The sequence below is a fragment of the Dama dama genome, chromosome 11 (assembly GCF_033118175.1).
Source record: "Dama dama isolate Ldn47 chromosome 11, ASM3311817v1, whole genome shotgun sequence".
NCBI classification, from domain to species: domain Eukaryota; kingdom Metazoa; phylum Chordata; class Mammalia; order Artiodactyla; family Cervidae; genus Dama; species Dama dama.
In genome coordinates, this window is record NC_083691.1 from 67,605,579 (window position 1) to 67,727,474 (window position 121,896).

Sequence of the window (121,896 nt, forward strand, 5' to 3'; positions counted from 1 at the left end):
TCCTCTGTCGTCCCCTTCTCCTCCTGCCCCAAACTCTTAGTGGCCTTCAAATAATGTTATTTAAAACTGAATTAATTGGACATTCACAGGCATACCTCCCACAAATATAACTCAAAATGGATCATGGACTTATTTACATACAAAACATAAAACTATTAGAAAAGAATCTTTGAATCTATGATGAGGCCGAGTTCTTAGATTTGACGCCAAAGGTTTGAACCATGAAAGGAAAATATTGACAAAATGGACCCCATCAAAATTCAAAGCTTTTACTCTGCAAAAGACCCTATTTAAGGGGCCTCCCTGGGGGCTCAGTGGTAGAGAATATGCCTGCCAACGCAGGAGACACCAGTTTCAATCCTGGCCCAGGAAGATCCCACATGAGCAGCTAAGCTCTTGCACCACAACTATTAAGCTCGTGCTCGAGAGCCCAGGAGCCGCAACTACTGAACCCATGTTCCCCAACTGCTAAAGCCTGCGCGCCCTAGAGTCCCTGCTCAGCAGCAAGAGAAGCCACCAAAACGAGAAATCCAAGCAGGGCAACTAGAGAGGAGCCCCCTCTGCAACTAGAGAAAAGCCCCTGCAGTAACAAAGACTCAGCACAGGCAAAATAAAATAAACAAAAAATTTATAAAAAGACCCTAATAAGAGGATGAAAAGACAAGCTACACACAAGGAGAAAATATCTGAAAGTCACATATCTGACAAAGGAATAGCAATTGGAGTATATAAAGAACTCTCAAAACTCAACAGTAAAAAAAGCAAGCAATCCAATTAGAAAGCAGGCAAAAAGCATGAGCAGAGATCTCACCAAAGAAGACAGGCTGGTGGCCAGTAAGGCCATGAAGACACGCTCAACAGCAACATTAGCCAAAAGGAAAACACAAATTAAGGCCACAATGAGACATCGCTCACACTTACCAAAATGGTTAAAATAAACAGTAACAACACCAAATGTTGGCAAGGATGCAGAGAAACTGGATTACTCATACATAGCTGGTAAGAATGTAACGTGGTACAGCTACTCTGGAAAACAGTTTGGTAGTTTCTTATTTATAAAGCTAAACATGCAATCCAGCATGACCCAGCAATTGCACTCCTGGGCATTTATCCCAGAGAAATTAAACCTTACATTCACATAAAAACCTGTAGATGAATGTTCATAGCAGCTTTATTTGGAATAGGCAAAACCAACCCAGATGTCCTTCAATGGTGAATGGCTAAACAGAATATGGTACATCTGTACCATGGACTGCTATTCATCAATAAAAGGGAACAAACTATTAGTACATGCAACAACATGGATGAATTTCTATAGAATTATGCTCAGAAGGAAAAGACCCAATCCCACAAGGTTACATCCTGCATTATTCTATTAACAGCCTTGAAATGATAAAATTATACATTTAACTATAAATGATAAAATTATAGAGGACAGATTAGTAATTTTCCAGGTATTAGAGACATGGGAGGGGTCAGGAAAGTGAATGGGAATATAAAAGGCAACAGGAAGGATTTTTGTGGTGATGGAAATATTCTTTTTTTTTTTTTCTTTCCAATTTCTCCTTTATTTATTTATTTATTTTTTCAGTGGGTTTTGTCATACATTGATATGAATCAGCCATAGATTTACACGTATTCCCCATCCCGATCTCCCCTCCCACCTCCCTCTCCACCCGATTCCTCTGGGTCTTCCCAGTGCACCAGGCCCGAGCACTTGTCTCATGCATCTCACCTGGGCTGGTGATCTGTTTGGAAATATTCTTGTCTTGCTTGAGAGTATTGATGTAAATATCTTGATTTTGACATTGACCACAAAAAATACCAGTTTTTGGAAACTGGGTAAAGAGTACAAGGGATCTCTCTGTATTATTTCTATGACTATATAGAAATCTACAAAATAGAATATCAAGATAAAAAGATTAATTTATAGGAATTCTCAGGTAGTCCAGTGGTTAGGACTCAGCACTCTCACCAGCAGAGGCCTGGGTTTGATCCCCAGTCAGGGAACTAAGATTCTGCAAGCTGTGCTATGCATCAAAAGAAAGGGAGAAGAAAAAAAGATTAATTTACAAAACAAAGCAAGAACTGAAAAAAATGAATTAGATTCTGAGTCCAGAAAAGCAGCCCACTCTCTGTGAATGGGGATGAGCTAACACTATTTCCGTCAACACCACCACACATAGATCACAACTTCGTTGTTGTTTAGTCGCTAAGTGGTGTCTGACTCTTTGCAACCCCACAGACTGTAGCCCACCAGGCTCCTCTGTCCATGGGATTTCCCAGGCAAGAATACTGGAGTGGGTTGCAACTTCCCTCTCCAGGGGATCTTCCCGACCCAGGGATCGAACCTGTGTTTCTCGCGTTGGCAGGCGGATCCTTTAGAAAGGCCGTCTACTCTCTGTGGGCGCGGATGAGCTAGCACCACTACCATGGTCACCACCATACACAGACACATGGCTACTTGTTACCTATTATCAACTTGCTGTCTTGCCTCTTCTTTTGCCATTATCTACCCTTTTTGTGCTCTTACCTCATTATACTCACTGCTCCCTGGCCTAACTGGACCCACACTAGGGCTTTCTGCATAATGATGACTCTGCCTGGGGTATACCTATCCAGTTGACTTCAAGACCCTAACAGGCCCCATCCAGGTCCCCCAAGTATTTCGTTACTTCCCGCAATACTGTATGTGTATATCTCAAATAGCTTTTGGGATAAAGTCCAAAATTCTTAACCCAACTTACAAGGTATTACATGATCTAACTCTGCTTGCATCCTTAGCCTTATCTGCCACTCTCACCTTCTCTCCTAAGTACAATGGTCTTTTTGAGTTTCTCAAGAGAAGTTCTTCCCCCACCTCAAGCCTCCCTTCATACTGTTTTTTTAGTCAGATCATTTCTATTATCTGTCTCCGCAACCCTTCATTCATCAACTACTACTTCCTCCTAATCTAGGTCTCCTAATCTAGGCTAGGTCTCCTTGTTTTACACAATCAGAGCAGCCTTTATTTTATGAAAGCACTTAACAAAAGTATAATTAAATGCCTACAGAATGGATTGTTTACTGTCTGACTGCCCCATCAAACAGTGAGCTCAGTAATATCAGGGACCATGCAGACATAGATCTTTTGGGAAAATATTTTACATTAAATTTTAAGTTGTTTGTATTTCTAGCATATAAATCCCTTGAACATCTTTCCATTTAATGACACACACAACACACACACACACACACACACACACACACAAAGCCTTGTATGAATGGTTTGAGGTATGGAAATTATGGAAAGTAGATAGCCAGAATTCCATATTTGATTTAAAGTGGTACCGGGAAAGGGACAACAGAAGCCTTGTAAACAGAAGCAGTTTAGCAGAGGCAAAAGTTCAGAGCTGGGAATGCCCATAAATACAGAAGCCTCCATCCTCCAAAACTGAGCAGAACTATTGGATGAGGCACTGATTTCTCACAGTCTATAGAGAGGTTTAGATGAGATTTATCTAGAGCTCTTAAGAGATAGAAAGATCACAGATGACATTTGGGTGTAATTTTAATTTATCTACTTGTCTGTCAGCCCACTAGGTAGTGAACCCCTTGAGGACAAGTACTACGTCATTCATCTTATGATCTCAAACTTGGCACTCAAGAGGCACTTAATAAATTGTTTGCTGAATTAATGAATATATTGATGTAATTCACTATGGAGAACTCAAATTTGATACAGTACCCCTCTTACGAGTCTGTAAATTTCAAAAGTGATTCTTCATAGTACAAAGTAAAAGACTGCAAAGGGTAGCATTCCAAGTATACAATAACATGTAAGTGTCTTGCTGGTATTCATATTATTCATGCAGAAAATCCCATTCTCTGTCCATGAGCAAGGACTATTCTATTTATATATATTAAAACTGAGGTAGGTGGAAAGAGTGTACATCCTCTTTGTGCATTAGTTATTATCTCTCCAATGACTCTATTGTTAATTTCTTCAACTACTGTTAAAAAATACAGTACATCTCTTTACTATATTTGATCATGAGGGAAGCTGTGACCTCCTACATTATTCACAGCTTGTCAAAAAAGAAGAAAACAAAGAGCTTCAGTTTGTTGAAAAACCCTTTTTTGCATTTAAATATCAAATAGGTTCTTTACAAATAATAAAAAATAGATTATTTAAAAATCATCAGTAAGTAGAGCTGATGGATAGACATCATCAATGGCCATTTATGTGATATGAGGATTCTAAAAAATGCTCTTGTGCCTGTATGTATGCTAAGTCACTTCAGTCATGTGCGACTCTTTAAAACCCTACAGACTGCAGCCCGGCAGGCTCCAATTACCCATAATTACTCTCTTTTGCGGCTCCCTTGGTAGCTCAGTGGTAAAAAATAGCCTGCAATGCGAGAGAGGCAAGTTTGATCCCTGGGTCAGGACCATCCCCTGGAGAAGGAGATGGCAACACACTCCAGTATTCTTACCTGGGAAACCCCATGGACAGAGGAGCCTGGTGGGCTACATTCCATGGTCACAAAAGAGTCAAACACGACTTAGCGACTAAACAATTTCCTTTTGCTCCCAAGATGTCTAATATTTTAGAGTAGAAGTTCATTCCTTAAACGTCTCTAGTTCCAGTGAGTTAATGCAAAACCCCTCTTATATAAGAATGGTATATTAAACATAAAAGTAAGTGATAACCATAGATGAGTTCATAAACAGAAAAGGAAAATCTATGGATGCTGAAACAAAAAAGGAAAGCCAGAGTGATAAGTGTATGAGTTAACCCTGCATCAACTTTGGGGTAGTTATTTGATCTGGAAACAGAAAGTGAATTGGGCTTTAATATCCACTCAAGGATAGAAGTTAAAGTCTTGAACCTAAGGGAGTTGGAAGTGAAATAATGCATAAAAACAGAACTCTCCATAATGTTGAATTCCCAGGCCTGTAGCTTGCATAGGATAGAAATCCAAGTTAATACTAGCTGGAAAATGAACATAAATATTGGTTAGTACAAATCTATGATACTTCTGTGGATCTGGTACAAGCAAACCAAAAATCGCTCTGGGTCACGTGGGACTCCCATGGTGCAGGGGGGAGGAAAGGGGACAAGTCATTTGAAGATGATCTCACAATATAAAAAGTTATAAAACACAAGTAAATGATCCATCATGAACAAAAGTCAGCAAACACACAATACATTATTATTAGAAATAATAGAAAGAATGTCTAAATAAAATGGCTCAGTGGTAAAGAATCTGCCTGCAATGCAGGAGATGCAGATTTGATCCCTAGGTTAGGAAGATCCCCTGGAGGAGGATATGGCAACCCACTCCAGTATTCTTGCCTGGGAAATCCCATGGACAGAGGAGCCTGGTGGATTACAGCCCAAAGGGTTGCAAAGAGTTGGACACGACTGGGCATGGAAAATTATTAAATTAAGTATGTCTAAAATGGTTAACTCTTTGCATGAGGTGGCCAAAGCGATTCATGGGGTCGCAAAGAGTCGGACATGACTGAGGGACTGAACTGAACTGACTCTTTGCAATCTCATGGACTGTAGCCTACCAGGCTCCTCCATCCATGGAATTTTCCAGGCAAGAGTACTGGAGTGGGCTGCCATTTCCTTCTCCAGGGGATCTTCCCAACCCAGGGATTGAACCCAGGTCTCCTGCATTGCAGGCAGATGCTTTATCGTCTGAGCTACCAGGGAAGCTAGTCACTGGAACCATAAAGTAGTCCAAAGTAGTATGGTTCCAAAGTAGTCACTGGAACCATAAAGAACAAAACTCAATGAAAAACAAAATAGGATACCTGAAAGAGAACTTAGTAGAAATTCCAAACTTTAAAATATAATCTTTGGAATTAGAAGCTCAATGGACAAGTTAAACTGCAGATCAATACAAATGAACCAAGTTTGGGACGTCTCTGGTGGTCCAGCGGTTAAGAATCTGCTTTCCAAGGCAGGGGACGCAGATTTGATCTCTTGTCTGGTAACTAAGATCCCATGTGCCTTGGGGCAATAGACCGTGTGCCACAACTACAGAGCCCGTGCAAAGCAACTACTGAAGCCACCAGGCTCTCCGGCCTCTGCTCTGCAACGAGAGACAAGAGAAGCCTGCTCACTGTAAGCAGAAGCTTGTGCATCGCAATGAAGACCCAGCACAGCCAAAATAGAATAAATAATAAAAAACAAGTCAACTAAGTTGTAAGAATTATAAGTAATAGATATGATAAAGTTATCTGGAATGAGGTAGAGAGACAAAGACTTGCAAAATATTGAGTAAGAAATTCAACACCAGAATGAGAAAGTACAACACAGGTCTAATGGAATTCTATAACGAGAGAAGAGGAACAAAACGATTGTGCAAATAGCTGAAAATTTTGCATGACTGGTAAATCACAAGAATCTTTTACGAAACAAATCCACAGCAAGAGAAATTAAAAAAAACAAAAAACAAAAAACTACAGCTAGCTCCACTGTAGTAAAATGGCAAAATGTCCAAGAAACAGAAAAACTAAAATAATCACAGAAAATTCATTCTGTTAGCTGTGATTCCCTTCTTATTAAGAGTTGAGCTCTAAATATACTCTAGTTTAATTGGTAAAATGGGTACTATGGCTGGATGAGAGGGTTTTTGGTTGAAAAATTCAAAACTTAAAAATCATATAGGAACTAGTGGGGAAAAAAAAACCCCTCATTTCTCAGATCCAATAATCTTGTGACTTTAATAACTGTTGCACGACAGGAGTTTAGATAATTGATTAGAGTGTTTCTAATAGAATTCAAATATTTCTAAATATTATGCTCTGAAAACAGATTCATCTATTAATACCTGTCAAAATATCCCTGCCCCCGGTCCCAAATACATCATATACAGAAAAAACCAAGGCAGGAGAAGGCATGGAACTAACGAACTGTCATTTTTGTTCACTAATAAGTGGCTGATCATGTAGTGGGCCAGCAAGTACATTCATGTCATAAATATCTGATGATAATTATCCCTGCCAAATCCTCCAGCTTGAGGGGAAGCCTCTCTCTTTAGAATGTTTTTCATGAAGGGCTACTGTACTTTCAAGGTCTTCCAAGAAAAGTGATCACAGTCTGTTTCCTAGAGGAGTCTGATAAGAAGTCAAGAGTCTCCCTCTGTGGAAGGTCTGACTGAAAGCATACTGAGTTGTTATCCTTTGGCAGAGGATCCTGAGCTCTATGAGATAAAAATGCTTGGGAGTTGGTCTGAGAAGAGAAAATTAACTCCAGACTTTGCATACCATCTCTAATGATGAGTAGCCTTGGTCTTCTGGAGAAACTTAAGGTCTCTTACCTTTTTCACCTGAAGGAGTCTGAATGGTGTTTTCTATTAAACTTCACATAGGATAACAGGGACTTCATCTTTTTTGCTCCAATACTTCTTTTGATTTTTCCAGTTCAGATATCCATTCCAAGGGAAACTGAGATCACCTGGAACTGCTGTTTCACCTCTTCTCTCTTCTTAGACTTCAACCAATTTAGATGCTAGCCATTCTCTTTCAAATATTCTCAACTCCAAGATGTCTGCTTATTCAATGAGATAAAGAGGATAAAGCACAGGCTGAGGGAAGTGCTCAAGAAATGATAGCTAAAACCACTACTATCACTACTGCTAACATATATAATCTCTTGCTTGTCATTCGATCATATCAGGCTGTATAGCATATAATCTTGGGCTGTTAAACATTATTGGAGAAATAATAGGTCACTAATAGAGTCACTAGGTTGTGCAGTCAGGTAATGGTAAATTCATGCTTCCAGCCTTAACTGCCAAGCAATTCTGTTTCTTTAGTCAATTTTCTGAATTCTAAGACGACTCTAAACCCTTTTCCCATCTCCTCAAATCTCCTATCCACCACTTTCTCCCATCACTGTCATTCTCTTGCTTCACCAAAAATAAAGAGAAACCACCAGAAAGACCTCCAACTTCCAGGCACCAAATTTGCAAACCCCTCGGCTTTGGCACCTGTTTTCCCCCTGCTTTCCTCCTCTAACAGAAGGAGAGGATGGTTTACTGCTAAAGGCCAGTGACTCCATGCTCTCTCCCACTCTCTGCATCTTCACCCACGTATTTTCAATCTCTCCACTGGTGCCTTCTCGTCAGTATTTCAAAACAGTCCACTTTCAAAAATTCTTTTCATTCCAGCTACCTTCTTATCTTTCTCGTGTTCTTCCCACCCAAACTATCAAAAAATGTTGTCCACCTTGGCTGTCTCTATTTACTTCCCATTCATCCTTTATCACTGCAATCTGTTTTCCATTCCTAGACTCCACTGAAACTGTTCTTATCTGCTTTATCAATAACTCCAATAAGCCATTCTCTGATCTCATTTCATTTTACCTCCCAGCTACCTTTGCTATTATTAATAAATTCCTCTATCTGAAACAGTTTTTTAAAAAGCTCACTTTCCTACAACACCTACCTCTCAGACTGCTTCTTGTGAGTGTTCTTTGTAGTCTCTCTCCTCTATCCATCTCTAAAAGTGGAGTTCCTTAGACTGTGGTCAAGGGCTCTATTCTATTCATTCTATTAAATTAATTAAACAAGGAGGCCATTAGACCAAGGTGTCTCTAATGCCTTGGTGGGCTATGTAAGCAAACCAAAATCTAAGTGTGTAAATGCCTCAAGATTATGAAATCTAAGCACTAAAGATAACAATCAAAGATAGCTAACTAGGCTTTCAGCTGTAGCCAATCATATAATTTCCTACCTTTGCTTCTACAATTTATAGGTCATTCCCTGGCTTCTGTCCCTGGTATTGCCCAATTCCAATCAATTTTTGCTCATGTAAACTCTTAAAATTTTTACTGTGCCTCCATTTATCTTTTAACAGTACTCTATATCTCATGCCCTCCAATTCACCTATATGCTATATCCCCTTTTAGATGACCCTCCTGATCCATACATGAAAATATTTTTCCATTCCTTAGGCATTCTGCCTCCATTGCTGTTTCTGCTGTGCTTTTATCTGTTTCCCAAGCCAAAAATCTGACACCATCCTGACTTTTTCCCAGTTTCACTCTTCATATCCTATCACCTACCAAACTCAAGCCATTCTTGCTGAAATAGCTCTTGAATCATTTCAACCAACATGCAGCCCACCATTATGTCACTTCTCCTTAAGGGATCTGCCAGTTTCCAACCCTGTCTGTTCTAATCCATCTCCACACAAAATCAGAGTGATTCTTCAGAAATGTAAATTATACCATGCCACTTTTATGCTTAAAATTTTTCAGCTTCTTGTTGCCTTTAAAAGTTCTATAAACTCCTTAGCATGTCCTTCGAAGTCTCATTCTTCACTCCCCTCTCTGCAAGCAATCTTTATTCTGAACTTTGAATTCCTAGAATGCAAGGTTGCAGTCTGAGCTGCTTCCTCAGCTCTTTTTAAAAAAAAAAAAAAAAAACTGCTTATTTAATTAAACGATAATTGCTTTGCATAATTGTGTTCGTTTCTGCCAAACATCAACATGAATCAGCCATAGGTATATGTCCCTTCCCTCTTGAACGCTGTTTTTTCTTCTAACAAATTTTGCACTCATTCCTTAAGCTCAACTTGAGGTATCATTTCTATAAACTACCTGACACCCCGTTCTGTCTGAAGTCCTCTTTAGATGTTCTCAAGACATCCTTTACTTATCTAGCAATTAAGGGCAGTACTGTTTTGTAACTGCTTACTCCTTAGTCAACAGTTCCGCATTACTGTAAAGTCCTCGGAAGGCAGAAACCAGGTGTTCTGAAACTTTGCACCTCAAGGGCCTAAAAGGAGTGTTTGACACACAGTAGTAGGTCAATTAATGTTTGTTGAATATTTATTGAATTCCTTTTTCTGAAACGAGGGCGGCCAGAAGAACGACAGAAAGACAAGAGTTTAGAGGGGACAGGGTAAAAAACCTATAAGCAACAAGTGGGATGGACGGAGTACCTAGGTTTTTCCATAAACGGCGTGGGGCACTACGTCGTCGGTTTGCCTCGACCGAGGCCACGGCGACTACAAGCTCGCGAGGCAGCCGCAGGGAGAGCGCGCGACCCCACGCAAGGAAGGACAATAGCTTGGAACTTGGCCTCGTGTTTCCGGTGGGACAGCCTCGCGCTCAGCCGGTGAGACCTGGGGGTGGGGGCTCCGAGCTCGGCCCACGGCGAGGAAGGCGCGGCACCCAAGGTTCCCGCCGCCGCCGCCGCCGTCGTCGTCGTAGCCACCGCCTCCTCCCACCTCGCCGTCGCCCCGCCCCGCCCCGCCCCGGAAGTGACCTGAGGCCCATCCGGAAACTCCGGGCCGGGCGGTGCAGCGTCACCAGCCGAGCCGGTGCAGGGCGGGCGGAGCAGCCGCTGCAGCCGCCAACGAACCCGGGACCGCGCGGGGACAGCAGCGCGCCGGCCAGGGGAGGGGGCCCAGCGATCGGGCTGAGGGCGAGGGGCCGCCGGCGGCCGCAGGGCGACGACGACGCGGAGAAGGCGGAGCCCGGAGAGGGGTGGGGGCCGGGGAGGGATAGGGTGGGAGGGGGTTAGGGGGCTGTTCCTGGTCTCATGGAGCCGGCCGAACGGGCGGGCGGCAGGGATCCCCTGGAGCCGGGCGGGCCCCCGGGTCCGGACCCCCAAGGCTTCGTCCCGCAGAAGGAGATCGTCTACAACAAGCTGCTGCCCTACGCCGAGCGGCTGGACGCCGAGTCCGACTTGCAGCTGGCCCAGATCAAAAGCAACCTGGGCCGGGCGGTGCAGCTCCAAGAGCTGTGGCCTGGGGGCCTCTTCTGGACCAGGAAACTCTCCACGTAAGTGTGCCAGGGCTTGCAGGATGGCCGGAGGCAAAGACTCGGTGTGAGGGTGTCCGCGGTCTGGGGGAGGCTCTTTGTCCGTAGCGGACCGCTGGACTGCCCCCGACTCTGTCCCGGTTCGGGCGGATCGTTTCGGTGCAGTAAGCCCCAGGGTCGCGACTCGAGCCTCCATGCCACTTTCCCACGGGATCTCCCCGGTCCTCACTAGCCCGCTACGTCCTTCGCAGGTGCTTCTCCCCAAGGTTTCGGGTTGCTGTCTTCGGATATTCGGGGCCCCAGGGAGCCGGAAGGGCACTGGACCCCCAGGGAAAGAGATGAGCGGTCCCCCTAGGGTCCTTCTTGGACCTTTACCGGTGACGGGAGGGAGCAGAGAGGATTCGAGCGAACAACTTTTGACTTTTCCTGGTGTTTCCTCCGGTTCCTTCTCCCTCTATGGTTCCCTGCGTCTTCCTGTCTCTCAATTCGTGTCTGATAACTTTCTGAATGGGAAGGAGGCCGTAGGGAACTTGTAGGTTCTGCTTTTGGGGGCCTTCTCAGGCTTTGTGGGTTTACTTGAAAAGATTGATTTAAAATCAGCCCTCAGCGCGTTCTTGGGCTGTGTACCAGACGTTGATGTTGAGAATGCCGAGTCTGAGAACCTCGGGAAAAGTGTGTGTTACTCCTGTGTGAATGTGCGATACTAAGGAAAATAGAGAAGAGAGCTGTCAGGTTGTCCTGGGCGTGATTAGTATCGGGCTTGTGTTAATTTATGAGCTGTTCAGATGAATATAGATTACTTAAAGCAGTTTCGGTTCTATTCTTTGTTACTTTTTAGCGGGGGGCGCATAACCTGTCTGTAAACAAAGTAAAATACAATTGGGGGAAAGGTTAGAGACTTTATTTGCTAGGTGGGCATCTTCACTGTGTCAGAAGAACTTTTTTAAAAGAGAATTTTGCCGTATCTTGTTTGGTTAACTGTACATAAAATCCGGTAATATTGTATGTTCACGCTTGTGGGTATGGATGGGTCAACATACAAGACATAAGTCAGTTATCCAGTGTTTACCCAAATCTGCTGAGTGAACTGGGTGATGACTCAGGGTTTTGTAATGCAATAGTCTTTTCTACATTTCCTCACAGGATGATTCCTATCTGCCAATTATTAGGGAGCCTCTGACAAATTTCTCATTCCTAAATGGCTGTGGTGGTGTGAATAATTACTTTTTAAATTAAGGAGCAAAACTAAAACAGTTAGTTTGCCCTTTTCAAAGAGTGACCATAAAATGTCAAGGTTAACAACTCTTCTCTTGATTAGAGTGTAAAGAAGTTTGTGGCAGGGAGAAAAGAACCACTTTTAGTCACAACAAAAGAATGTTTTATAAATGATTAAAAGTCACAGTTTTTAAAAGCTTCCTAGGTTTTTTTGTTACTTGGTTACTGTAAAAATAAAGTTATTTTGTTCCAGTAATTCCTCATTTTAATCACTTAGATTAAGGAGAATAACCATTTTGTGGGACACAAACAGCTCCTTTTAGAATCAGGATGTATAAATAGATCAGTGTGTGAATTTGTATCAGGTTTGGATATATTGAGAATCTACACAGGCACTTTCTTCTGACATTTTTATTGTTACTAAGCTTGGCAAATTAACGCCAGGATATTTATTGTTTTGGGCTTATTAGGTATCTTTACCTGGAAAGGGCTAAAAATACAGTGGAGAACAGTCCTTGGTGTTTAGGGCAAGATTACAATTATATGGCTTAATAACCTGCAAACCTCAAACCATTTATCTCTTAATTAACCAGGAAGAAGTGCTATTAGAATTTTATTTTGGAACGTTGTTTAAATTCTGTAAGCTGATTCTTGGGATCGCGCTATGACATTTTGAACTTGGTGGGACATGTTGTAATCTTGGGTGTATTTTTTTCTCCTAAGTCGTGTTAAGGTGACCTGCTTATAGTTGTGCTTGTTTTTTAAGCCTTGTGTGTGTTGCACAAGTTTACATCTACATGAGGCCAAAACATGTGATGATAGCTGGCAGTTGCCTTAGTAGTGACCATATGTAGTACTTTGTAGCAAAATGGAAAGTAGTAATGAAAATAAAATCTAATTTCTCCCACTAGCTCTGTGATTGTGGGCAAATGACTTTAATCAGGTGTGTCAGCATGTGTGTGAGAGAAGTGAGGGAGATGGACTAAATAATTCCTGAGAAACATTCCTGCTCTGGTATGATTTTTATTTTTTTTTATCCTGTAAAGCCTAAATTAAGCTAGTGTGTATCTTTCTACAAGGACTGTTGGAGCAGTTTGTAAAGTACTGGAAATAGTTGCCCAGATCAAGTGCATTCCCAAAGAAGCCCAGAATGTAAATACTGTCCAGGGACACTGGGATTGGATCCCTGACCAGTACATCCCCAATCTGGGTGTTGCAGGACTGGGTAGAGTTCTCGGTCAGGGGATGCTCAGACTCTCCCCTTTAATTTTTTTTTACTTTCTGTTTTATTTTGATGGCTGTAATTCCCTTTCAACCCTTCTTAAGACTTGCAGGTCTGTTTAGCAGTTATCTATGAAGAAAAGTTATTTCTGTGTATTTTAGAAAATGTCCTCGTGATATAATTCAAGGTCTCTTGTCCAGACAGCTTAAAGTATTAGTATTGCTTGTTGAGGAGAGATTGTGTGACTTAATACATCAGGGGACTAGTTTTTAAGAAGCAAGGAAACAAATTAGAGAAAAGAGGTACAAACTAATGGTCTTTGGAACACAGCTGTCAAGACACATCCTGGACACTGAGCAAAAGATATCTGTAAATAATTGGTTTGGCCCATGTGGAGAATGAAAGGAGTTGAAGAAAGGTAATCTTGAAGTTTGCTTTTTCTCCCTTGTCCTCCTGGACTTTTCCTGAGAGGCAGTGAAGTCTAGGCAAAAGAGGTTTATCTGTACCTGGCTTTGCTGCTGTTGCCGTCTTGGTCTTGCTTAACCTCTCTTAGCTTTAGAGTCCTCTTCTGGAGAGTGGGAGTGTAGACTAGAAATGGCTTTTCAAACCTAAAAATTAGCAGCAGACTGTTTCATAAAAGCAAAATATTAAACACAAATTTCGACCATTTCTTTCTTTTGTGTTTCTTTTCTTTTTTTTAAGTAGAATTTTTATTTTAGCAGAATATGTGAATTTGGAGTATTATGGAACAAATTTAGATGCTTTGTTTCAGTGAAAATGTTACAATTTTCTGCTGTTTTATAATGAAATGATTGTATTACACTGAGAATCATTTCATTTGCTAATTAAACTGTAGTTCCCATGGTTAATTATTATTAAGAATATTATGTGGCCTTACTAGATAGGAATTGGATTAAAATGAATCATGTATTTAATTAGATTATATAACCACTGGGAACTTGTTTAGTCAAGATATACATTATCAAATATATTAACCTCCTCTTCTGGAAAGTAATTTGTGACCACAGGAACACCCAAATTCATATCATCTCTCTGTTGGAGAAGAAAGGAGAAAATTTTAACCACTAAATCTCAGTTGTCTATTAATATGATGTACTTAACAGAATATCTAATATTTGAGTATTGAAATTGTGAAATACACAATAAAGATAAGCTTTTTATTTGTAAAAGAATCTTGAAATCTTGGCAAATTGCCACGTTCATCAGTGAGAACCAGTTAGAGAAAGTGATAGAAAAAAGTTTGTTATTAAATGGCCGCACTCAAAACAGGACCCTAAATTTGTAGTGAGAAAGTTGATTGTTTATAGGGAAAAACAAAATAAATGAATTAATTGATTTTGGAGACATGAATTTTTCTGCTAAAGTTGTATGATGAGTTATCTTTCATGTTTTTGTTTTATTTTAAATTAACATACTTTTCTTTAGAGCAGATTTAGGTTCAGAGCAAAACTGAGCAGAAAGTGCAGAGTTCTCATATACCCCCGTCCCTACATATGCATACATTTGATTTTTCATAGTAATGTCAAACATTGATTTTTAAAAATATTTGAGGCCCTTCCCATTTTCCAGGGATTTTTCTTTTAAAATGGCTTGTCAGTTTTGTTTTCACTAGCTAACTGGCTGCTTCTGCCAGTCTCATTTGTCATTGACAGATTCTTTTTTTTTTTGAGTTTTAAAGATAGAGTGAAACATTCTATTTTATTAGATTACATGTATATTGAACTTAGCATGTTAAGATTTAAAAAAACTATCACCAATAGAGATTAAATAGCTTGCTAAAGTCACATTTTGCCAAGTAAGTGGCAGAATTATCCCCTTAAAATTTTTTAAATTAATTAATTTATTTTAATTGGAGGCTAATTACTTTACAATATTGTGGTGGTTTTTACCATACAGTGACATGAATCAGCCACGGGTGTACATGTTTCCCCCATCCCTCCCAACCCTCTGGGTTGTCCCAGTGCGCCGACTTTGAGTGCCCTGTTTGATGCATTGAACTTGGACTGGTCATCTATTTCACATATGGTAATATACATGTTTCAGTGCTGTTCTCTCAAATCATCCCATCATTGCTTTCTACCACAGAGTCCAAAAGTCTGTTCTTTATATCTGTGTCTCTTTTGCTGTCTTGCATATAGAGTCGTTGTTACTGTCTTTCTAAATTCTGTATTATATGCGTTAATATACTGTATTGGTGTTTTTCTTTCTGACTTGCTTCATTCTGTATAATAGGCTCCAGTTTCATCCACCTCATTAGAACTGATTGAAATGTGTTCTTTTTAGTAGCCGAGTAATATTCCACTGTGTATATGTACCACAACTTTCTTTTCCATTCGTCTGCCGATGGACATCTAAGTGGCTTCCATTTCCTATCTATTATAAGCAGTGCTGTGATGAACATTGAGGTGCACGTGTCTCTTTGGATTCTGGTTTCCTCGATGTGTATGCCCAGGAGTGGGATTGCTGGGTCATATATATGGCAGTTCTATTTCCAGTTTTCTAAGGAATCTCCACACTGTTCTCCATAGTGGCTGTACTAGTTTGCATTCCCACCAACAGTGTAAGAGGGTTTCCTTTTCTCCACACCCTCTCCAGCATTTATTGCTTGTAGACTTTTTGATAGCAGCCATTCTGACCGGCGTGAGATGGTACCTCATTGTGGTTTTGATTTGCATTTCTCTGATAATGAGTGATGTTGAGTATCTTTTCATGTGTTTGTTAGCCATCTGTATATCTTCTTTGGAGAAATGTCTGTTTAGATCTTTGGCTGATTTTTTGATTGGGTCATTTATTTTTCTGGTATTGAACTGCATGAGCTGCTTGTATATTTTTGAGATTAATCCTTTGTCTGTTGCTTCGTTTGCTATTTTCTCCCACTCTGAAGGTGGTCTTTTCACCTTGCTTATAGTTTCCTTCATTGTGCAAAAGCTTTTAATTAGGTCCCATTTGTTTATTTTTGCTTTTATTTCCATGGAGGGTCATAGAAGATCTTGCTGTGATTTATGTCAGAGAGTGTTTTGCCTGTGTTTTCCTCTAGGAGTTTTATAGTTTCTAGTCTTACATTTAGATCTTTAATCCATTTTGAGTTTATTTTTGTGTATGATGTTAGAAAGTGTTCTAGTTTCATTGTTTTACAAGTGGTTGACCAGTTTTCCCAGCACCACTTGTTAAAGAGATTACCATTTCTCCATTGTATATTTTTGGCTCCTTTGTCATTGACAGATTCTGATGTGAATAGTTGTCTAACTTTTTAAAGTATTTTTTATTATGAAAAAATGCCAAACATATACAAGAGAGGAAAGAATAATATAATGAACCTGGGTGTACCCATCACTCATCTTCAAAGGTTGTGAACTCATGTTCCTCCCACCACCACACCCTTAAACCCTTTTTTTTTTTTTTTTTAAGCATAGTCTTCATAAATATTTCTGCTATATATCTTTAAGGGAGAAGGAATGAAACAAAAAATCAATACCAATGTCATTATCAAACTTTAAAAAAAGTAACAGTTTATGTTGATCAGCCTCATGAAGTTGATTTGACTTTTTTGCAGAATTTGTGATTTTACTTTTGAGTTTCCATTTCATTTGCATGGTTTTGTTTAAGGTTTACTGTAAACAGATCTCATGGACAGAGAGAAAAGAAATAGTTCATTCATGAATGTTTTCATGTTGTAACATCTTTGTTTCCCCCTCAACTTTGGAGACATAGAATCAATCCTGGGGTAACAAAGTCTGCCTTGAATTATCTCTTCTTTTGTTTTTGGCTGTACTGTGAGGTTCATACATTAATACACAGCCTGATGCAAAGTAGTAGAGGCAGGAGTCTGAGCAAATTATTTTGTGAGTGCCTTGTATGGGATGGGCACTGTTTTTGACAATGGGGATATGTCAGTGAAAGAATTTTGCCCTCCAGGGAAGTTCCAGAGAGTTCTTTTTCTCTTAGTGCACATTTTTGTTCATTTAGAACAGAGAAAGCAAGGTATAACTCCATCAGAAAATTGGAGGGTGAAGAAAATATGAATGCTAAGCGCATTACTTAAAAATTCACACTCTTGACAAGTATGTTTTTAATGCCCTACATTGAGACACTGAAAAGGGCAGTTAGAAAAAATTAGTAAAACAGTGCCATTTGTTTTCTTTTGAGATCTGAATTTATTAATGAAAAACAATTTCTTCAAGTGCTTTTGATGAAGTGTTTATTAAAGCAAATTGTCTTGAAGTAAATGTTCTTAATTGAAGTGAAAGGGGCAATTACTAGTCAATAAGTGTACAACTTCTAAACCTGTTGTTCTCATTGTAGAACCTAGAGTTTCTCTTTTTGCTGTTAAATGCTACTCATTTCTAGTGAACCTCCCTCCCCAATTTTAAATATAAAATTCAAATCTGTGTTTCCCTTTAACCTTTGTAGAAAATTTAGACCTAAGTCTCATGTGTACCATGTGAAAAGCAAGCTGAGACACATGATAATGAGAGCAACGTCTAGCAAACAACAACCAAAACCCTCTACATTCATTGAGACTGGCCACTGGAATGTTAAAAGCAGCACAAACTATAAATATTCCCATTTGGAACCCTAAAGGTGGCTACTTCCCTATTCGGCCTAGGCATTTCTTCCCTTCCAGTGTACTCTCTTGTGATTCCTTACTCATGCTTTTTATGTTCTTTGTGTACCTACCTTCCCTCTACTGTGAGCTTTCTTGGGGTCAGAGTCTTTCATATTTTCCTCTCCTTCACTGCACCCCTGGCATATTGGATAGCATATATACGTTCATAGGTACTCAGTAATGTCAGAATTAACTGTTTCGTTGTCAACTAAAACATTATGCAGTTTCTAATGAATTGTTACTTTGTCAAAATGGAGAAAAATTAATTTGGGGTGAGATCTATTTTAATATTGGGTTCAAAAAAAAGTGTATATTTAACCAAAGAAGTGGAGTGAAGGAGCATCTTGGTTGAGGAAGAGAATGGTGTAACCTGAAGAGAGAGGGAGGGTAAAGGGAATGGCTTTTAACAGTTACTTAGAGAAGAGAGCAGGTTGTATCGGTTGCATCAGGGAGTTTGAAATTCTCATTTAAAAATAAAGCCATCATCATTATTGTTAAATATTTAGTGTTTAAAAATTTAGAGTATTGTTACTACAATTTTTTGATAGATGAACCATAACATTTTGGTAGTGGTCATTACCTTTTTATGCTAATTTGGCTTTAAAAATAATAATAATAATACCTAGATCCTAAATTTTAGAGTTAAGAAAATGTAATAAAGGCCTTTTCTCTTTCTAAGAAAAAAACACCATTGCAGCTGTGAAATGGATTTGGAAATAGTATTTTAGTTCAAGTAACTTGGAAATTGCTTAAGAATTATTAAAAATGCTTTATAATCTTGTAATGGTAGGCAGCTTAAATAGACTATGTTAGTAATCTTTGGGTTGTTAAGTGTGGGTGTTTCATTTCATTTTCTGACAATTCTCTTTTTTCCTTTCTACTTAATATTTTTATTTGAAGTATAGTTGATTTTTGATATATTTTACAGGTATACAAGGTGATTCACTCACAATTTTTAAAGACTACTCCATTTATGAAGTGAAAGTCGCTCAGTCGTGTCCGACTCTTTGTGACCCCTTGGACTATACAGTCCATGGAATTCTCCAGGTCAGAATACTGAAGTGGGTAGTCTTTCCCTTTTCCAAGGGATCTTCCCAACCCAGGGTTCGAACCTAGGTCTCCCACATTGCAGGTGGATTCTTTACCAGCTTAGCCACAAAGGAATCCATTGATAGTTACTGTAAAATATTGGCTATATTCCCTGTATTGTACAGTATGTCCTTGTAGCTTATTTTATACATAATAGTTTGTACTTCTTAATCCTCTCCTCCTATATTGCCCCTCCCTCTTTCCTTTCCCCACTGGTAACCACTAGTTCTCTGTATGACATTTTCCTTTTTTTAAGCCAGGGATGAAGGAAGTTTTTATAGCAAGAGATTTTATGAATATTCATGAGTGCTTGTATTTTGGACACATTCCTGAAGAGTTTAGTGGGCATAGCTTGTGTTCTAAGGGAAGGTAGGTTACTTCCAGAGATCCTAGTTAATAAAATGTTCTCAAAGTTCTATCAACATATACAAAACAGGGGTCCCTATTTGGTGCATACCAGGAGAAAAGTTGTGATTTAACAATTTAGGGATGATTTTAGACGTGTGATTTTTAAAATAAACTCAAAGTTTAACAGACAGATATCCTAAGACCTTTTCACCGTGTTTTGTTTTTTTGTTTGTGTGTGGAATTCTCATATTTCATTCAAAGTTTCATTTTTAAGTGTTTTAACCCCAAATTTGGGGTTATGACCAAAGAGCTGTGAAGTCAGTTTAGTAGGTCTCAACCACTTTGGGTGTGATTTGGTTTGATTTATTGAACTAGACTAAAATTATCAGAGTGAATTTAGAAGTAATAAAGGTGAATGATCATGACCTTTGTTTCAACTATACATATGTTTTTGTGTATGCTACATTCTATATTTATTACTGTGGATTGTGGCCAAAAAATTTTGAAAGCTACTCATTTTTCAAGTTTCTTTCAATACTTTAGATATATAATGCACGCCTACTTATTGAGCTATCAAGATACAAAGGATGAAAATAAAAAGTTGCAACAGTTTAAAAATAGCAGTGCGTGCATGCGTGCTCAGTCGCGTCCAGCTCTGTGTGACCGTATGGACCGTATCCCACCAGGCTCCTCTGTCCATGGGATTCTCCAGGCAAGAATACTGGAGTGGGTTGCTAAGTCCTCCTCCAGGGAATTTTCCTGACCCAAGGATTGAACCCAGGTCTCCCACATTCAGGCAGATTCTTTACCGCTGAGGCACCAAGTAAGCCCCCGAAATATCAGTAACCCAAGGGATTTTACAAGAGAGCATTCCCCATTACCACTGGAGTGGGTAGCCTTTCCCTTATCAGGGGATCTTCCTGACCCAGGAATTAAACCCAGGTCTCCTGCATTGCTTCCCTGATAGCTCAGTTGGTAAAGAATCTGCGTGCAATGTGGGAGACCTGGGTTCGATCTCTGGGTTGGGAAGATCACCCGGAGAAGGGAAAGGCTACCCACTGCAGTATTCTGGCCTGGAGAATTCCATGGACAGCCCATGGGGTTGCAGAGTCGGACACGACTGAGCGACTTTCCCTCCGGCATTGCAGGCAGATTCTTTACCAACTGAGCCACAGGGAAGCCCCATAGATTGTTAAATGAGTGGTATAGATACTACCTACCATCTGTTGAGGCCTCAGTATGTGCCAGCAGTATGCTAAAGGCTTTATATTTGTTATTTCATTTGATTTTCACAATTAACTGTAGGTACATTTATTATCTCCACTTCCCTGGTAGCTCAGATGTAAAGCGTCTGCCTGCAATGCGGGAGACCTGGGTTTGATCCCCGGGTTGGGAAGATCCCCTGGAGAAGAAAATGGCAACCCACTCCAGTACTCTTGCCTGGAAAATTCCATGGATGGAGAAGCCTGGTAGGCTACAGTCCATGGGATTGCAAAGAGTCCGACACAACTGAGCAACTTCACTGACTGACATTTATTATCTTAGTTTTACCTTTGAAGAAATGAATCTTAAGTTACGTAACAGCCAGTTTGCTTGCTGACCACAGGTATTTTGCTCTTAACCGTATGCCCAGAGTAAGGAAAGCTGCCTGGGCTGTATCACCTGGGAAAACTGCAGCTGAGCCTTGAGATAGGATTTGATTAGGTAAGGAAGAATTTGGAGGAAGATGTTTAATGTGTGGGAACAGAGGTGGAGCAAATTGAGTACACGTGCTAGTCTGTACTCAGACTATCATATTGAAGTAATCCGTTGTCTGTCCCTCTCTCTAGGCTGCATGCTGTAGGGCCATTTGTTACTTATTTTTGTTTCCATTGCCTGTTGCCATGTCTGGCTCTTAAATGATAGTAAAACATTTCAAGAAATGAATGCCGCTTATCTATGCTTCAAGAGAAGCAACTGGGAGAAAAATAGAGGCATCATTAGGTGTGAATAGTGAATGACTTTACTAGAGATTGTTGTGTCAGTTTTAGTAAGTCGTAAAGGACATAACTCTGACATATAATATGCTGAAACTCCAGTGTGTTATTCAACCTGTGGTAGGTGGGGATAAAGAGGAGAGTAAACCTCAGATCTCTTTGTTCCTTTAGTGCCTTCCATCAGTGTTATTCTGCTACACTTGATAAAGATGACAGACCTGGCTTTCAGTGTTTTGGAAACCTACTGTCAGTGTTTTAAACCAGTTTGTTTAACTTGGTCAGATATTTATTGTCAGTTTGAAGGTTTTTTGTTTTAAAAATAGAACTAGCCCTGGAGGAGCTGTTTGTAATTACTTAAGTTATTGTATTTCTCAAGGTATACTTGTATGTTCAGTCAGTTGCAGAAAAGTTTCTCAGTGTTGACCTTGTTTCATCTCTGGTAAGAGCTGAGAGTTAAATATTAGTGATGCAGAGGTCCCTGCCACCACATTTTATAGGCATTGAACAGTGGTTTGAGCTTCCATTAAGTAAAAAAAAAAAAGTAGGAAACAATATATGTATTATCATTACATTTGTGTTTTTGAAAAGTATGTACATTTGTATATAAATAAAGTCTGGAAGGATATTATCTAGGCTATTATCAGTCATATGCCACAGTTTTCAAATTTGTATGTTTGCTATACTATTTGAATCACTTAAATAAGTATATATTGCTTTCCTGATCAAATAATAACTCCCCCTCCCCCCCCCCCCCCAGTAATATTTTCCTATCAGTTCTCAAGGATGAAACTTATAGTTGGTTAAAAAAATAAAGGAAAGAAAATGTATAGGTTTATTGTCCTATCCACAGATTTCCAGCATGGCTTAATATAGATGTTGAAGGAACATTGTCTTATAATCTATAACTTAACTCATTGTTTATTCTCTGGGTTGCCCCCCCCCCCCTTTTTTTAAGGTTTTAATTTTTTATATTTTTTAAAGGCAAATTATCTTAACAAGATATGTTTAGCCTCACAAGTAATTAAAGAAATATAAATTAAAACATTGTATTAGTGTTATATTTTTAATGATTTAAGTAGATTTTAAAAAGCTTAAATTATGCTCCCGTCAGTCTGCTTAGGTGCAGTAGTTCTCAAACATAGTGAGACATCTGGGAAACTTACAAGAGAACAACTGGTACCTGGAGCCCCATTCTAGCATAGTTAAATCAAAGAATGTCTTTCATGCCCATTAATCAATTACCTATCCCCATAGCCTTGTGAGGAAACCCAGGTTTCATACACATGCACTGAAGATTAAATGACTTGCCCATGGGACTGACAGAGCAGTTTGCATTCTCAACAAACGTGTAGAACCATCTTGTTCATGCTTGCTTGACTACTGCATTGAAATACATAACTATTCTCTCTATCCAGAGTTGATTGTAATGTTGGGAGTTGCAAAGGAACTTAACGTGGAGACCTAAGACATCCTCCACTGTAGATAGCACCTTTGTTGCCTTCGTCCCAAGCAGCAGTCGCTTGGAGTTAATATCCTTATTTGGTGGTTTCTGATAGTCTATTCCTTTTCTTGATCCTCAGTTTGACTTTTTTGAAGGGGAAATAGAACAAGTAATGTTCTTTTGGCTGTGTCTTCTTTTTTTTTTTTAATTTATTTTTAATCGCTTTACAATGTTGTATTGTTTTCTCTTGTACAACGATATGAATCAGCCGTAAGTATATATTTATCCCCTCGTCTTGAGCCTCCCTCCCAGCTCACCAGCTGTGTCTTCTTGTCACAGAAGGTTGCTTTTCTTGCTGTGTTCCTCTACCTAAAGCTGTCTTTTGTGCCTCTTGCCACCTCTTTCCCCAACTCAGCAGATTATACTGAACTTTAGTTCCCTATTCAGAGTCATGACAGCTCTCTAATCTTTCAAGATTGGGTTCAATAATCACTTACATATAATGAAACTGTTGGTTAAAAAAAAATCACAAAATTCTAATGATAAACTGCATTTATGCCCCTCCTTCAGTATATTACTTAGTTTTCTGGTAAATGTCTCCTTACATCTGATTTTGAGTTCTTGACTTAAAGGAACAATTTGGGTCATACTGTACATGTCATTTGTTCTAGAAATGCTTTTTGAGTAAATACATAATTGAAAAGAGGAGAGGTGGTTTTATGAGAAAACCTTTCATTTTATCTGTTCATTTACTGTTTCTAGTAGTGAGAAGCTATATCGACATTTTTAACATAATGTATTTTAGGACTTAGTCATGGAATGAAGTCAGAGTAATTCTCCATCCTCTAGATTTATCTGATAATTTTACCTTTTTAAATTTTTTCTATTTCATAACACCTTAGGAACAGAGGGGTTCACTGGTGGCTCAGACGGTAAAGAACCCACCTTCAATGGAGGAGACCTGGGTTCAATCCCTGGGTTGGGAAGATCCCCTGAAGAAGGGAAAGGCTACCCACTCCAGTGTTCTGGCCTGGAGAATTCCATGGACAGAGGAGTCTGGCAGGCTACAGTCCATGGGGTTGCAAAGAGTTGGACATGACTGAGCGACTTGCACTTAGGAACAGAAGAGAAAGACTGGAGCTGATATAGTGTAGAGATAGTATGTATATTTACTTTTTTGGTAGAGGGAAGTAGTTACTGTGTGAAATAAATTAATTTTTTTTGGTAGAGGGAGGAAGTTACTGTGTGAAATAAATTAATTTTTTGGTAGAGGGAGGAAGTTACTGTGTGAAATAAATTAGTTTTGGAGTTGGTCAAGGATGTCATTGGTCATCTTAGTTTTTCTGGCTATAAAGTACTTGTCATTTGGCCCTAGCTATCAGGTATTAAAACACATTTTTTAAAATTCCTTATGTCTACCTTTTTTTTTTTTTTGCATTTGCGGGTGTCTCTTTAAAATTTTTTATTGGAGTATAGTCGATTTACACTGCTGTGTTAGTTTCAGTTGTCCAGCAAAGTGAGCAAGTTGTCCATATATTCACTCTTTTTTAGATTCTTTTCCCACATAGGCCATTATAGAGTATTGAGTAGAATTCCCTGATATGCCTCACTTTTTATTCAAATATTTTACATTTTAGTACAGTTTTTATTGTGTTAAAATTAACTCTTGCACTTTTCTTTAGAGATATTTTCTAATTAATCATTTGTTGGTATTATGAATGGAGCAGTATTTCTTCAACTACTGTTTCTTTTTATTTGGGAGCCATACAGTAAGCCTGCTGACTTTTAAAAAAATTGTTCTCCAAATTTTCTTATGTAGTCTAAAAGTGGTTTTTTAGTTGATTGTTTCAGGGGTCCCTGGTGGCTCAGATGATAAAGAATCTGCTTGCCATGCAGGAGATGCAGGTTCGATCCCTGGGTTGGGAAGATCCCCTGGAGAAAGGGAATGGCAACCCACTCCTGTATTCTTGCCTGGAGAATTCCATGGACAGAGGAGCCTGGCAGGCTATAGAGTTGGTGGGGTCCCAGAGAGTTGGACACTACTGAGTGACTAACACTTTCAGATGTTTTAGGTATAATTATAGCATTGACGTTGTACTATTCTGCCTTTCCTGAAACAATTATCATTATTTTTGTTTCCTAGTTTACTCTTTAATCTAGATTCAGAATAATGCTGATTGATAACAGTAAGAATAGTCATTATTGACTGAATATGATTTTAAAGGAAGTACCTCATGGAGGAGTCTACCTTAAGTCTGATAGTGATTATTTAATTGACTCGTATGCATGCTTTTAAATGATTTGGTTTCTTTTTGTTAAACTTGGTTAATATTTTCTAATTTACATCTTATTGTAATCAGACTCTGGCCAATGTAATATCCACATGTTAGAATTGAGTAAGGTTTTGTTTGTAGTGTATTTTACAACCAGTGTTTATAGGTGTTCCACAAAAAGATTGAAAAAAAAGGCATAGTTTCTGTAACCTTACAATTTTTACTTGTGTCTTTTAAAGTCAGCTTTATTAATTATATAATTCTAATTACGTTTCCACTTCTGCTTTAGTGGAAGTCAGATTGAAGTGGTAAAGACACACAGTAATTGATTTTGTTGCTGTTCTTTAGCACATAAAGTTTAATTTTCTGTTTCAGGACTGTATAATAGTCAGTATTGTATAATTTTATCAGGAGATGAGTAACCTCTGATGTTCTCTTTTTGTGATGTTAGTGGCCATCCTGCATCTGTTATAGATGGCAAAATAGTGATACCTTTTATTCTTTATGAACTTAATTTAAACATCTTTTGCAGTTAATTTTTGTGATTTATGGTCTCATTTTTGGCTGGTGAGAACAACTTGACTCCTATGCTCTTATTTATTTAAAAAATTGCTTTGGCCACTGTGCTGCTTGTGAAATCTTACTTCCCCCACCAGGAATTGAACCTGGACCACAGCAATGAAAGCGCTGAGTCCTAACCACTGTACCTTCAAGGAATCTCTTCTGTGCTCCTTTAAGTCTTAGAACTTGAGTAGTCTTTGATAAGCTTCCCTGGTAGCTCAGATGGTAAAGCGTCTGCCTGCAATGCGGGAGACCTGGGTTTGATCCCTGGGTCTTCCCTGGTAGCTCAGATGGTAAAGCGTCTGCCTGCAATGCGGGAGACCTGGGTTTGATCCCTGGGTCGGGAAGTTCCCTTGGAGAAGGAAATGGCAACCCACTCTAGTACTCTTGCCTGGAAAATTCCATGGATGGAGGAGCCTGGTAGGCTACAGTCCATGGGATTGGAAAGAGTCGGACACAACTGAGCAACTTCACTGAGTCTTTGATAAAAGGTTTTTTTAATTATGATAATAGTAGAAATGCAGAAATATTAATTACCTAGTTATAAGCATTGTACTGAAGTTGATATGAAATATTTTTACATGCTAATTTTAATTTTAATAGATAATGCCTGTTTTCTTAAAAACAGTTTGCATAAACAGGTATACAGAATATGAGTCAGTTTGACCATCAAGAAGTAATATTTTATAGTGTTTGCTTTATTTTTTAATCCTCACACATGAATGTTTCTTTTTGTTTAGTTACATATTGTGAATTTTTGTATCATATTTTATCTGATATTACTTTTGACATCCATAAAATTCTTTGAAAACAATTTTAAATGACTGCACTGTAGTCTAAAGGCATAAACCACAATTTAACAAATCATTCCTTTATCAGACTTTTAGGGTTTTTTCCAGGAAATATTTATTATTGCAAATGTGAATTGAAAAGATTTTTGGTATTTTGACTTTGATATTCTGAATTTTTATTTAGGGTGTATTGCTGGATGTGATTTTTTTCTTTAATCATCCACAAATGCTTTTAAGTACTTTCAATGACAGTATTTAAATTCTGGCTTTTAAAATTTCAAGTTAAAGTTTCATTTTTTGTCTTATAAGTAGGACTACCCAAAGTAAAGCACTTACTTAAGATTAAATTTCTTTGCCAAATGTCTTATATGTTTTATAATAACACAGTCTTAATGTTGCTTTGAAATGATGTTAATTTTACTTTTATTTGTGGATATATTTAGAACCTTAGAAACCCAGTGATTGCCTTGAAGAAAAATAACTGATGAATGACAAATCCTGTATTGAAAACCAATTATTTTTAGCCTCTAGTTAAGATCTAATTCTTAGTTCATTTCAGTAGTACTGTATAATTTTATACTTTACTTAAATTTTCTAGAAATATATAGTAAACTTATCTTCAGGATGTATAGTAGAAAAAGCTGTGACAGCATTGTACATTTGATTATATAATGACTGTTCCTGGTATGCCACTGACTTTACTTGAGATTAAAAAGTAAAGTGTTTTACTTAATAACACTATAAGGTTGTGAAGAGGAAGTAGTTGAAAAGTACTTCTGTATTTTACTGTTTTTTCCTCCTGTGGGAGGATGGAACCTAATGACTTGTCATCTGTATATCCTAGATAGTTTAAGAAAATATCCTATTTGAAAGTTCAGTCATGGCTGTTATTAAGGTTTTGAATTATTTTAATAGAAATTTTTAGTCTTAAAATTTAATGTGCAAAGTACTTGGGAAAAGAGAATGGACTGTCTCTTAGTTCAGTTCAGGAGCTCAGTCGTGTCCAACTCTTTGTGAACCTGTGAACCGCAGCATGCCAGGCCTCCCTGTCCATCACCAACTCCCAGAGTCCATCCAAACTCATGTCCATCAAGTCGGTGATGCTATCCGACCATCTCATCCTCTGTCGTCCCCTTCTCCTCCTGCCCTCAATCTTTCCCAGCATCAGGGTCTTTTCAAATGAGTCAGCTCTTCACATCAGGTGGCCAAAGTCTACAGTCTAAAGTAGAATTTTTGAATAAATATAAAGAATAAACAACTAGAGTAGTTTTAAGTGAAGACTCTCAGTCTCCACTCTGAATATTTTTTAAAATTTCCTTTTTCAAGAAAGAAAAAAAAAGCAACTTTATTGCATTTACCACTCCCAGTATTTTTGATGGACTCGTTTGATGGGTTTCCCTGGTGGCTCAGATGGTAAAGAATCTGCCTGCAGTGCAGGAGACTTGGGTTCTATCCCTGAATTGGGAAGATTCCCTGGAGAAAGGGAATGGCAGCTCACTTCAGTATTCTTGCCTGGAGAATCCCATGGACTGAGGAGCTTGGCAGGCTCCATGGGGTTGCAAAGAGTTGGACACAACTGAGTGATTAACACATACAGTTTTAAGATAGAGCCCAGGAATGTGTGTTTTAAAACATCTAATGTCTGGTGAACATTTATGAGGTGATGTCAAGGAGTTTTTCCAGAGTGGCTGTAAAAACTGGTTTTGTCCTATTCTCACCAAAACTGGGTATTGTGGGCTTTTTAATTTCAGCCAGTGCGGTGGTATGGAGTGGTACCCTATTGTAGTTTTAATTTGCATTTACTGATGAGTTATGATGTTGAGTGCCTTTTCATACGCTCATTATTCATCTGGATGTTGGCTTTCCAGAAGTGCCTACCTGAGTCTTTTGCCCATTTTTTTTTTTTAATTTGTTTGTGCTATTTCTTATTGACTTGTAGGAGTTCTGACGCAGTTTGAGTGAGTGCTTTGTCAGATAGAGATATGTGTTCCAAATATCTGATTGGGCTTTCACTTTTCATGGTAATTTATTGTGAATAGAAGTTCCTGATTTTAATGAAGACCAGTTATTAACTTCTTCTTTAGTACTTCTGTGCTTTTCAGAGGTAGCCTTCTTGGGCTGTGTTTTGAGAAATGCTGAGACAGGAATTACTTTCTGGTTGGGAAGAACCATTTGCTATTAACAGGGGAAATAAGTGTCTGAGTAATCCCCCTAAGGTTTTTGGTTTTGTCAGCAGTTCTAGCTCCTCTAAGGATTTCCCTGTTGGTCTCTTCATAGTATTGAATTTTGGAGTTTATGAGTTTTATGTCCTTCATTTTTACACAATTTATATACTACAGCAAAAGCAATGGGCTTGTAGATAAATTATTTCAATGGTTTAGAGCAGTGTTTCTCCAGTTTTTCCACAGAAATATCTTAGCCACAGGGGAGAGTAAGTGCCTAACCACAGGGGCACTTGGAGCCCTGACAAGGCCTGAGGTGGCCACTGGAATCAAGAGATGTTTCTTTGGACACTTCTATCTTTAAAATATATGCTGTTTCTTATGGATGTGGTTTGTTTTTGTTTGAAAGTAGCATTTCGATGATTCTAGCTTTTACTCCTCAATTTAGAGTGAAATTGGAGGAGACTTCAGGAGTTTATACCATGCTTTTTCAGCAGTTTGAAGTACCTCTGGCAGCCCTGGGCTCAGGGTCTTTGTGTATTGTCTTCATTAGCCCAGTTACTTTCCCTGGCCTAGGTGCTTAAGAAACATTCACTGAAGGGTAAAACAGCGTCTCTGGTCTCATTGCTGCTCACCCTATACTGATTAGTTGCCTAGTACTAAGGTGAAATCATGGGATTATATACCTTGGATGGACAGACAAGAGCTGAATAAATATGCAGCAGCCTGAGAAAATAAAGAGTGCTTTTATTGAACCAAGAATTTTGAGGATTTTCTAGAAAAAGAAAAACAATTATTCTCATTTTAGAAGTTAAACCTGAGTTTAATTTGATCATAGTTAATGGGAAAGTGCTAAAGATCATGTAAGGAATATTAATGCTCTTTTCTGTGATTTGTGTATTTGTCTGTAGAATGGTCTTCCTCAAAGGAATTTATGATTTTAAGCATCCAGTAATTTGTTCTAAGTTTTAAGTTTGGTTTCTAAGTAGTTAATCCTTAACTATGCTATGGTCATTTTTGCTTTTTGGGATGCCTTTTCCTTCAGTTTGCTTATAGTTGACTCTCTTGATTACATTGAGTCTCTAAAGTTAAAAAAAAAAAAAGAAACGTACAATTTTGAGGTTAAAAACTATACTTGTTTGTAGCAATTTAATTTTATTATAGTTATGAGTCTAGAAACAAATAGTACAAGTTAGATAACTTGCTGTATTGTTTCAGGATTCAGTAAGCATGCATCAAAGATTCTTGCGGTTAAAACAGTAAACTTTTATTTCTGTACTCTTTTGTTCTGTTTTATTGTGTTTTGATATGGTGTTTTAAAGTAGTTTCAGTAAGTCCTTAAATAGGTTGTTATCTTGAATGAGCATTGTTTAATAAGGGAAAGGTCCAGAGGGATTCTTTTCAGGTTATTGTGACAAAAAGCCCATTAAGACCACACAACAATAAAACAGCAGTGTTAAAACTGGTCATTAGAATTTTTTTTTTTTTTTGGTAACAACTTTTCTTTTTTCCCAAACTTTGAACTTTTTATTTTATATTGGGGTATAGCCTATCAATGATGTTTTGGTTGTTTCAGGTGAATAGCAGAGGGACTCAGCCATACATACACATATACCCATTCTCCCCCAAACCCCACTCTCATCCAGGCTGGCACATAACATTGAGCACAGTTCCAGGTGCCTATTCAGCAGGTCCTTTGGTTAACCATTTTGAATATAGCAGTGTGTTCATGACCTTCCCAAAGGCCCTGACTGTCCCTCCCCCTCCCCACAACCATAAGTTCATTTTTTTAAGTCTGTGAGTCTGTTTTGTAAGTAAGTTCATTTGTATCAATTTTTTAAAAAAATCCCACACATAAGAGGTGTCATATGCTATTTCTCTTCTATTTGACTTACTTCACTCATATGACACTCTCTAGGTCCAGCCATGTTGTTGCAGTAGCATTACTTCATCCCTTTTAATGGCTGAGTAATATTCCATTGTATATATGTGTCACATCTTTATCCATTCCTCTGTTGATGAACATTTAAGTTGCTTCCTTGTCTTGGCTGTTACAAACAGTGCTGCAATGAACATTGGAGTGCGTGTATCCTTTCAGATCATGTTTTTCTCTGGATACATGCCCAGGAATGGGATAGCAGGTCATTAAAGGTTGATGAGAATTCAGTTATCATTAGAGGTTTTTTTGTCAATAAAATACTTATTTGGTAATCTCTCAATTAAAATCCGGAGTAAATCTTTCCTGCACAATGATGAGTGGATACAAAATAACATCAAAGACATTTGAAATTAAAGTGTAGCAATACATGTTTTTTTTAATTGTAGCAAGCTCCCTCTTAACAATTTTTAAATGTACCATGTGGTATTGTTAAGTGTGTGTACATTGTTATGCCACAGATCTCTAGGACTTTTTCATCTTGTATGACTGAAACCCTGTTATCTCCCTGTCTCTGCCTTCCCAGCCCCTGGCAACCACCATGCTGTTTCTGTGAGTTTGATTATTTTAGATATTACATATAAGTGATAATCATCTACTATTTGACTTTTTTTTATTGTCTTATTTCACTTAGCATAATATCCTCAAGGTCCATCTACATTTTAGCATATGATGGCCTTCTTAAAGGCTGAATAATATTCCTACACACATATATATGTGTGTGTACACACACACACACACACACCATGTTTTTTTTATCCATCTGTTGATGGACATTTATATTACTTCTGCACCTTGGGCATGTTACTAATGCCTCAATGAACAAAAATGTGTCACCATATCTATTTTTAAAGTCTGTATCAATTTTTCTCTTGCAGATATATTCGACTTTATGGGAGAAAATTTAGCAAAGAAGATCATGTTCTTTTTATCAAGTTATTATATGAGCTGGTATCAATTCCAAAACTGGAAATCAGCATGATGCAGGGATTTGCCCGTCTCTTGATCAACTTGTTAAAGTAAGTCTATTTGTTGTAATATCTGGTAAGATTTTTTTGTTTCTTCAAGATTTTAGGGAATGAGGAGAGCCGAGTGTTCTTTGGTAAGACCAAGTACCAGGTTACCATTTTGGAGAAAGATTGCAGAAGACTTTATCATATGTTTAAACTACTTGTGTTAATTAACCTTTTAATTAAAATTCTTTTTCCTCCATGAAGCCTTCTCTTCTCTAGCACACACTGATTGTTTCATTTATACTAATTATCTTCCCTTATGTAAGTTGTAAGATCCTTGGGAAGACAGGGATCATTTATTCTTTTCCTTATCCTGGATACCCAGCATAATTCCAGAAACAGGGAATACTCCATAGATAGTACAGGAAAGTATGAAACTCATCTACAATAATGGTGGCACAAATTGTAATGCCTCTTTTTTTTCCTTTAATTAATTAATTAATTTTAATTGGAGGCTAATTACAATACAGTATTATAGTGGTTTTTGCCGTACATTGACATGAATCAGCCATGGGTGTCCATGTCCCTGTAGGGTTCAGGTCCCCTATCCTGAACCCCCCTCACCTCTCCCTTCCCATCCCACCCTTCAGGGTTGTCCCAGTGCACAGACTTTGAGTGCCCTGTTTCATGCATCAAACTTGGACTGGTCATCTATTTCACATATGATAATATACATTTCAGTGCTATTCTCTCAAATCACCCTACCCTCGCTGTCTACCACAGAGTCCAAAAGTCTGTGCTTTATATCTGTGTCTCTTTTGCTGTCTCACATATAGGGTCATCATTACCATATCATCTTTCTAAATTCCTTATATATGCGTTAATATACTGCATTGGTGTTTTTCTTTCTGACTTACTTCACTCTGTATAATAGGCTCCAGTTTCATCCACCTCATTAGAACTAACTCAAATGCATTCTTTTTAATGGCTGAGTAATATTCCATTGTGTATATGTACCACACCTTTCTTATCCACTCGTCTGCCAGTGGATATCTAGGTTGCTTCCATGTCCTGGCTATTGTAAACAGTGCTGCGATGAACATTGGGGTGCATGTGTCTCTTTCAATTCTGCTTTCCTCAGTGTGTATGCCCAGCAGTGGGATTGCTGGGTCATATGGCAGTTCTATTTCCAGGTTTTTAAGGAATCTCCACACTGTTCTCTGTAGTGGCGGTGTGATGCCTCTTTTTACGTGGTGCCCTTTGAGGTTTGAGCAGCAGCAAAAGTCTTGTGCGTGTTCTTCCTACTGTCATGTTTTCCCAGTGAGCAGCTGAGGATGGGGGAAGGCAAAACCCACTGTGATGACAGCAGCGTTTAACAACTGCCTTCCCTGTATGGTGGGTGTAATGGGAACACTCTTTCTTTAATTAGGAAAAAGGAACTTCTTTCAAGAGATGATTTGGAGTTACCTTGGCGACCACTTTATGACATGGTGGAAAGAATATTATATTCCAAGACAGAACACCTGGGATTAAATTGGTTTCCTAAGTAAGTATTTCCATTTAAAGTACTTTTGGGAGAGCGCTTTTGGAGCTTGATCTTAGTTGAGAAATGTTGGATTACTTGAGATAAGCAAGCAAATATACATTTTAATGTGCTCATTTCTATGTAACCTGACTCTAAAACAATTTATTGCCCTCTTGAAATTAAAAGATGCTCCTTGGAAGAAAAGCTATGACAAACCTAGACAGCATATTAAAAAGCAGAGACATTACTTTGCCAACAAAGGTCCATCTAGTCAAAGCAGTGGTTTTTCCAGTAGTCATGTATGGGTGTAAGAGTTGGACTATAAAGAAAGCTGAGTGCCAAAGAATTGATGCTTTTGAACCGTGGTGTTGGAGAAGACTCTTCAGAGTCCATTGGACTGCAAGGAGATCCAACCAGTCCATCCTAAAGTAAATCAGTCCTGAATATTCATTGATGCTGAAGCTGAAACTCCAATAGTTTGGCCTCGTCACGTGAAGAACTGATTCGTTGGAGAAGACCCTGATGCTGGGAAAGATTGAAGGCAGGAGGAGAAGGGGACGACAGGATGAAATGGTTGGGTGGCATCACTGACTCAATGGACTTGAGTTTGAATAAGCTCTGGGAGTTGGTGATAGACAGAGAGGCCTGGCGTGCTGTAGTCCATGTGATTGCAAAGAGTTGGACACGACTGAGCAACTGAACTGAATTTATATCTGAAACTGCATTTAAGAATTTCCCACCACTGTATCTCTTAACAATTAACATCAGCATACTGGCCAAAGAAAACGAGACATTTTTGTTTGAAATCTAGTATTTTGTCATTAAAAGTAATGCACATTTGGCATTCTTCATAGTATATCCATGTGTGTTTTAATTCTTCAGCTAAAATGAATGCTTCAAAAAGAGGAGCTTTGCCTATTCCAGGGGGACCCACATCGCAGAGCGCACACACTTACAGTTAAAGAAGCATCAGTTTCAGTGAATGAGTATTCTTAGAACATGGTCAAATGCGCTCCTTGGTTTATATAATTTCCTAGTAATGTTTAGACATTCCAAGATTATAAATCTCTGGGTGTTTATGGCTTCTTGTGCATACATCCTGACTCTTCCAGATCTCTCATTTTGGAACGTTTTATATTTTATTCGGATCCTTTACAGAGTACAGTGAGATCATCTGTCCTTTTTTGAATAATAGTGATTTCAGACTTGACTGCACAGTGTCATTTTTCGCTGTTAACAATTTGTCCAGTTGTGATCTACTCCTTAAATTTCCTAATCTTTGCATGTTTGACTTGAATTTGTAATTGAGGTTTATTTTTAGGAAATCTTATCTTCAACTTTTAATAGCAATTTCCTTTTATTATCTAGAGTAGTTTGTTATATATATGTACTCATTTCCTGAAGAACATCATTTTATATGCCTGTATTATTTTTCCTTTCTCTCTTTTATAAATTAAATCTTTAAACAGTTACTTCTGTCTTTTTTCTCTCAGTCCTAGACATGTTTACATGCCTGCCCAGGTCAGTTCATTTAATAATCAGGCTTCATTTAAGTCAGCAGTCTTAAGTGAATTTATTTAGAAAATGATGGCAAATGGCAGACTTTAAAAGATATTCAGGTCATAGGTAAATAGTGAAATGATTTAATGAAAAGAGTAAATAAATAAATATAGGTAATTGTGAACTTAGGCCCTAACTCTTTTTGGACAGTGGTCACAAATATAATGGTCAGAAGGCATTTATTTCCTGAAGACTCCATATGTTAAAACAAAGAAACCCATTTCAGTGATAAAAATGGCAAAACCTGTCATAAAACTAAATGGTAAAATGTCCAAATGTGTTTTTACTAATATTTATTATGAAAATCCAAAATTTAACATGAAGGATTACTTTTGAGTTTTATTTCTGCTGGAGGGAGCATGGCACAGACTGGCTTGCCTAGACCATAAAGTATGAGTTCATTGAACTTTTGATTAGAATCACCATTTCATAGATTTTAGGAGCCTTTAAACTGTGTTCAAGTCAGTTATCTTTCTGAAATTTTCCTGACTGATTTTTTGACTGCCTCTGAAAGTGTTTGGTAAATCATGTGGGAGAGAAAGCAATTCCTTCAGTAATTTCTCCTTTTTCAGTAGTTCTTTTACTTGTTTCTTTATGACCAAGTGTCATACTTCCTGTCCTGACAGGTGTTACTTTGCAGAGGCAGCCACTTTTTCTATTTTTTAAGTATCATATGGTTATTCATGAATACCTGTGGCTTTCCTTTTCATCAGTGCCACGGTTTTCCTGGAAATTTTGTTAAAGCTTATAACTGTTAGTGATAGTTATTGTTTGTAGTTCTTCCCATTCATCTTGATACTAATTACCAAGTTATTTCCTTAACTTCACATTATCCCTGCTGTTATGGAAACCTTCCTTAATTTCACCTTAACTGTTCTTGATGTTTTGAAGAGACATCGTGTCTTTACTGAAATAATTACTTGGTTTAAAGCCATGACTCTTAACTCAGATAGACTCAGCAACTCCTGTTGTAGTCTATAGATAACTATTCCAAAGTGAAATTCATAAATAATATGACCTTTCTACACTCAAAAATATAAATAATGTTTTAACCAAAAAAGAAATAATGGGAAAAGAAATAAAGGAAAAGATATCTCAGTTAAATGGGAAAAAAGTGGAAGCATGACAGACTTTATCTTATTGGGCTCCAAAATCACTGCAGATGGTGACTGCAGCTGTAAGATTAAAAGACACTTGCTCCTTGGAAAGAAAGCTATGACAAACCTAGACAGCATGTTAAGAAGCAGAGACATTACTTTGCCGAAAAAGGTCCATCTAGTCAAAGGTATGATTTTTCCAGTAGTTATGTACAGATGTGAGAGTTGAAACATAAAGAAGGCTGAGTGTCAAAAATTGGTGCTTTTGAATTGTGGTGCTGGAGAAGACTCTTTGAGAATCCCTTGGACAGCAAAGATCAAACCAGTCAATCCTAAGGGAAATCAGTCCTGAATATTCTTTGGAAGGTCCGATGCTGAAGCTGAAGCTCCAGTACTTTGGCTACCTGATGCAAAGAGCCAACTCATTGGAAAAGACCCTGATGGTGGGAAAGATTGAAGGCAAAAGAAGAAGGTGGCAGAGGATGAGATGGTTGAATAACATCACCGACTCAATGGACATGCATTTGAGCAACCTCTGGGAGATAGTGGAGGACAGAGGAGCCAATGTGCTACAGTCCATGGGTTGCAAAGAGTCAGACACAACTTAGTAACTGAACAACAGCAAAGTTTATTTGAAGCAATCTGTATTTCAAACATGCATGCGCTATTACACTGTAAAACAGTACAGTATTCAGATTTTACATCTTTATAATGAGTAAGTTTGAATTTATAAGTAAAAAAGGTCAAAACACATTCTGTATCAGAAGTACAAGAAAACGTAAGAGCAGTATTTTTAGTGAACATTAAAATAAAATCTAGTACTAGGATACAAAATAACAGGTCATACATCTGATGAGAGAGAGAGAAATAACTTCAGACTACTGACTGGGAAAAAAGGAAGTAAGATACTCTTGCAGGTGAGCTGACCTTATTTATAACATAGTGAAAAAATGAGTGTTAGTTGCTCAGTCATGTCCGACTCTTTGTGACCCCATAGACTAGCCTACCAAGCTCCTCTGTCCACGGAATTCTCCAGGCAGGAATACCGGAGTGGGTAGTCATTCCCTTCTCCAGGGGATCTTCTCAAACCAGGGATCAAACTCCAATCTCTCACATTGCAGGCACATTCTTCACGGTTTGAACCCCCAGCGAAGCCCCTATTTATAACATAGTGTCACAGTAATTCTTTATGTAATTATGTGGGATAGTTACTAGTATTTCCAAACATTATTTTTGAACATTATTACATGTGAAAGAAATAGAGGCAAAGGATGAATTAGGAAAAGACAGATTAGTATATGAAACCATATAAAATTTGTGCAGTTGACTTTTGCCAGCATAAATAATGTCAGTGTGTAATTTTTACAACATGAATAGCTTTTTGTGCCCTGCCCAAAAAGGATGACAGTCCAAAAAAACATGAAATAGTTCAACAACAAAATTATTAATGAAGTTCTGTGACATCCTCATTTTTTGTGTATCACTAATTGCCAGTGATATTTGGTTCTAAGACTTAAAATAATCATCATTATTAGTTACATATTTATATGCAAATCTATGTATGCTCAAGGATTTAGTTTTGGCAAATCAGATGTGGCAGCAGAATTGCTATTATGCTCTAATTTTTTTCTTTAGAAATCATGAATAACCCTAGGTAAAATTTTCAGCAAAACAAAGTACAGCCTTCCTTCAATTTATACATTAGTTGTATTCCTAGAGGTTTGATGTCTATTAAAACTGTGAAAAATAGTTAATGTTATAACAGTTATCTTTTATGTTCAAAAAGTTTTAATCTCTATGACCATGTATTGAGATATTAGAAAGTCTTGCAATAATTTTTTGTTGAGCTTGGCTGGTCCGTGAATTGCCAGATATCTGGTATACCTGGCTTTTAATCACTAAAGTTTCAATGAGTCCTCCCTACTAATTGTGATAGTCAAAAATATCCCTTACTTTTCCAGAATGCTCTCTGCATGTGGTTAAAGTCTTAAGGAAATGTTTTCTCTTTTCTTGCTTCCATGCAAGTTAAAGTTTCCTGCCTCATTAATCAGCCCTTCCTGTTTTCTTATCACTAGTCCAGCACTTTCTTTTTTTTCTGTTTTTAATTCTGTAAGATGTAGGTCTTTTAGTTTCCAAACCAGTATTCTTCCTATTCTGTGCATCTCAGACTGTCCACTTAATACCTCCTACCCTTTCTCCAAAGAGGTTTCTGAGAGGTATGGTATGAGAAATTTCTTGGAATTTTTACATTTTATCTTAAACATTCATATTTTTATTAAGCTTATTAAGTCATGTTTCTATAAGTAAAAATTTCTTTCCTAGTATCTCTTGACTAAAGTTGATGCTCCAAGAAGATGAGCTATATTGGCCTAGTGGCTTGAAGTCCTTACATACCGGGCTGTATGCTTCCACTGAAGGAGCCCACGCTGCGACGTGCAGCTCTGTCGATGCGGCCTCTGTTTAAAACTGGTGATTACTGTTCCAGTTTTAAGGAATCAGAAAGAATACTGGGAACTGCTTTTGAGGGGGCACTTTCTTGGTGAGAGGCTGCACTGTAGGACAAAATTTGAAACTTAATGTGCCTTCTGTTAAAAAAACAAGGTAGAAAAATTATACTTAAAACAGTTTTTCAGGACTATTAATTAATTCTTTATTCATTGTCTCTCATTCTTGTAATTTTTTACTGTTACTATCATATTTTACTTCTCTGCAAAGGAGAACCTATTACCATATTTCCATTCAGGTCACACTGTATATAGTTATAACGATTAACTTTGAAAGATTTTTGAATTCTTTGGTTCTTGGGCTTTCTTCATCACATTTGCCTTGATTTTTAATACCAGAGGAATCTAATGGTCTTGGTTCTTAAGCAGAGATATTAGAGATGCTATTTGGAGAGCCAGACAACAGTACTTTTTGTTCCTCACAGCTAGTCTCTGTCCACTGAATTTCTAAAATAGGGGTCACTGAAAACATTTAAAAATGTACTTTCCACTTAAGATTCTATTTATCAATAATACAGTAGAATAGCAAGTGTTCATAACCAAGGGATAGAAGTGTGACTTTTTATAAACATTTTATTTCAGAAAATTTCGTAAAGAACCCTTTAATATGGCATGCATTTGGAATTAGTATTTTGTTTTGAGTACTTTTGTCTTAGATGTATTCTGACACATTTTGAAACAGTTCTGTCAGCTGACTGCATGTGTTCATAACTATTTTTAGAATACTATTTTAGTAACAAAAGTGAAAGGTTACTTCATTTGTTAACTATTTGTCTTTCAAGTCTTAAACTCCTGTGCCTTATGTATTTGTCTTTACTGAAACCACTGCTTAGAATGCCATGCATTTCAACATGATTTTAGAAGCTGGTTCCATTGTTTGGAGCAAGGATTATAAACTTGCTTCTCGTTTCCCTTGGTCTTCTTTGTCCCATCCTCCTCCTTGTCCTTTGCTTCTTTTCTCTGTTTGTCCTCCTTTCTTTTTGCCTCAGGGGCAAAAATACCCTTTTTACTCTCATCTGTTTTACTTTCTACTGGAGAAGCAATTTGTATGGGTTTTGTTTATTATTATTCAGTAGAAAAATTAAAATTGGGAAAGATCTAGGTAGCTGTGAACTTAGTACTAGCAACTTAAGAGCTGCTTATTGTTTACTTCATAAAAGAAGCATTTGAATCTTTGGGTCATGGTTTTATGTCATGAAACAGTGTTCCATGCACTTAATTGGAGTAGCGTATTACAAGTTACAAATGTAGGCAACACAGTAAGGAAAGAAGAGGGCGACAGATGATATGGTTGGATGACTTCACCGATTCAATGGACATAAACTTAGGCAAACTCTGAGAGACGGTGATGAACAGGGAGGCCTGGCGTGCTGCAGTCATGGGGTCACAAAGAGTCGGATATGACTTGGCAACTGAACAACAAAGTTTTGTGTGAAGTGGCTGTGATAAATGACTGCTTGCTGATAAGCAGTGTTAGATTTTAAAAGATCAGCTTTGAGATGGATAGTGTTTGACTAACTGATGGTAGATTTGTTTGATTTAGGAAAAACAGGAAACATTGGATGTATTAAGTTAGAGGGAGGTTGAAGGAGAGGTATGTAGAATATATCAGGGTTACAGTTTCCTAGTTCATTTATAGAAAAGCCGGTCTGATTACTCTGAAGCTAATTTTTAGCTTAAGAATTGTGAAGTGAAGCTGAATGTTCCTCTGGCCATGGGCAGTCCATACTGTTCTCATCTTGACTGTATCATTTGCTGTACATTTCTTTGATTTAGACATGAACATTGTCCTGAAAAAGAGGTAGGAAGCATAAACCTCCAGGTTTATATAAGTCCACTATCTCAGTAACTGGAGGCCAAGGCTTTTGGCTTTCCTCAGGCTTCTCTGCTACATATTTGGCATTTACTTTATTAACATAAGGACTCATAAGGAACTTGCTTCCCAAAGAGGAAAATTCACACAGAATCATTTGTTGAAACTGGGGCAAGAACTCAAGAATTGGGACAGGAACTTACTTTCTGCCCTGATAAATAGGGTGGCAGTTGGGGGAGGACTTTCCTATTTTGATGCCATTTCCTAAATATAAATTAATAGCTACTCAGAGGCAGTAAAACAAGTGTAAAAGCAAAATTAGTATAAAATTTTAGTTCTTAAGGAGATTGAAAATATAATTTATTTTGACTAAATATGAAATAATTATAGTTAACATTTATTGTGTTTAATTCTGGGCCAGGTAACTGCTTTCTTTACATTATCTTGTTTAATTTTGTAACAGCCTAATGAGAGGTAGGTATTACTGCTCTTATATAGATATGAGGCTATATAATATTTCTCTCCTAGTAAATAGTTGGACAAGTGTTCACATTCAAATCTGTCTGACTCTGAGCCCAAGCTGTGAACCATTCATTACATGATATACTGTGGCTTTCTTTCCAACCTAACATGCCTTTACTTTGATATATTAAAAAAAAGAAAAAGTGTTTTGAATTGTTGTCACTTTAACATTAGAAATTTCCAACAGTTGGGAAAACTTTAGTGATTATTCACTCCCTCTAAAAATTAGTGAAATATAATCTAGTAGCATCTAGCCTTAACCTTTTATTTTATTTTTAAACAGAAACATTGTTCCCTTCATCTTGAGAGATTACAAGAATCACAAAAGGTCACTATACAGATATCACAGGTTAGAGAGATTGTACCCTTTTCTGGATAAAGAGCATAAATCCAATGGCACAGGCTAATATATAAGAAGCGGTTGAAATTGACTTCATTTAGATGAACTGAATCACATTCCCACACACCCCATTCCTCTAGTGAGTGAAGTGACAACTATCAAGTCGTATAATTAACCACCTGTTCTTCTGAAGCGTGAAAGGAACTGGAGAAAGCATAGCTATGCAGCCTTTTGTGACTGACTTTCTAGAATCATTTTTGATATTATATGAAAGTTTGCTGGTAGAATAGAAAAGTTACCAGTAAGCATAGCAGGTTTTCTGTGTTGTACTCTCAAATAGAAATACTGCCACAGAAATAGTTAAAAATAAATGTAAAGTTAACGTGAAAACAGACATTAGAAAGTGGTAGAATTATAGATCATCTGCTTATTTCCTTGTATCATGAGTTTACAATTTTAGAATTTTTTTTTTTTAAAGAATTACCTTTTTTAAAATCTGTATTTAAATTGATCTCTTATTTTGTTTGGAACCTTGTGGACCTTCACATCTTATCTATGAGTTCTAAAATTTGTTTCTCAGTGGGGGTCTTCAGTCCAGACTAAAAGAAGATCCATGCTTTTTTGTTGTTGCCCTGATAGAAAAAGTTTATAGAGCTTTGTAAATGAATAAATATATAAATATATTAGTAATATATATATATATATATATGTAAAGAAACACAACCTTGTTATAAGCCCTTCAGAAATGCCCAGGAGTAAAAATCATAGTTGTGGTCTTCAGGGAGTTGTAAATGTAGTTGGAGAGAAGTTTACCCGCCCCGCCCCCGCCACCTTAAAAAAAAAAAAACAACAACAACTAGGCAAGCTTAGATGTTCCCTCAGTTAAACTCCGTTTCTGAATTGGTGAGCTTTTTTTGTGAGAGAAGTTAATATCTCTCTTTGATAATCAGAAAATGCTCCATGACGGCTCTCTAGCCATGTGATCATCTTCTTTATTTTAGAATTACCTCATGAGTTGTAGCCCATGAGTTAGTAGCCCAGAGTTAGTTTTGTTCTAAATACTTCTGAAATTAAAGAGGATTCTTACTGCTTCAAGTAATGAAGTTAATAGTTTTCTTTCTTGGTTATATACTACATTGATTATTTGTGCTGAGTTTGGTTTGTGTTATTCCTTAGAATTTCCTTAAGAATTTAAGATTAGTTCTTATGCTTTCAGAGACATTGGATAGACTTCTGGACTTAAGAATTCCAAGAAGCTTAATGAAAAAGTGTCAGGTGGAAGCACTGCCTAAAAGTTACCTCTTTCTCCCGTAATTTTTTCTCTTGAGATGTAGAGACTAGTTTTATTTTTACTTGTACATGTCATACTATAAGTAGGCACACATTTGTTTTAAAATTCCAATTTGAAATCACTCTTTGTTTTGTTGATTTGTATTTAACCTCTTTTGACTGTGGCCTGGTTAATATTTTAAGTATTCCATTCTAGTGATGTGTGTTTAAACCAGTACACACTAGGCTTTTCATTAAAGTAGAAGTGTTTATTATAAGTTCATATACCAGTGTTTATTTTGCTTTACTAAAGTCACTTGAACCACCAACAAGTTGGAAAATAAATTACAGCTTTTAATATTCATCAGCTAACTTTTTAAGTAGCTGGTCAAAAAGGTGGCTGTTGTTATTTTGATAATTGTTCCTGGCAATAACGTGCCTTGGAGGGTTGTAAAACTCTCACGAGTAGGATACAGAAAACTAGTCTCCAGCAGTTACTGATAGAGGCACTCTAGACTTTGCTGTTTGTTTGAAGCCTCTGAACATACTTCTTGATGTGTTGAGAAGTATGGTCATTGCTGCCCACTTTGTAAAGATTGAAGATGATTTGCCCCCTTTCCAGTTTTCTTTCCTTTTGTTCCTTGTATAGAATGAACAAAATGAAGACAAAGGAAAGAGTAGATTACAGCATTTAGGTAATCATTAGACTTTTATGTGTATGAAAGAGAAGGATTAGTTATTGTGTGTACACAGATAATATCTAACTGTGTATCTTAGAAATATTTATTAATTGAATTATATCTGTTCTTAAAATATACCAACCTAATTTACCAAATGGCTTTTTCCCCCCAGTTCTGTAGAAAATGTTCTCAAAACACTCGTGAAGAGCTGCCGACCGTAAGTAGCTTCTCAATTTATAAATCCTCTTATTGTTTCTGTGGACTTGTCCTCTTTAGTATGCCTTGAAAAGGAAATTAAAGATATAAATAGTGTCTGACGTTGTGATGTTAGTCACTGAGCGCAATATTATTTCCAACTCTTGAACTGAACTTTTCAGATTTCATTTATAAATTTAGAAATGTTTAAGTGGTGTGGGTGTCAGTCACCCATTAGAAAGTAAGAATGCAATAATGTGTGTATAACTGGCTTCATTTGAAAGATATCCCTAGAGTATTGTTACTCAAGTCAAAATTATTTTCCAAAATGAGCCTTGTAGGTATTATATAAAAATGAATAATAAGAAGATGGCCCATATGTTTCCCCCCCCCCCCATTTTAGTAGAATGTTTGACTTTGAATATCCCATATTCTGATGTTTAAAGATAAATGTGGATAGAATTTAGTTTAGTTAAAGTCTAGATGTATGGTCTTGAACTATTTTTTCATTGTTATTTATCAGGCCGTTCTAAGACATACTTCTGCTATGAATGCAGTGAATTCTTTTGAATGAAAATTTGTATATTTATCATGTGCTTATTATAAGAGTTGAAATTAGTTTATAGATCAGATATTGTTGCTGACCTACTATACTACTCAGTCTTGGACAAATGTATTTTTAAGGTCTAGAATGTCTCCTTTTTAAGAAGCTTAAGAACTAACCTAAGTTATTCGATAAGCTACTAGTGAGCATTGTCATTTTGTGAACTTTGATCATCACTGAGGTATTTACTGGTTTTTAGGTTCTTAGATAATTTGTAGAATGCCAAGCTTTTATTCTGAGTTATTTGGCTGACAGTTGACTATGAAAAACTAGGAAGAGTATTCAGTGTGTAAGATCTTTGAAGATAGGCAATGAAGTGTGATTCTAGTAACACAGAGATATAAAGTTATAATAAGATTAAGGTATAGGCCAAACCTCCCAAGTGTATTTGAAAGGGTTTCCTTTTTTTCACCCATATTCACATCAGAAATTTTAATACGCTTGTCATTATTTTAAACCCCAGTTGCCTCCCCATTTGGGTATCCATTCCATACCCAAATGGATAATGGGTCCTCATTATCCGCTTGTCTTCATTTTGTGTTTGTCTATACACTTCCGCTTTTATTTTTCTGAATCTTCTGTGCCCCAGGGATGCTCCTGCCCATATCTTAGAGTTTTAGAGTGCTAAAGCCTGTAGGACCAGATCATCTAGCTCAGTAGTTTCTTGTACACAGCAGAACTCAGAGTCTAGTGAGGGTAAGTGGTTTGTTTGTTCCTAAGGTGCCGAGAAGTTCCTGGGCTGATTCTCTTTCTCACTTTGCTGATTATCTATTTCTTATATAGACTGGGTTCCCTGTGACAGGATTTTTTTTTTTTTCTTCTTTTTTTCTATTGCTATTATACAGCACACAGGAAGAAAAAAATAACAGCAATCATGTTTTAGGTGTTTTGAATGACATGTTTAGGTGATTTGAATGACTTTGTATTTTATCTGAGATTTATCAGCTTTATAGCATTTTTCTAGGTCCAAAGACAAGAAAATTTACCTTATCTAACCTAAATGTGACAGGCTGTTTATTTTAGAATTGGAAAAATGTGTGTTTCTTGCCAGCTAACTTGACATTGGTAGTGTGTGATATTATCTTATGAGTACATTCCCCTTCTCCCCCTTTTTGTCAGTCATATAATGATGTAGAGCTTTTAGTCAATGATCAGATACATGGAAACTTTCTTTTTTATTAGGTATTTTCCAGCAGATGCCACAGCTGAGATGCTAGAAGAATGGCGGCCTTTAATGTGTCCTTTTGATGTAACAATGCAAAAGGCCATCACTTATTTTGAAATATTTCTTCCTACCTCCCTTCCTCCAGAACTTCATCATAAAGGTTTTAAGTAAGTATATATATGTATGTGTGTATGTGTGTGTGTGTGTGTGTTTGTGTGTGTATTGATAGATTCTAGAATATAGTAGGGAATGCATATATGTATATGTGCACAAATACACATATACATATATGTATGTATGTATGTAGGCAGACTAGTACAGTAATAAGTAAAAAAGAAATTACCAACTCAAGCATTATGTTTCTTAAACTTGAAGTGCATGTGAAAGCTAAAATAGTTAAATATCGTTTTGCAGATAAAGAGAAAATAAGGCACTTATATATCAAGCCACTTAAGATGTGGGCTTTGAAAAGATACTGAGAGAGAAAGAATGATAACTGCAAAAAGGAACTGAAAATTTCAATAAATAGGCAGTGATGGAAATGTTACATTGCATAGAGTTTAGGGAAGGGAAAAATGTTTTTCTAAACCTCGATTTTAACCCTCATCATGTAGTATAGATTTTCTTGAGTCTCTCTCTCTCATAACTGCAGGTATATAATAAACCCTAGAATGAAAAATACTTAGATTGTACTTTTATGAAAAAAGTAACAGGTGTGGAAAAGAACTAGAATGATAATAGTACATATCACTGTATTATGGGTGGGAGGATTATTATGCTTAGCCCTCCCTCCACCTCTCCCAGCATGTTTTCCATAGTGAGATGTCACATCTTTTATATCTGTCAAATTTCTGTCAGAAATTTTGTATCTGGCTATATATTTATAAAATTTTGGTTTTAATTACAAACTTCTAAAAACTTAATTTCTTTGACATTTGTGAAAATTGGTTAATATTCAAGTGTGTTTTTGCCCCTGTATTCTCTTCACTTTCTTTACTTTGAGATATTTTCTGCCACTTTAATTGCTCCTAACACTTGTGGCTCATTTCTTTTATGAAACTATTACTGTAGTGCTAGTTAATGGTGTAATTACTAATTGGCCTATTAAAGTGAAGAGAGTAAGGGAGAGTTGCAGGAACAGGTAGTAAAAGGAAAGCATTCAAGGAGAAGGGCATGGAAAGGAAGAAGCTTCTAGATAGGGATAGACAGTTATTTAGCAATGAAGTAGAAATTTGATGAGGTTATTCCTTTTAGCTTAAATAAATTGAAAAGGGAATATTCAGATGAAAGTAATCTTTTGTTCCATTAAATTTGTAACTTTCAGTGTTATTTTTTCTAGGTCGTGGTAGTTATCAGTAAGAATAGTAGATTAAAAAAAATACAAAGGATATCTGGCTTTAAACCACTTTCTGTAAATCACTTGCTATTCATAACATTTTTCTTCTTCAGACTTTGGTTTGATGAATTAATTGGCCTTTGGGTTTCAGTGCAAAATCTCCCACAGTGGGAGGGGGTGAGTATCTCATTTTTTTCCTGTATGCATTTTAGTTTGGAAGTCACTATCAGATCATTTGATAAGTAACTTCGGTTCCTTCAGTTCAGTTTAGTTGCTCCGCCGTGTCTGACTCTGCGCCCCCATGGACTGCAGCATGCCAGGCCTCTCTGTCCATCACCAACTCCTGGAGCTTGCTCATTTCATGTCCATCAAGTTGGTGATGCCGTCCAACCATCTCCTCCTTTGTTGTCCCCTTCTCATTTCCTTAAAATTGGCTGTTAGCGATGTTGTAATCAGTTTTTTAAAATTGTATTTGCTGTATTCTAAGAGAACTAGACATTTCTTTATTTTGGTTTTATCACTCTCTGGAAGTGTATGCATGTACTGTGAAATACATGAAGAGGAAGGCCCTGTTGTACCCCCAGTTTGTGTGGTGCTGGACCCCTGGTGGGTGTTTTCTGCATGTATTTGATTAAAAATTTCTTTATCTGTTTGCACTGTGGATGCAAACAGATCATCTCCTTTTTTAAAAATAAGCATTTCAACTGCATTTGATTTTATATGGGTGACGAGAATCAGGACCTACATTTGGAGATTTGAAAAGACTGAGGTATAAATATTAAATTCAGTTGTGTCAATAATGATTGTTCTGAAAAGAACAAATGGATAAAGGGTGTGACTGTGACCCCTAAAAACAACAAATGTATTTACTTAACTGTCTTTCTTTTTTGTTTACTTTCAGCAACTTGTAAATCTCTTTGCTCGATTGGCTACAGATAATATAGGATACATAGATTGGGATCCATATGTACCAAAGGTAATTAAGAACATTTGAACAAACACGGTAGCACTGACATCATCTTTATATCTTTAAGAAGTGTGTGTGGTTGCTGATTTCTAGCACCACAGAAAGTATTTTTTGACTGTTAGTAAAGACATAAGTAATTTATAAGGATGGGTCATTTATTTTCAGAAAGTAATTGGATAATATCAAGCTATCATAAATGTTTGATTTTTTTTGTCTTACCAATGCAGGGCATGAACTCTTTAAGTTTCAGAGTGAGTAATTTATAAAGTACTAAGAATATTATTCAAGGTGTCATACACTGATCCCTTCCAGTGAATTTTTTGTACTGTATTGTTAGTTCTTCTAGGGTATTCCCCACTTTTAAAGTCACATTGTATACTTTCCTAGAGTAAATAAAGCTGGAAAATGTCTCTAGGTGTGTTGCATCTTGGGTTTTGTTTACCATGCAGGAGAATCACCTGTGGAGCTTCAGGAGGACTGTGGTCGGGCTGTGATTTGTTCTGATGCGCGTGCTGACTAGAGCAGGGCTGGGGAGCAGCGGAAGGCAAATGGTCTGATTGCCTTTGTTTGTGCTGCCTTCCTCTGTTGCCAGCCAGTAGAAACTAAGATGGTGAAGTAAATTTCTCCCACCTTTAGCCCCCATATTTGACATTTAATTATGTTTTAAATATAAATCTAATTGTAGTAATACATTACATGACTGATTGAAATGCAGATTCTTAGGGGGAAATCAGGTCTTAAAATTTTAAGAGGTAGAGAAATCAGCTAGAAAATATTTGTTTTGTGCATCCTTGGCTTGGAATGAAAGCATAGGAAGAATAATATTGTGTGCATTTAGAGAGGCAGAAAGTAGCCAGAATATTTCACCTTGAACTACAGTTACCTACTGTTTGCCTTTTTATGATTAACTGTGTGCCACTGGCCTGTTTTGGGGTACCTGAATATGAGTGCTTCATAACTGCATGCCTATGACCTTAGAGTATCATTTTAAAAAGGTATGAAGTTATTTATATGAATTCCTAAGGAATAAAGCAAATTGCCAAACAGTATGTCATAAAAACCAATCAAATGAGAATATATACCGTAACACCAATATATAACACGTAGGTTATTTAATGAACGAGTTACTTGCTATCTGTCAATCAGTTCAGTTCAGTCGCTCAGTCGTGTCCAACTCTTTGTGACCCCATGGGACTGCAGCACGCCAGGCCTCCCTGTCCATCACCAACTCCCGGAGTTTACCCAAACTCATGTCCATCGAGTCGGTGATGCCATCCAGCCATCTCATCCTCTGTCGTCCCCTTCTCTTCCTGCCCCCAATCCCTCCCAGCATCAGGGTCTTTTCCAGTGAGTCAACTGTTCGCATGAGATGGCCAAAGTACTGGAGTTTCAGCTTCAGCATCAGTCCTTCCAGTGAACACCCAGGACTGATCTCCTTTAGGATGGACTGGTTGGATCTCCCTGCAGTCCAAGGGACTCTCAAGAGTCTTCTCCAGCACCACAGTTCAAAAGCATCAATTTTTCAGCGCTCAGCTTTCTTCACAGTCCAACTCTCACATCCATACATGACCACTGGAAAAACCATAGCCTTGACCAGATGGACCTTTGTTGGCAGAGTAATGTCTCTGCTTTTTAATATGCTATCTAGACTGGTCATAACTTTCCTTCTAAGGAGTAAGCGTCTTTTAATTTCATGGCTGCAGTCACCATCCGCAGTGATTTTGGAGCCCAAAAAAATAGTCTTGATGCTGTTTACACTGTCTCCCCATCTATTTCCCATGAGGTGATGGGACCAGATGCCATGATCTTAGTTTTCTGAATGTTGAGTTTTAAGCCAACTTTTTCACTCTCCTCTTTCACTTTCATCAAGAGACTTTTTAGTTCCTCTTCACTTTCTGCCATAAGGGTGGTGTCATCTGCATATCTGAGGTTATTGATATTTCTCCTGGCAATCTTGATTCCAGCTTGTGCTTCTTCCAGCCCAGCATATCTCATGATGTACTCTGCATATAAGTTAAATAAGCAGGGTGACAATATACAGCCTTGATGTACTCCTTTTTCTATATCTGTCAATGGTTATCCTTAATTCTTTTTTCTTTTTAAAGGTATTTACAAGAATTCTGAGAAGTTTGAACCTCCCAGTGGGAAGCAGTCAAGTGTTAGTTCCAAGATTTTTAACAAATGCTTATGACATAGGACATGCTGTAATATGGATCACTGCCATGATGGTTTGTAGTACATTATGTTTGTTTTATATAGTTCCTATACATTTTGGGTTAACCAAAAAAATAAATAAATTAAATAAAAAAAATTTTGGGTTAACTGTACAGAAATTCTGCATAACCGCATAAGTCTAAATTAGTGACTTAGTTGGTCATTTGATTCTTGGATATTTTCTGATGCAGTAAACTTGTGTTTCTCAGACTCAGAATGTAGTCATAACGTACCATTTATAAATCTCGTTAAATAATGGACCTTTAAAGTAAGGGTCAGAAGTTCAGAGTTTTGATTATAATGATCGTTTTGTAATGTATAGAAATATCAAATCACTATGTTATGTACTGGAACTAACAGTGTTGGAGGTCAGTTATACTCTTAAGTAGGGGGACAGTTAGAGTTTCAAGAGATTCAGAATGTCTGTAATAGTTTTACAGACTGAGAACCAGAGTCATGGGTAAAAGAACTTTCCCAAGTCAAATTGATAAAGGTGAGATTTGAAAGCAGAGTTGGGCATATGCTCAGTATTAATGCATTTATTGTCAGTGTTCACATAAAACATTACACTGAACACAAAGCTTGTTGACAAAGTAATCTTAGTGAAGGGAGAGAAGCATAAAGGATTATTTTTCCGACATCATTGAAGAGAAATAAAACTACAGTCTACATATTTGGATTTTGATGTCATCTTTCAAATAAGAGTATTAGAACAACTTTTATACCATAATTCTCTTAAGTTTTCATTCATATTGCTTCTGCAGTTATCTCCTTTTTGAATTATTCTGCATGTGATATTTGATATTGTTCTGTGTTTGCTATTTTCTCCCTGGTTACACTGCTTAGTTGGCTGTTTTTGTTGAAAAGACAGAATGGTTGCGAAGTTTAGCTCTTAAATTATTTAATATTTATTTTTGCCTGTGCTGGGTCTTCATAGCTGTGGGGGCTACTCTCCAGCTACAGTGCACGGGCTTCTCACTTGGTGGCTTCTCTTGTTGCGGGGCATAGATTTTAGGGCACTTTGGGCTTCAGTAGTTGTGGCTCCCGGACTTTAGAGCACAGGCTAAAGAATTGTGGCACATGGGCTTAATTGCTCCAGATCATATGGGGTCTCCCCAGATCTGGGATCGAACCTGTATTTTCTGCATTGGCAGGCAGATTCTTTACCACTGAGCCACCAGGGAAACCCAGAAGTTTAGATAGTAAATTTCATTGTAAGATTAAAAGAAAAGAAACTTTCAAGCTTTTCTTTTTTGGTTGTTATTTTAATATTAAACAGAGGGGAAATCCCATTTTCTTTCTGATATTCAATAAAAGCAAAAACGTTTGGATATTTACTATCTTATTTAAGTCGTGAGTTGGAACTTGGGCTTTAGGGGCCACAGGATTAGATAGTGATTGGTATCAGGCTCATTTTAGTTACTGTTGCTCACACACTTGTTTATATTGACAACTTCATTTTGTGTTAAATATGAATATTTAATATAATTAAAAGTTAATGCTAATTACTGTTAGAAGTTTGAAAATTTTGTTGGTATTTTGCAGTGGAATTATGGTCTCAATAGTTATGAGTGTGGATTTCATTTCAGCAGAAAGACATGCTCCTGGTGTAACTGGATAGTCTACTTTAGCACTATGCTGATTCTTTTTTAAATTCAAGTATAGTTGATGAATAATACTATGTTAGTTTTGAGTATGTGACACAGTGACTTGATATTTGCATACATTATGAATCTGTGCTGTTTCTTGAAAAAGATCATCGTGAAACAGATAGTTTCAAGACCTTTATTATTATATTTTAGTCCTATATTCCCAGGGTTGTTCAACTTGGTAATGTGAATGCTAGCCTTTTCCTCCTATCCCCCTCCCCCTGCAACCCTGGTTATATTGTTGCTTGGTTGGTTGGTTTGTGTATTTGTTTTGGTAATAGATTAAGAAAAAAAAATCTTTTTCTTCTGGGTCAAAATATGGTCAAATATAACAAGTTTAATCACTTGAAACATTTAGAAGTACTAATAAATATGTGAATGTATTTATATTAATCTTTATTTCCTGCAATGAGAAATTCTTCAGTTCTTCAGTCATTTAAGGCATGCTTTTTATGCTTAATGTGGCATACTTGGTTATTTTAAGATGAATACATTAGTGGCAAAAGTTATTTAACTGTAAACAGTAAAAGATACTGTTAACTCTGAATTGAAAAATATCTTTTCCATTTTATGATTCGATTTCAATAAGTTGCCCTTCTTTTTAATAGACTGTCTTGAATTGATTTGTATGAAATTCATCTGGGAATTGTTTCTGACTTTCATTCAGAGGTAGAACTGGTTTTTGCCAGCAGGATGAACGTGAGCCACGTTAGTGATTTGTATATAGGCCTGGGCTTGTTAACCCCTTCAGTTTTACAGAATTACGTGGGTACTAATATTTCTGCTTTTATCTGAACAGGGTGGACCAAGTAAGTTAGTGCAAAAGCACTTGGCTGGTTTGTTTAACAGCATCACATCTTTTTACCATCCTTCAAATAATGGCCGCTGGCTGGTGAGTAATGTTCATATTTTACTCTTACAGTTTGGATTTTCTTTTTTAAGATATAGTCACATGTGACTGTTGCCTAATGTGTACATTTTCTGTCACTCAACTAAGCTTTCCCTGTGTGAGCATGATTATGTTCACATTAAGTAACTGTGTTTATAGAACATATAAAAATAAATACTAGTAACTGGTGACAAAAATACTAGTAACGTGGCAAAATGCCACAAAACAATGGAATCGTCTTTTCGGTTTTATTGTGTGTATGCTTTTTTTAAAATTGCTGGGTTAAAATGGCTTTTCAAGTAATGAAAGACTCATGTGATGCTAGAAATTAAAACTGAATTTTGAAAGTGTTTATTATTATCGATGATTAATTGGTAAGAGTATTTATTCTACCTAGTTAGGCCATACAGGTTCTTTGTAATAAGATTATACAAACTGTTAACCAACAAGGTCCTGGTGTAGCACAGGCGACTATATTTAATGTCCTGTGATAAACCATAAAGGAAAAGAATGTGAAAAAGTACATGTGTATAGCTGAGTCACTTAGCTGTACAGCAGAAATTAATAGCTTTATAAATCAAATATACTTCAATAAAATTAAAAAAATAAAAAGATGGGTTGTATTTAAAAATTATTAGACAAGCTGTTATTTGAAAAATTTTTACTTGGGACATTAGAGGGGAACTGTGAGTATCTCTGTGAAAAGGACAAACTACCTAGGACCTTCTGCTTCTGTGTCCCCAGAACAAGTTAATGAAACTGCTTCAGCGGTTGCCAAACAGTGTTGTTAGAAGATTACATCGTGAAAGATACAAGAAACCTTCTTGGTTAACTCCTGTGCCTGATAGCCATAAGCTTACAGATCAAGATGTTACAGACTTTGTACAATGCATTATTCAGCCTGTCCTCTTGGCTATGTTTAGCAAAACTGGTAGTTTAGAAGCAGCCCAGGCTCTGCAGAACCTTGCACTCATGAGACCGGAGTTAGTAATACCCCCTGTACTTGAAAGGTAAGTGTAGCTTCACATGTTTCCTTGAAGCCTCAGCTGTGTCCACTGTTACTCTGGTTATCTATCTCTTCTACTCTTCTGCGTGGCTTTCTTTTCTGTGGCTTGTTTTGCTATCTCAGTACTTATTCCTGTTCCTAGAGGGGAAACAAGATATTTTAACCTAATGATTGTTAACTTGATAAAGATTTATTGACCAGAAAAAGAAAATTGACATGAAATAAATAAAATATTTTGACTTATGTGCTCATTTTAGTTACTGAAGTTTTTGCTCATAAATAAACCTCTGGCTGTTTTGTTTCACAAAATGTGAGTGTCACTAAATGTTAAGAGCATGGCAGTGACAATAATTCTGGATGTCTGCTTCTTAGGGTCAGTGATAGGTCAGAGGAAAATTTGTTCAGCTTTATTGTTTGCATATATTGTATATATAACCTTGTGTGAATTATTTCTACTGTGTCAATTTCATTGTATTCATTTTGTCTTGTTATGTTGGAATAGTAACAAAAATAGTTCTCCATTTACCTTGTCGCTGTCATAATACAAGCTTGGTGTGCTTCACAGGAGAGAGCCACTCTCAGTGGTCTTGAGTGTTCATGAGCAGATTGCTTAAGCTTTCTTTTATTCATTCTTTGCTGCCTGAACTTCAGGTTTAGGATTCTTCTCTAAATGGCTTTGTTAAAAGCGGAAGAAGAATGTTAGATTTTGGAGCCCAGGGGAATCTTAACGGCTTGAGTTTCCTAAAACTCAGATTTGTCCAAGGTCCTTACTGGCAGCATGCAGATGACAGCCTGTTTTTTGACTCTCTGTTGAGAGAGGAAAATTGGTAACATTTATTTACTTGGCGAAGGGTACCAAAATAAGGCTCCATTATTTGTAATTGGAGTTGCTTGTGCTATCTTCCCCTGTCTTCTGTGCCATAAATATTTAAGTTGGACATCACTATTCCAACCTCCCCTTTTTGTGTACATGTCTTAGGGCACTGAAACTTCCAGCATGTCCAACTTAATGGAGTGTGAAAGTTAGGCAGTTTTACTTTATCTTCAGCCTTTACTCTTCATTGCCGCTTGGGCCCCAGGTGGTAGCAGGAGCTGTCAGTCAATGGCGGGTCCCTTGATTTTCTTTGGATAGGAGAGACCTGCCTCAAGGGACGACTTCAGTAGTTTGCAGAATTAAAATTTTGAATTCTGAGGTGTTTCCTTTTGTTTTGCCTTATTTCATTGTTTTCCAGGTGGTGAATTACGACTGGCGAGATAAATTTTTAGTTGAAGGAACAAAGTTTATAAATACAAATACGATTTATCTGTCACGTTTTTCTTTAGTAGTTAATTTTTGGACAAATTTAATGCCAGCATCATATGTGATCTTAACCAAGATGCTAAATTGACAAAATTGACAATACAATGATACTTTTTGAGACTCAGTTTTAATTTTGTCCTGTTTAGAAGTGGCTAGGCTACCATTTTTTGTAGATACTTTTTTTTCTCTTTTAGAAAAACAGAAAACTTTTTTTTTTTTTTTTTTTTTTTTAACCACACCATGTGCTTTGTGGGATCTTAGTTTCCTGACCAGAGATTGAATCTGGGCTGCCAAGGCAATAAGAGCATCGAGTCCTAACCACTGGACTGCTAGGGAATCTCCAAGTGAATGTCTTTTAAAAAGTAAAAAAAAATTGACACTTGATTTTACATCTCCTGAAGACATCCTCTGCTAAAGCATTTTTGGCTTGTTTTATTCATCTTTTAAAAATAAACATAGGTTTGGTTATATTTTTTTAATCCTAGTTAGAAATCCTCCTTTTTTCCTACGTTATTTAGAAATTTCCTTATTATTTATTTACCTTTTCTGTTAAGAAGAATTTAAACTGACTGCGTTTCAGATTATTTTTCGCCCTGTAGGAGAGAGTCTCAAAAATGAAATCACTGAACCATAGAGTGAGTGTTCTTAAATAACTAACTTAGTGATCAAAGATTGCATCTGTCTTATTCCCCCTGTTTTATTCACTCTACTGTCAAGAATATTCTCTTATGTTTCTGAGAACTGACTTCCAATTTTAGATCACAGTCCTTTTATAAAGTGTAAAATAGGAGACACTGGAACGTTTTAGTCAGATTGTTTTTTCCTTTAAAAGGGAAGAGTGGAGTAGCTGTGTGTTGTTGCTGATTTCTAATAACCACGATTAGATTAGATGCAGTCCTGTTGGAATATGGGAATGGATTAAGATGCTGAAAGAATGCAGAAATCTACCAGCTAATATTCTTTACACTGTGGAATTGGTATGAGGAAATGTGGTGAGGTGTCAGGGAATTGGGGAAACATGTACCTTTCCTTTATTTCTGTGATTCTGTTAACCTTGAAAGCAAATATTCATTCAGAATACTCTGCTAGCGGACAAACCTTTAATCTAAAATGCAGTTTATGAATTTAGTAAACTGTTTAATGTGTAACATATGTTTATCTGTCATGGAAAAAATTTTTAAATTCTGTTTTCAAACTGCAGAACATATACTGCCCTAGAGACTTTAACAGAACCTCACCAGCTCACAGCTACTTTGAGTTGTGTCATTGGAGTAGCCCGCAGTTTGGTATCAGGGGGCAGGTGGTTTCCTGAAGGTCCAACCCACATGCTACCTCTGTTGATGAGAGCGTTGCCTGGGGTGGATCCGAATGACTTCAGTAAATGCATGGTGAGCGTATTTGTCATTCTGTTTTCTATGTAAGTTTTAATTGTGTAAATGGATACCCTGTTACTTTTTCTTCAGATATTCTTTAGAACACAGTAAAGTATAAAATTTCTTAATGGTAGCAGAATTATACCTGTAGATGCCCAAGTTTAGATCCATGAACACTTAGTTGATCTATATAAGGTTTTCCTTAGGTTAAGTCATTTCCCGTAACTTGAATGCATTTATGATCATACAGTCTTTTAGAGCTTAAATTTCCTATTCTCTGTAAGCAGATCCATTAAAAATGATAACATATGATCATTTGCACTTCTCTTTGCACTGGTCACAAGAAGCATGATAAAAATTACTGGGTGTGAAATGCTAGATTCCCTTAATATACAAACCTGACTTACATTTTGTTCATCTTCCCTCTTCCCTGGCCTCCAGCTTCTCCATTAGCATTTTCTATCTACACTTAGTTAATATTACATTTTTGGTGGGAAGCCAAGTAACTTCTTAGTGACCAAAGGTTAGAAAACTTTGTGCTTAAATCTAGTAAATAACTGTATGATAATAAATTTAGTACAACTTCATTACTCAGTTAACAGCTAGTTAATTGTGAGGAACATTAAAATGTTCAGTTCTAAGCAAAAAGCTTTCAGAAAGATTGTTGTGTTATTTCCCTCAGAATAATTTTTTTGGTCCTTGACAGTAGCTTATGGTATGTGTGTGTTTTGGAGTTAGAACTCTGTGTAATTAAAGCTTGCTCTTCTGCACCTTCCCACAGATCACATTCCAGTTTATAGCGACATTTTCCACTCTGGTGCCTTTAGTAGATTGTTCATCTGTGCTGCAGGAAAGAAATGACCTCACAGAGGTAAGGATGCTTTCTTCTAAAAAGATTGGTCAACTGAGGTCTAATTCCTACTGTCTATGAATAGTAATATTTGAAAGTTTAACAGCAGCTTTGCAGAGGTGCTGACAAATTAAAATTACTGTTTTATGACTAGAACGATATGAATGGAGGGCCAGGCCATCACTGGTAAGCACCCACCAAAGGGGGTAGGTGAGAAATAGGCTGTTCCAGTAAACAACTGAAATGAAAAGATGTATTTCAGCTTTTTGCTTTGTTAAGCAAAAAGTGATGGCATTTTGTTTTTCCATTTTATGTTAGGAATAAATCTTTTGAGGAAATTGGCATCATTACTGTTTGGTTTTTTCAGAACTATTTTCTTTATGACATGTATGTTATTACCTTACTTTTGGCATTTAGATGGCTAACTAGTGAGATAATCCTTTATACATACACAAGCAGTTTGAAAACTGTTACTAATTTTTAAAATATGGCTGCCTGAACTTTTGCTTTTTGGCCCTTAAAAAATATGTTAATTACTGCTTATTTTGGTTCCTGGGAAGTAGATGAATTATTCTAAATTGATAGGGGAATTTGGTGCTGTTTCTCACAGTGCTCAGTGTAATAATGTAGTATTAGATGTATTTTGTAGACTATAGTTGAGTTTTGTTCAGGGGAAAAAATGAAAGCCTGTTTGAAAATTTTCTGCACATTGACCTGTTACAGGTAGAGCGAGAACTTTGTTCTGCCACAGCTGAATTTGAGGATTTCGTCTTACAGTTTATGGACAGGTAAGCAAGTACCTCAGATCTATTTAATGTCTGATAGATATTAAAAAATAACAATGTCCTGTCTCAGCAAAATTTAGCCTCGCTCTGCATTGCAGCCTGTATTTAATTACTATGCAAGGATGGTGCTTCTTCTGAGGTTACAAAGGGACAATTGATTTGTGAGCCGTGTTCAAATGAAATGCCTATCATTTGCATTGTCTTGAATAGAGATTTATTTAATCAAATCAACCAATAATGTTAAGCCAGTTTTTAGTTGCTAAAATTTTATTTTCTTTGGGTTATTTAGATGCTTTGGCCTCATAGAAAGTAGCACGTTGGAGCAAACAAGAGAAGAGACAGAGACTGAGAAAATGACTCACTTGGAGAGTTTGGTCGAATTAGGTCTGTCTTCTACGTTTAGTACAATCCTCACACAATGTTCCAAAGAAATATTTATGGTAAGAGTGCATTGCTGCAAAGAGCTAAATTCCAACTTGTAGTTTTATTTGATGTTTTAAAAATTGAACTTCAGGTTACTCATGTGCATATCATACCAGCTTCTCCTTTCTTTCCATATTAAAATTTGAAACAGATGAGGAATTCCCTCGCAGTCCAGTAGTTACAACTCCATGCTTCCACTGCATGGGGCATGGGTTCAGTCCCCAGTGGGCAACTAAGATCCCACATGCTGTGTGGTATGGCCAAAATAATAATAAATATATGTTAAAAAAGATTCTTCAAACAGAAACATAAAATTATGTATCCATCAGTTGATGAAAATGTAATGAGAGGCTTATGGGAACTTAATCCTGTATTTCCCCTAAGAACTGTGGTTCAGTATTTGCTAATTCAGTGCTCGCAGCAATTTTGTAGAGCATAACTACTACACATAAGAAGAGTTGACTGTGAAGGAACTTCATATTCCTTTACCTAGTTTCCGTTTCTGTTTCTTCTTTCTCCATCTGAGATTATCACTGTGCAGTGTTTATCCTTGTTAAAAGCTAAACTGCCTTACAGCTGCATGAGATATTTGCTAAGATTATGTTAGTATAAAGAAGTTAACATAAATCTCTTATTTAACCAGAATCTTCTGAAAGGAGTTGTTTATAATTTTCAGCCTTGTCAATCCATGTCTAGAGCTAATTCCTTCATTCAGTAATTAAAATTATCTAATTGTAAAATTAAGTAGATGCTTCACATCATTTAGAGGAGAGAGAAATAGTTTGTAGTTGTCCGAATAACAAACTGTAAATATTAGATACTCCTCAAGATTCCCTCTGTTTTAAATTGACCAGCAAGATAATTAAGTTGCGTTTGCTTCCAGCAGCTTTAGTTTTGTGTTCAGCATTTCTATAGCAAATAAAATCTTGTGCCTCAAATGTTTTGGTCACAATAGGGTCTTGTGCAAAGGCTGTTCATAGGCCTGAATGTAATATTATTAAACTAATTTTTATATATTCAGGTGGTTAAATTTTTCCTACTTGATTATTTTTTTAGTATAATCTGAGTCACATTTTCTTTTGTGTTTAAAAAGATGTTTCATTTTTTAAAAAATGCTAGTTAGACATTTTCATTTTTACGTTATCTTTTAATAGGTGGCCCTTCAGAAGGTTTTTAATTTTTCTATTTCACATATATTTGAAACAAGAGTCGCAGGACGCATGGTGGCAGACATGTGCCGTGCTGCAGTCAAGGTGAGTTGGGGATTTTTGGACCGATGAAGTAATGAATCGATCGCCAACAGTTTCATGTGGTTAATTATTTTAGACATGCTTGTCATTCTTAAAATACACATATTTCTTTCATAGCTGCTTACAGCCCTTATTTGCCTCTGAAAATAGTGCTAGTGTGTGCTTGTGACTGTTAAATATTTGTGCCTCTCAAAAAAACTTACTTATACAAACAAATATGTTTTCAGTGCTGCCCAGAGGAATCTTTGAAGCTATTTGTTCCCCACTGCTGCAGTGTTATAACTCAGCTTACAATGAGTAAGTCTTAAGGTTATTATCTATATTTATGATTTTGTAAGTTTTTCTTGATTTCTACAACTCTACTGATGAAAACAGATTTTTTAAGCTGTGTGGTGTTTGAATTTTGCAGTTTGGGGTGAAATTGCTTAAAACAAGGTTATCATCCAGATTGACAGATAGCTTAGAAATTTTACTCTATTAAAATTTGATACATACAAGAACCATTCAGAGGTTGCTGTAAAAAATAAAAGGTATTTTGTGAGATGTGAAGGGGCAGGAGTCTTGGTTGGTGTGTTTATCTTCTGAAAATTGAATTTCCACCTCCGCTGGAGCAAGCCCAGCTTAACAACAAAAGAATGAAAAGCTTCCTAAAACAGACTTTTCTCAGCTAATAGAAGTATTAAATACAAATATTTTTAAATGATGGATTTCGTTGGATGTTGTTTTTTTCCCCCACTGATACTATTTTGCTATTTTTAGATGATGATGTATTAAATGACGAAGAGCTAGATAAGGAGTTACTATGGAATCTTCAACTTTTGTCTGAGGTATTGTAAATCTGTGGAATAAGAAAATATTTCTGTGAAAATGTTGAGTTGCTCTGAGGATGTATCCTCTGTTTTTGAAAAATGGACTTCCAAACTTGTAAAGTTAGAAAGATTTGGATCTGACTACAAAAAGCAGATGATGCCATATTCTTGTTTTGAAAAGAGTATGATAATGGTTGACTACTTCATGCCTAATGTTTTTAATTCTAATGTGGATATCTCATTAATTGAAAAGTTTATCAGATTTAGCATCTTCCCCTTTCCCATATTTTAAATTTGGCCATCAATCAAACTTCAGTTTCCTGTACAGTTTAGTTCAGGAACCAAAGGACAGAGAAATTCAATTAAGTTTTGTCTCTTTCAGGAGGTACAGTCTTGAAAAGGATGTTACTATGGCGCTTAAGAGCCTAAACACAGAAAATGTGTTTTTGATGTTAAGAAAGATTCATTGTTAGAATATAATTAAAATAACAATCTTAAAATGAATTAAAGCCATTTTAAGAAACATTGTTACTATTTTAGATAACTTTAGTATCCAAACATAGGCTTTAAATATTGATTCCTGATCTTCTAAACAAAATATCTTCAAATGTTTTCTTCCTAGATTACTCGAGTGGATGGGAAGAAGTTGCTTCTTTATAGGGAGCAGCTTGTAAAGATTCTCCAAAGAACCCTACACTTAACCTGTAAGCAGGGTTACACTCTGTCTTGTAACCTTTTGCATCACCTTCTTCGTTCTACTACACTTATCTACCCTACCGAGTACTGCAGTGTGCCAGGCGGCTTTGACAAGCCTCCTTCTGAATACTTTCCTATCAAGGCAAGCATTTTCAATAATCTAGGATTCCAGGATATATTGGGTTATTTTTCTTAGAAAAATTCAAAGTGTGGGATTTTCCCCTGTTGTGTACAAAAGTGTTGCCTTTTTTTTTTTAACTTCTTTATTTTTAACATAGATTACTAAAACTATTATTGAAATGTTTTAAACTTGAAAAGTGTGATGTAACTTGAGAGCAGAGTGCAATAATAGCCTCACATAAACTTATTGTTACTATTTCAGTAAACTTTACATTTAGGGAGACTTTTTTTAGGAATGATAATGAAGGAATGATGTGATGTCTGATGTTTTTTTGGTGTGCATTTGTTGCCTCAAGTTTGGTTTACTTATACATTTTCTTTTAAGCCTTTTTTTTTTTTCTTTCTCCCCCGTCCCTGGGATTCTCCAGGCAAGAATACTGGAGTGGGTTGCCATTTCCTTCTCCATAAGCCTTTTAAATTATGTGTGTGTGTTGTTTTTTTCCCCTTCCCTCTAGCTTCTCAAATTGCTGGTTAAATTCTGTCTTGTAGGACTGGGGTAAACCAGGGGACTTGTGGAATTTGGGGATCCAGTGGCATGTTCCTTCTTCTGAAGAGGTGGCTTTCGCCTTCTATCTGTTGGACTCTTTCCTCCAGCCTGAGCTCAGCAAACTCCAGCGTTGCGGAAATGGAGAACTCGAAATGTCTAGGTTAGTTTTCTTTTATAATCAGTTAGTGGTATATAGTTGTGGACTAAAACATTCTTTTCAGACCTCTCCCTCTCTCTGTGGCATATCAGATGTATTCATTTTCAAGGTGTGTTTTGGATGCCTCCTATAAATGTGATTAGAAAAATCATTTAAAATGGTTTATAGTTTAGCCACAGAAAGTTTCTCATAATTAAACATCTGAAATAGGAAAACTCGGAGTTTTTTCTAGTTTGCTTTTAGTGCCTTCTGCTTAGCATTTTCACTTGTGCATATTTTGGGAAGTGTGTATAAATATACCTGCTTTGTAAGGAAATGTCTGTTTTTCTAGATTCACTGTAGCTTTTACTGGCTCATTTCATTTTAGTAATTCATATTTTGGTATTACTATTACCTAGAGAAATATCCCTAAGATTTTTTTTTCCTGTCCCAAAGGGCTTTAACAGGAAACAGTTCTTTGAGACTACTTTATAAATAGTAAGAAAATTAGTATGTATCAAATAACAGGAAATTTTTAATAAGCAAATCCACTAGGAATGGGCTTGGAAGAAGAAGAAGTATGATTGACTTATGTCAGCTGTGTGTTACTCTGAACTGCTTTTTGGAATAAATGTTTACCTAGTCTGTTTTAAAATTTTGGCCAGGCTGTATGGCTTGTGGGATCTTGGTTCCCTGACCAGGGATTGAACCTGAGCCCTCGGCAGTGAAAGTGCCGTGTCCTAACCACTGGACCGCCAGAGCAGTCCCTTTGCTAAGTCACTTCAGTCATGTCTAACTCTGCGCAACCCCATGGACTGTAGCCCTCCAGGCTTCTCTGTCGTGGGGATTCTTCAGGCAGGAACACTGGAGTAGCTTGCCGTGCCCTACTCCATCCATTTTAAAAGATAGACTGTAGTAGGGAATCTTCTGTAATAATGTTCCCTTTTGTTAGTGGTTGTGATCTTTGGATAAACAGAGAATTAGATTCAGAGTTGCTTCACAAAGGGCAATCAGTTGTTGTTACTTGTGATTATTTAGATTATTTAAATGTAAGTAGGTCTGATAGTATCAGTAAGTATCTGTTTAATTACCTTATGCTGTTAAGTCCGTAAACTGAAAATGTTCATCCTTTCTAAGGCTTAATTTTGTATATTCCCACTTGATAAAGTTCTTGTACTTCACCTTAGACTCTTCTAGACTTTTTGTTAAATAGGGATTTGGAGTCTTCTCACATATGAAAATGGTTTTTATTTCTTCTAGAGATGATGTTCTGCAGAGTCTGACTATAGTCCACAACTGTCTCATTGGCTCAGGAAACCTCCTACCTCCATTGAAAGGAGAGCCGGTTACTAACTTGTAAGTAAAGATAACTATTTTATATATTTTGCTGTTTTGCCATTTGGCATATATTTTAAGACTTAGTCACATAATGAGTCACTGGTTCTGTTATTGGTTTGTTTCTGTATAACTTTAACCTTTTTGTCACTGTTAGGCTAAAAATAACTGAGGCATAGTTTAGGTCTATAAACTTTAGGGCTTTATTCAGATTTTGCATATGGTACTAGGATCAAATAACTTCCAGTGATAATCAGTTGTAAAATATCAACTTATAGCTATTAAGTCTGTTAGGTCACTGAGTTAATTGAGATAAATTCTTTTTAAAAAGAAAGAAAAGCACTTTTTTTTTTTTGGTCTATCACTGGTAAGGATTTTGTAGCAAAAAACCTGGGATAGTCTTTTTTTTTAATAAAAATTTGTTCTCTATTTTTCATTGATGTTAAACCTTTGAGACCCACCAAGTTGCTTTGATTAATTTAAGTGCTTTTCAGAGTATTATTATTTTGAATGAATGCCTTGATTTAGTCCATTGTCAGTACTACCATTTAAGTTGAAAAAATTAAAATGAAATCAGCAATATCCGACTTGGAGGTCACTCACCAAGTATGTAGATGCTAATCTCAGCATCCCGGCTTAGATCATTTTCTCTGAATTCCAGTATCTCATTGCTGAGAAAGTTACTGAAAATCATACAAAAATAAGGAAGGAACCCTTGCTCTCTCAGAAGAACACAAGGGGAGAATTATTTGTTGATTTTGCAACAAGAATCTTCAAGAAGTGGTTTTAAAATGGCTTGCTTGTCTTTCCATTTCCTAAATAATTAGTCATTTGGAGTCATACTTTTTTCATAATTCCCACTTATTTCACTTATCTAAAAACTGTTTCTAGGCACTGAACTTTTTAGATGACTCATTAGATTTAAGAGGGAGAAGTAGGGTCATTTAAGGTAAGGAAATCAATTTTAAGTTTGTCTAGAAATTTATTGAATTCTTTTAAAGAACTTTTGTTTTTCATCAAGCTTTATAGTTTGACATAAGAGCAACTTTACCAAAATTCATTTTTTCAAGAGATTTTAAACACTGTTTTAAAGTGAGAGACCTACAGAAATGGTTTTGATTTTCCTGATGCTCTTTAACAGTATATAATATAGTGAGAACATAACTTAAGGCTAAGGCGTACCAAAAAGCTGCTTCACACATCAATTGATTATATCAGTAAACTTAACTCTGCTTAAACATGTTGAGAAGTGTGGTCCTTTAATTCAATAGTTTGTCAAAGAACAAAGGCATGTATCTTTTGTGTATGTAATTAGAAGACTTTTTAGTATTGAATGATGGTTAGGATGCATTGCTGAAGGTCAGCTCAAGAGGCTTAGAGGTTTCCGTTGAAGTTCATATCAGCATAGAGCCAACTGCTCTGTTAGTGAACTGAAGCAAAGTCTTTATCCTCTCCGAATAATGTGCGTCAGGACAAACGTTCCATATATTTGGTTATTACAAAGCTAGTTAGATTTGTATATAATGAAATACATTTTCAATAAGGAAAACAGTCCCTAATTATAAAAACTTTATTTAAAGACCCCCTTTACTATACGTTATAAGCTATAAAATTGACATGAATATCCCTTTAAGGTTTTTTTTCCAGGTTTTAATTTAGATTTAGAAGTGTGGTGTTTAGGGACTTCCCAGATGATCCAGGGGTTAAGAATCTGCCTTCCAGTTAAGGGGATGTGGGATCCATCCCTGGCTGGGGAACTGAGATCCCGCATTGCCATGGGGCTGCAGAACCCATGTTTCTTACCTAGAGAGCCTTCACGCCGCACCCAAGAGCTCATGTTCCACAACTAAGACCCAGCACAGCCATGAATAAATAAATAAATATTTGTTCAACGTGTTGTGTTTTAGAATTTTCACTTAGAGTAAAAATTTAACATAATAAAATGTAACGAAGTAATACAAAATTATGTTAATATAAATATATATTTATATATTTTAATGTTTTGATTATAAATATAAAATGTTTTCTTGTATATTTAATAGCACATAGTAATGAAACAAAATATAAAACAAGGAAAAATTCAATCGCTTTAATCCTTGAAGGATACACATATTTAGGGTTCTTTGTAGTTACATACACCTACTCAGGGTCATGATTATACAAAGGACAGTTAAAGATGAATGAGCATTTCTTTGCCTTTGAATTGTAAGAAAAGAGAGTTTGTAAAGTCTTCCCTGGGCTTGAATTAGTTTGTAACAGAAATTTCTTTTTTTTTAAACCAACTGCTAACTGGGATCACCTTCGTCTGAAATTTTAATTTATTTTGGCAATGTGTGAGTTTTTACATTGACTTTATATAACATTTCACCTCTTTTTGCAGATAGTAAGATAGTTTTCACCAAAGTATAATAAAACAAAGTTGGCCTTTTAAATTTCTAAAATGCTCATCCTAATACAGTCAATTATTAAAATCTCTTCAGTGTAAATTGATTTGAAAGAACTAATCAGATAATGTCAGTTGATGGTGCCATTGTTGTGTGATATTAAATCATACTGCCTAGTGTGAAGAAAGAAGATCTGCAACATAATTCTTGGAGATGATCAGTAGCAGGTCAATTGGAAACTAGGAGATGAAAAGAACTCTTTATGTTGGACATGAGTTACTCCAAAGGAGATAGAATAAAATGTACCTAGTTGGGGAGAAAAGGAAACACGTAACGGTGACCAGTGTTTTAGTGTGATGCCTAAGATGTCTGAGGAAGTCACTCCTGTTAATATCAAGAGTGACTGTGGTAATTGGCTGTGGTATTGTAGGACATTATGCATTTTCTGAAATACCAGACCAGTGTTTGGAAGCACCTAGCAGCTCAGTTCTTTTCTAAAAAATTAACCTTACATTTTTTCTTACGTAAATCTGAGTTAGGTAAAATATTCTAGCTGCTTTAATTATTTTTGTCAGATCACTTATTATTCAGTTTGTCTTGCACATATATTAGTAGTATTAGTCTTCTGGCAAATTGCAGCAATAAAAAACCACAAGTTTAGTTTAGTTCTGAATTTTCCTGTTAAGAAATCTTAGTTCCTGATAGAGTATATGGGATGGTCTCAAAATCCCATTGTTGAGGGAAATAGCTACCACATGTGAAAAACAATTTTCTGTGCTATGTAATTATAGAGACTGAAAAAAATAAAAAATAAAAAGCTTAGATGAGATGAGTTGATTGTCCTAAGTATTAATTACATACCTAATGGTATCTACATTGTACTTTTTGGCCTTTCGCCTTATAAGGTTACTAAGTATCTTGTACATACTATAAATTTTACTGTTTCAAAGGATGGATGAAATAAGGGCCTTTGAGGGTAATTAAGAGTAAATTATTTTAGTTCAGTTTGAAATTTTAACAGTTTTGTTAGATACCAAGGTTACTGAATTAATCTTAAAATGTGACCTCTCTATTTTGCTCTTGGAACCTTTAGTTAATGATTTCATAGAAATACCTGTGATATAATTTATACTCATAGTTCTGCCTTTAAAGGTGTGGAAATTGGATTATGTCTTTTCAGGGTCATATAGGAATTTTGGACACTTGCCTTTAATCCTCAAATCGTCATTAATTTCTCCTTTTGCAGTCCATTCTTTAGAATCTTTTAGGTCTAACCAGCTATCGCAGGATGCAAAAACTAACATCTATAAAAACAGGGTTACTCAAGGTAGAGGAGTCGTCATTTTTCATCGCAAATATTTCTTCTTTACTTCGTGCCCCCTTTCCTTTGATAGATCTGTTAAGTCATTCTTAGTTAAATCATTCTTAGGATCTCAGCTTTTACTAACTTTTCACTGGAAAAAAAAAATTCATACTTAAGGTCTAAGAGTTGAGACCATTTCATGAATATGTGAAAGGATGTGTTGTTATGCGCTGAGGGGCAGGGCTAGCTAACCTCTCTTGGCACCTCCAGGAAACCACCCAGCTCTGCTGGGGGAGCTGCACACAGAAAAGGAAAGAGTTACTACTCCACGGTGAGTAACCCTGTTTTCTCCTTATTTCACCTTCTGACTGTTTTCATTGATTTTTTAAAAATTTGTGTGTCAGACATGGAAGTAGTCCTTAGGCTCCAAGTTCATTGTAAACCCAGCGGTATGTAAGAGCCTCTTTACTTGGCAAACGTTTGTTCACATGGTAGAAAGAGCCAGCCTTTCATTTGTGTTTATAGCATTGCCAGTGCCCAGGACTGAACAGGGTAACAGAACCCAGAAATAGGCCAGTTGTCTGTTGTGAAACACTTGTTACCTTGAGGGGGAACAAATGATCTGTTAGTGGCTTGGCTTTTATACCTTTTATGTTTGTTTTCATTTGGGAGGGGAGGGATTTGGGGAAGGGTAGGCTGTTCTTCCACCTACAGACAGGAAGAATTATTGTTTGCAGTTGTTCTGTGACAGTTCAGCTAGCTTTCATTTGCTTATTTGATTTGTATTGTATATTTTGTTTTTATGTTATTGGTCATTTCTTCTTTTCTCACCATCCTTTCTTTCCCACCAGTGATTATTTTCATAGTTCTACTCTAATCAGATCTAAAGATTGTCATCCTGTGGTACAAATAACATAGTTGTAGAAAACTTTGTTTTTAAGTGGTGCAAATATTAAACACATTTTGTTATAAATTAGGTGGCTTGGTGGTACTGTGTAGTTGCTGTGAACCTGATTTAACTTGATTATTATTGTATAGTTAATATTATTTATAATATGCTGTGTTGAAATTATTTGTCAGAATTTTATTTTTATATTACTGTTTGTAAAAATGAACCAGTGAATGAGTAGAATGAATTTCACTTGAGGTGGGGGAGTCATGGTATTTGATTTAAATTGTATGTATTGTTACTATAGTATTTAATCAGAATGCAGATCTCTAATTATTGATGGCACTTTAAGTCTACTTGGCAAAGATTATGTACATAACTAAAAGTTGCAAGAGCAGTTTTAAGTATGGGAGAGTATAGCCCAGCACACACAGACTTAAATTGTAGTAGCCACAAAGAGATACGAGTCTTATCTGAGTAATGGAGAGAGGTTTCTTTTAGAAAATTCTTCCTTTAAAGAAAGATCAGAAGAACTATTTAATATAAATATTTGTACTCAGAAACATTCAGTGTAAAAGGTGTCAATACAATCAGTTTAATTAATTTGTTAGATAAATTAAAGCTGAATCTTAGATAAATAAGCATAAAAGAAACTTGAGATGAATTAAAGACAAATAAAGCTGAAATATGTGTCTAAACAGATGCCTTCTATGCACTTGAGATGTGTAAGATGTGTTTTAATTCAGGTTTTAAAAGTAAAAACTGAAGCCTTTTTAATTTAAATAAGCTACTTAAATATTTTTAAATCCCATACAGGTTGATATGTTTTTAAATAATTGTGTAGTAAATGATAGTATTTTTTAAATTTTCTGATAGGGAAACAGTTCAGAGTGACATGTGGATTTTTACAATTAGCATCGGGACCCTTAGATGAGACTTGTTTTTAAATGTGGTTACAGTGTAATTGGCGGTAGTAGAGTCAGAAAGGCATATTAAAAAAACATTTCAGATTCCTAACTGATAGCCTTTTGTTTGCTTGTGTGTTTGATACAGTACAAAAATTTTCAGGATAGTTTATTATAGAGATTGCTTTTTAAAAACTCATTTGTTAAGAGTAATTTTGTGACAATAATTAGAATGCACTCTTGATTCAGTATTATGTGGTGCTAGGCACGGGTTGGGCAAGGTACAGTTGTATTACGTTTGTTAGCAGCAAGGAGACCTGTGTTCCCCTGTGATAGCTTGTGACAAGCGCTTCCCCTGCTCTGTGGGGGTGGGGGTTAACAATTTTACGCCTAATGCTTGAGCACAGCCTTTTCTCTTTCTTGGTGAAATCTAATTTCAGTAAAGATGTTGAACTCCCCTTGAAGTTCACTGTGAAAGAATCTGATCTTATTTTTTACTGACCTAGACCCTGTATGCATATATATTTTTCAATCATACACAATTTTACAGAATGTTCAAGTTTGCACGCTGTTGCCAAAAGTTATGGAGTGAAAACAAGATTTTAAGAACAATTTGAACTTGAAATTTTCTGAAGAAATTCTCTGAAAAGCAAATTAACATTTTATGTTAAGAAATACTACCATTCTTTGTTTATATTCTGTAGACTTGGTTTTGAAACTTGAGACAGTACTGTTGCCGTCCTAGGCACTACATCATGGCAAGGAACATAGTTAAATAATTGGGTTTTAGTAATCTTAGTGTTATTACCCATTTAGATAAATCCCGGAATCCTAGCAACCAATTATTAGGATAGAGATAACTTAGTCCAACTTAAAAAATAAATACAGTATTGGCAGGGGGTGTTGATTTAAAAATAGTGTTTTTCTTCTTTACAAGTAGTAGTTCATGAATTACGAGCAATAATTATAAAACCTCTATGTATTACTATAAAGCCCTATATAGGATATGCTTATCTCATGTTTCCTTCGCAATTTGCTCCTTTCTTCCTTTTCTTAGAAAGTGTTAAAATCTTTGTTTATAAGAAGTCATTGAATTGAATCTCATATTTTGAAATAAAATGTTTTTCATTAAAGAAGACTTATATTTCAGATATAAAAATTCATATTCCCCAGTAGAATCTGTCCTTATGTACCTAAAATGTGACTTTGAATGTAGTATTTTTACATCTGAACATCTTCAGAAGTAGTGGTATTTTATTGCAGATGTTAGGAGAGATCACTTTAGCTGGTTGTAAGAGAAAGAGTAATGATTATCTAAAGAAGCTTGTCTGCTATATATTTTACAGTAAAATTTGATGGTGATTTTTTTGGTGTTTATTTTAACCATTATTATAACATTGAAAGTTTACTTTTCCTTGTATAAATGTTTATCATCAGTCTTAAGCTTTTACACTTGTATATTGAATATCAGTGTTATGTTCATTTGGGCATTGAATCCCCCCCAAAGTCATTACATTTAATTAACATTTTTTTGAAGATGAATAATATTGTACTTATTGAAACAGACCATTAGTCTTCAGAAGGCTAGAGTAAAGAATTAAAGTGTTGAAGATGAGAAATCTGTGTTAAAGATGATCATCTAAACATTCTAGCAGTGACATTTTTCCCTTTAAACCTCCTTTTTGGTGTTGTTAATAAATACAGGCATTCTTGTCTTTATACAGGGTACCAAGTATGGTGTCCTTGGAAGAGACAAAGTTATATACTGGACTTGAATATGGTATGTGAATCCTAATCTGAGTAAATATGTGTGGATTATTTTCATCAGTTACTCTCCAGGGGTTAAGATGGGATAATTCTGTAGTTACAAATTTTCTAGTCTCTTTTATATGTAAAATGAATATTAATTACATAATATTATCTTTGCTTTTTCTGGAGAAACTGGAGAATTATTATATAAAGAATAGCCATTAAAGGATAGATGCTTTCTGTGTGCAAAGGGAGACTTCCATATGTTGTAATGCTCATTTATGGTTAGAATTGTTATTTTTTACTTGAGTCAAACTGTTATATATTCAATTTATGCAAAACATTTTACATTAATTTAATGTTCTGAATCTAACATTAAGTAATTTAGCACACTTCCTTATTGCTGGATTAACATTGGAGTTCGTTGCATATATTAATTAATTAGATGTAATTTTTGTTTGTCTGATTTGGGTCACCACAACTAATTAAAGAATCTTATGCATTTTTGGTCCATAGTTAGTGACTACAGCCTTTGAAATATTGGCAAAGACAGTTTTGTCTCCCTCCTCCTTGCCTGCCTAATAATAAAGGTTTATAAGCAGGTTCTTGTAACTGCAGGTTTTAAAAGATGCTCTGTATCATGCCAAGCCACTAACCAACTATGATAAAGACAGATCCATTTTTTAAAAAAATTTTTATTGGAGGTGTAGTTGCAATTAATTTACAGTGTTGTATTAATTTGAAGTGTACAGCAAAGTAAATCTGTTACACATATGTGTCTACTTTTTTTAGATTCTTTTCCATATACAGACCCATTTGTTTTCTTCCTGGATACATTATCTCTTCTTGACATAACTGTTAATGTAAACTTCGAAGCTCTGGGCTGCATTCAGTGTGTGTAAAATGCCTTTTCTCATTTTTTAAAAATAGATCTATCCAGAGAGAACTACCGAGAAACAATTGCTAGGGTCATAAGGAAACTTCTTAGTAAGTACATACATGTATTTAACTAATTTCTTTCTGCTAAGTATTTAGAAATTTTATAGCATATGTGCTTTTACTTAACGATTTAAAAATTATAAATAGTGAGAATATCAGGCAGTGGGTTTTTTTTTTTTCCATTCTTTTCTAGTATATCAGGAGTCCTATGGTAATTTAAAATATTTTAACAAAAATTCTTTTCCTCCTATTATAGACCACATACTTAATAATTCAGAAGATGATACCAAGTCCTTGTTTCTTATCATAAAGGTACAATTGTTATTTACACAGTTGCATGGTTATTAATATGACCAGATTTGATGTGACAACTCATAAATATAAAATTTGAAATTCTTTGGCACAGATTATTGGAGACCTTTTGCAGTTCCAAGGATCTCACAAGCATGAATTTGACTCTCGTTGGAAAAGTTTTAACCTAGTAAAGAAATCAATGGAAAATCGGGTCAGTATTTTCACCTACAACTCAGAATTTATTTTAAAGGTGTATAATATTGACAGAACCACCTAATTTAGCTTTGTTCAGCATACAGAGGAAGTTTCCCTGTAAGTAGAAATAGTAGATTTTCAAATGCTATATCCTGGTATAATCAAAAGGATCCTGGAAATAAATATACTTTACTGAAACCTCTTCTGTCAATTTCTGTGCTAGTCTCTGAACTCTCAATGGCAATTTGGAGTATGATAACTTAGCAACTGCATTCTCGCTATCATAGAAGAACCTAAAGGGATGAAAAGTAGGAATTGCCCATAGGCATGTGTTTTATTTCATCTTAATTTGTTCTTCAGGAGAGGTCAGTATAAGATATCCTGGGAGCATGGAAGAAAGAATAACTTAAATCAGCCATTTGATGATCATAGCACTGTTCTTCATTGGGAGAGTGTTTTTGGAAATTGAGAGTTCATTGCTTAGGCATGGGGTGCTACATATTTTAAACCAAAGAGATTGACATGGGAAAAGGCAGGGAGATGTACCAACATGGCATGCCTTAGGGAACAGTAGTTGTAGGTAAGAGTGGCAGGAGGTAAACTAGGTCAGTTCTAGTTTTGTTCCAAGAATGTGCTTCAGTTTTACCTTCAGCAGTGGGGAAGTCATCAAAAGTTCTTAAGTAGATCTGATGTGAATATTGAAAGGATCAATATTCAATTCAGTGGATTTTAAAAAGCTCTGCCACTGCTGTAAGAATAAGCAGTAGGTAAACTAGCCTGGAAGTCAAGAGGCTTTAGTAATAGTTCAGATGGGAAAGCATAGCCTGTGCTAGGGTGGAGGTAAGGGGTTTTAAAAATGAAAGAATTGGCAGGGGCTTGATAGCCAATGAGATAAAGGTGTAAAAGAGGAATCTGGGTTCCAGACTTCTTCCTTTAGTGACTGGGTAGAAGTTTGGGAGTAGGGGAAAACTTAAAAAAGATAATTTTTACAAAAGTAAAAGATGTAATATTCTGTAGTAAACATACACAGTTACCCAGAAAGGCTATTTATAAATGTAGTAGAGTCAGTAATTTTTCTTAGTGGGCTGGTGGTGTATTTATAGTATTAGTATTGTATTTGGCTGAATAAAGACCAGCTGCATTGCTCTCCCACACATGGATTTGTTAATACATCATCAGAAAAAATGGGTGTAGGATGAGTTATTTAAAGGGAATATTCCTACAATTAGCCATAAAATTAACTGAAATAATATATTTTTAAATATGTCTCATGATTTTTAGAATACGTGAAACACCTCCACTACCCACAAGCCCTTTCTGTACCTTCTTTGAGCTAATTTTTTGTTAAGGGATTCAGAGGACCCCATTGTTGAGGCATTCATGGAAGATGTTGAAGTGTTTGCTACTCTGTTTTTCAGCTCCATGGGAAAAAACAACATATCAGAGCACTATTGATTGACAGAGTAATGTTGCAGCATGAGGTAAATAGCTTTTTAAAATCAAGACACCTTTTGCGGGGAGGGGCATGCCTTGCATGCGGTTGTGAGCCCTCAGTTCACCAGCTAGGGATTCAACCTGAGCCACAACAGTGAAAACCTAAAATCTTAACCATTAGGCCACCAAGGAACTCGCCACCATGATGACATTTTTAAAATGACAGTTTTTCAGATACATGTTTAATTATTGGTGTTATTTCATAATTAAATGAACTTTTACTAAAAACTTTGAGATTTGATTTACACTGGTCTCTTTGTAGCTGCGAACACTAACTGTTGAAGGTTGTGAATACAAAAAGATACATCAAGATATGATTAGAGATCTTCTTCGTTTATCTACAAGTTCATACAGTCAGGTAAGGCTAGTCCAAACACTCTGGGTGTGTCCAGGAATAGTTAGGGAGTTTGGGAATGTCATGTGCACTTTGCTGTATTTAAAGTGGGTAACCAACAAGGACCTGCTGTAAAACACGTGGAACTCTGCTCAGTGTTACATGGCAGAATGGATGGGAGGGAAGTTTGGGGGGGAATGGATACATGTCCATGTATGGCTGAGTGCCTTCGCTGTCTACCTGAAACAACACTGTTAATCAGCTATACTCTGGTACAGAATAAAAAGTTTTTTTAAAAAATTAAGTATCCCCATTTTAACAAGGGAATTTAAATAATTTATTAGCATCAAAAGTTTGTTTTAAGTTACAAATATATTAGTTTTGCTTCTCTTTTTAAAATAACATTTATTTTTGCTGTTTATAATTGCTTCTCAAAAAAATTTTTTTTAAATATAGCTAAAGTAGATAATGCTAGTGTAGCTAGTGTAATGTTGATACCACTTAAATCATATTATGAATACCAGCCTATGAAAGCCATATAATTCTGTGGCATTATGCTCGAGTTTAGGAAGCTGATACCGTGTGAATTGTGGGGTGCATCCTTTTAGGTAGCATAGGACCAAAAATTTATAAGAGATTTATATACAGCCAATGAGTCTGTAAATTAGGAAACCAGTCTAACCCAGAGATTTTGCCTGAAGTATTATTTTTAAAAGTTTGAAAAATGTACAGTATATTGCTTTTTACATAATGAGCTGTTGTTCATTACTGTTTAGCTAGTTCATGAGTTATGAATTTATACTGAATCTTTTGTTTGGGTTCAAAATATGTGGCCTATACCTAAGGTTTGCATTAAAAAGTTTAAGTTGTTTTGTGTTTTGGAAAGCCTTTGATTTTCCTCATGTAAACACAAAAGACAGTCTGACTCTTCTGGTTAAGAATAACTCAGAATAAAAAGTTTAATAGTCTGCTGATTATGTTACTGAACAATTGCATATTGGTTCCATTCAGTCTCTCTTTTACCAAAAATGATTGAACGAGTGTAGCTTAAACTTTGGATGTAGTTGGTGGTAGTTTGCTTTCCTTCTGATAGAAAGATTATTATTTACTCATTTTTGTTATGTGCTTTGGTATATCTTTTCTGTTACTACTATAGCATGTAAATTACTACTGCTTTGTTTTAATCATTCATGTGGAATTTTTTTTGTAGTTTTTCTACCATTTAATAAATGTCTGTTCATAACTCTTTCTTTAGGTCAGAAATAAGGCCCAGCAAACATTTTTTGCTGCCTTGGGAGCATATAACTTCTGTTGCAGAGATATCATTCCCTTGGTTTTGGGGTTCTTACGACCTGATAGACAAGATGTCACTCAACAGCAGTTCAAGGTACAGCGTTTTTGTTTTTACTACAGTATTTTTCAACTGTGGAGAAAAGTTGAAAGAATTTCACAGTAACGGAATTGCTGACCCCCAAGGCGGATATCTAATTCAAGAGGGTTGTAGACAGTCTAACTCGTTGGGTGATATGTTGTTGAAAGCAGTTTAAATGGACAAAATCAGACAGGTCAAGTAAGATTAAAATTGGAAACTGTCTGTGAAGTCAGTAAAGTCGAAGTTACAGTGAACTTATAAGAACCATAAAGAGGATTAGAGTCCAAGGTGGTTAAGAAGCCAGATTGGAATTGTGAATGTTCAGGAAATAAAATGACTTGATCCTGATAGCTCTTTTTTATTAAAAAGCACGCGTACTTAGTCACTCAGTCATGTCTGACTCTTTGCGACCTTATAGAGTGTAATCCGCTAGGCTCCTCTGTCCATGGGATTTCTCAGGCAGGAAAATTTAGAGTGGGTTGCCATTTCCTCCTCAAGGGAATCTTCTCAACTCAGGGATTGAACCTGCATCTCCAGTATATCCTGCATTGCAGGCAGTCTTTGCTTGCTAAGCCTTTGAGGAAGTCCTCAGTTAAATAGAGTACCTTAAAAAGAGGTATCTACTGTCATCAGAATCATTTTGATGAATTGAACCCCTATTTGTTGTTGTTCAGTTGCTCAGTTGTGTCTGACTGTGACCCCATGAACTGCAGCGCAACAGGCTTCCCTGTCTTTCACCATCTCCCGGAGCTTGCTCACGCTCATGTTCGTTGAGTCAGTGATGCCATCCAACCATCTTGTCCTCTGTCATCCCCTTCTTCTGTCTTCCATCTTTCCCAGCATCAGGGTCTTTTCTAATGAATCGGCTCTACACATCAGGTGGCCAAAGTATTGGAGCTTCAGCTTCAGCGTCAGTCCTTCCGAGGAATATTTAAGATTGATTTCCTTTAGAATTGACTGCTTTAATCTCCTTGCAGTCCAAGGAACTCTCAAGCTTCTTCTCCAATGCCACGTTCAAAAGCATCAATTCTTTGGCACTCAGCCTTCTTTATGGTCTAACTCTCAGATCCATGTATCACTACTGGAAAAACAATAAATTTGACTATACAGACCTTACTAGTATTAATAAAAATTATGCAGTATAAGTAACCAAATTTTTATATAATTAGGGAGATACTTGGAAACCAGATTTAACTACTATTTTTTTAAGTACTCCAGATATTATACCCTAAAATGCAAAGAGTGGCAGATTTCACAGCCTCTATAAATGTAGTAGCAGAGAATTAGAATGGAAGCTAATATCCTTAAAAGCAAATCTTTACATTTCTATACTAATAACCATTCCTTGAGCTAACCATCTGTTAAATGACTTAGAGAAAATATCACTGGATTGCACTTAAATGTCAAGTTCAGATCTCTATAAAAGTAACATGTTAAATGTGTGAACCTGTTTTACTAACCAATACCAAGCATTTAAATAATCAATGTTGAGTAGATTTGAAAACAACATGTAGGTTTGTTGGCTACAACTAAACAGTGCCTTAGTTCTCATCTTCATTTTTTCCTGCAGGGTGCCTTGTATTGTCTCCTTGGAAATCACAGTGGTGTATGCTTGGCAAACCTTCATGATTGGGACTGTATTGTACAGACTTGGCCAGCAATTGTTTCTTCTGGGCTTAGCCAAGCAATGTCCTTGGAAAAGCCATCAATAGTGAGGCTGTTTGATGATCTTGCAGAAAAGATTCATCGGCAATATGAAACAATTGGCTTGGACTTCACAGTAAGCAAAATCATTTTTTAAATTCAAACATTAGTGCACACACTGCTTTGTTAAAATGCTATGATTTTTCTTGTCTCTTTTTCAGTAATCATTTTCTTGGCATTTGATTCTTTTTTTTAAGCATTTGTTTTCTCTTTCCTTTTAATGCTTTAGTGATCATTACTGTAAATGGCAGGGTGAAGCAGAAAGTTGAAGCATGGCCAGGAGAGAACTGGGTGATTTTCTACCAAGAGGCCACAAAGTATATTACATTGTTGGCATTTGCCATTATTCCCTGTATGTCTGTGGCCTCATTTTTCTGAAAGTTTGTTTTGTTTTAGGAGGTCAGTTTTACTAGTCAAAGTCACAGAAGATTGACTACAGGGTTCATAATTTATAGTGAAGATTTAAATTGGATGATTTGACAAATGAAAAAGTAAATAGCAGGTTCAGTAGAGCTAAGATGAGGATGCAGAGCCAGATTGTCATCTAAAAATTTCCAAGTGCTTATTTACACACCCAACAGAATTGGGGGTGGGTAAGAGATGTGAGTACAGTTGAATCCTCCTCTTTTCTGAAGTTATTTTGTTTTATATCTATCCTCGGTTTTAAAAACCACTACTTTAAATGTATACCTTTTCTGCAAAATATACTCTTACTATTTGTAACTGTCAGATTATACTTTCTTTTTAAAAATTTTTTTTAAAACTTGAGATGTAATGCACATACAAAAATCTTTTTAACATAACAGTTGTGTGCTTATAATCACAATAGTACAACCATCAGTATTCGAATTCTGGAACATTATAATTACTCAAATAAAGAAACCTTATACCCAATAATAGTTGCTTCCCATTTCCCCATATCCCTAGGCCCTGGAAACTGCTGACTTGCTCTTTTTCTCTGTTAATTTGCCTATTATGGACATTACATGTAAATGGAATTATACAATCTGTGGCTGATTATATCTGGCTTCTGTCACTTAGCATAATGTTGTTAAGATTTATCCACAGTATGTCCATACTTCATTTTCTTCCTGTCTTTTCTTTTTAATAAGATTCCAAAGTCATGTGTTGGAATAGCAGAATTACTTCAACAATCAAAAAACCCCTCTATCAACCAGACAATGCTTAGCTCAGAAGAAATTAAAGAAGGACTTAAACGCCAACAAGAGAGGAATGTTGATGCCCTGAGGTAATTATTAATGCCTGCTTATCCAGACGTGTAACATTATAGACAATAGGTTTTAAATCTCTCTCAAATAGTGATGCACTATAACTACCTAATGAAATTTGCACATTGATACTGAAGAGATACCAAAATGTTAAGAGGTAGTTATTGTGAAGATCTGTTTGTCACTTTTAGCAATGGAGATAGAAAAACACCATCTTAAAATAATCACGTCGTGTGTTTTTTCCAACATGAATTGATTTTTCTTTTAGTATACATATTCCACTCATTAAATCTTAAATTTAAGTTTGATATATTTATCTCATCATAGCTCTTATAGTAGTAACCTTTTAATCAAATTTATATGAATTTGTTATCATGATATTAGTAAATTGCTTTTAGATTTTTGGAACCAAAGTACTTCAGCAGTAACACTCAAGCAGGAGCTTTCCCAACTTTATTATTTTCTTTGCCTTATAAATGTACTCATTAATTTTTTTCCCAGCATTTCTATATAAATAATAAACTTTATAGGTTACCTCATGTATACCTGGGTGTTGTGTAGGTAGACCACTCCTGATTACCACTCACGGATTTCCTTTTGAATGTCCACCCAGGAACAGTTCAATTGCTCAGTGTACCTAACACTACTTTTTTTTTTCTCTCTACGTTTTCTCTCTTATTTTCTTTTCGGTGTCACCTGTCTGCTTACTTCACTCTGGCTTATTTTTCATCAGACCCTTTATAGTCTGGTAATGAGGACGGTGAATTTGGCAGGAATTTGAATTTATATTACATTTTTTATACTCAGCATTGTATTAAAATAGTAGCTCACCTGAATTTATTTTTTTTTTTTTTTTAAGGAACTATGAAAATTTGGTTAACACTTTGCTAGATGGTGTGGAGCAGAGAAATTTGTAAGTGCAAAAAAAAGTGTTTTTTTAATTCCCAATGCTTTTATCTTCAATGTTATAGGGGATTTCTACCCTGAAGACCATGAATGACTGTCAGTGTGTTTTCTGATTTTTTTCCCACTCTCCCCTTTTCAGGCCCTGGAAATTTGAGCATATAGGCATTGGGCTTTTGTCTCTGCTCTTGAGAGATGACAGAGTGTTGCCTCTTCGTGCCATACGTTTTTTTGTTGAGAATCTCAACCATGATGCAATTGTAGTTCGAAAGGTAGATACTTTATTTTAGCTATAATCTTGTGTTTGAGAATTTTTACATGTTGAAGTATATTAATTTGAAGTCTACCTCTCTTGGGTCAGAGATGGTAATAATTCATCCAACAAATACATGAAGAGGTGTTCTTAGGTGCTGTGAATTTAAACACTGGGGATATAGCAGGAAGCATGTTTATAGGTTATTGGAAAGCCTGACTTTGAAAAATTAACCACAGGTATATTATAACATGTTACAGGAAGGAAAAGGTGTCTGAGGGATACAGATTTTTGGTTTTACTTGAAAACTATCTGAGGCAGGTGACCTGGCCTGGCACATTGGGAAAAGATCCCTAGGAAGAAATATCTAGGCTGAGATAGGAAGAATGAGCAGGAATTGGTTTAACAAAGAAAGGATACAGGTTGTTTAGGCAGAGCCTCGCATGGGTGAGGGTTCAACAGTAAGAACTGCAAACGACTCAGCCCAAATCAGTTAGCACTCATGTGACTGCCGTCATATGTCAGTGGGTGAGGTATTTCTCTGCTTTGGAGAGAAAAGGTAGCAACCCTTTGAGAGATGTAAAATGTACCTTACCTGCTTGTTTTCTAGATGGCAATCTCAGCTGTTGCTGGTATTCTTAAGCAGCTAAAAAGAACCCACAAAAAACTGACCGTCAGTCCCTATGAAATCAGTAAGTATTACCAAGATGAATCGTGCTTCTCAGTCAGACTTAGAAAGCTTCTTTGAAATATATAAATTACAGTTCTTGATCCAAATATTTTTCTGTACCAAGTATAGAAGTATAGGAGATTTTTTTTCTTTTTTACTTAAAAAAAGATATTTGTTTGGCTGTGTCAGAGCTTAGTTGTAGCACGCAAGTTCTTTGTTTTAGCATGCTAGATGTTCAGTTGGAGCCTGCAAACTCTCAGTTGTGATATGTAGGATCTAGTTCCCTGACCAGGGATCGAACCCAGATTCCATCCATTGGGAGTACAGAGTCTTAGCCACTGGACACCAGGGATAGCCCCTAGGAAGATTTTAATTCTAAGTATGAAATAATATTATAAAGGGAAAACAATTGACCTAGTAAAAACTAGTGATAACAATATTTATAAAAACAGATGGCTCTTTATGTCTTTATAATATGTAAAATGTGTACCTTTTACACACTCTGGATACATGTTATCTACTTTTTATTTATCTCACCAGTTAAGCGGTTAGACTAGTTGTTTCCCAAACTGTGTTTCTAAGACTTAAATATCTTTACCGTTAATTCATCAATATATGTTTAGGGGCAAAGTTAATTTGATTTTAGAAGGAGAAATATTTTTGGGGGGCTGTACCTTATGCTTAGTTCTGGGATCTTAGTTCTGCGACCAGTTATCGAACCCAGGCAGTGAGCATGCCAAATCCTAACCAAATTTATCATTTGACTATAAATTTTTTTTTTTAATCTCTGGTAACTCCTGAGATATTCTGACAGCTGCCTTCAGTTTTCCTTCCTACCCCATTTTAGGAGGGGAGTTTAGCTATGCACCAACATCTTTATTTTGGAACACAGAGAATGTCAAAGTGTACACATGGTAAAATGTAAAAATTGAAGGCATTTGGTTGAAAAATACATAGGAATTCTTTGAGCTTTGTAATTAATTCAAGCCTAATTGAATTAATCAAACCTAACAAAACTAATTTTTTTAATTTTGGTAAAAGAAATGAAGTATGGATCAAACTTAATTTTTTTTTCCCCCTAAGATAACTATAGCACCATTTAGTAGATGATAAGCCCATTTTTCCTCTTCTGATTTGAAATACTTCTTATGTATGTGGTTTTTTGCTTGAGTGAATTTTCACAGAATCTTGTTTTGATGATAAAGTCACACTAGCACTATGGATTGGCTGTTGAGAATAATTATTGCATAGATATTTTGAAGTTCATCAAATGTAATTGTCTTTTCCTTAGGTGGATATCCTAAACCCACCCAGATTGTTGCTGGTGATAGGCCTGATAATCACTGGTTGCATTATGATAGCAAAAGCATACCAAGAACTAAAAAAGAATGGGAGTCAAGTTGCTTTGTGGAAAAAACTCACTGGGGATACTACACCTGGCCACAGTAAGTTGCAGCTTGCCAAGCACGTTATTACTGAACAGCTCATCTTCAATAGCACTTGTTTTGTCCTCTGGATTTCTCCGGACGTTCTGAGGCAGTGGAGCATAGGTGCGCTCTCACCACAGATGCACGATCTCTAGCTTTTTCACCCCTCTTCTTTTCTTTGTTCTTGCCCTCAGTGCTGTGCCTCGTCCTCCTGTTTTCTTGTCTTTCTTCTGAAACCCTTAGCCTTCCTTAGTCCGACCGTTACACTTCTAAGGAGTCTGTTAATAGTTGCTCTGAATTATATTCCTGCCTATTAAAAAAATACTACACCTGTCTAAACCAGCCCCAAGAAACACTTCTTTATCTCTTACTTACCCTAGTAATCTATGTCATTAGGATGCGCAACCTGATGGGGTTTTTTTTTGTATTTTTTTCAATTAATTTATTTTAATTGGAGGCTAATTACTTTACAGTGTTGTAGTGGTTTTTGCCATACATTGACATGAATCAGCCATGGGTGTACATCTGTTCCCCATCCTGAACTCCCCTCCCTCCTCCCTCCCCATCCCATCCCTCAAGGTCATCCCAGTGCACCAGCCCTGAGCACCCTGTCTCATGCATTGAACCTGAACTGGTGATCTGTTTCACAGATGAAAATATACATGTTTCAATGCTATTCTCTCAAATCATCCCACCCTTGCTTTCTCCCACAGAGTCCAAAAGACTGTTCAATACATCTGTGTCTCTTTTGCTGTCTTGCATATAGGGTCATTGTTACCATCTTTGTAAATTCCATATATATGCGTTAGTATACTGTACTGGTGTTTTTCTTTCTGACTTACTTCACTCTGTATAATAGGCTCCATTTTCATCCACCTCATTAGAACTGATTCAGATGTATTCTTTTTAATGGCTGAGTAATATTCCATTGTGTATATGTATCACAACTTTCTTATCCATTCGTCTGACGGTGGACATCTCATGCTTTTTATCCATGAAGCTCTAATGTTGTTTTCTATCTATGTGTGTTACCAATACAAACTCTTACTGTGTAGGAATATGGTTGTTTATGCTGGTGTAGAAGAGCAGCCTAAGCTTGGCAGAAGCAGGGAGGATTTGACAGAGGTAAGCATCTAATTTCACCATTTGTGAACACTTAACCTGGTTCACATATATCTTGCTTTTGGCTATTGATTTATTAGAACTTGGCTCATGTTTTGCTCCCCCCAGTTTGTGTCCTGCAGTGTAGTACAGTAAGTACTGGAAAATGTATACTCCCTTTCTCCCCCTGCCCCAACCCTCCGCCCTTCTCTCAGAACCAGCTGACACAAGGCTTATGTCTCTTAAGTCACTCTCAAGTTAAACTGCCTAATTAGCACTCACTTAGATACTGACTTTTAGTTTTTTATTGCATATAAACAGTGGATAATTAGTAAATAGTTATTTGTAGATTTAGGTTGGAACCTCAGTCTTCATAGAACTTCTTTATCATCTTGAAGAATTTTAAGTTTATGTCTTCCTCAGTACGTTTATGCTGTAGCTTCTGTTTCTTAATTCTGAACAAAGTTTACTTTTAACTTATAGTAGTTTATAAATATGGAAATAATTTTGAATAAATTTTAATCCCTGAATGTTCTCTTTTTTTTTTTTTCAATTTTATAGGCAGAACAGATTATATTTGATCATTTTTCTGATCCTAAATTTGTCGAACAGTTAATTACCTTTCTATCTTTAGAAGACAGAAAAGGAAAAGATAAATTTAATCCTCGTCGTTTTTGCCTCTTTAAGGTAACTGTGTTATTTATATACCCTTTTCATGAAGCTTAGTGATTATCAGTTTGTAGGTTTGTGAGTTTGAAAGTATTTGATCAAAGTTTGAGTTTAGTCATCTATTATCTTTATTAGAATTACTTTGGAAGTAATGCCTGTCATATTCATCTTGGCTTAAGGATTAGGACTTAAAAAACCAGGCTTTTTAGTGTTTATCTCTAGTATTTATAATTAGCAGTAGACGTAAAACACCAAAACCTACAAGACTGTATGTATTTCATGTTTGTTAGATTTTTCTTGAGGTGTGTGTGACATTTGTAAGATCAGAAAGATAATTATTAAGTTTTATTTCATTGATTATATTTTAATGTGATGTGGCAAATGACAAGTGGTTTTACCATAATTTACAGACATTGTTAAAGCAGTTAAGTTCTAAGGTGAGAACATGGATTATTTTAAGCACAGTAGTAATATAGTAAACAAAAATGAGCATGTTATAATGGAGATGAAGTCATTTGAGTACTGAACAACTTTTTCTTTATTTGCATAGGGTATATTCAGAAATTTTGATGATGCCTTCCTGCCAGTTCTGAAGCCCCATTTAGAACGTTTGGTTGCAGATTCACATGAGAGCACCCAGCGATGTGTTGCAGAAATTATAGCTGGCTTAATCAGAGGCTCTAAGCATTGGACATTTGAAAAGGTGATGTAATTTGTAGAGCACATTTCTTCTTAAAGCTGCATTGTCCATTTGTGTAGCAATTCCCAACTCATTGGGTATTAACACCTGGATCAGTCCCCTCACCCTCCTCTGCCCCTCTGCCCCTGTCCAAGTGCCACCTTGGGGCCAGCAGTCCTCCAGAGGGACCAAGGCAGCAGGTGGTCGGACCGGTGTCTGACGGGGGTGGTGATGGGAACAGCAGTGGGGCGGCCAGTGGTCCTGTGTGCTTAGCTCATCTCCATGAGGTCAGCCTGTGGTGCCCGTGCGCTCCAAAATGGACAGCAGATTATGTGTTTATCAAAACATTTTCACTGCTGCACCGAGCAGACACAGGTCTTTAAAAACAAAAAAATGATATTAGCACCTAAAAGATGAAATGTTTGACTCCATATTGCTTTTCTTCCCTGATAGCTCAGTTAGTAAAGAATCTGCCTGCAATGTGGGAGACCTGAGTTCGATCACTGGGTTGGGAAGATCCCCTGGAGAAGGGAACGGCTACTCACTCCAGTATTCTGGCCTGGAGAATTCCATGGACTGTATAGTCCAAGTGGTCACAAAGAGTCAGACACGACTGAGCAACTTTCACTTTTGACTCTTTATTGCTTTAGAGTATAGGTCACAAAGTCGTGTTCTGTAGGTGGCATTGAATATCTTTTAAAATTTGAATTATCTTCCCTCCAGGTATGTCATGCAAAAAGAACTTTAGTTTTTCTTGAAAAATAGGAAGCTCCTGGAATCCTGGTCCCATGTTGCTGCACTGTATCAGTTGGCTGGGTCTGTGCATGAGCTTCTCCCTTCATGAGGCACTCTCTAGCTTCTCCTTAAATCTTTTCTCTTAGCCTCTGTGCTACTTTGCTCATTTGGTCTTGTAGATAGTTTTGAATTTGACAGCCTTGTTTTGAGTATCCCTCTTTTGAATTTTAAGATTAAGTTTTACATATCCACCTCAAGTTTAGTTTCTTTCTTGGCAAAATGCACTAGACTGAAAATAACCTGGTAAAATGTCCAGAATGCCTGAAAACATTCATACTTAATTACATGTAGGAGGTTTATGAACACTTTTTAATATATTAATATATTATTTTATACATATTCAAATTATGTATTAAATAAAAGAATTTGTTAGTTTGTAATATTGCCATTTTCCTGCTTGCATATAATGAAACAGTTTTATGTAAACATGTTAATACGTAGCCTTGTCATCCTTTCTCTGTCATTTTTGAGTTACCTCAATCCCAGAATACAGCCCCTTTCCTTTTTACTTGTTTAGAATATAGCTTGTTTTTCTTTTTTTTTCAGTGTCTAATGCTAAACTGGAAATTGTATCCCAAACCATCTCTTCCCATTTGTCTTAATATAAGTCCTTTTGACTAAAGTAGGGTCCATGGACCTGTACCTTGGGCATCACTTGGGAGTTCATTAGAAAAGTAGGATCTCAAGACCCATCTTGATCTAATGAATCAGAATCTGCATTTTGTCAAGGAGATTTGTGCTCTCACTAAACTATGAGAAGCAGTTCATTGTTCAGACCCATATATTCACTGCCTGTGTAACTGGAACACATTTTTAAATGCTATTTATAGTAACTCAAAACTTGGAATATAAAGATCATACTTTCAGGTAATACTAAATTGTATTGAAATGTCATTGGTTCCTGTATTAGGAATCAATCCTGTGACCATAAGCATGGGAAATACAGAGATGATTAAGGTTTTGTTTCAGCTCAATGTACTGTGTTATTCAGACATTTGAATAGAGAACTTCTCAATAGTAGGAGAGATTTTGTAAGGAACCATATAAGTTGTCTCTTCTGGTTTTTTTTTTTTTTGCGAGGCGGATGGGAGTAGGGGGGAGGAAATTGCCGTATTACCTGGCCATGTTTTCATGTATCATGATACCTTCTTCGATTCTTTGGGTCTTTTAAGAAATAAAGGAAAGATCAGTTTGTATATTTGTATGTGTGGGTTTGCAGGAACAGATAGTTGAAGGAACGTGTTCTGAGTATCATTAACTTTTATATTTTATTTGAGTAGGTGGAGAAGCTTTGGGAACTTCTTTGTCCTCTGCTTCGAACAGCATTGTCCAACATTACAGTAGAAACTTACAACGACTGGGGAACTTGTATAGCAACATCCTGTGTAAGTTTTCCTCTTCATTTTTGTGTCTCACTAATGATTTATTCAAACTCTTTCATACCCTATCTCAAAATGTGTTTTTACACGTTTTATCTCATATCTCTTGATCCTGAAATTTTGTCCTCTTACATAACTGGAGAGATGGTTCTGTTTAGCCTTTTAAACAAGCCTAGAGTGATAACTCTTAAGTGATAATTATACCTTTTCTGCCATGGTAATTGCATTTTTAGATTAAATGACTAGCCAAATCATATACCTAGAAATGTCACTTATATATATATATATGTATATATATATATATATAGTAAAAGCCAGATGATATGGGGTTATAGGTGTCAGTTTTGACACCAAAAACGTGCAGAGCAGTTACACTTTGATTTAAAACAGTCTGATTAGCTGACAGTTTTCTCACTGTTGCTTTTCTTGATGTCAGCTACATTTGGATTTGACTCACCTGTAAGTTTTAATTTGATTTTTTTCCTCAAGACTTAGGTTTGTTTATATTTCTAAAGGCTGTCTGATTTATTTGCAAAATTATATGGCAGTTAATTTGCAGTTAATTATATAGCAATTAATTTGCAGAATTTAATTGCTACTTTATGTTTTCAACACAGGAAAGCAGAGATCCCCGGAAACTTCATTGGCTTTTTGAACTGCTGTTGGAATCACCACTGAGTGGTGAAGGAGGATCCTTTGTAGATGCATGGTAAATAAGAAGCTGAGGAGGTTAACAAAAGATAACATCTTTGTTCTTGATGTAGAATGGAAGTGAAGTTCTACACCTCTAACGGCTACATATCGTAACCCCGTTTTTCTGGGATATGACCATACTCCATTTACATACAACCTATGATGCTAAGTAGAGTTATTTCTTACTTGAGAACAAGTAGGAGAAATGAAGGCAACCTGAGCAGTTCAAACATAAAGTAGGTCCAGCCTACTCTACTGTTAACATCTTTTCTTATCAGGACTGCTCTTTTGTACCATTATGATATTACTAACTTCCTTATCACATGATCTAATTTTTTACTCTTTCCTATTAGGAAAGAAGATAGTAATCCTTTTAAGGAAAAATATACTTGGCCATAAGGAGCTGTAAAACAAATTACTGAACAAGAGAAGGAAATCTAGATAATCCTGTTAATAAGAAAAATAATTTATTATTAATATTAATTAGTAAGGAAACTTCTGATGCTTAGTGATTAACTCAATGAGTATTCTAAAGTCATCATTTCTTTTGACTGTATAGTAGTAGAGATGAAATGGGATACAGAGAAAATGATGTAGAAAAAAATAATAAAATCTTCCTAAAGATGTTATTGTAAACTGTCAGCTTGAAAGTGAAACAATTTTAGGTAGAATACAGACTGTCAACATGTAAAGGCAGAACTTCCCTTATGTTCCAGTGTTAAGACCCTGCCCTTCCACTGAAGGGGCATGGGTTTGACCCCTGGCTGGGGAACTAAAATCCCACATGCCACAGAGTTGGGGAGCGGGGGACAGGTAAAGGTAGAGAGGAGCACTAACCCAGCTCTCATTTGTTTTGATTTTTAGTCGACTCTATGTCCTCCAAGGCGGCCTTGCCCAGCAAGAGTGGAGAGTGCCTGAGTTATTGCATAGACTACTGAAGTACTTGGAGCCTAAACTCACCCAGGTTTACAAAAATGTCAGGGAAAGAATAGGGAGGTGGGTATTATTTTCCCTGTGGTATGGTATACCTCTTGAGTTCTTTTTATTAAATTTTGGTGTCTAATAATACATACTGTTTATGTTACTGTTGAGTTTTGTGATATACTTTTCTTCAGATTTTGTTTTATATTGTGCTGTGGGACCTTAGATGAGAGGCTCTGAATGGAAGGAGACCACAGTTCGATTCCTGGGTTGGAAAGATCCCCTGGAGAAGGAATGGCAATCCACTTCAGTATTCTTGCTTGGAGAATTCCACTGGACAGAGGAGCCTGCGGGCTACAGTCCATGGGGTCCCAAAGAGTCTGACTTGACTGAGCAGCTACACTTACACTTTCTGAATGTAAAATAGGATGGTATTGTGCTCACAAGCAAGTGGGGAGTGGTTGCCACACTGCAGTTTTTGATACCTCAGAGTTGTAGGCACAGGTGCAAGCCCCTCTCCAGGAAGTGTCCTGGGCAGATTTACTTTGGTTGGGTCACACCTTTGAACCTTAATTTTATCTGTAATGTGGGATCTATTCTTACCATATGTATTTTATTTTACAGTGTGCTGACCTATATATTCATGATAGATGTTTCTTTGCCAAACACTGCACCAACAGCATCACCTCGTGTCCCTGAGTTTACTGCTCGAATTCTAGAGAAGTTGAAACCCCTCATGGATGTAGATGAAGAAATTCAGAACCATGTTATGGAAGAAAATGGAATTGGTGAAGAAGATGAACGAACCCAGGGCATTAAACTCTTAAAAACTAGTGAGTGGCTCAAATTAGTAGAAGCTCCCTTTAAAAACAGATATTATCCTATTGACTTTTTTCTCTTTTTTTTAATTATTATGGTAAAGTGTACATAATATAAAATTTACAGTTGAGTGGCATCAAATCCTTTACATTATTGTACAGCCATCACTTTCACCCATCTTTGTACTCTTTTCATCTTGCAAAACTGAAACTCTGTACCCATTAAACAATAGCTCCTCATTCTCCCCTCCCTCAGCCTCTGACAACCTTCATTCTACTTTCTGTCTCTATAATATGCCTATTCTGGGTATAAAATTATAAAATATTTGTCCTTTTATGTCTGACTTTTTTCACTTTGTGTAATGTTTTCAGTGTTTATCTATTCATAGACACTTAGGTTGTTTATGCCTTTTGGCTATTGTGAATAGTATTTCTATGAATGTTAATGTAAAGTTACATTTGAGTCTCTGCTTTCAGGTCTTTTGGGTATTGAAAGCAGAATTGCTATACCATAGGGTGATTCTATGTTTAATTTTTTGAGGAGCCACCAAGGTATTTTTCCACAGTGGCCTCACCATTTTATATTCCAACTAGCAGTGCAGAAAGATTTCAACTTTTCCATATTTTGGCCAACACTTGTTTTATGTTTTTATGACAGTAGCTCTCCTAGTAGGTGTGAAGAAGGTATCTTCTTTTGATTTGTATTTCCCTCATTTTTCATTTTTGTTTCTTTTCATTTCCATTTTTGTTTCTTCTTTGGAGAAATGTCAGGTTCTTTGCACAGTTTTGTATTGGGTGGTTTTGTTGTTTTTGAGTTGTAGTTCTTTACTATGAGTGTAAACAACTAATTTCATTATCATTTTTGCTTTGTTAGGATGTTTGAAGGCTGGTTTTAATTTGTACTTCGTGTGGTTGTTTGTAGACCATCAATAGTTAGCTGATTGATTCTTTTGAAAGTAGTTTCAGTTCCCTGGATTGGTTGATAACTTTTGTTAAGGATCCTGTCACACTGCTGATCAAATCAGTGAAGTAACACAGATGATCTCCTTCTTTACATTGAAGAGCTCTCAGAGTGGTTGTCTGGCACTAGTATCATAGAATTATTCTACCTTATGTAGTCTCTAACTCAGTAGTGAAGACTGACTCTTTGTTTTTATTTCCATAAGTTTTGAAATGGCTGATGGCAAGTGCAGGAAGATCATTCTCTACAGCAGTCGCAGAACAACTTCAGCTTCTGCCTTTGTTCTTTAAGGTAAGTTTATGTCTGAATTTAAACCTGTATCCCCTTTTGACCTTCAAAAGGAATTATTATCAGATGGTTGATAAGTTTTCAGGCTGTATGATTTATGTACATCTCTAAAAAAAATCATTAAATCGTTACAGGAAAGTCATTAGGTGATCAGTTCAGTTCAGTTGCTCAGTTGTGTCCGAATCTTTGCGACCCCGTGAACCGCAGCACTCCAGGCCTTCCTGTCCATCACCAACTCCTGGAGTCCACCCAAACCCATGTCCATTGAGTCAGTGAAGCCATCTAACCATCTCATCCTCTGTCGTCCCTTTCTCCTCCTGACCTCAATCTTTCCCAGTATCAGGGTCTTTTCCAGTGAGTCAGCTCCTCGCATCAGGTGGCCAAAGTATTGGAGTTTCTGCTTCAACATCAGTCCTTCCAGAGGACACCCAGGACTGATCTCATTTAGGATGGACTGGTTGGATCTCTTTGCAGTCCAAGAGACTCTCAAGAGTCTTCTCCAACATTACAGTTCAAAAGCATCAATTCTTTAGCACTAGCACTCAGCTTTCTTTATAATCCAACTTTCACATCCATACATGACTACTGGAAAAACCATAGCCTTGGCTAGATGGACCTTTGTTGACAAAGTAATGTCTCTGCTTTTTAATATGCTGTCTAGGTTGGTCATAACTTTCCTTCCAAGGAGTAAGTGTCCTTTAATTTCATGGCTGCAGTCACCATCTGCAGTGATTTTGGAGCCCAAAAAATAAAGTCAGCCGCTGTTTCCACTGTTTCCCCATCATTGTGCCATGAAGTGATGGGACCAGATGCCATGATCTTAGTTTTCTGAATGTTGAGCTTTAATCTAACTTTTTCACTCTCCTCTTTCACTTTCATCAAGAGGCTCTTTAGTTCTCCTTCACTTTCTACCATAAGGGTGGTGTCAACTGCATATCTGAGGTTATTGATATTTCTCCCAGCAGTCTTGATTCCAGCTTGTGCTTCATCCAGCCCAGCATGTCTCATGATGTACTCTGCATATAAGTTAAATCAGCAGGATGACAATACCTTGACGTACTCCTTTTCCTATTTCTTCAGTTTAAGTCTGAATTTGGCAATAAGGAGTTCATGATCTGAGCCACAGTCAGCTCCCAATCTTGTTTTTGCTGATGTATAGAGCTTCTCCATCTTTGTCTGCAAAGAATATAATCAATCTGATTTCGGTTTTGACCGTCTGGTGATGTCCATGTGTATAGTCTTCTCTTGTGTTGTTTGAAGAGGCTGTTTGCTATGACCAGTGCGTTCTCTTGGCAAAACTCTATTAGCCTTTGCCCTGCTTCATTCTGTACTCCAAGGACATATTTGCCTGTTACTCCAGGTGTTTCTTGACTTCCTACTTTTGTATTCTAGTCCCCTCTAATGGAAAGCACATCTTTTTTGGGTGTTAGTTCTAGAAGTCTTATAGGTCTTCATAGAACTGTTCAACTTCAGCTTCTTCAGCATTATTGGTTGGGGCATAGACTTGGATCACTGTGATATTGAATGGTTTGCCTTGGAAATGAACAGAGATCATTCTGTCATTTTTGTGATTGCATCTAAGTACTGCATTTTGGACTCTTTTGTTGACCATGATGGTACTCCATTTCTTCTAAGGGATTCCTGCCCACAGTAGTAGATATAATGGTCATTTGAGTTAAATTCACCCATTCCAGTCCATCTTAGTTCACTGAATCCTAGAATGTCGATGTTCACTCTTGCCATCTCCTGTTTGACCATTTCCAATTTGCCTTGATTCATGGACCTAACGTTCCAGGTTCCTATGCAATATTGCTCTTTACAGCATCGAACCTTGCTTCTATCACCAGTCCCATCCACAACTGGGTGTTGTTTTTGCTTTGCCTCTATACCTTCATTCTTTCTGGAGTTTTTCCTCCACTGATCTCCATTAGCATATTGGGCACCTACAGACCTGGGGAGTTCATCTTTCAGTGTCTTGTCTTTTTCCCTTTTCATACTTTTCATGGGGCTCTCAAGGTAAGAATACTGAAGTGGTTTGCCATTCCCTTCTCCAGTGGACCACATTCTGTCAGACCACTCCACCATGACCCATCCGTCTTGGGTGGCCCCACATGTCTCTGTTCCACACACAGAGGGCCTCAAAGGGCAGACAGACTGAAACCACAGTCACAGACAACTAGCCAATCTGATATTCTGAAGACAGAATATTGTTTCACTGAGAGCCAATTTTCAAGTAATAGTTTAGGAAAATACTGGTCGCTTAAAAAAAAGTCACAGTGGCATTTTTTGAATATAACTGTTTCTGACTTTTTGATTTAATGTGTAATAAATCCAAAAATCAAAATGTTCAGTGTATTGTATTTGGGCTTCCCTGTTGACTCAGATGGTAAAGAACCTGCCTGCAATGTGGGAGACCTGGGTTCAATCCCTGGGTCAGGAAGATTCCCTGGAGAAAGGAATGCAACCCACTCCAGTACTCTTGCCTGGAGAATTCTGTGGACAGAGGAGCTTGGCGGGCTACAGTCCATGGGGGTCGCAGAGAGTCAGACATGACTGAAGTGACGTAGCATGCACGCATATTGTACTTATTTTATAATGTTAAATGGCACTATATATCATTGGTTCTAACAGACACTTGCAGAAAGTACCTTGTCTCCATTGATCATATTGAAGTTTTATTTGCTGCAAGATACAACCTGAGGTGGTTTTAATCATTCATCCAATCAGTGAATGAAGCTGGTAAACTAAGATTAATGTAGTAGTTTCCAGAATTAGAGTTGATAGTGATGCTGTGGTTGGTTGTGGTTAAGTGTTGTCTTATTTCAGATTGGGAAGGCTCGGTACAAATATCACCACTGCGTGACAGTTATTGGTCAATCCAGTTGTTGCTGTTTAAGAAGCAGGGCCCTTGTTACTATTTGTAAGCAAATGGCATGCTGAACTTCTGATCTGCCAGGGTGTATTTTGTCTTTAGGAAATTGCAAAAGATAACTCTCCTGGTAATTTTCAAAGGATTCACTACTATGATTCTTTTTAAAGTGCTCTGTAGGGCCTGATACCCAGAATACCTTTGGGATCTTCTGTATATAAAAGTGGACGGTGGCTGTTAGTGTATGTATATATATGCCTTTGTTACTTGTGAGTCCTTGGTGGAGATTTGGTTTGTCTTTAGGGCAGTGGTGCTTAAAAGTTTTTTCCACTGCCACCTTTCACAGTGGGTATGGAACATGAGCTCATAGTTTCATTAGTGGGTAATATGCAATGAATGTTAGACTAGCTGGAGTTCCACCTCCTTTCTTCACTCAGAAAAAAAGTCAGAAAGCAGATAGTATATGAGAATGGGGTTGATAGGATGGTTTGAATCCACTTGAAATTTATGAAAATTGTAAATTATTAGAATGCTGTACTGCATAGTTTGCCAGTAACGGGCCTAACAGGGGTTGACCTCAGTATACAAATATTGAGGTTGAGAACCTCCTTTAGGTCTTTGTGGTAAAAGGGGTCTGGGTTATGCGGTTATCACAGCACAGATGAACAGAATTATTGTGTAGACAGGTGAAATGTACAGAGTAAAGGTAAAGAGGACTATATAGTGACTGAATTGTAGGAGGAGCACAGAAATAGTGGAGATAAGATCAGTAGTTCTGTTTTGGACATATTTGAGGTATTTATTTGATTCTAAATGAACTATTATTTTTCCTGTCCCATGACAAGCAGTTTTATATCCCCCTTCCCCAAAATAACCCTTGGAAATACAAGTTTCAGTTATTTGTGTATTCTACTTTAAGATTCTCCACTTTGTTTCGGAATGAGAGAAGAGGGTTTTTAACCAAGAATAACTAACAGAACACAGGCTTTGAATAGAGATCTAGTTTAAAATCCTTTCTGTGACAGGTGCTTTTTTTTGGTATCTTAGACAAGCTACTGAGCATCTAAGGTTATCTTCTTCTATGTAAGTGTGGAATAATAGCAGTATCCCTCACAAGGTGGAAATAAAATAATGCCTGTGACCTAGAGAGCACCGTGTAAAATGCGTACGTATGTTATCTCTGTTACAAGTCTTTAACCGAACTTTAACTTGGAATAATCAAGAGCTCAAATATCAATGGTCAGGGTGAGAGAGGGGACATCTTTCCATCTAAAGGAGCAGCACTTTCTACAGGTTAGCACAGTTTAATAGCAGTTGAGTCTTATTTGTGATACACTAAAAATAATAAATTTGTATGATAACAAGGCAAAAGAAAGATTAGGATCATCCTTTTTTTATACCATTGTATTCTTATTTTGTATTTTGGTTGTAAGCATTAGAAACTAAGTGACTGTGCCAACAAAAGTAGTAAATTAGCTCAATTACTCAGCAGTATCTGCATAGTTCATAGAATGGAAGTAGCAGCTTAAGAACGGAGTGGGAACCACAGCAGCTCTGAAGACCTGGGTAACTGCGTCTAATAGTCTCTTCAGGGTGCTGTGTCCTTGCATCTTTCTCTTCAAGATTCAGGTACTCAGAAGAAAAAGTGTGCTAATACATGATCTCTTTCTCTTTAAAAAATATGGTTTGAACCAAGAAATGTACAGAATAAACCTAGGTCTTCTTGTCATACCAGAAACCAAGGATGCTATAATTGTGTTAAAGGACTTGGAGCCAGTTTGAGCACTAGAAAGAAGAGTAACCACAGTGGATTAAAACCATCAAATTTGTTGAAATTCATTGGTTCTTAATGATACTTTAAAAAATTGTTTCATTTTTCACACCTGGAGGTTAGGGAAATCATTCTGAATAAGGAAGAGGTTTTTGTATAAGACATTCCACTGTTGTTTAGTTGCTAAGTTGTGTCCAACTCTTGCAACCCCATGGACTGTAGCCCACCAGGCTCCTCTGACCGTGGAATTTCTCAGGCAAGAATCTTGGAGTGGGTAGCCGTTTCCTTCTCCAGGGGATCTTCCTGATCCAGGGATTGAACGCATGTCTCCTGCATCAGCAGGTGAATTCTTTACCGCTAGTCACCAGAGAAGCCCATAAAGCATTCTGGGCAACAACGAAGAAGGAATGAGTGTCACTATTTTGGAAACTTATGTTTTTATAATAGTTCATCGCAAAAAGAGAAAATGGGATGTAAGTGAAGGAAATACACAGTACTATTAATACTTACATTGTGCCCAGTCAGACGTGAATAAATCAGACCTCTAGATCTAATGGCTACTTTACAGGACAAACTAGAGCCAGTGGATGCCACAAAAAAATGTAGTCAGGAAAGGGAGGTCATAATAGGGGAGACTGTAAAAACAAAGGACCTACCCCATCCCCCTTGTTTTAAAAGAAAGGAATTTTGAAAATGGGTGGGGGAAACTTATAGATTCTTCTTAAATATTAAGAGACTTTCCAAATGCAGTGCTGTGTGGTTATTATGTTGAACCAGATTCCCCCAAAGTAATTGTGATAACATATATGAAATACTTGGAGAAATTTGAGCACTACTGAATATATTTTGCTGTGATGAGTTTTTATGTATGATGTCATGACATGTTTTTTAAATAAGAGTCTTTATCTTTCAGTGATAAAAATGAAACATTTATGGATGAAACATGTTTGGTATTTGTTTCAAATAATTGAGGGAGGGGGAACAACAGGGGGGCAAAAAATAAAAGGATTAGCCATGAATTTGTCATTGTTGAAGAATTGGTTGATTAATGGAAATTAATTAAACTGTTCTCTAGTTTTGTATATGTTTATTTTTTCTGTAGAGGTTGTTTAAAATGTGATTTCTTTCATGTAAGGATGCCTTTGTACTTACTGGCTGTTTTTCAATTTATGTCTTTATTTTGTTTTGTTGTTGTTGTTCTCTAGATTGCCCCAGTGGAAAATGACAATAGCTATGATGAACTGAAAAGAGATGCAAAGTTATGTTTATCACTAATGTCTCAGGGGTTGCTTTACCCTCATCAAGTGCCTTTGGTACTTCAGGTGCTAAATCAAGTAAGAGTGTCTATCAGAAACTTATATCTTTGGTTAGAATTTTGATTTACCATTCTAAGAATTTCACAAAGTCGGCTGTGATACAGATAATACCTGATATTTGCATTCATTGTGAATCTTCTTTTAGCATGAGAGAAGACATATGCCAGCCAAAGAAACAGATTTAGAATCTATACATGGCTTTGCCACCAACTTCTGTGACTTTGAGCAGGTCACTCAACCCCCATGTTTTCTGTATACATAAAGAGCTAATTCTTGGAACACCTTGGATACAGAGTGTTTATGGGGGTGGGGGTGAGCATTCTCTTTTACCATTTCTCCTTTATTTTATTCACTTCTATTTTCTGATCTGTGGTAAAAAGACCTAAGTGAGTGTCTATTTTCTGGCTGCATTTTTATTTTTATTTATTTATTTTTTTTTATTTTTATTTTTTTGGCCACACTGAATGGCATGTGGGATCTGTGGGATCTTAGTTCCCTACCCAGGGATCAAACCCACACCCCCGGCAGTAGAAGCTCAGAGTCTTAACTACTGGACCACCATGGATATCCCATAGCTGCATTTTTGGTGTACTCTGTGCTCAGCTTTATCCAGTTATATATGTGTTATATAATATACAAAATGGACACTTTTTCTGAGTTTTCAGATTTTTAAGTTTGATTACCACTGAAAGATATTTTTTAACAGCCTCAAATGGTATTTTTTATGCAGTAGACTATAGTAGTTTTCCGTTTGTTTGCTTTAACTACCCTACCTACTACTATCAAAAGTCAAATACAATAACATGCAACCCTTGGAGGAGTTAAGTCATTAATTATAAATAACTCTTCTAAAATTGACTTTTAATCATGTGTTCCTTTCCTTTTACTCTCATTCATACATTCAGAATTCGTAACTTTACCTGAAACAGCTTGCATGCCATTTTCTTCAGAAAGAAATATAAGATAAGCTTGCTCTGGCTGTACTTGTAAAAGTAGAGTTACATTGGAAATTTCTATTATTTGTGTATAATGCCACTGTCATCTCATGTTCTTGTCATTTCTACTAATTTCTCATTCACAGACAGCAAGAAGCAGTTCTTGGCATGCTAGATACACAGTACTGACCTACCTCCAGACCATGGTATTTTATAACCTCTTTATTTTCCTCAACAATGAAGATGCAGTTAAAGACATCAGGTGGCTGGTTATAAGTCTTTTGGAGGATGAACAGCTAGAGGTAAAATTTAAGTTATAGTAAACTGAAATTTTAATAAATTTAAAGAAAGCATTTTGGCGCCTCTAAAGGAGTATTTACACACTAATATGTAAAGTAACTAATTTTAACATAACCCTATGTAATTACTTTTGATACCCCAGATGTAAACAAACACTGGACACATTCTTGTTCTGGCTTCTCTTTGCAGTTGGGCAGATAACATTTATGAAGCAAAGTCTTCTTATCTATGAAATTGCAAATGATAACACTCTACTTATTTTACTGATTTTTAAAGGGCTAATAGGAATGTGTATGAGAGCAGTTTCAAGAGAATGAAAATCTACACATAGGTGCTGTTATCCAGTAGATTTAAGATAAGATTGTTATCCCTGTTTATTTTCCTTGATAGAGAAATTGAAGTCAGCTTTTGCTAAGGAAACATTAATATTTGTACAAAAAGACCATGTTAGTTCACATCAGCCTAATGCAAGAAAAGCATGATGTGATAATTATGGAATAAGATATAACTTTTTAAATTGGCCTTAGGTTAAAAAAATGTAATTGAAAATTTTGTGAAATTTTTGTTTATTTTCTGGACTTTATGGGTTTTCCATGTAGTGGAGCACTCCCAGTGATTATATATATTTTATTTGAGAGCACTGAAAATACATTTATATCTATAGGAAACTGGGACTGGAAATCTATTCATTTTGCACTCCAGCTTTCTTGTGTCCTTTGGAGCAGATGTGTCTAGTTACCAAGTACTCACACTGTAGCCGTGATTCTGACAAACTCCAGTTAAAATATTTGCAGCTCTCTGTAAATTTTTTTAGAGGGTTTTTTTTTTTTTCCATTAAAGAATAGAAATGGAAAGGTGGAAATCTCCAAGGACAGTGTTTCCTACCTTTAGATATTATAGCAAACTGGACTGTTTTCTGGATCTTGTTTTAGAACACTTTTATAGATTATTTTTGTATTTTATTCCATGTAGTAGACTTAAACTTAGCTGTTACTGTATGCAACCAAGTATGAAGTAAAAAAAAATTTTATAATTATTTCATATTATAATATTATAATGAAAATAGCAAAGAATATGTTAAGTACCCCCAAACTGTCACACTGAAAAATTTAAGAAAAAATATTTTGAAGGAATAAGTGGCAAAGCATTTTTTCAAATTATTACTGCCTTTCCTATGACTGTTTAGGAGAAACTATTGCAATGAGTATAACTTTTTACAGCTTTTTTTTGTCTTCCGAAAACTTAAGTTCCCATTTCAATTTGAAATAAACTATTAGTATTTCTATAGACTCATCTGTTTTGAGGCCAGGACCCTTTAAGAGCCTGATGGATTCTCCATTAAGAAACTGCAAAAGCGCATTTTTACACAGTTTGAATACAAATATCAGGGAAAGTCCCCACCCCAGTTCCCACACCACCCTCTCCACCTCCCCAGGCTTAGGATCTCAAGTCTAATGGAAGTGATTATCTCTACAGGTTAGAGAAATGGCTGCCACCACCTTAAGTGGTCTGTTACAGTGTAACTTCCTTACCATGGACAGTCCCATGCAGATTCATTTTGAGCAACTTTGCAAAACAAAACTACCGAAGAAAAGGAAGCGTGACCCTGGTTTTGTAGGAGATACGATTCCTTCTGCAGGTAACAATACTGGTAGAAGACACCCTTTGGGAATTAACCAGGCTTGCTCAACAAATATTTATTGAATGCGTGTATGTGTGTAGGACTATGCTAGGTACCAGGAATAGTTGCTTTTGAGAAACTTTGCATATACAGAAGGCAAGACCTGGGATATAAAAGATAAAATTGAGAGAGGTACCAAGGAACGTGTACACTGCTGCATACAGCTATTAGAGTAAATCAAGTCTGTACCCACTCACCTGAAATTGCTTTATAAAGAGAGGTATCCAGAATTATTTTTGAGGCTCTAAAATATTTGTTTTTAGAATTTACAACTTAACGTGTGGTGCTAGTGGTAAAGAACCCATCTGCCAGTGAAGGAGACATAAAAGACACGGGTTCAATTCCTGGGTCAGGAAGATCCCTGGAGGAGGGCATGGCAACCCATTCCATTATTCTTGTCTGAAGAGTCCCATGGACAGAGGAGCCTGGGGGGCTATAGTCCATAAGGTCTCAAAGAGTTGGGCATGATGGAAGCAACTTAGCACACATACCACACACACACTGAGAGAAGAAACTAAGTAGACAAAACAATTCTTGCTTTCATTTGGAGAGGGGAATATCATTACTTCACTCGGCATTTTGGTGAGAGGGTGAGAAGACTCATTTTATAGGAGCTTGCACTCTAATTAAGCATCGAGGTAAACAGCACAGTGAGATCTGATGACTGTGTCATGTTTAAAGAGAAATTTAAATGTCATAGCCAAAAAGCATCTTATCTGTGTTATTGAAGTACAGTTAATTTAGGATGTTGTGTTAATTTCTTCCGTACAGCAAAGTAACTCAGTTCAGTTCAGTCACTCAGTCGTGTCCGACTCTTTGCGACCCCATGGATTGTAGCACACCAGGCCTCCCTGTCCATCACCAACTCCTGGAGTCCAGTCAAACTCATATCCATTGAGTCAGTGATGCCATCCAACCATCTCATCCTCTGTTGTTCCCTTTTCCTCCTGCCTTCAGTCTTTTCCAGCATTAGGGTCTTTTCAAATGAGTCAGCTCTTTGCATCAGGTGGCCAAAGCATTGGAGTTTCAGCTTCAACATCAGTCCTTCCAATGAACTCTCAGGACTGATTTCCTTTAGGATGGACTGGTTGGATCTCCTTGCAGTCCAAGGGACTCTCCAACACCACAGTTCAAAAGCATCAATTCTTCAGCCCTCAGCTTTCTTTATAGTCCAGGTCTCACATTACATGACTACTGGAAAAACCATAGCCTTGACGAGACGGACCTTTATTGGCAAAGGAATGTCTCTGCTTTTTAAAATGCTGTCTAGGTTGGTCATAACTTTCCTTCCAAGGAGTAAGCATCTTTTAATTTCATGCTTGAAGTCACCACCTGCAGTGATTTTGGAGCCCAAAAAAATAAAGTCAGCCACTGTTTCCACTGTTTCCCCATCTATTTGCCATGAAGTGATGGGACCGGATGCCATGATCTTCACTTTCTGAATGTTGAGCTTTAATCTAACTTTTTCACTCTCCTCTTTCACTTTCATCAAGAGGCTCTTTAGTTCTTTCCTTTCTGCCATAAGGGTGGTGTCATCTGCATATCCTAGGTTATTGATATTTCTCCTGGCAATCTTGATTCCAGCTTGTGCTTCTTCCAGCCCGGCATGTCTCATGATGTACTGTGCATATAAGTTAAATAAGCAGGGTGACAATATACAGCCTTGATGTACTCCTTTTCCTATTTGGAACCAGTCTGTTGTTCCATGTCCAGTTCTAACTGTTGCTTCCTGACCTGCGTACAGGTTTCTCAAGAGGTGGGTCAGGTGGTCTGGTATTCCCATCTCTTTCAGAATTTTCCACAGTTTATTGTGATCCACGCAAAAAAATTGACTGCCAAAGCAGTCAAAGGCTTTGGCATAGTTAGTAAAGCAGAAATAGATGGTTTCCTGGAACTCTCTTGCTTTTTTGATGATCCAGCAGATATTGGCAATTTGATCTCTGGTTCCTCTGCCTTTTCAAAACCAGCTTGAACATCTGGAAATTCATGGTTCATGTATTGCTGAAGCCTGGCTTGGAGAATTTCGAGCCTTACTTTACTAGCATGTAAGATGAGTGCAATTATGTGGTAGTTTGAGCCTTCTTTGGCATTGCCTTTCTTTAGGATTGTAATGAAAATGGACTTTTTCCAGTCCTGTGGCCACTGCTGAGTTTTCCAAATTTGCTGGCTTATTGAGTGCAGTACTTTCACAGCATCCTCTTTTAGGATTTGAAATAGCTCAACTGGAATTCCATCACTCAGTTATATATATATATTTTCTTCATATTCTTTTTCATTATGTTTTGTCATTGGATATTGAATATAGTTCCCTGCACTGTACAGGGGGACCCTATTGTTTATCTATCCTATGTTCAATAGTTTCCCTTTGCTAATCCCAAATTCTAATCTTCTCCCCTCTCCCCAAAAGTACAAGTCTGTTCTCTTTGTCTAGCAGGGTTTTAATTATGTCGTATAGTTAACTAGTAGAAATTTCCAATAAAATAACAGTGAAAGTGTTAGTCGGTCAGTTGTGCCTGACTCTTAGTGACCCCATAGACTGTAGTCCACCAGGCTCATCTGTCCAAATAAAATACCAGCATACAATAAATTCTAGTTTTTTTTTAAGTTGAACACTTTGTTTTTAATAATTAAGTACCAAAGTATTCTTAGGTCTGTACTGAGAATTTGAAAGCGCTTTAACTTGTACCACTAAAAAGAAAGAATAGAGAGCCTATAAAATATAGGATGCAGGATGTTGTAGTTTAGGCTTAACAGCATGTTTTTGGTACGTGTGCATACAGAGTCATTTAAAGGCAGAAATTCACACATTGGAAACAACTAGCATGGTCGAAAACTAATTTTATCTCACTATAGCAAGTACAATAGAGTCCTGTAAATATCTGCTCATATAAATGCTGTTGTTTTCTTTGCAGAGTTGGTCAAACGCCATGCTGGGGTGCTGGGACTGGGTGCGTGTGTTCTTTCTAGTCCTTACGACGTTCCCACCTGGATGCCCCAGCTCCTTATGAATCTCAGTGCACACCTGAATGACCCCCAGCCAATCGAGGTAAAATTCTCCTTTGTTGGTTTCTTTGCACATATATTAACAGTGATAATTTTTTAAGAAACCATTTAGACTAATAATTTTCTATATACTCTGGGCCGTCGTCTTCGATAAGGTTACTACTACTGCCTCTGCCAGAGCCAAGTCTGCTCATCAGTAGTTATTAAAATCTTGCAGAGACCCCACTGTTTTCTATATTTGAGAGATCTTTTGTTAGCAAGAAAATTACCATGTCTTCTGTCCTTCCCAGTCCAGTGGAAGCAAAGTGTATTGCCAGTGTTGTCAGGATATTTAAATTTTATACTTCTGTTTTGCTCACATTTTATACCTAGGAAGTATCTAACCAAAGGCTAATGTTAAACAGGAAAATGTGATGGTATTATTTACTGAACACCTGTGTTCCTACATTAAACAATTTGGAAGACCAATGACTTTGTTCTTTTCACTTTGACAAAGTGTATATTTAGTATATATTGAAACTGATTTAACAATGTGGTGTGAGTTCTAGTCATTTGTCCTAACGTGAAGCTGGTATCAATTCTAAAGAAGTAAGCTTGGTAGCTTTTTGAGGTAAGATTGGTTTATTGGTTGTGTCGTGCTTGGTGAAGTGTAAGATACGAAGTCCCGAAGGATTGTTACTTAAAGGTATCCTGGACATAACCCTGGAGGAGTTAAAGTAAAATGTATGTGGGTTGCTTATCCTACAGATGACTGTAAAAAAGACATTATCCAATTTCCGAAGGACACACCATGACAACTGGCAAGAACACAAACAGCAATTCACTGACGACCAGCTGCTGGTTCTCACCGATCTCCTCGTGTCACCCTGCTATTATGCATAGGAAGGTGAGGCAGCAAAGTATACAGAAGTCTGTTTTCATGACTTTTGCTGTGACCCAGTGGAAGTTCCCAGAGAATTTTATACTTTTTTTCCTCTGGTTTAGGTATTAAGCAGAGAATTGATGTGACAGCTTTTACGGACTTACGGTTAAATAAAAGAAAAGAGCTCTTACTCATAATTGCCTCTGAGTGGGGCCTGGCCATTTTGGGTTGTCCTAGGGATTCTGGGTTCTACAGTTGTGAAAATATTTCATTTCAGTTCTTAAGTATTTGTTATCCATTCTGTATTAAAGAGGGAGGGCCCAGAAGCCTTTCTATTGAAATAGGATGAAAAAAGATTTCATTTATTTGGTTCTTTGAGTTGGATGTCCTGTTGTCTAACTGAAGGTTTCCCCCCCCCCCCTTTTTTCCTCCTTGATACAGATGAGTAGTCCTCACTTCAAGCTCTTTTCATCAAAAATTCCAGATCCTCAGGTACCATCTGTGGTGGCTTTCTGCAGGTTTAAAAACTCTGCCTCTGTTGAGTTCTCATCATTTTGGTGGTTTCTGTGTCTGGTCTAATTAGTCCAAGTTCCACAGGTTCTCAGCTGCCATTTTCCTAACTTGTCCGGAAGTATTTCCAGTATATTGATCACTTTTTCTTTGAGGCATCTGACAAAGCCACAATGTCTCAGAGTAGAAATAATTACCCAATATGATCATGACATCCAAGACCAGACAGAGTCTAGGAACACATTATGAAACCGTTTACTTGAAATGGAGAATGCCCATCTGTAACACAGGTCCTGTCATTTCATTCATCTCAAATTATTTTGAATTCTATCCAAATGGCTATTGAGTTTAGATGGTGGTAGGGCTATGGGCCATAAATCTGAAGCATTGAGAACCTTGGGCTTGGAGAGCCATGAAGAGGGAAAGAAAAGAGGGCAAGTCTTGAACCCGGGCAAGTGTCGAACCCATCCAAGTACCTGTAGATGGACCAAGACACAGAAGTGAAGTCTGTGTCCACGTGTCTCCCACAGACTGGAGTTTTTGGTGCTGAATAGAAGAGCAGTTGCTGAAAAACCAGGGGTTCGGTGAATAAATTTGTGATTGATTGTTATGTATGTATACAATGTGTGATTTTGAAAATAAACAGCAACAACAATAAAAATCCTGACTGAATGATTTTTACCTGTATTCTTTACAAATATTGTTTGACCCTCTTTGAAAACTGTTATACTTTACTAATGGAAGACTGCTGTGTTTGCGGAAATTCTGTAATCTTTTTCTCCCTCCCCCTGCCCTTTTTTTTTGCCTGCAGAATCGTTGAGAGACTAATAAGTCTTAATATTTAATTGACTTGTTTAATAAATGTTACATAGATGTAAAAGACTGTATAAACTGTAGAGACAGCATTGGCAAGACTTTGTACAGATGCAACCTCTTAAAAAACACCATTGTGTAATTAACTTGTAAAGATTCACATATAGCTCTTTATTATAGTGACTTTTGGCTTTTGTACCAATTGAATGCCATTTTTTGTGTGTTTTTAAATTATTTTCTTTATCTTTTCATGCTCCAAAAGCTGAGGTGTGGGTTTGAGTTCATTTATCGTTAGAATGTCTGAATTTTTATGTAACTTTGTGTGTGTATCTCTAAATGCGAACACCACGTGTTTGCCTGTGCCCAGTTTATAGAATGCAAGGAATCTTCTAGGTTGAAGTACTTCACACGGTGGTGAATGTCATCTTGCAGCACACCCTGTACAGTCTTCCTTAAAGGAACACTACGGTATATTTTTTAGTACCTACTTGCTGAATGACTTGATACAGACCTAAGCACAGCAGAGGTCCTGGTACAGTAAGCGTCAGCATACACAGGCGTAACCCCTGTATAGAGTAGTGCCAACCTGATTATTTCAATTGTGTAACTAGTTTAAAAGCCAATAAATGGATTGTTTTTAACACCTGGTTTTTGGTCTTCATTACAAGGAGGACAGTTCTGGAGCCAGTGACTTGTGGATTCCTTTTGCATTCATAGATCTGGATCCATAAATTCATGCCCTCTCACCAGAATCATCTAGATCACACCTGCCCAGTTACAGTAGCTCGTAGCCGCATGTGACTGTTTACATTGAAATTAAATTAAAAATTACTCAGTCTCAATAGCCACATTTCACATGTTCATTAGCCACTTGTGGCTAGTGGTTACCCTGTTCATTAGGCACGTGAGTGTTTTTTGTCAGCATGGAAAGTTTGACAACACTTATCTGGGTGATTGATTCTCAGATTGATGGGCCTGGAATGTGAATTTCAGTTCCTACTCCCAGCTCATGATATTGATACCTGGTCCCGAAATCATAGTTTTGAGCAGTGAGGCTTTATGTTATATTGACCACTTCAGTTTTGTCCTAGCTAAGCTGTATTTAGGTGAGGTTCCTAAAGTGGGGAATTTTAAAAAATATAACATACTAGGCACCTACTGTGGTCCTCAATCAGAGTTTTTGTGGTTGGGACTCAGGTATCAGTGTTTTTTTAAAACTTCCGTCAATGCTTCAGTTGTGTGGCCATGATTAAGAACCCCTGGTGAAGACCCTGAAGGCCCATTCGAGACCTAAAATCTTTTAAAGAGTTTTTAAAATGCCCCATGTGATCTAATACCAGGCTTAGCAGTTGCTTATTATTTTGATACCCTAACTGCTTATATTGTGAATTACTTAATTCCTAAACATTCTGTCAGTGACCTCAGGAATGAAAAGGAGGAGGGGGAGAAAAGGGATGAATGGCAACTGTTGTCTAAATATGCTGCATTCAAAAGAATGGAGACAGCAGGAACCATTTTAAGGGAAGGCCAGTGTTAAGGCCTTGGGGGAAGGTGTGTGAAGGCAGACCAAAATTTGGAACTCACTGCTGATTGGGCCTGGAAGACTTAGTTAAGGCAGGTTTGGGGTGGGGGTGAGTGGCAGGGAGAAGTAAGGGGAAGAGAAAGCCTGTATTCTTAACTGTTCTAAGAGCCGATAAATCTTTAGTTTCCCAAGTGCATCCTTTATAAAAGAAAGACTTTGCAAGTTGTGTTTCAAAATTCGGGAGGAAAACTTACCTACTTCTCTTCCTGTGAACGATTAGTAATGTGGCCAGAAAAGACCAGTGAGGTATTTTGGCTTACTGGAAAAATTAACTTTCTGTAGTCTTCATAGTTGTTTTTGTGGCCAAAGGCCACCTGTCCTGTTAATGTAACTGGAGTATTTCACCATAGTTGAACATCAGAATTTTCAGCTTTCTTTGCTGCAGATCACACCACAGTGAATATTTTCATACCTTCATGCTTAAAACTTTATCTTATATTCAAGTATTTCCTTAGGATAAATTCCAAGGAGTGAGATTTATGGGTCATGAATTTAAACATTTTTATGGCTCTGATGTTCTTTCCTCAAAGTGCACATGTCAGTTTCCATTGTCAATGATAATGTGTACCAGAATGGTAGTTTCCCTGCAAACTGATAGTCTATTCCTATCAACATATTTTTAGTCAGCCCTGCTTGTTTATTTGTAGATTTTCCACTTTCTGGCTGTGAAGCCAGTGTTCTTTCCAATCTGACACACTGCTGGTACATTCTGTAGACATAATTATAGTAGCTTTAGTCTTGTTGATAGTAGTTTTGGAACTGGTGATTCCAGATATTCTCTTCTAGATCGCCTGATCCTTTACAACTTGTGACTTTGTGTATGTGTCCAGTATGAGATAATTTTTCCCATAGGTGTAATTCGTGGCATTCTAGCCAAGACCTATTGTAATATCCTTCTGTCATATGGCCACATGCCTGGAAACGAGCTGGAAATTATGCAATAGCTAATTTATATGGAGAGGAGTGTGACATTTGGTTAGTTTCCACTTCGAATGGCAATTCCACTCTAAATACTAAACGGTGTTCTTTGGTAGATTATTTCTAGCCTCTGAGGTCACCATTACAACATGGATTAGAATTGCTGCAAGTGGTAGGGGAGTAAGACTATTTTGTGGGAGTTGGAAATTTTCCTTGAAGTTACTTGTAAGTTCTGATAGCACAGTCAACTCCTGGACAGAATATCTACCACATAAATGATCCAGCCCTCTTGATTTTTCTTTTGATGAAAGCAGAGTGGGGGGTGGTGACTTGGGGAAAATATGTTATGTGCATAAATCAAATTCTTTGGTACTTGTTGGTACCAAACAGTTCTGTTTTAAAAGATAACCATTAGCCAAAATAAAGAGTTTCAATGGCAATATCCTAAGTACTTCACTTGAATGGAATTTTCAAGATCCTAGTTAGCAGGCTGGGACACTGAAGCAGAAAAAGGGCTTAACCCTCTTGTCTCCGAGTAGCAAACATACTTGGGAATGCTACTTGATTGCTCTTGAGACTACAACCCACATAATGAGTTCATTATTTTGGACACACTGTGGACTGTAGGATGGGAGGTTGGTTACTTTTTTGGTTCCTGTTCTTTCTTACTAAAACTAGCTTAGCTAGTTTTGCATACATGGCTTTTCAAGATGTTTTACATTCAACGTGGCATTGAGTGATGTCCATGATTTCTTGGCTTTTGCCCATTTCCTACCCATTTGCATGGGTAGTTTCTTTGCAATTTGCATTTGTTTCCTAATAGATAACTTCCCTCTCAGTGAGCCGAGAGAAGGAAAGAAAAAATGACGTTAAAGTTGGTTTGATTTGAAGTCTGTTACAATGACGTGATTTACAAATTCTGGGTCTCCAGGTACCACCATGGGAGGCGACGCCAGTTTAATCTGGGAGCAAAGTACTAGCTGCAGCGTAGAGAGGAGCTAGGCAGGCGCACTTGGAAGCACTAGGAATGGGGAGAGGTGGGCGGCGGCGGGCCGGCCAGAAGCCCAGGGAAGGCCCTGGACCCCGCTAAGACCGACGTGATGCCACCACCCGCCTTGTCCACGGTCTCCACTCTCTAAGGCCAAGGCCCCCATGGATCACGCTGTGTGCTATCGGCGCCCGCACCTTTCCCCTCCTCTCCACGCAGTCCGCCCCCCTCTTCCTCCATATGTCAGCTCTTGCCAGCCTCAGGGAGCCCCCACTTCCCGAGCGGCAAAACGGCGCGCCTGAGACCGCGCGGCGCGGGGGACGGAGGTCGCGGCGGCGGGAGCTGCCGGCCCGGGTACACCACGAGGCCCGCGAGGCGGCCGGGGCGCGGGGGCAGGCGGGGCACAGAGCCCGAGTGTCCAGCGGAGGGGGCGGCGCCCTCGGCGTCTCCGTGACTGCGCCTCCGCGCCCCGGCTCGCCGCGGCTCCCGGGATGCGCGGAGGCGGCGGCGATGGCCATGATGCCTCCGGCTCGGCATCCGCCGGGGCGGCGGGCGAAGCTGGGGTCCGGGCTGCGAGATGGAGGAGGAGGGGCGGCGCTGCGGCCACCAGGCAGGTGAGAGGCCGCGGGCCCCCGGAGGAGGACGACCCCGCGGGGACCGGGAGGGCCGCCTGGGTGAGGGAGCCGGCAGCCGCGTGCGTCCGGGCCCGGCCGCCGCGCACCTGCGCTCCTGGCGAGGCCTGCGGAGAAACCATCTCGCTCCTGCCTTGTGCGTCCCCGGGCCCCGCGGGGCCGGTGGAACCCCTCCCCCAGCGCCCATTCCCTGCCTGAACCCTCCTCATCTCACCGACCCTTTCCAGAATCCTTTACATGCTTCCCTAGACCGGCCTAGGCCCTCCTCACCATAACCTTCTCCAGCCCCGCAGCCCCTACCCCCTCGAGTTCCCGATCGGGGTCGCCATGCCCTCCCTGCAGTCTCCTAGTCCAGCCCCATCCTCAGGAGGGTGCTCCCCAGCCTCCCCTCTCCCTCATCCACCGACCCCACCCGACCGCATCAGCCGCTCCGGGCTTCAAAAGTAGTTCAGTGGGGAGAAAAGAGCATGGCCTCTGAAATGCAGATAAGTCTGGCTTGAATCTTAGTGACCTTGGACAAGTCATCTGACTTCCCTGACGTTTTCCAGATATCTCAATACAAATCCAGTGGGAGTAATAACCGTAGTACAAAACCTTGTTCTCTTGTGAGGGTTAGACTCTGAAAATGCCTGCCCTGGAGGAATTGAAGGCATTATGGGGGTGGTGGGAGTGGGGGAAGAGTTGGAAGAAAACAGATCATGAGTTGACTTGTAGAAGCTCATGTAAAATGTTTGAATATGTACTAAAATATTAAGATAGCACACTAAATTATCAGAGGCTCTTCACACATATCATAAGGAGAAATCACTGATGTACATTTTCACTTACTAGTCCTCGCTTGCTAGTTACTTGAGGGTCTCTCCTCAGTTGTAATAAGATGCATATGATATGATTTCATTCCTTCTTATTATGTCTAATATGCCTTCTTCTTAAGACTGGTGTTCCGACTTAAAATTTTTCTGATTTTATTATTTTTATTGCATCTTCTTCTAGGCCCTATTTATGCTCCCAGAGATAAACAGTAGCTCGTATGCTTGCATTGAAAAGAATGTTGGTAACCTCTATTTAATATTTAGGAATAAGTAGCAGATGCATTCATTTACACCCCACCCCAAATAACTGAGTTTTATAATTCTGCCAGCATAGCTTTGTCCCAAATTGTTATCTCAGCCTCCTTTTTCTTAAAGTCTCAAAAGTTAGTACTAAGACCTAGGCTTACTTTCCCTTCACTTCCTTATTACTTCAAAAGTTTCTCTGCCAAAACCTTGACTTCTGATATGTCTTCTTCTTTTTCTCTCTTTTCTCTTCCCTGTCTCTGATTCCTTCCTTTTTCCCTAATTATCCCAAATCAGAGTGATTTATAATTACCTTATACCAAGCCATAATTTTTCAACCTCGCCAAAAAGGTACATGCAAACATATATACAGATATATGTACATGGAACTTTGAGTTGGGAAGGAATTGCAATACCTACTTCATAGGATTATAATGAGAATGAAATAAAGTTTGATAACCTATGTAAAGCTTCTAGTAGAGGTCAGGCATATAATAACCACCCAATACATTATAGCTGCTGTAACTGTCTTCTGACCTGGGACTCCCTGCCTTGATTGTTTTGCTATTTTGTTTAGCTTGGTGTGCAGCCTTTAGAGAGTAACTGCTTAGGTTCAAATCCATGTTCTGCCCCTTAAGATAGGTGCTGTCTCTGCCTCAGTTTCCTCGTCTGTAAAATAGAGATAAGTTATACTGTCTGTCTTAGGGTTGTGACGATAAGTTAATAGCGTGGAGCACTGGGATCAGTGCCTGGCACATCACGAGCACTTAGTAAAGGGAACATACTAATGATGATACTGCCCCAGAATTCCTGACTCAGAATTCTTTTATCAATCTATTGAAAAAATTATAATTGGAGAGAAAGTAAAAATTGCCCCTCAACGTCTCCAAAAAATTTTTTCCCTTCTGCCTCTTATCTTTGGCTAATGTTGATGCTTCATCATTCTATTTTCCCCTTTCCAAATGTTTCCCAGCCTGGACTCTTCATAACTTCCATCAACCACTTCTTTTTTTTTTTTTAATTTTCATTTATTTATTTACTTTTGGCTGTGCTGGCTCTTTGTTGCCGCATGGGTTTTGCGTCTAGTTGCAGAGAGCAGGGGTTACTCTCTAGTTGCGGTGCATGGGCTTCTCATTATGATGGCTTCTCTTGTGGAGCATGGGCTCTAGAGCACACAGGCTTCAGTAGTTGCAGCGCATGGCCTCAGTAGTTGTGGCTCCCAGGCTCTGGAACACAGGCTTAATAGCTGGGGCACACAGGCTTAGTTGTTCCGAGGCATGTGGGATCTTCTTGGACCAGGGATTGAACCCGTGTCTTCAGCATTGACAGGCAGAGTCTTTACCACTGAGCCACCGGGGAAGCCCACCCCGTTCCTTATTATTACTCACTTGATATTTCTCTTAGCATCCGAATTCCAGACTTCATCCTTCTAATTTTCCCAAACCAAATTCATGCTTCCCTCTTCAGAGTCAGGGGGATTTTCTGTAAACAGGCGTATCACCTTTCTGCTTCTACAAATTGGATTTTCTCTTCTACTTCCTTTTTCATTGGTTAACACCAATCTTCCCATTAACAAAAACTTAACAGTAAATGTTTTTTTTTTTTTCCTTTCACTACATACGTATCATAAAGTGTTCAGAACACAGGCACACAGTCTTTAAGTGAAAACAATAAGCTGTCCATTATTATTATTTTTTAATTCTAATCATCAGGAAACTAAAGATCAGGACTAGTTCTTCTCTCCCATAGAACTCTTACAAGGGAAGTACAGAAAAGTTGGTCCCACTTCCCAGTGGAGAAATACATGATATTTTCATGATCTGTACTTTTTGACCATTGAGAATATACAAGAGGTTATCTTCTTCCTTCATGAAGGACGCCAGTTAGTTTTGTGGATCTCCCCAGAACTGAAATGTGTCTGACACTGGCACAGGTATATCTATTACTGAATGCTGGGAGACTTCTGTATTGGGTGGTTCCTAACTCCTGCTTGAAGCTTCCAGTAATCCCTCACTGATCAGGCCCCTTCCTCTATACCCCATAATTCAGCAACTAAAGGATTTACCCCTGGCTTCACTGGAGGCCCTGGGACTCAGCTTGAGCTGGTGGTTAAATATTCTGAACATCACCCACAGACCTCCCCAGTACCACTGGTTATTCTTAAAATGCTGGATTAAAGCACATTCTTTTCAGTTGCCAAGAGCTTTGGATGTACCACTGGAAGCATCTTTGGGAATAGGGTGGACACCAGGCCAATGGGGCTTTGCGATTTTGAACAACAAAAGACTGTGTGAAGGTATTTTAAATCTCATTGCAAGATGGGAAGAGAAAGTTAAAAGACCAAAAAGAAAAATAAGTTATTCTTTAAAAGTAGATGCTGTGTCGTGCTCATCTATGCACCCAGAGTACCTGGTGTAAAGCTGACAGAGAGTACGCACACGTAGATAAAAAAACTGGGTGAATGCATGCATCCTGCTTCATCATGAGGATATTCCTGCTGGGATCATGATAACTCACATTTATATAGAGTTTACAGAGCAAACTGGTAAATCTCAAATAGAATTCTGACATCGTTCATTACTTCCATTTATATAGTCCTACACAAAGGTCTTTTCCAGAGGAGAATATGGAGTTGGCCAAGAAATCACAAGCAGGGAGAAAATATAAATAATGGAAAATAAAGGGTTCTTCCTAGAGAAAGAAATCGGATTTGTTAGTGATATGTGGAAGTTATGTAAAAGGCCACAGTATACTTCAGCGGTACCCTCTTGCTTACGGGCTTCTCTGGTGGCTCTGACGGTAAAGAATCTGCCTGCAGTACAGGAGACCTGGGTTCAATCCCTGGGTTGGGAAGATCCCCTGGAGAAAGGAATGGCAACCCACTCCAGTATTCTTGCCTGGAGAATTCCATGAACAGAGGAGCCTGGAAGGCTATAGTTCATGGGTAAAGCACAGAGTCGGACATGACTGAGTGACTTTCACTTTTGCTTATATGTCAGGCACATGCTGTTTCTTGCCTTAGTCCTTCTGCTGTGAAGACCTGCTCCCTTCTCCCAGCCTGTCTGTCCCCGACTCCATACCCCTCACCTTTCACCCACCTAGCCCCTCCTCATGAAGACCCCCTTAGCCTCTCTCAGCCTCCTCCCTGGCCTGGATCAATCCCCGCTTCTCTTCTCTCCACCCTGCACTGCCATCAGCCTATTTGCCACATTTGGCTGTAATTACATAGTTAGATTGAGCTGCCCCAACTAGACTGTGATCTCTTTGGTGGAGAGGTTATATTCTTGGTGTCCAATGTCTGATATCAGAGTTCTGAAGGTAACGTCTGCACACTCACCCTTTAATCACAATCTCAAGGGGGCGAGGCCTCAGTATCTCTTTTCTTTTTTTTTAACCTGCTCTCCAGCTGATGCTTAAACTAGTTTGAAAACCCCTGTGTCCTTAAACCTAAACTTAGCTGGATGAATGTATTTCAAGGTGCCTGTGTCTTTTCTGTGTGGGGCTTTGGGAGGAGAAATGTTTTCTGGGCACTGGGTCAGCGCTGAAAAAGCCTAGTGCTTTTGTAAAAGATCACGAGATCACTCTGCTGTCTCCATTCATTCCTTTCTGTTTCTGGGGGTGCATTTTCGTGCGCAGGCTTTTCTGCCTTGGGCCCCTTTTGTCGGTCGTCGCTCGTCTGTGAGTTGAGGCCCTGACTGCCTTCCCACAGAAGGAAGAGTCGTCTCTGAAGATGAACTCAACAGGCCACCTTCAGGATGTGCCCAACACCACCCTGCCCCATGTGCCTCACGCCCAGGGAGGGAACAGTACCGGTATCCGGGACGGTCTCCAGGAACCCGTCCACACGGCCACCTTGGTGACCTGTACCTTTCTGCTCGCAGTCATCTTCTGCCTGGGCTCTTACGGCAACTTCATTGTCTTCTTGTCCTTCTTCGACCCAGCCTTCAGGAAATTCAGAACCAACTTTGACTTCATGATCCTGAACCTGTCCTTCTGTGACCTCTTCATTTGTGGCGTGACGGCCCCCATGTTCACCTTTGTGTTGTTCTTCAGCTCAGCCAGTGGCATCCCGGACACTTTCTGCTTCACCTTCCACCTCACCAGCTCGGGCTTCATCATCATGTCCCTCAAGACAGTGGCGGTGATTGCCCTGCACCGGCTCCGCATGGTCTTGGGGAAGCAGCCCAACCGCACGGCCTCCTTCCCCTGCACCTTGCTGCTCACTCTGCTCCTCTGGACCACCAGTTTCACCCTCGCCACCTTGGCCACCCTGAAAACCAGCAAGTCACACTTCTGCCTTCCCATGTCCAGTCTGATCGCCGGAGAAGGGAAAGCCATCCTGTCTCTCTACGTGGTCGACTTCACCTTCTGTGTGGCGGTGGTCTCTGTGTCCTATGTCATGATCGCTCAGACACTGCGGAAGAATGCTCAAGTCAGAAAGTGCCCTGCTGTGATCACCGTGGACGCTTCCAGACCACAGCCTTTCATGGGGGCCCCCGTGAAGGGAGGCGGCGAGCCCATCCAGTGTCCCATGCCGGCTTTGTACAGGAACCAGAATTACAACAAACTGCAGCACGTTCAGACCCACGGATACACCAAGAGTCCCAACCAGCTGCCAACCCCTGCGGCCAGCCGGCTGCAGCTGGTGTCGGCTGTCAATCTGTCCACGGCCAAGGACTCCAAGGCGGTGGTCACCTGTGTGATCATCGTGCTCTCGGTCCTGCTATGCTGTCTTCCGCTGGGGATTTCCTTGGTGCAGGTGGTTCTGTCCAGCAATGGGAGCTTCATCCTTTACCAGTTTGAACTGTTTGGGTTTACGCTTATATTTCTCAAGTCAGGATTAAACCCTTTTATATATTCTCGGAACAGTGCAGGGCTGAGGAGGAAAGTGCTCTGGTGCCTCCAGTACATCGGCCTGGGTTTTTTCTGCTGCAAACACAAGACCCGACTTCGTGCCATGGGAAAAGGGAACCTCGAAGTCAACAGAAACAAATCCTCCCATCATGAAACGAACTCTGCCTACATGTTGTCTCCAAAGCCCCAGAAGAAATTTGTGGACCAGGCCTGTGGCCCAAGTCACTCAAAGGAAAGTGTGGTCAGTCCCAGGATGTCTGCTGGACATCAACACTATGGTCAGAGCAGCTCTACCCCCATCAACACTCGGATTGAGCCGTACTACAGTATCTACAACAGCAGTGCATCCCAGGAGGAGGGCGTCCCACATAACCTACAGCCGGTGAACTCCTTTGGGTTTGCCAATTCATATATTGCCATGCATTATCACACCACTAATGATTTAATGCAAGAATATGACAGCACATCAGCCAAGCAGATTCCAGTCCCCTCTGTTTAGAGTCGTGGAGGCTAGCGAATCTTATATAAACTGTTTTGGTTTCTGATACTAATTGATTTCTTAAAAATTTTGGGAGACCAGAGGTACATCAAAACTTAAAGACCTAGACAGTTGACACTTAGAACTATCTTTTCTCTGAAGTATTAGCATCTCTTGGTTTGCTTTGCAGTTTCTTGACATTTTAAGAGTTGATGAAAAAGTTTATTTTACACCTGACCTACACCTCCAATCTTTTGTACTAAATTTTTAAATAGATGCCAGGGAATGGTTTTGCTACTGTATTAAAGTAGGGAAGGAACTGATTATGATCATTTGAGTCAGTGTTATGAGTCTTTGAAGTGTGAGCTGGATTTTTTTAAAGACAATGAAAGTATCATCTTTATTGAGATATTATTTTTATTAACTGAATTATAAATTTTAATCCTTTGAAGTGGTCAAATGGGGTCAATATTTTTTTTTTTGGTAGCAGGCTTATTGGAATAAATAATACATTGTTAAATCAGAAATGTATTATTTATAGCTATATTTTCCAAAACTGCGCAAGCATTAGTTACTTTCTTTTCATAAGACAGTCATCTAAGAATAGAGTATTATGATTATTACCATTTCTAATTATAGATATTATTCTTTTGTGTCAGCTGAGTAGCTGTACAGTTCTTTCTAAAAGAAATCTGTTTTTTCTTGCTAAAAATGAATTATTCTATTTCAGAATGATCTTACCCAAGAAACTTAGTGAAGAGGACTGCACCTATAGTAGAGTGATGCTCTTCCTGGGAGAGTAGGCGCTAACTGTGGTCATCTCATCAGGGTGCTGTTATGTTATGTGGGAAGTGGGCTAGACTGTTGTATGTGTTAGATAATCTTTAATTATTGTCTAAGAAGGCGTAAGGATGAAATGGGGGTGTTTCAACTTATGCTTTCCTTATGTGTGAGAGTGGTTTGTTCACAACCTGACAAAGAGTATCTAAATAACTACTTAGAAAAATTTTTTTGATCTTTGTTATATATTACCATGGTAGAAAAATTCTTAAGATGATCTGTTTTCAAACTAATTGTGTTACTTCTCTCCCATGAATCTTAAACTGGAAATGGGCAGTAAGGGGAAATAGATTAAGTATTTCTACACTTAAAACTAATTTTATTATATACTCAGTGATGCCTAGCATAACAACTGTAAACTTATTTTTTTATGTGAAAATGTTTTCATGATGTAGTTGACTTTTGAACTCAGTACAATTTTGGAACTATAGCTTCTAGATAAGATGAGCATCAAGATACAAAGCCTATCTTTATAAATTGTTATATTCAAGAACTGTTATTACAGATTGGAAGGCACTTTGTCCCTTTGGATGAAAGGTGTTCAGGTTATAGCATCCTCTCCCAAGCTGTTCCTAAAATCAGAGATTATGAGAGGCATGGAGCAGACAGCTAATACTCAACTAGAACTCTGCTCAGTCTTGTCTAGTATTTCTGACCTTCCAGTATCAACCAGTCATTTCTATTTCCGAGGTTTAAGTATGAGATATGGGTTTTATTTTGTTTTTAAATTCACTTTTAAGGACTCTCTCCTCCCCTTCCCTCTCTCCCTTCTATCCTTTATTCTTGCTATTAAATTTTATAACAGAAGAAAAAATATCCACTCCCACTTTTTCTTTTTTTTTGGTAATTGAATGCTATTTGTGGAAGTCACTATGACCTATTTCAATTGTGCTTTTATATTTTTAATACAACTCTGTTTTCATTTGTTAATATTACCATGAAATAGATTGGTATAAAATCTCTTTTTAACAAAGAATTAAGAAATCTAATATCCTCTCCCAAGATCATTTGAAGAATTGTGGCAAATTAGGAATTAAGCATTTATCTAAATTCGGAACCTGGTATTTATTTCAATAAGTCAAACAGCTTTTTAAGTAATAACATTAATCAAGAAGCTATTTCATACTTTTTAAGGTATGAATCTCTTTTTGTCCAGGCATTTCAAATGTGACTCAATAAAAGATATTTTTTAAAAATTTCTATTGTACTTGTAAAACTAAAAATTACAGGTTTCCTTTGTGACTTTTGAGTTTGAGACGATTTGACCCATGTTTGGCAGGTAAAAATCGTAGCAAAAAGAAAATTAAGCATGTGCATATGAGGTTTCAGTCTCTTTATGCTCATCAAGAAATTATGGATTTAACTTGCATGAAGTACATACTGGACTAGATTCTTTATATCTCTGTATCTATGTCTATATGTAGGTATATGTAGATATAGATATAGAGGTAGGAATATATAACTTGTCTCTTCATAAGTTATATATGTCTAGCCATATCTATATCTACCTGGAGATAAAGATATAAATAGGCATATATAACTTCTCCATAAGGGCTAAAATGAAAACTTTTATAAAAGTAATGAGAATTCACTTATATGACTAATTAAGCAGGGCATATTAATTAGTTCTCTTGATGCTTTACTGTGATGCAAAGTATGTGATTCAAACATTTTATAATTGTTCTGATGTTAACCATTAGGCCAGATTTGTATTACTGATGCTTTTAATGTTCTTTTAAACTGACGTTTGGAAAATAAAAATTATGAAAATCCTGACATTTCTGAATATCTGACTGCAATACTTTTACGTTCCTGTCCAATCACTTAAAAACCATCAGAGAATAGCTGTGTTGAAACTCCGAGAAAGTTCTTTTCCTTAAAAGACGAAATAGCTTGTTTGACCACATTTTGTAGTGTGCTTTTGTACTCAGAATAACTGGGAATAATTAGCTCCAAAGGTTAATTATTTACTAAACTAAGTTTATCAGCGAGTGGGAAAAGTTCTGACTAAACATTTTAAAAACTTCTCTGAAATGACATGAATCTGGTAAAAGATACGGAATTCTGGATATTTCAGTTTATCAATCAGGGTTTGATACTAAGAATCAGGAAACATTAGTTTAAGCAGAAAAGGACTGAATATAGGAAGTCAGATGTCTCAGTCGTTAGAAGGTCAAGGCTCTTTGACGATGGGTCTCCAGGAGAATTCCAAATAAATGCTACCAATAGCCAGCAGAACTGCTCCTTCTGCTAGGAAGGGAGGGAGTCAGATTTCCTTGGACCTTGGACTGCAAGGACACTGGCTGCTACGCTGCCACTACCTTTACAACCAATCCTGTTGACACCTCCAAAGCAAATGCTGAACATCAAAGCAGTGCTGCGGAAAAAAGTTGGCACCGGACCTTTGGTTGGCAGAACCCAACTTGCCTTTAAAACCCGAGGTTCCGTGAACCTGGAGAGTGTAGTTACGCTGAAAAGGGAAACTGAAAGGAGGTTCAGGAAAGCTCATGAGTTCCAGTCCACTCCATCCTCAAGGGCCCCTCTCTTTGGTGCTCCACGTTTGCAGCCACTCCTTTAGCTGTACATCCAAAGAACACCAGCAGCAACAGCACCACACGACTGCTCTCATTTAAACAAAAACATCCTTCTCTGCTCCACAGGAAAGATGCAAAGTCCAATCAACTACTCTCATTCTTGGTGATGTGCGATGACCTTTTCCAGTTCAGTCAAAAATCTCAACTTCATATTCTGTAACAGAAGGATGGGATTGTCAAGTTTACCACTGAATGGTCAGGCCACTCAAGAGGGCTGCTTTCTTGCTGTTTGTACATCCTGTGCCTGCCCTACGAGCCCCCTACGTACCTGGCTAACCTTCCTACAGGCTTGCCCCGGGCCCCAGCTGGCGACTGTTTGTATCAAGGAGGCGGTGAGTGGTGTGCCCTTCCACTAGATTCCCTGGTAGCTAATGAGCCCAGCTGATGTCAATTCCCCTGTCACTGGTCATCTCCCTGCACTCTGGCATAGACCCACCGCTGCCCGTGGTGGGGTGTCACTCCAGGACCTTGCTTCAGTCCCCATGATCCAGTAAACCATTTGATACCGACCAGGGTTCTTGGCCTTCCCTAGTCAACACAAATTGCTAAGAGGCCTGTCACAGTAGTGGGGAGAGAAAACAAGTAACAGTTCCCTTGCTCACTCCCAGAGGTGAGGAGAGCTGGTTCCTTTTATGGGGTGAGGGTAGGGGTGGCTTAGGTGTTTTGCTTATCTCTTTGTTGGTGTTGAGTGCGGGGGGCATGCACAGTACCTTGCTTTTTCTCCCGACACACCCTGGTTGTTTTGCTTTGTTTTTTTGCCAAGTCATGTCCAACTCTGTGACCCCACAGATTGTAGCCCACCAGGCTCCTCTGTCCATGGAGACTGAAACCCTGTTTTTACTCCCAGCTCTCCAGAAGCAGCAGTTGGGGTTTTTTTGGTCCTTTGGTATTTTTGTCCAGAATTTGCCTGAACTGTGCATGCACGCAGGTGCATTTAGTCCCTCACAGTTTCTCTGTGTTATGTTGTTCGAGGAGACATTTCTCCAGGTGCAAACATTGCAGCAAAAGCTCCCAGGTACCAGCCTGTTGCACACTGAGTCTCTGCTGCTGACTCCAGGCTCTTCGGCCTTGAAGCTGGGCAAGCACAGGCCTTATAGGCCTGTAGGGTCCAGCTCCCAAGCCAACAAACACATATTATAGAAAGCAGCAGGAAAATGGGGTTAAGAACGGGAATTTGGTGGCCATGTATCGTAAGGAAGAAGACACGGGAGCTAATATCGGCCTGCCTTGCTTCTGTATCTATTCATTTTTGGCCGTGTTGGGTCGTAGGTGCTGAGTGTGGGCTCTTCATTGGGCTTCTCCCTAGTTGTGATGTACAGGCTTAGTTGCTACACAGCATGTGGAATCTTAGTTCCCTGACCAGGGATCGAGCCCACATCTCCTAGATTGGAAGATAGCTTCTTAACCACTGGACCACCAGGGAAGTCCCAGGCCTTACTAGCTTTTGATCAGGAAGTCATAGTTGCTATTTTGTAACTTCTTCCACCATTCCCTACTTCTTACCCCTTCCTCTGAGAAAATAAATAACTTTTATAAAATAGTGGAGGGAAGGAAATACTAAAGAAACAATACTTAAGGAACATAAAGCAGGATTACAGAAATAAGACAGCAAGAAAAATGTAAACGCGTTATGTTGTTTATAAAAGACAAAAGTCCTTGAATTATAAATGATATGCGGGCAGTTCCCTGGCAGTCCCGTGGCTCAGATGGTAAAGCATACGCCTACAATGTGGGAGACCCTGGTTCAAACCCTGGGTCGGGAAGATCTCCTGGAGAAAGAAATGGCAACCCACTCCAGTATTCTTGCCTGGAAAATCCCATGGAAGGAGGAGCCTGGTAGGCAACAGTCCATGGGGTCACAAAGAGTCGGACATGACTGAGCGACTTCACTTTCACTTTCCCTGGCAGCCCAGTGGTTGGGACTCTGCACTTGCATTGCCAAGGGCCTGGGTTCAATCCTAGTTCGGGGAACTAGAATTCCCACAAGTCACACGGCACAGTCGTAAGAAAAAAAAGATGTGCAAAATTTGTTACTTGGAATAGATAAATATAAGATAAACTGATGTAAAAATTAAAAGATAGGAAAAGTAGATCATGCTTTGATGAACAAAAAGAAGGACGTTACAACATTAATAGCAGAGAACTAAAAACAAACCCATAATAAAGAAGAGAATTAATATTGATAAAGAGAACACCCAAATAGTAAAGTATTAACAGTATTCATTCATTCAGTGGATATTTAATGAATACTCTGTGCCAGGAACTTGAGATACACTGGTAAAGTTTCTATTCTCCAGACAGTTACATTATGCTAAGGGAGATAAACAGATTCAGTTCAGTTCAGTCGCTCAGTTGTGTCCGACTCTTTGCAACCCCATGAATCGCAGCACGCCAGGCCTCCCTGTCCATCACCAACTCCCAGAGTTTACCCAAACTCATGTCCATTGAGGCGGTGATGCCATCCTGCCCTCTCATCCTCTGTCATCCCCTTCTCCTGTCCTCAATCTTTCCCAGCATCAGGGTGTTTTCAAATGAGTCAGCTCTTCGCATCAGGTGGCCAAGTATTGGAGTTTCAGCTTCAGCATCAGTCCTTCCAGTGAACACTCAGGACTGATCTCCTTTAGGATGGACTGGTTGAATCTCCTTGCAGTCCAAGGGACTCTCAAGAGTCTTCTCCAACACCACAGTTCAAAAGCATCAATTCTTTGGTGCTCAGCTTTCTTTACAGTGCAACTCTCACACCCATACATGACTACTGGAAAAACCATAGCCTTGACTAGATGAACCTTTGCTGATTAAGTGATATCTCTGCTTTTTAATATGCTGTCTAGGTCGGTCACAACTTTCCTTCCAAGGAGTAAGCGTTTTTTAATTTCATGCCTGCAGTCACAATCTGCAGTGATTTTGGAGCCCCCCAAAATAAAGTCAGCCACTGTTTCCACTGTTTCCCCATCTATTGGCCATGGAGTGATGGGACTGGATGCCATGATCTTAGTTTTCTGAATGTTGAGCTTTAAGCCAGCTTTTTCCACACTCCTCTTTCACTTTCATCAAGAGGCTCTTTAGTTCTTCTTCGCTTTCTGCCATAAGGGTGGTGTCATCTGCATATCTTAGGTTATTGATATTTCTCCCAGCAATCTTGATTTCAGCTTGTGCTTCATCCAGCCTGGCATTTCTCATGATGTACTCTGCATATAAGTTAAATAAGCAGGGTGACAATATACAGCCTTGATGTACTCCTTTTCCTATTTGGAACCAGTCTGTTGTTCCATGTCCGGTTCTAACTGTTGCTTCCTGACCTTCATACAGGTTTCTCAAGAGGTGGGTCAGGTGGTCTGGTATTCCCATCTCTTTCAGAATTTTCCACAGTTTATTGTGATCCACACAGTCAAAGGCTTTGGCAGGGTCAATAAAGCATAAACAGGCTAACCAATAAGTATGTAATTTTTATACAGTGCTATGTTCTATGAAGAAAAACAATAGTTAAGACAGAGAAAGTGTCAGGGATATTATTTTTATGCAGGGAAGTTAGAAACTATTTGGGACAATAATAGAATTGACTACAGTATTATTTTCATTATCATTTAGTTCTAATTTCCATTATTATATTGATTTTAAGCTACACTAAACTGATTTTAAGATGCATCTTCAATTTAATAACAGCTTTTGGAGAATAAAGAAACATTATTCAATTACAAGATAGATCTGAATTCCCATTATTATATTTCTTTGGGTTCACAGATTATTTAGAGGTGATTCTCTTGGTTTCCAAATGTTATATTTCAATTACTGATTTTTAACTTGATGACACCATGGCAAGTGAGATCTATACAATTCCAGCTCTTGAAAATTATTTGAAATTTGCTTTATGTTCCCATATACTGGCAGTTTGTTTAAATGATCTGAGTATACTTGTATGTGTATTTTTAAATTGTTGAGTAAAACGTTTTCTAGAGGTTCATTAGTGCAGGTCTATTGGTTCTGTAGTTCATGTTCATACTGATTTTGTTTGCTTGATCCGGAGAGAGATGGCAACAAAAGTGCTTCTACACAGAAAATAGACTACTAGTATGTGGTTGGTGTGCATGGGGACCCTGCAGAGTAGTTTACAGAGAGGAGAGAGAACTGGTTACTTGCTGGGTTGTTAAAGTGGAGGTCAGTTAGGGGAGTTGCTATGGGAGTGTTATTTTAACAATTCAGAAAATAAGATTGTAGGTATTACTCAAAATTCACTTCTGAACCTTATTACTATATAAGCTTGCAGTTGTACAAAGTTATAATCAGAATGTATATCTTATCTTCTATTTTTTCCTGTTGAAGTGATCACATTATCAAATTTTTGAAGAGCAGATTCATTGTATGAATACTGTTGAAATTACTCCCAAACCTATATCTGTTCAAGGAAAGTAAGATGAAGGAAAATTGCTTTCAGGTAACCTAGCAAATAAGAGAGAGATTTGGGAATTGAGTACTTCCTTATAGACTGCCCTTACAGAACTTTTTAAGGCATCAAAACTGTGTTGGCAACAAGGAGTGTATGTCTTGGTGGTAGGTTTAAACTTAGAAACTCCAGGTGGGGCTAATGGTAAAGAATCCGCCTGTCAATATAGGAGATTTAAGAGACATGGGTTCGATCCTTGAGCTGGGAAAATCCCCTGGAGGAGGAAATGGCACCCCACTCCTGTATTCTTGCCAGTAGAATCTCATGGACAGAGGAACCTGATGGGCTGTAGACCATGGGGTCGCAAAGAGCTGGACATGACCAGAGTCTGAGCATGAGCACTTCTTGATCTAAGAATTATTCTAGACAAAAGAATTTGTCTCCTGTTTTAGTAACATTGTTAACCTCATCTGATTCACCACCCACTGTCCACCTTCTCACGACAGGTGAAGCCCTGCTTCTTAAGTGATAAAAAATGCTCCACTGTCCCACCAATATGCATTCTACAAGTTTTGATTGTGAAAATGCACAAGAGCAGGTAATAACAATAGCCATTGGGCTTACATGAGAGTATATTACTCTGTTAGTCCTCTGTCGTGTCCAACTCTTTGTGACCCCATGGACTATAGCCTGCCAGGCTCCTCTATCCATGGGATTCTCCAGGCAAGAATACTGGAGTGCATAGCCATTTCGTTCTCCAAGGGATCTTCCCAACCCAGGAGATTCACTAATTTCAGAGGTTACAATGTGATAAAATGCTTATCTTAGAACTGGTAATATAGAAC

General features: G+C 37.7%; 2 protein-coding genes across 3 annotated transcripts; both read left to right on the top strand.

Moving 5' to 3' along the window:
* The first annotated feature begins 10,521 nt into the window (after positions 1-10,521).
* PSME4 (proteasome activator subunit 4) lies at positions 10,522-103,370 on the top strand. Of its 2 annotated transcripts, XM_061155443.1 has the most exons (48): positions 10,522-10,789; positions 31,288-31,428; positions 32,792-32,908; positions 42,845-42,889; positions 44,654-44,803; positions 46,086-46,149; positions 46,234-46,344; positions 46,874-46,948; positions 49,045-49,167; positions 51,602-51,694; positions 52,436-52,701; positions 55,199-55,385; positions 56,152-56,241; positions 56,944-57,008; positions 57,295-57,445; positions 58,583-58,681; positions 58,906-58,975; positions 59,438-59,505; positions 60,110-60,325; positions 60,853-61,010; positions 62,247-62,342; positions 69,527-69,582; positions 70,482-70,538; positions 70,747-70,802; positions 70,897-70,995; positions 72,398-72,460; positions 72,736-72,831; positions 74,063-74,194; positions 75,750-75,959; positions 76,996-77,132; positions 77,972-78,025; positions 78,158-78,287; positions 78,879-78,960; positions 80,230-80,383; positions 81,421-81,490; positions 82,028-82,153; positions 82,686-82,838; positions 84,890-84,994; positions 85,606-85,697; positions 86,546-86,677; positions 87,227-87,435; positions 88,587-88,672; positions 94,515-94,643; positions 95,707-95,862; positions 97,337-97,499; positions 100,454-100,587; positions 101,292-101,430; positions 101,848-103,370. In XM_061155443.1, the coding sequence occupies exons 1-47, from the start codon at positions 10,548-10,550 to the stop codon at positions 101,424-101,426; spliced, it is 5,643 nt and encodes a 1,880-aa protein (XP_061011426.1). In that variant the 5' UTR covers positions 10,522-10,547; the 3' UTR covers positions 101,427-101,430; positions 101,848-103,370. The 2 variants fall into 2 exon arrangements, with proteins under 2 accessions (XP_061011426.1, XP_061011427.1); XM_061155444.1 differs by lacking the exon at positions 46,234-46,344.
* A 3,347-nt stretch (positions 103,371-106,717) lies between these two features.
* GPR75 (G protein-coupled receptor 75) lies at positions 106,718-115,770 on the top strand. Its single transcript, XM_061155447.1, has 2 exons — positions 106,718-106,831; positions 111,541-115,770. The coding sequence occupies exon 2, from the start codon at positions 111,635-111,637 to the stop codon at positions 113,255-113,257; it is 1,623 nt and encodes a 540-aa protein (XP_061011430.1). The 5' UTR covers positions 106,718-106,831; positions 111,541-111,634; the 3' UTR covers positions 113,258-115,770.
* Positions 115,771-121,896: the final 6,126 nt, after the last annotated feature.

Coding starts and splice junctions, on each gene's coding strand:
- PSME4 (XM_061155443.1), top strand. CDS start 10,548: ATGGAGCCGGCCGAACGGGCGGGCGGCAGGGATCCCCTGGAGCCGGGC. Junction 46,345..46,873: donor GCTCATTTCATGTCCATCAA/GTTGGTGATGCC, acceptor GTTTACTTTCAG/CAACTTGTAAATCTCTTTGC. Junction 86,678..87,226: donor GTCAGGGAAAGAATAGGGAG/GTGGGTATTATT, acceptor TTTATTTTACAG/TGTGCTGACCTATATATTCA.
- GPR75 (XM_061155447.1), top strand. CDS start 111,635: ATGAACTCAACAGGCCACCTTCAGGATGTGCCCAACACCACCCTGCCC.